General features: G+C 48.2%; 1 protein-coding gene across 3 annotated transcripts; it reads left to right on the top strand.

The window, feature by feature from the left end:
- Positions 1-25485: 25485 nt before the first annotated feature.
- Positions 25486-123514, top strand: FNDC1 (fibronectin type III domain containing 1). Of its 3 annotated transcripts, XM_047769816.1 has the most exons (23): positions 25564-25713; positions 50693-50887; positions 53216-53302; positions 53705-53773; positions 71683-71889; positions 75380-75478; positions 76952-77069; positions 78286-78473; positions 79183-79290; positions 82231-82419; positions 84327-86987; positions 87964-88064; positions 91191-91302; positions 92427-92846; positions 101009-101077; positions 103091-103249; positions 105231-105461; positions 110692-110800; positions 114071-114150; positions 117816-117845; positions 118639-118800; positions 120224-120346; positions 122718-123514. In XM_047769816.1, exons 1-23 carry the CDS (start codon positions 25620-25622, stop codon positions 122831-122833), a joined length of 5727 nt encoding a protein of 1908 aa, XP_047625772.1. In that variant the 5' UTR covers positions 25564-25619; the 3' UTR covers positions 122834-123514. The 3 variants fall into 3 exon arrangements, with proteins under 3 accessions (XP_047625773.1, XP_047625774.1, XP_047625772.1); XM_047769817.1 differs by lacking the exon at positions 75380-75478 and having other exon boundaries at positions 25486-25713; XM_047769818.1 differs by lacking the exons at positions 50693-50887; positions 53216-53302; positions 53705-53773 and having other exon boundaries at positions 25486-25713.
- Positions 123515-142969: the final 19455 nt, after the last annotated feature.

The following is a 142969-nucleotide window of genomic DNA, read 5'->3' as shown; positions in this document are numbered from 1 at the left end:
CCTGACCCCAGAGGTTAAGTGACTCCAGCTGGAATCCCCAAACACAGGCATGTGGTGTTTCCCAGTTCCGGGCTAATTGGCTGTAAAGCCAGTGAGCGGCCTTTGAACGCCTCTCCTTCCAGGGCCTGTAGACATGGGTGCTTTACCTGCAACATCAGGAAGTGTGTGAGCGGAGGTTGCAGACCGTGTGAAAACTAGGATGCCCCCGGCCCTTCCATGTGTAAGTTATCCACTGGTCCCCCCAGGGGGGCAGTTTCTGATTTCTCACCCCCTTCTAGCGGGGCCTGGCTGGTGGGTTAGGTGGCTCTCCTCCTGGGTCACTCTTTGACCACGGTCATCCCTCGGCCTCCGTCAGACCGGCCTGGGCTTCCTCGCGTGGTACCTGTCACTTCTGCTGATGTCCCATTGGCCCAGGCGGGTCACGTGGCCAAGCCCAAGCGGGTGGGAAACGGACTCCGCCTGGGGTGGGGGGTGGGGACTGCAGACTCACAGGGCGAAGGGCGTGGGTCTCTTGCAGCAAGGGGACCGCTTCCAGGGCCCGGAGAGTGGGTTCTTGTCTGTCTAACCCTCGGAAATGGATGGTCTGAGGACACACACATGCTGACAGAGCAAGAGACTGTTTTGGGAAGGGGTCCTGGGTGGAGAAAAAGGTGAGGGAACCCCGGAGAACGGCTCTGCCATGGGGCTCGCAGTCTCGGGTTTTATGGGACTGAGGTTAGTTTCTGGGTTGTCTCTGGCCAGTCGTCTTGCTCGGTCAGTACTTGGTCTGGTTCAGGCTCCTTCTTGGTGGTGCCAGCACCCATCAGCCAGGATGAATTCCAGCACCAAGGGTCCTGGGAGGTTGGTGGACTCCTCCTCCTACGGCACCCCCCACCCCCATCCTCCCAGTTGGTCTTCAGGGCGCACTGTGTTCCTTGCGGGGCCTCCTCCTGTGAGACAATGCACGCAAGCGGCTATTGTCATGCTTGGCCAAGGGGGGCAGTGTAGGTTGGTGTTCCCCTATAAGGTCCAGGGACTGAGGGCTTTTGGGGAATCGCCCCCACATCCAAAGAGCCTTCTCAGAGGCGGGGTGGGAGCAGGCAGGGGAATATATGCGCCCCATGACCCAGTGTCAACGTGGAGTAAACCCAACGGTGGCCCCCATCGCTATGGGTGGAGGTGCCAGCAGGCAGCATAGGAAGGTGACTCTGGGAGGCAGAGCCAGAGGCAGGAGAGCAGGGCTGGGGGTGCAGTGAGGTGTCTGGGGTGGGGATGGGGGGGGGGGTGACTGCAGGAGCCTGGTGGGTGGCAAGGAGGAGAGGTGGCAGATGAAGCCACTGGTTTCAGCTAATTGGCGTCATTATAGAAAGTGTGGTGCCATATTATTATTATTTTCAGTCAGTCTCACATTCTTGCTCAGGTGACTCTTGAAATTTTATGTATAAGAGCCCCAGCAAGTTTGCTGGCAAGCTGTGCAGTTGGCATTTATAGGTGCAAGTGACACAGTGGAATGGAAGATATGTGGATGCATTTATATTGCTAGCCTAAGGATGACTTATTTAAATCCTTTCCAATTTCAGAGGCATGTTGATATTTCTGCAGGAGTGACCTTTCTTATCTCAATTATATGGTTAAAGGGAAAACACATTTAAAATTTTGTAGCCAAGGAGGTTGCCACTTTGGCTTTTCAGATTCCATTTGGCACCAGGACTCTGCCAACATTAGCAGCTGAAATTGCCAGAGATGTATTTATGATGGCCTGCAGCCACCAGAGCAGAAATGGAATTTGGTTTGAGGTTTAAAGAAAGAAGAAAAGTCTGGAGGATTTATGGAAGCACAGATTGCCTGGGTATCTCCACACAAAGGGGTGTTGAGTATAACGGGTGCTCCAGTGATGAGGGCACCAGGTGGCCGCTGTAGTTTGCTCTCTGCACCTGACACGAGCCTTGAACAATTCCCACTTCTCATCCACCCCTTTCACTCTCTTCTCCTCCTCGCTCTTCAGTTTCCCTCTCTGTTCCTTCCCCCTCTTCTTTCTTGCTTCACTCTAATAGAGGAAGTAGCCAGTTCTGCCCCTTGCGAGTCCCATCCATAAAGCTTGAACAGATCCACCCTGCAGTTCAGATGGGATGGGAAAAATCATGGGCTACTTTTCCAGAGGGACAGGCAGGATTTTTCCCCAGGAGGTAAAAATAAAATACAAGCAGATGGATCAAAAACTAGAGTTTTTGATACAGTCTTTTTTACTTTCTATGTTCTTCTCCCACCCTACTCGCCCATGTGTACTCTGGGGTTTAGCATAGCATGAGTGAGAGGGACAGAAACAGCTGTGGCAAGGCAGGTTCCTCATTATTTAAGCTTCCTTTTGAGAGAGGCAAAGAGGGCTGAGAGAGAGAGAGAGATGCAGAGAGAGGAAATTTGCAAAATACCTACTCAACTAATCCTACAAAGCTTCCAGTACAGGGATGTTCACTACAGCATGTTTATGACAATGAAATGTTGAAAACAGCTTATATATTCACTAATATGGCAGTAGTTGAAAATTCCAGTGGGTGTGACAGCTCCCCTACAGGTCTTCCCTGCCCCCAGGCTTTCTCACCCAGTGGGTCCTGTCCCTGGTGGTGCCTGAAAACTTGAATTTCTAACAAGCTCCCAGGTGGGCGGATGCTACTGACCCAGACCCACCTTTTTATCACTTCGAGAACCGTTCAAAATGAGGAAAAAGGTGCTTCAAAGTTAGAAGTAATAATCTTCTCTCCAACTTTCCCGCATTTTCTGAAATAAGTACTCCTTTAAAATTCCATTGTGGCTCAGTGGAGATGAACCCATGTAGTATCCATGAGGATGTGTGTTTGATCCCTGGCCTTGTTCAGGGGGTTAAGGATCCTGCGTTGCCTCGAGCTGTGGTGTAGGTGACAGATGCAGCTCAGATCTGGCGTTGCTGTGGCTGTGGTTAGGCTAGCAGCTCTGATTCGACCCCTAGCCTGGGAACCTCCATATGCATGCCACGGTTGTGGCCCTAAAAATAAATAATAAACAAACAAAATTAAAGAATTCAAGAATGTTTATGAGACTCTTTTTTTTTCTCTTAAAACTACCGAACACATCTGCATGGATAAATATTATTTACATACTACCTCCAAATACATATAAATTGAATTTCAGATAAAATCCATTCTCAACTGTGTGTTCTAGTACCTGCCAGCCAACATTTGTGTTATGTTGACAGCCACTATTTGCATCGTGTGATGTTTTGCAGTTCTAGTTGATAAATTCTTGGCTGGAAGCCATGGCTCAAAAAGTCACAGTATTGCTGACATTATGCATGAAAGAATCTCAGTGAACCAGAGGGGTGCACACCCTTGGTTGAAGGATTTTCAGGCATTTTCTTCTCTTCTCTCTGTTTGTCTGACATGCACAGCCACTGAATCTTGGCATGGACCCATGTCAGGGCATGTTGCCTGCCTTCAGAAGTTCTTGCCCCACCTGCCAGAGGGGGGCGCTGTACTGGTCAGTGCCCAGGCTCTGCTCATAGCCTCTGAGCCCCTCTCCCACGATATCTGTAGGCTCCCTGAGCCTTTGTCTTTTTTATGTTATTTTTAATTGTTTACTGTAATATAGTAGATTTACAATGTCATGTTAGTTTCAGGTGTACAGTAAAGTGATTCAGTTATACATATATATATGAATATATATGCTCTTTTTTACATTCTTTTTCATGGTAGGTTATTACAAGATATTGAGTAGAGTTCCCTGGGCTATACCGTAGGTCCTTGTTGCTTAACTGTTTTATATACAGTAGCGTGCTTATTTTAATCCCATGACCCTTTTTCAAGGACTGCCCTTGGCTACGGGAGCAGCTCAACCCCAGCACCCACAGACCCAGCTCCCTGACTCCTGTGGGGACCACCCTGAGGTGTGATTTATCCTCCAAGGGTCTTCTGTGGGATCAGCCGCAGCGACCCTCTGCGGGGCATTGAGCCTTTGCTGCCTGCCCCACCTCCACCCTGTCTTGCCTTCCTCACTTCCCATTCGGCCCTGGGAGCCCCCTTTTCATCATCAGCACATCACCTACACGTGAATCCTCATCATGGGGTCCAAGTCTGGGGATTTCGGATCTAAGTCATGGGTTCTATGTCTGGTGAAAGCCGTCAGACCTACCTAAATGTCTATCAGCTACACAGGATCCTGACCAACAATAAACATGCATGGGCGGGCGCTCTGCTGACTGTAAGAACATAGAGTCATGAGGCAGAGCTGATGGCTTGGAATCAAAATCTTGTTGGGGAGTGTAAAACCTAGAGCAAAGTTCAGTAACACACAGGGGCAGGGTATTATTTGAGACATATTCGCCCGTTTTCATCTTGAAATCCTTCTTTGCCATCCTACTGCCCACCTGTGGAAGGCTGTGGGAGCCACATGGTCCCTGTGTCCTAAGTGTGGCACAGAAGTCGCAAGACCTGCCAGCCGAAGGACAGTGTGGTCAGGAACCGGTGATGTCTTGGGGGGCCTCGTGTGGTCAGATGAAATGGCCAGGTGGCACCTTCTCCAAGGCTGGGCACCCCTTGACCTGCCTAAACTTAGATGCAACTGCCAGGAAAGGAGGGCGACCTTGAATGGACTGAGACTACAGTTCTGTTCACCTGGGCAGGATGAGGCATCAAGATAGAAATCTGGTTGAGGTACAGAAAAATGAACACTGAGATCCATACCTGCCACCAACACGGGGGCACGTGCCAAACTGGTGGCACAGGAGGCAGTCCTGTGGCATTGAGCATATGCCACTTTTATGGGTTTGGGGAGGCTCTGCTGTGCCTTCTTGTGTCAAGTCTTTATATATTAGTGCTTCAGGGAAGCCAAAGAGTGGTTAAACCAATAAGTGAGAAAAATCCTATGCAAAAATCACACCCTCCTGTTATGCTCTGCTTTGACTTGCTTCCCTTTTAAGCTTGTCCAAGGCCAAGTAATCCCCAAGTTCAAGCTTGGTTAGAACTAATCAGAAGAGTTTTATTTAACAAAACAGAGGGAGATCAGCCTTTTAAAAGCAAAATATTCAATGGATTTCATTTTTATGCACATAAAGGCATCCTATGTATTGAGTCCCTAATCTGGCCCGGAGCCTCTTCAAGGCAAACAAGGGTGAGGGACTTGTCTGCCTGGCTAGTCACTCCTTGCCTTTCCTTCAAGGTAACTCTTGGAATGAAAGATGGATGTGTCAGACCCTGGCTCCTTAAGGGACTTCCAGTATCAATTTGTTTTTCTATTTGTAGTAGAAGGAGGCCGTTATTTGCCTTGCTAATTATTGAGAATAGAAAAGAGATGAATCCTTTTATTTTTATTTTTTTTTTGTCTTTTTTGTTGTTGTTGTTGTTGTTGTTGCTATTTCTTGGGCCGCTCCCTCGGCATATGGAGGTTCCCAGGCTAGGGGTCGAATCGGAGCTGTAGCCCCCGGCCTACGCCAGAGCCACAGCAACGCGGGATCCGAGCCGCGTCTGCAACCTACACCACAGCTCACGGCAACGCCGGATCGTCAACCCACTGAGCAAGGGCAGGGACCGAACCCGCAACCTCATGGCCCCCAGTCGGATTCGTTAACCACTGCGCCACGACGGGAACTCCGAGATGAATCCTTTTAAACTGTGGCTGGTACAGCATATGACCTGAGAAAACCAATGCTTTTTATGATAGATAATGTGAACAGAGATGTTGACAACGATGCATTGACAAGCAGGTTGTATCGGCCAGGGTTTGATCAGAGAAGAGAGCCGCTAGGAGAGAGGACTCTAGCTCCCTGTCCATCATCTATCTGTCTGTTTGTCTGTCGCCTACCTATAGATATAGACACACACATACATACAGATAGATACAGGTGTACATAGAGATACATCAGTCTTAAGGGCTCGGTTACAGAGATCTGACCACAGGCAATTTTGGGAGCTGCTGCCTCTGTGTGATGCTGGAGCTCGAAGTCTGAAAGTCAGGCAGTGGGAAAGCAAAGATAGATGCAATCTTGGAACCTAAGAGCAAGCTGGAAGCCAAGAGCGTGACACTGGAACCTGTATCCATGTTGACTGCCTTTGACCTTGATAATGTGGGGGCTCTGCAGGAGCTGAGGCCTTTCATCACTCATTAGTCACTCAGCCCAGGAGTCAGAGAAGCTGGAGCCGATCCAGGAAAGAGGAGCCTTTGGGAGCCTGGCTGCTGCCTCACACCAGTGAGGGGAGCCTGCCTTCCAGGGACAGTGTCTGAGCTGCACAACGGCAGCTGTTTCACTTCCTCCCCCAGATCTCACACAGCCTACCCAGAAACTTCCAGGCAACCCCTACCAAGTCACCATGCCTCGGAATAACGCTTTTGTCTCAGGACTTCATACTCCTTGAGACACTTTCAAGGTCTTTCAAAATTAACTTTCATTTTGTTCCAATGGCATGTCTGGGGATGTCTTTTGGCAAATACATTTTGTAGATAATGTTTTAGTATATATATTTCCATTTGTTTTTATGTACATTTTAAGATGGATGCAGTCATACTGCATAGACAATCTCATATGCTTAGATACAATTTCATATCCTTATATTTAGGCATCTTTTTATCTTTTAAAAATTATTTGTAAACTGAGTTTTAATAGCTAAATATTTAATTGTGTGTACATACCAAATTGTATACTATCATCTCCCTATTATTGGATTTTTACGTAGTTTCTAATTTCCATTATTGCAAATGATGGACATAATGATGGGGTGGACATCTTTTTACATAAATCTGATTATTTCCTAAAATAGATTCATAGAAACTGAGTAATGGTAAGCATTTTAAGTTTCTTAACTATTATTATTATTATTTTTTTGCCATACTCATGGCATGTGGAAGTTCCTGGGCCAGGGATCAAGCCCTTGCCATAGCAAAGCCACAGCAGTGACAATGCTAGATCCTTAACTCGCTGAGCCACAAGGGAACTCCTTAAATCTTTTATTATATGCTAATAATATTTAGACATATATTTACAATATTTAGATAGGTTACAACCATTTAAACTTCCATCAGAAGCACATTCAATCCATACCTTAATTTGGGAAGAATCAATATATGTACCATATTCAGTCTTCATATCTTAGAACATAACATATTTCATTGGTGCCAAAACCCCTTTTTCCCTATTATAACCTTTCTGAAATCAGGAATTATTTTCAGCAGATAGTGTTTCATAGTTAAATTGGCAGGGTTTTTTTTGTTTTTTGTTTTTTTTTGCTTTTTAGGCCTGCACACACGGCATATAGAGGTTCCCAGGCTAGGGGTCCAATCAGAGCTACAGCTGTTGGCCTACACCACAGCCACAGCAACACCAGATCTGAGCCGTGTCTGCAACCTACACCGCAGCTCACAGCAACGCTGGATCCTTAATCCACTGATTGAGGCCAGGGATCGAACCTGCACGCTCATGGTTCCTAGTCAGATTTGTTTCCGCTGCACCAAGATGGGAACTCTGACAGTGGTTTTTTTCTTTTCTTTTCTTTTTTTAGTGATACATTAAATAATGGTACATCTAACACTTCATAGCAATTTTTTGTCTAATGAATAGAGTATCTGCATGAGTCAATTCTTTTTTTAAAAATTCTAAATAGGAGTTCCCGTCGTGGTGCAGTGGTTAACGAATCCGACTAGGAACCATGAGGTTGCGGGTTCGGTCCCTGCCCTTGCTCAGTGGGTTAAGGATCCGGCGTTGCCTACATGGTCGCAGACTTGGCTCGGATCCTGTGTTGCTGTGGCTCTGGCATAGGCCGGCGGCTACAGCTCTGATTGGACCCCTCCATATGCCGCTGGCACGGCCCAAGAAGTGGCAAAAATACAAAAAAAAATCTAAATAAAGATTATAGTTTTCTATATGTAGGTTTCATTAAAGTTATTCTTAGGTAATGTATGATTTGATTGCTCTTTAAAGTATAGTTGAGTTACAATGTTCCTTCAATTTCTGCTGTACAGCAAAGTGACCCACCCACCCATATACATCCCCCCCCCCTTTATCCATTTTCCATCAGTTTCTTTTTTTTGTCTTTTTAAGGCTGCACCCACAGCATATAGAGGTTCCCAGTCTAAGGGTCACATCAGAGCTGCAGCTGCCAGCCTACGCCAGAGCCACTGCAACTCAGGGTCCTAGCCTCATCTGTGACTTACACCACAGCTCCCGGCTACGCAGGATCCTTAACCCACGGAGCAAGGCCCAGGGCTCGAACCTGCTTCCTCATGGACGCTAGTCAGATTCATTTCCGCTGAGCCACGACGGGAACTCCTCCATCAGGGTCTTACCCAAGAGGCCGGATACAGGTCCCTGTGCTGTACAGCAGGACCCCATCACCCGATGCTTTTATAAATGGAATCTTTTATATTTTGATGTGTAACAGATTATTGCTCAATATATGATAAAACTATAAATTTTAATTAATTTACATTACATTCTTATAACTTTTTTAAATTATTAGGTTTATGTTCATTTATTTTCTTTCGGTTTTTCTTTTTAATCACAAAAGCATGGACGCCTTTGGCTTTATGGCTCAGGACAGAGTTAACTGCATCTCATACATTTTGAGATTTTGTTTACACCAAAACGCTTTATCAAATGCCTACGAATTGTGGGAAAACTCTTTCACAGGCTGAGGATTCGAAGACGGTGAAATGCTCTTCTTGTCCATAGGAATCCGTAGGAGAGCAGACTGAAAGACTGGACGATTTTTATTTAACTGAAATCAGTGTCCACTGTATGTGCCTGGCATGATACCCCCTGAGCAACCTTGGCAGCTGTGCTCAGCTGCTTACTTGCTTTATTTATTTATTTATTTATTTTGTTTTTTAGGGTCGCCTCTGTGGCCTATGGAAGTTCCCAGGTTAGCGGCTGAATTGAGCTGCCAGCCTACGTCACAGCCACAGCAACACAGGATCCGAGCCGCATCTGTGACCTACACCACAGCTCATGGCAACACCAGATCCCTGACCCACTGAGTGAGTCCAGGGGTTGAATCTGCATCCTAGTCGGATTTGTTTCCACTGTGTCACAGCAGGAACTCCCAGCTAAAGTGATTTAAAGGTGGGTTTTGAAGTCAGTAGGTACGAAGAGCCTTCGGGGCATCTGACCATCGTGCTACAATCATTTTGCACCTTTGCTTCTGCTTTTCATTTGGGATATTTCCCTTAAGTGGCATTTTCTCTCTGTCAAGGAACAACACAGATGGAGTGTACTGTGACCAGTGGGAATTGATGGGGCCAGTCATCTGATGTCTCAGAAGGGCAACGGCCTCTTTAGTGAACTTTGGGCTAATCTTGACTATACACTTTAAACCACATGAGAGCTAACTCTAATGGAGCTTCCTATCCTCTGCTGGACCCTCTCCATCCTGCAGTCTGTGGGTCAGGACATGCGGGTCACTTCCATCTACACTGTGTTGGGCAGAACTGTGTCACTTTAACGGCCCCGCTTTAACTGCAAGGGGTCCAAGAAATACAGGACCACACAAATCTATATGTGTGGGTTTCCTACAGCTGCTGTTACAAATTACCACAATCTCATGGCTGAAAACAGTACAAATTGATTACCTGACAAATCTGGAGGTCAGAAGTTCAAAACAGGCCAAACAGGGCTAATTCAGGGTGAGGGCAAGGGTCAGGTCCTTCTGGAGCCTAAAGAGGACAATCTTCCTAGTCTTTCTCAGCATCTAGAGACTGTTTGTGGTCACATCTCTCTGGCCTCTGCTTCCACTGTCCCATGCCGTTCTCTGACTCTCCCGCCTCCTTCTTCCATCTTTTAAGGATCTTTTGATTACATGGGACCCAACCCGCTAATCCAGAATAATTTCTCCACCGCAAGATCCTTAATTAACCACACCTGCAAGATAGAAGGTGTGATAGATGGATAGACAGAAGGTGTGATGGATGGATGGATAGACAGAAGGTGTGATGGATGGATGGATAGACAGAAGGTGTGATGGATGGATGGATAGACAGAAGGTGTGATGGATGGATGGATAGACAGAAGGTGTGATGGATGGATGGATAGACAGAAGGTGTGATGGATGGATGGATAGACAGAAGGTGTGATGGATGGATGGATAGACAGAAGGTGTGATGGATGGATGGATAGACAGAAGGTGTGATGGATGGATGGATAGACAGAAGGTGTGATGGATGGATGCACAGAAGGTGTGATGGATGGATGGACAGAAGGTATGATGGATGGATGGATAGAAGGTGTGATGGATGGATGCACAGAAGGTGTGACGGATGGGTGGATAGATAGAAGGTGTGATAGATGGATAGATAGAAGGTGTGATGGATGGGGTTGGGTCATTTCAGACCAGAGGGTATTTGTCAGGAGGATGACTTTGAAAAGACATACATATAACTTCAGTTGCTCTGAGCGGCTACCCTACCTCCTCAGAGTTGGAGTGTAGAAGCCATTTCCGTTGTTTCAAGTCCGCAGGAACCTGGATGGGCTGCTCCCAGTCAGGGGCCGGGAGGAGGGGACCAGTATCTGGCACACAGCTCAGGACGCTAGGAAGAGGCTTTTTCCCTCAGCCTGAGGCAGCTGAGTGGGGTGAACCTGGACCCCTGGAGCTGGTCACGTGGGCAGAGATGGTGGTGGCAGGCGGGCCATGCGTGTTTCTCATAGGCCCGCCGTGGACCATCGGGAGGGAGAGCGGCTTCTTCAGTCCCGTCCAAGGGTGATGGATGTGAACGGAGAGAATCCCTGCGGCTCTGACTCCTGAAGAAACGGGGATCAGCTGCCGTGGAAAGTGCTGTTGATTGTTTCCTGAGGAGGCCTCTGAAGTGACCACAGGTGCCTTTGAGATGGAGAGAGTGATGCCAGCCTATGGGAGCCTCAGCTGGGCAAGAACTCTCCCGCACCCCTTCTCACACTCCTCCATACTCTCGGTCCTGGAGGGGCCAGGATCCCTGAGCTGAGGGCTGTAAAAACCTCAGGAGGGCAAAGGGCAGCAGCTGCCGTGTCTGCAGGCTTCTAGGTGAGCCAGCACCAGGGAAGCTGGGGAGAAAATCTACTTCAAGTTTGGAATTTTTATTATTATCCAGGTTTAGACATTTTTAGTTATGGAATTGACACGGTGTTTACAACTTAGAGTAACCATAGGATTCCTTTTCTACCTATAAGTTTGCAGAAGTCATGCCGCCGCCTGAGTTTTCTCCCTGAGGCAGAGGAGGAACTTCCCATTGCAGATTGTTTAAAGGGACAGTGGAAGACAAAAATAAAGACGTTTTCTTATGAGATCTTGCGAGACTTTCCTGTTCCATATACACCTTTAAAATTATTACAGGACCATTATTATACTTTACACACTCCTCTGAAACTTACTCTGTTCACTTACATGTATTAGACATTATCCCAGGTTAGCGTAGCTTCACTCCATTGATTTTCTGGCTGCCTAGAATTCTCAGATCTGGGTGTACAATACTTTACTCCTTTATTGTTGTGATTGCTATTATTTTTACTTGCCATTAAGAATAACATTGCAAAAGTACCTTTTACCACTTATATGACACCCATGAAGAGATTCTCTGGCTGGCTCGCTGGCGTGGAGCCGCAAAAATCAGGTGGAGCCCCGGGTGCTTTTATCTTCCTACCTTCCATTCTCCTTCTTTCTGATAAGAGCATCCCTGTTTTCTTTTGGGGGAATGGAGAGGTAACAAGAAAACATCTCAAATTTTTGTCTTCTGCTTTTTTTTTTTTTTTTTTTTTTTAAATCAGATACAGCGGGGGCAGTGCTTGCTGTGCCTGGGGAGGAATCTTGGCATTCACCCTCCTGTAGGGAAGCGGAGTCATGTGACCCAGCTAAGCCAATCAGAAGCTACCTCCTGAGAACACAAAAATGGAAACCAGTTGGGGATGATTTGTCCCGAAAGGGTTACCCTAAGGCTCTACTGAGTTCTAGTTTCCCTGAGACCCTGTTATTCATCCTTATTCCTCTAACTCTGTGGGTTTTAAAAGTTGCAATCTAGCCTGGGCATGTCTCTATTGTTTTTCAACGATGTAAAGAATATGTGTGTCTAATATTTTGACAGATGCCTCTAGTTGCCCTCCCATCAGAGGTAGCCGATTAAACTTCCACCAACCGTTGGGAACGTTTGGGCTTCATTTCATTCTGATTTGCTTTAAACCATTGTGTGATGTTATGCACAGAAAGTATCCTTTTATTCAATTCTTCTAATACATTACCACTTTGATTTCCTGATAGAGTGATTCTATTTCTAAATGGGTGAAATGTCATTTTCTCCAGTGGGTAGGCCACTAAATAACGTACCTCATTCCTAGAATGCGACAGGCTTGTATTATCTTGCCAAAAGTATAGTTGATGAAATGGCCCAGTGTCAAATTAATTTTATTTTGAAGTGGAGTGATTCATAAGGATATGAGCCACAAACTTGGACTCCAAGGATTCCCAAACTGAGTATTCTCACATGGTCACCTTAGCAACTGTAAACAATGACATAATGGTCACACATCAGCGAAAGGAACAGGCACGTATTGTACAGAAAGTTCCCTTAACGAACACCATGTTTGCCAATGACTTTATTCTTACTCTAATTGTAGATTAGGAAAACCAGCTGTAGAAGTAGGCTAATTTGAACCTAATCAGATCCTCCAACTGGGTAAACGCCGTCACTGAGAGCAATACAGGCAGGACTCACTGCTCTGTGGGAAGAGAGATGTCTAGGCGATTTATGGACTGTGGGAGCCGTAAATGGTGAATAATAGCAAACGCTCAATCACCAAGAATTGTATGTACCAGCAAGCGTATGGAGACATGACATCATGCCTCCCACCAACTTCTTGAAACATTTCCTGGAGCTTGAATAAGGGAGCAAAACGTACGCAAATGATTTTATCTCCTCTCCTCTATCTACTTTTGTTGAAATTAAGAGAAGGATGGAACATGTCCAGAGGAGAGAGAATTCTGATGCTCAGGGCACAGGGGCTTTGCAAGGTTTTGCCCCAGAGCTGCAGCGCTATTCAAAATGTTTGACAACCAGCATGGTAATGTAAATTGATACAGAAGACAAAAACTCAATCAATGCCTACCACGTGTTTTACAGGCTCTGACAAAGGAAGATCACGTGAGTCAATAAAGTTGTGTTGTTTAATTACTAAGGTACGTGGGAAAGATTGCCTTTCACATATGCCGGCAGTGCGACTGACAGTGGAGAAATTGCCAAGTGCCTGAAATAGATAAAGGCTAATTGCCAAGGCTTCCGATAACGTGGGCTGATGAGCAGGGGGACCCCATGTTTCTCAAGTTTCACAACTAAGAAAGGTGTCTGCTGTTTGGAGGGTCTTTACTTTTTTTCAAACAAGAGAAAATCAAACAAAAGTTTAATAGTATGTATACATGGGAGAGACCCAAGAAAACAGAAAAATTCCTGGGGCTTCTTTATAGATACTATTCATCAGTTTATGGACTCTATCTTGGGTTATGAGTTTAAGACTTTTTTAACATGAAGGGATGTTAAATTTTACCTAATACTTTTTCTGAGTCAACTAAGAAGAGCGTATGATTTTTCTCCTCTAATCTATTAATGTGGTGAGTTAAATTTATTCTAATGTTAAATCTCCCCCGAGTTTGTGGGTAGGGTAAATTTGGGCAAGATATATTTTTGTTTTTATACTGGACTGGATTTGGTTTGTTAACGTTGTTTAGGATTTTTGCATCAATGTGTACCCATTTGAGTGTGATTTTCTCTCATCGTATCATTTTTGTCTAGTTTTGTCAAGGTTATATTAACCTTATGGAATCCTCCTGTGAAGGTATTTCCTCATTTTCCATCTTCTGAAAGATAAATGATCAACTTTTCTTTGAAAGTTATTCACAGCTATAAATGAAAATAGAACTCCAGTTACATATATTAAAGCGGTTTCTACTTTTCTAAAAAAAAAAAAAAGTTGTATAGAATTTGTTCATAAAATTGGCTGGGCCTGCTATTTTCTTTCTTAGGAAGATTTTTGTTGAGAAGATTGCTGTTCAACCTTGTCCTTTTATAGGTGTTCTCTCATGTATTTCTGGCTGCTTTTATTTTTGCCTTTTTTTTGTCTTTTTAGGGCTGTACCCGCGGCATATGGAGGTTCCCAGGCTAGGAGTCCAATTAGCAGCTGCCTGCCTCCACCACAGCCACAGCAATGCCAGATCTGAGCTGCAACTGCAGCCTATACCACAGCTCATGGCAACGCCGGATCCTTAACCCACTGAGCGAGGAGGCCATGGATCAAACCTGCGTTCTCGTGGATGCTAGTCAGATTCGTTTCCACTGAGCCATGATGGGAACTACAAATTACTTTATATTTTGAATCTACTAATTCTAATACCTAAAGTACTTGGGAGCACAGTTCTTATTTCTGCTGACTCTTCTGTGTTTCTTTGGGGACTATGATCTCATGTTTGGTGGGTCTTAAAACTGTAGGAGTCTTGAGGGCTTAAGTTGGGGATGCACTTTTTCCTGGAGAGGTTTTGTTTCTGTTCTGCAGGGACTGACGTCTCAAACTTCAGACACTGAGGACATCAGGCTGCTGCAGAGACTGGGGGCACTTAGCTTCAGTCTCTGCCTCGTGGGAAGCGCAAAGGGTAATCATGGGGCCCCGTCAGTACCCCCTTCCTGTCTCATATGTACGGCGATCTGTTAATTCCAATAGCATCCTCTCTACGAATCTACTTCTCTGCTGAAGCCCTCATTCAGGCCTTATGTTCTCTTTCTGGGACTTGGTCAGTAGTCTCCTAAATGCCTCCCTGCATTGATTCCTTTCTCATCTAATCAGTTCTGCAGCCGGCTGCCTGATGAATCTTTCTAGAGTGCACTTCTGATTTTATAGTGTAAATTCCTTAAGTTTGCATAGCTTGTCTCCTTTTTTGAAAATACGGAGGGAGTTCCCGTTATGGCTCAGTGTGTTAAGATCTGACTAGTATTCATGAAGAAATGGGTTTGATCCATGGCCTCGCTCAATGGGGTAAGGAACCGGTGTTACTACAAGCTGCAGTGTAGGTCACAGACGTGGCTCGGATCTGGCCTTGCTGTGGCTGTGGCCAGCAGCTGCAGCTCCAATTCAACCCCTAGTGTGGGAACCCTCCATATGCGACAGGTACAGCCCTGAAAAACAAAAGAAAAAAGAAAATAGTGCCATTAGGTCATCTAACCTGCATGTCACAGTAACTTTGCGGAAAACAACTGATGCACTTTTCTGTTCACTTTTCTCTTGCCTTCAGAGTAAATCCAAACTCCCCAGACCTGCCTTTACATCCTTCTATTGCTACCTCTGTCCTACCTTTGCAACTGTATCACATGCTCGTTCCTTAGACACATCTGACAGTCCAGACAGCCTGAACTTCTCAAAGCTCTTCTCTTCGTTCTTCACATCAGTGGCGCCATCCCATCCTTGCTCTTTCCACTGGCATCATTTTTCCTTCGAGATCTGGGTCAAAGGCGGACTCTTCCAAGACACTTTACATTCGCCTCCTCAGCTGAACAGGCTCCATCACTTCTGTGCAGTAAGCAGTGCACATACAGACACACACAGACAGACACACAGATATAAAGATGGGGAGAGACACGGACATGCACACTCACATTTAGGTTTCCTTTGGGAATGAATCACTCTGTGCTTTGCCTCAGAGTTCCTTTCTCCCGGCTGCTTTATTGGGTCAGGTTCTGTGTCATCATTATAGCCCATGCCCTGTTTCATTCACTCCAACCCCATCTTGATGAATTCTTCAGCATAAGGGTGGCATGTAGCCCACAGAGCACGGTGGAGCCATCCCAAGGAGCCTGTGGGGGGCGTAACTGCGAAGTTACACCCACTGCTCCATGAAGGCTTTCCTGATGGAGGGTGGGATTGGAAGTGGGGTGTATTCTGTGGATGATTCCAGGGGACCTACTTCCGAAGAGCCAAAAAGCTAAAAATATTTCTACTGATTTTGTTTTATACGAAGAAGAAGAAAAGAAAAACCTCAGAGGAACAGTCTTGAATGGTCCAGTTGTGTAGCAGTTACTTTAAAGCATAATTGAATAAGCTAAATGTAGCTTTATATTGTGATAGTGGGCAAACTCCTGAACAGGCTAATGAATCAAGCTGGATATTCTCTTTAGGCCTTTGCTATCTTGGTTTGTGGAGCCTCCCGTGAAAGTGTCATTGGAATGTTTTTTTTTTTTTTTTTCTTTCTAGGGCTGCACATGTGTCATATAGAAATTCCCGAGCCAGGGGTCGAATTGGAGCTGCAGCTGCAGCCTACACCACAGCCATAGCAACACCAGATCCAGGCCTCATCTGCAACCTATGCCACAGCTTACAGCAACACCGGATCCTTAACCCACTGAGCCAGGCCAGGGATGGAACCCACATCATCACAGAGAAGATGTCAGGCCCTTAACCCACTGAGCCACAGTGGGAACTCCCAGCGAACCTGGGGTTTGGACAAAAGCAGGTGGGGCGCTGCAGCCTCAGCCTGTGGTAGCCGGGCTCCAATCGGCGGCCCTTGGTGATATGCAACTCTTGGTATTCACATCCCTTCCACATTAAATCAGGGTCGGTCTGTACCGTGGACAGAATGTGTCGGAAGCGGCTGTGGGGGGCTTGCAGGGCTGGTGGTAACAGGATTGCTACTTCTGCCGTGGCTCCAGGGAAACCGTCTGCAGACACTCAGCCCTGTGGGAGGCCCAGAACGAGAGGCACTGAGGCCTCCCAGCCAACAGCCAGCACCGACTTGCCAGCCACGTGAGCGAGACCCCTCGGAAGTGGGTTCTCCAGCCCAGTCACGCCTTCAGATGATGGCAGCCCAGCTGACATGCTGACTGCAACTCACAAGAGAGCTCCAGCAGCCCAGCCAAGCTGCTTCTGGACTCCTGACCCACAGACACTCTGGAGCATGGTCGCCGAGTGTTGCTTTAAGCCACTAATATTCGGAATGACTGGACCATGGTCCTTCTGGAAACAGACAAAAACAAAGAAAACGCAAACCTGTCATATCTCCAGGTAACTGTTCAGTCCTGGACCAGAAGAGAAGGGGGTCATCTGGAGAGTGGCCTTCGGTCTGTGCCTGGCCAACAGGACCGTGTGGGTCAAGGTTAATTCTGCATTTACCAAACCAGCTGCACCACCTGATTCGAGAAATGACATTGTTCACACATCCCAAGGCCCTCGATAACCATCTGTTGAATGAATGAAAGAAACAACAAACAGGGTCGCCGACGAATGACAAAAACACCGAACTTGTTACAGAACCAGCTGCCACTCACCCCCTCCCAAGCCTGAAAGCAATGAATGAGTAGCCTCTGGCAGGTGAAGAGACTCGCTGGGCCAGTGTCCAGAATGAGAAGCCTAGCTTTTCTAGATTGTGTTTGCTGGAGTGTCTCTCGGTCTGAGGAGTCTACCGGCTGGGTCACTGAGTTGCTGGTTATACCTGGAGTGGGTTCAGTGCAGCCAGGATTTGGGTGGGTGTGGAGCAGCAGCAGGGAAGAGGCCCAAGCTTGCACTTTCTTCTTGTGGAAGCCAACTCTACCAAGCTTGTGCTCCTGAGTCTAGAGCATCCATCGGCCTCTCACACATGCCTAGATACGCTCGGCAAACATCTGCTGTGCACCTGCAGGAGTCAGGTCCTATGCTGGGTCCTGGGCTACAGGGTGCACCGAACAGACATGGTCTCTGCCCCACAGTCAAGCTGTGGTTATCATGATGAATAAGTAGAGCTAAATGCAACGGTGCAACCGCAGAAGGACTGTAGAGGAAGGTGGTGCAAGGCCTTGGGTGGGTACAGAGGAAGGCTTTCACAGCTCACAGAGCCCAGGGCTGAGCCATGAAGGATGGGAAAGAAGGAAGAGAGGAACAGGTGCAAAAAGCTCTGTGGGAAGAAGCAGCATGGCGACTCGGGACCAAAAGCGGGCCGGGCGGGAGGGGCACACGGTTATTGCAGCCAGGAATGTGGATGGGATCTCCTGAGAGATGAGAAAGAGAGGAGAAAAGGGCTCCCACCGCAAAGGAGACGGAGGAGGAGGCGGAGGAGGCGTGGTGGCAGAAGCAGAAGAGAAGCCAGGACAGTATTTAGAGTCAGGAGCAAAGGAAAGAGCACTTCTAGAAGGAACGAGGAAGAGATCGTGGGGCCGAATGCTGCTGAGCGTCACTGAGCACAGCTAAAGCAGGGACAGAATGGAGGTGACCAATTCCACGGCTCAAGTACAGCTTTTCTTGACATAGTTTCCTTCTCAAGTGTGGCCTGAGAGCGTTGGTTATAATTCTGATGCAGAAGATGGTGCCTTCTCAAAAATCATGAAAATCTGAATGTAAAAGAAAGAGGCCCTGGTCCTAAGGGCCTCCCTGCGGACATGTTGTCTCTGCTAATTCATCGCAGAGTCATTCCTTCCACCGGCCCATGATGCACAGAGCACCGAGTTTGCGAGCGGAGTATCAGGATTTGCCTCCTGGCTGTGGTGCTACCTGGGCTGGGCACACACCCTCAGCTTCTCATCTGTAAAATGCGCATAATGACGTGTCTTCCTCCGTCTCGGTTCGTGAGGATACAGGACGTCATGCTTTGGGAATCGCAGGTGTACAGGTAAGAGTCCCTGACGTCTCAGCAGTCACTCACCTTTCAGCCAGAAGGAGGTGAGAAGGTCTGACTGGTGGGCCGGGGGAGGGTGGGGAGGGGGGAGAGTGCCAGAGGTACCCAGTGTCTGGGGAGGTGGTAAGAGAGGGGACGCCACCCAGGAGGAAAGGGGGCACTGCCAACCAACTGTCTTCTCATCACCTTCTCCTGGGCTGGTCATGCCAGGCCACCTTTGGCTGCCGGCCAGAGGTGGGTACTCTTTAGGAGACGAGGGTCCTGCTGGGTCCTGGGACCGCACTGGACCTTCCTGCGGCTTTCCGGTGGCAAAGCCCTTGTCAGCTGTCAGCTGGTCCAGATGTCATTTCATAGGTGACCACAGGTCCACGCCCCTGAATAGAGGCCAGGTAGGCAGTAGGAGCTCAGGAGAAGCTTAGGGAACAAAGACTTAGTTTCCCCATTTCAGGTGTGAGTGCCTGTCCGTGCCCGTGGGGTCTGAGGCGGGTGTGGCTGGTGTGACGCGCTCCGTGCACAGCAGCCCTGTGCCCCGTGGCCCTGTGGCCCCACAGACCAGTGGCCTATTCTGCTCCTGACGGGAGGCACGGTCAGGCCGAGGCAGGCTGCACCGAGGCCAGACATGCATTTTCTTAGCTCAGGGCCTGGGCCAACTTCTAACACTGCCAACTGCAGCTCGCAGACTGCACACTTCAAGCTCTTGTTCCCTCCCCAACCCGGGATGACCGCCTCCTCCCCAGCTGGGCTCTTTCATTCCCGTAGGATTAGAGCGGATGCACCTGACGTGTCTGTGGCAAGGACACCTCGGGTTAAACCTCCTTGGGGAAAACAGAAGAAAATAAAGGGAGGGAAGAGAGAGGAAATATTTAGAACAATTCCTGGCAGCTTCCTCTGGATTGTAACTGGTTTCTCTCCTATGTGGAGTGTGAGCTTGTTGAAGCAGGGGCCGCCTGAGTTTCAGCCCAATTGTACCCCAGATCCTAACACAAACCTTCACACAAAAATAGCTGTGTCAACAAAGGTCCTACAAAGGAACCGATCAAGGAATCGTTTCCCTCAATTTAGCCTAAGTCCGAAGTCCACTGACAGGTGGTGGATGAGAAAACTGGCATACCTGGCTGCTTCCGTGTGGGACTGATGATCCAGAATCCAGGTCTGTGGGCTGGTACCTCATGGCAAGAGACACATTCTCAGGTAGAATCCTTAACAGTTCAGGTGCCAGGCTGGGCGCCTGACGTCTCAATCCTCTACATTTCACTCATTCCTGATGTAGACGTACAGAAGAGAACTTGCCCCAGCACTGCCTTGCCGCGTGAACGAGTCAGGACTTCTGTGCAGAGGAAGCTTGTTTCAGGCAGTGATGGATTTACAGCAGTTTTTTTTCTTTTTTCTTTTTTGTCTTTTTGCCTTTTTTTTTTTTTTTTTTTTTTTGGCCACTCCTGTGGCATATGGAGGTTCCCAGGCTAGGGGTCGAATCGGAGCTGTAGCTGCCAGCCTACGCCAGAGCCACAGCAACTTGGGATCCGAGCCTCATCTGCGACCTACACCACAGCTCACGGCAACGCCGGATGGTTAACCCACTGAGCAAGGGCAGGGATCGAACCCGCAACCTCATGGTTCCTAGTCGGATTCTGAGCCACGACGGGAACTCTTCTTTCTTTCTTTTTTAAAAGAGCACTGTTTCTTTCCTGCACCTTCCAAACCCTAAGACAAATGGTGTCATATTGAGGTCTTGGTAACTGTTTGCTCAGAAGGATCGCCCACCACCTGGATGATAAGGAAGTGTCTCTGATAAATCCGTAGTGGACACGGAGCCTGCAAAACATGTTTTTATCTGCACTCTCTGCTTTGACCCTCAGGCCTTTATTGAAAATCTGATAGGAGCACTTGGAGGTGCTGCGGTGCCACTGCAAAGATGCGCCCCTGGGGCCAGACAGCGTGGGTGGGACTGCCACCCTCGAGGGTTACCAGCATGGGGTGGAAAAGAGACACGGTCCCTCGGACCCTTGTTTTTTGCTCTGTAAGATCAGGGTGATGTCTCTGAGGTTGTTGTGGCATGTGGGACAAAATGGTTACTGCTCAAGAAAATGGGGCAGGGCATTCCCTTCGTGGCTCAGTGGTTCACACACCTGACTAGGAACCCGACTAGGATGTGGGTTCGGTCCCTGGCCTTGATCAGTGGGTTAAGGATCTGGCGTTGCTGTGAACTGTGATGCGGGTTGCAGACAGATGCGGCTCAGATCCTGTGTTGCTGTGGCTGTGGCGTAGGCTGGCAGCTGTAGCTCCGATGCAACCCCTAGCTTGAGAACCATGTGGTCCTAGAAAGAAAAAAAGAAAGAAAGAATGAAAATGGGGTGAAGTGTTATTTTATTCGAATGCCAGCTGGAAGCAATCTCTATCTTCTTTCTCCCATGTCATGGCAGAATCTACTTGCCCAGCTCTATTTTCCTTTCCCTTTCCCCTCTGTTTATGGAACCCCGGAGACTGATGTTTCCTCCAGGTCTGCTCTGCCTGAACTGATGCTCTTCCCCCATCACTCCAAGCACTGCTGTTGTGCCCCTTCTTTCACTCTGCTTCTATGTAGAGTCTTAGGAAAACAAAACAACACAAAAAAAAAAACGAAAGAAAGGGAGTTCCCTGGCGGTCTAGTGGTTAGGATTTAGCACTTTCATCACTGTGTCCGGGGTGCAGTTCCTGGTCTGGAAACTGAGATCTCACATCAAGCTGCTGCATGTCATGACCACCACCACCAAGTCGTGTGCACATCCTGTTGTGTCTTTGGTATTGCACAGTACCTTGTTGCTGGCAGGGTGCAGAGATGTGTGCAAATGCAGTGCTTACAAAGGAATTAAAGAGCCAGGAGCCAAACCAAAGCCTGAACATGATTTGATGTGGGATCTTGATCTGAGACACACACTTTCAGCACTCTGTTGGAGTTAGGGCTGGATGGCCATTTGAACGTGGTTTCTATGTCTCCACATGAAACAGGAGAAAAGCATTTTAATCTACTTTACCGCATAGGAAGCCATGACAATGTGCACGGAGCGTGCTGAGCTCTTTGAATGTATGGTTATTTCAAAAATAAGCAGACCATGGGAGTTCCCGTCGTGGCGCAGTGGTTAACGAATCCGACTAGGAACCATGAGGTTGCGGGTTCGGTCCCTGCCCTTGCTCAGTGGGTTAATAATCCAGCGTTGCCGTGGGCTGTGGTGTAGGTTGCAGACGCGGCTCAGATCCTGTGTTGCTGTGGCTTTGGCGTAGGCCAGTGGCTTTGGCGTAGGCCAGTGGCTACAGCAGGAGCGGCCCAAAGAAATAGCAAAAAGACAAAAAATAAAAATTAAAAAAAAATTAAAAAAAAAAGCAGACCATAGAGATAGTGTAAAGCTGGAAATAAACCACAGAAATAACTTGGAGGCAGCTAGGAAAGTGTCACAATTAAACAGCTGATGTCCGCCTGACCCAAGAGTGCTGTCGCTCTGTTTTGGTAAACAAAATAGAAGCAACAACCAGGAGCTTAAGAAATTATGTGGAAAAACAATAAAGTCTATCAGGACAATTGCAAATAGAGTGGACTATTGCAGAAGGAAGGCAACTTCAGAGAGCTTCTCTTTTTGAGAGGACCACATTCAGGACAGATGACTATGGCTCTTGGGTGTTTTGAGGTCTTTTAAAAGGTTTTAAAAATCCTTGAAGTTTCTCTTGGGACTTTTAAACACACACTCACGTGGGTAATCAAATCAGAATCCAGACGCACTGATATTAGTTATTCCATTTACCACCAGCCCGTGGCGGATTGTTCTGATCTCGTCATCAAGTCTCTAAAGATGGAGATGGCTTTGCCCTTGACTTTCCTCTGAAATGTCCACACACGAAAGTAGCTCTCATTGGCTGGGGAGGTAGGGGAAGGCATTTCACGAGGAAGGAGAGAAACTGCCCTTGAGCAGCCTTCTCTGTGAGCTTCCGCACACTATGTAATGTGATCATTTTCTTAAACTGAAGAGTGAAATCCTAAAATTTTGCACTTTATGGAGAGCTAGGGACCACGGCAAGAACAGAATGACTTTGCGTCTCACCAGTTCTCCTTCTCTGTTCCTCCTCATCCACTTAGTCAGGAGATGATCCTGCCTGGACCTTCAGGCTGTGTCGAGTCGCCTCCTGGTCCAAGCGCCGTCTTCTTCTGCCTGGATTATAAGGGCCTGCTTACTGGTTTCCCGCTTCCATGGCAATGTTGTCATATTCTTCTGATCGGGATGCTCCAGTGCTCCCACAGCCTCTCAGAATGAAAGCCTAAGTCCTCACTGCGGCCTGCAAGGTCCTTACCACGGCGTTCCTCATCTTTTGAAACATATCTCCTGCTAATTCTTACTCGATCTTGTTTTTAGTGTAGACTCGCAGTGCCTAGAGCAGTGTCGGACATGAAGTAGATGCACCATAAATGCTGGTTGAGGGAGTTCCTGTTGTGGCTCAGTGGTTAACGAACCCGACTAGGAACCATGAGGTTGTGGGTTCGATCCCTGGCCTTGCTCAGTGGATTAAGGATCCTGTGTGGCCGTGAGCTGTGGTGTAGCTCACAGACGCGGCTCGGATCTGGCATTGCTGTGGCTGTGGTGTAGGCCGGCAGCTACAGCTCCGATTCAACCCCTAGCCTGGGAACCTCCACATGCTGCAGGTGCGGCCCTAGAAAAGGCAAAAAGACAAAATAAAATAAAATAAAATAAAGTGCTGGTTGAATGAACAAATGAATGGCGACTGACCTATCAGCAGTACCCAGAAGTTGCTGTGTTCTTGGGACTGTGATGGCCTTTTTGGGTGGCAGAAAGGACGTAAAGGGAAATCTTGGTTCTTTTCTTTCTAACGACAGGAGAAGGTACTGGCCAGGACTCCTAGGTTACGTGGGACAGAAATCCCACTCCAACTTAGCCAAAGGGAAGCCGTCTCCCGGAAGCAACCTTCAGGAAGTGCCGAGCTGGGGCTGGAGCCCAGGCCTTGCCCACCCGCATGGCTCTTTCTCCCTGTTTGCTTGTGCTCCGTGTGTTGGCTTCAGTCTCCCTGGATGGTGCCCCTCAGGCTGGACCACAGACTGGGGTCCCTCTTGGATACTGTATCAGTTTCCTGTGGCTACTGTAACAATGACCAGTTTGTGGGCTTAAACCAACCAAACTTTATCCTCTCACAGTTCTGGAAGCCATAAGTCTGTAATTAGTTCCACTGGGCTGAAATCAAGGTGCTGGCAGGGCTGTGCTCCCTGCAGAAGCAGCAGGGGAGAATCTGGTGCTTGCCTCTCACAGCCTCTCTTGGCTGTCAGCGTGCCTTGGCTGTGTCACTCCTATCTCTACCTCTGTGCACACCTTGTCTCCTCTCCTGTGAATCTCAAATCTCCTTCTCCTTCTCATAGGGACACATGTGAAGGTATTTAGAGCCCACCAGACAATCCAGGATCACCTATCCATTTCAAGTACTTAACTTCATCACATATGCAAATAGTTTTTTTTTCCTCTCCATATAAGGCAACATCCACAGGTTCCAGGGATTAAGACATGGACATCTTTGTGTGTGTTTGGGGGGGGGTGCATATATTTCGGCGACCTCAACTACCCTCCTTCTGCATCCATGAATGACAGGAAGAAAGACTTTTTCACCAGCTCTAACTAGAAAAGTTCTGACTCTGACTGACCTGGCTTGGGCCACTGGACATCCTTAGACCAACTGCGGTGGGGAAGTGTGTGGTTTGGAGGGGACAGGCCCCACAGGAGCCCCTTGGTTGGAGTAGAGGAAGGAGCTACTATTCCCCAAATAAGAGCAGGGAAGGGAGGCTGCCCGGCTGACCAAAGCCGTAGCTCCATTAACTGGTGGTGTGGAAACACTGCAAAACCGAGGGAGTAACTGAACATGAAAATGGTGGCAAACTCCAATAAGAGTTCTGGGGGCTCGCTGACCCTGCAGGATAAATGAAGAACCAACCCTCACAGGGACCCAGGGGGACGTTTTCCTGAAAGGAGGGCCACAGGCGGCTGCCTTTCCTGGGGGCTCACTGGGCAAGAGACATGCTGGGTTTCTCTTTTTTCATCGGTCTGGACTTCTCCTCGCAATCTTTACCTTTCTGAAGAAGGACCCAAATCTGGTTCAATTGTGGGCCGCCACGATCGAGAGCTGACTCAACGTTAGGTTGTGCGCTGGGCTGGGGGCAGGTCTGCGAAGATGCTGTGCCCAGATCGGCGGCCTGCAGGGTGCAAGCGACCTTATCGCCGCTAGGGGCGCTCCCAGTCCGCTCGAAGAGGCAGCAAGGCTTCCAAGGCGGGGAGCTGAGCACCGACAGGTGGGAATCGGGATGTGGAGCCCTAAGCAGGTGTTAACCATAGAAATCGGAGGAAGTGAAGCCAGCAAGCGCTCGTTCTGGGCTGTTCGCATGCTTACAGGACGCTTCCTCAGAACGCCAGTTCATGAGCTCCATAGCCGGGAGCAGCAGTGTCTAAGACATTAAAACCCTCTCCTGGGCGCAGGATGTGGGGAGGGCCTGGGTGAACCGCAGGAACCAACGCAATCCGCAGATAGAGGTGAAGGGGCCTGGCTCGGGTCCCCAATGTGGAAGCCAGAGGGGGGCTTATTTAAGGGGACAGAGGGCATTCGGGGCTTGGCAAGGACTGGACGTGATGGGCCATTTCCCAAGCCACAAAGCGAGAGGTTAGACACGGGGAGCACAGCCCCGCACAGCAGTCACTAAGCTTTCAGATCGGATCAGCGGGCTTCCGAGGTGCTTGGGCTCTAGGAGCGCTGGCCCAGCGCCCCGCCCGCCTGGGGCCGCCACCCCCGCCACCCCCGCCGACCGGCTGCCGGCAGGGGGCGCCCGCGCGCGGCTAAAAGGCCCGGCAGGCGGCGGGCGGCCTCAGTGCGGAGCGCGGCGGCTGGTGAGCGGTCGGCGCGGGGCCGGGGCGCGCGGGCACGGCGCGGAGCGCTCAGACGCACACCGACGACGGGGACCCGACGGCCGGCCCTCCGTGCCCCGCGACTCCCGCCCAGCGCGCAGCCCGCCACGCAGCCCGGGTTCCCATGGCGCCCCCGCGTGCGCGGCGCCCGCTGCCCTGGGCGGCGCTGCTACTCGCGGCCGCGCTGCTGCCAGTCGTCTCCGCGGCGGCGGCTCCAGGTACGCGCTGTCCCCAGCCTCCGCGCCGCTCCTCCGTCCGCCCTCCACGCCCCACTCACCCTGCCCTGGACTGGCTGCGTGTCCCGCCACTAACCTGGGCGTCCTCCTCGATCGCGGGTCGGGGCGCCAAGGGGCGGCCGGGGACGCGGGGGCCCTGCTCTTGCGGCCTCGCGCGCGGGAGGGGGGCGCGGGGACACGTCGGCGGCAGCGGACCTCAGGGCCCTCGGTTTCCACTTTGCCGTCGAACTGTCGGGAGTGGGGAGTCTCAGCTGTCCACCGTCTTGGGGACGTTTCAGGCAAAGGAAAAAAAAAAAGAGAAAGAAAGAAAGAAAAAATAAATAAAAGGAAAGAAAAGCAAAGCAAAGCACCCTCTCAGCGTTGCGGGAGGGTTGGAGGTGAGATGCTTTCCTTGGCCCAGAATTTTCCCCTGGGCATCCGTTTTTCCTCCCGTTCACCTGCCCGAGGCAGGATGCACTCGGAGACCAGAAGGGAAACAGAGAGGCAGGACTGCTCTAGAAGCGCACCGGGAAAGCTGGGACCTGCCGCGGGGCGGGCGGGTACCCCGGTGCCCAAGGTGAAGCCGCGCTCGAGCGGAGCATCTCGGTGGGCGCCTTGGAGCTGGGAGGCGACGCTTGTTTTGAGAGGAGAGAGCGAGGGAAATGGGGGAGTCGGTTCGGGAGAAGCTCCCATCCCCGAAGGCTGAGACGGGAGACGCGTGGATGCTTTCTTTGGGGGAGGCTGAAATGTGAGCGATGCTTTCCAGAAAATGCCAGCGGGCTGTTTTCAGATTTCGTGTTCGTTTCCCGCAGAGAAAGACCAGTTTTTCTTCCCTTAGCCTTTGAAGGCCCTTGTTTTCACCTCCGGTGCAGGCATTTTCACACTTGACACTGTGTGGCTTTTATTTATGTGATCGGTTTGTAGGAATCCAAGAAGTCAACATTTTTGTTGATACTGTTCACTCCCAGCTGGGTTAGAAAAATTCAGATGCGCTTCCAAGGAGAGCTACTTGCTTTATGCTGCTATTTAGTGTCTCGCTTGCCCTCTTACTACCAGGGAAAGGGGGGAGAGTTGGGGGTCCTTGGGACTCTTTTTTGATGGGTGCATCCCACATGACGCTTGTTTCAGGGTTATGCCAAGTGCTGGGATGGTAAATGCCACTTTTTCCTAAAAGCCATTTTTTTTTTTAAGGAAAAAAATGGTAGGTAGTTTTTCTCTCTGTTAGGTACTTCTAGGAAAGCATTCGCTGAATATCTTTATAGTACTTATCAAAAATAAAACTATTTTAAAGCCTTTCAACTTCCCCACCTACAACCTGTGGCTTTTTAAAAATTCTAAATTGAAATCCTCAGAATGCTGAAAGAGTTTTTGTTTCAGAAAACAGACTGAAACGGGAACCAGTGCATTTCCCAGCCTTCTACCTGTTAGATTCCACTGCCACCTGCCCGATGGGTTACATTTGCGTGGGTCTGAAGTCAGGGTGGCTTGTGGAAGCTCCCAGAGTCCTGCTGTGTTGTGCGCCCGCGGCTCCTTCTCTCGCCTTCTGCTCTGTAAATCACGGAGCTGTGGAATGTTAGAGCTGGAACGTTTGCTGGCCCGTCTCTCTACTGTGTTGACGTGGGATTTGCAGGAAAATGATGACCAGACTAGAAGCGGACGCAGGAGGACAGGGGCATTTGCAATGCATACTTCCTGCATTGACATAATAGGAGAGGAGCAGACTTAACCTGCAGACAGCTCCCCGTGCCATGGAAAAAAAATCAGGGGGCACATAATTTCTTTCATCTGCTTCTCTGGAAAGCTTCCTGTCTCTCTTGCTGTAATAGATACAGTCACTGCTCCAGACTTGTACTCTGGGTCTGAGAGTAGGGCGTGGACCCAATGCTTCCTCTCTGGTTGAATTGATGCATGGGCTTAGCAAGCTGCTTGAGTCAGACCCCTTCCTCTCCCCCAAATCTTTGGGGCCAGCATCCCTGCAATGAAGTCACCCAGAACCGCATTCAGAGTGGCAGAGCCCACAGCGCAGAGGAGCTGTCCTTAAACAGAGGTGACTTGCTAGGCATGCCGAAGCTCTAAACAAACCCTTTTCAACTTGGTGGTCGGTTAAAGTGTGAAACAAAACAAGCAAGTTATGCCTCTTCCTGGCCTTCATCCCTGTGATAAAATACTGTGCAACCATTACAATTATGATTGTGCTTGCCAGTCTGAGATGCATTTTTCTAGAAACACTCCCATACACTTAAGAATAGTTATTCTAGGGTGGGTTATGGACGACCTAAAATGTTTTTTCTTGGACTTCCCATCATGGGTCAGCAGAAATGAATCTGACTAGCATCCATGAGGACGCAGGTTCGATCCCTGGCCTCTCTCAGCGGGTTAGGGATCCGGCGTTGCCATGAGCTGTGGTGTAGGCCACAGACGCGGCTCGGATCTGTTGTGGCTGTGGCTGTGGTGTAGGCCAGCGGCTACAGCTCCGATTTGACCCCTAGCCTGGGAACTTCCATGTGCCTCAGGTGCAGCCCTAAAAAGACAAATAAATAAATAAATAAGATGTTTTTCCTTGAAAGCTTGAAGACCCTTTCAGGGTCTCTGCAAGGTCAAAACTATTTTCAAAGTGCCTTTTTCACAGTGCTGGTGTTGGTAGCGAGGGTACAGAAGCTTAGTGCGGAGAAGCACTGGTGCTTTAGCGTGACTCACTGGCGCTGTCACGAGCTGGTTGTCATTGCATTTCTTAGGCTTTTGAAGGATACGTCAGTTTCAGTGACGAATGTCCTTGGTGCAACAGTAAAAATGATTAATTTTACCAAATCTCTACCCTTGTATGCCTGTCTTTTTAATACTCAGGGTGAGGAAATGGGAAACACATGTAAAGCACTTCTGCTGACTGCCCAAGTTCATGGGTAATCCTGAGGAACCGCACTTGTGTGATGGTTGGAGTTGAGCTGAACTTAGCTGCTTTGTTCATGGAACACCACATTTACCAGCAAGAACGACCGCAGAGAAACTAGTTATTCTGACTTGGGTATTTGGCAGACATCTCAAAAAATGAACAAAGGCGGTCTGGCCACTTCTGGTGAAATAACTGCTAGTATGTCTTGCCAGTGCGAAAATTTGAGCTTTCAAGTGAAAATTAGAATGTTGCCAAGTCACCTCCGGCGTCCTAGGCTTGAAAGCGTCCCCAAACTTGAAACTTTTCTTATAGGATAGGCGGTGACATAAATGCATATGATTTTGAACTATCGTGTCATAAAATGTGTCAACATTTAGCTGATTGGCACAGCCAAGTGAATTGGTAAATCCAAGTGACCGAAGCACATGTGACAAAATCTGGCCTGGCTCAGAGATCCATGCAAAGCACAAAACTGCCCAAAGCATTTTTAATATAACAATACATGAAAAATTCTCTACATGGTTTCAGGTTGTTCATAGCAACCAACCTTCCAGAAATTGCTACTTGATGAGTTTTGGTGTAGTATCAAAGATTTTCCAAAATTATCCCTAAGGCTATTATCCCAGTATCTTTGTGAGACCTGTTTGCTTCAGGTCCTTCAACATGGAGCGGAAGGTTGAAGGCGTAATTGGAGAGGAGATCCTGCTGTCTTCTGTGAAAGAGTTGCCAAAATGCCCAGAAAAATGCCATTCTTCTCCTGATTCCTTTTTGTTTGGGAAAACAGTTCTTTTTCATAAAGCAGTTTGTTATGTCAGCTGTAGTAGTTTGCTATTGCTATTTTAACATGACTTAATAAGGACATAGTTTAACCTCTTTTGAGATTCAATTTCTGGCCATGTAGATGTGGATAGATAAAACCCACATCAACATAACTTCTGTGAGAGCCTCACCAGTGGAAGGGTAGCAGGGAATCTGAGAACAGAAAGTTCGATAATCACAGACAGAGAGAAAGGCAGTAGGCTCATTATCAAGGGGCCTGAGTTTGAGTCTCGGCCCTGCCACTCTCCTGCTGTGTGGCCTTGGCCAGTTCACCAGTCCCCACCAGACCAAGCAAATGGAAGATTCCTTCCGCCTTCAGAGGCCCTCAAGGACTTTCCTGTGGCACAACCCGAATGCTTTCTGCAGGGCTTCCCTCCTACTTCCATCCTCTTTGAAAGGGGGGGGGGGGGCGCGAAGAAAATACAGTGAAGCCCACTGGGGAAAAAGAGCTGTTATAGTCATCACCGGAGCACACAGTTCACTAGTAGGAATTAGAGGTTGTAATAGTTGCAGAGTGACAGCTTATGTCCCTGCAAGTTATCACTGCATGGTTCCAGAGCTCGACTAATATGTTCTACCAAGACCATTCACGGCTTTCTTGAAGACATAAAGGCCCATTCCCTGAAAACCAGCCTGGGAAAGGGTGAGGAGCGGAGGGGTGGATTAGTTTCCTGTGGCTGTTACAACAAATGACGAAAACAGTGGCTTGAAACAAATTTTTGATCGTATAGTTCTGGAGGCTGGAAGTCGGAAATGGGTCTCACGGGGCTGAAATCTAGGGTCGTGTTCCTTCTGGGGGCTCGAGGGAGAATCCGGTGCTCACCTTCTCCAGCTCCTAGAGGTGCCCGAGTTCCTCGGCGGGCACCCCTTCCAGCAATGGCATCACCTTCTCTGACTCTGACCTTCTTGCCCCCCTCTTTCACTTATAAGGACCCCTGTGATAACACTGGACAACCCCCCATCTCCATCCAGAGCCTTCACTTGGTCACATCTGGACAGTCCGTGTGAGGTCACATAGTCACAGGTGCTGGGGATGAGGGCATGCCCGTCTTTGGGGGGGGCATTATTCTGCTCCCACAAGGGGGAGGTAGGAGTAGGGGGAACCTAGATACAAACATTTCAGGAAAGGCCCCATCCCAGTTTGACGGTTAAGGAACAGACCTCTTGTCATTGGTCCTTGTGGAATTTAGGACTTTCTTGATTGATCATAAAACTTCTTATCAGAAGCTTCTATTTCAGGTAGAAGATATGGAGGTGAGTATTTAAAGGCATAAATATAAAAGAGATAAAAGAATATATATATGTATTTACTTGTCTATAGAATATTTATGTTGGGATACATTCGAAATTGAAAACTTGGATGCCTTGGGGAGAACTGGGGAGCTGGGGCTGGGGATGGATATTACTTCATTATTTCTTTTACGGATTTTAGGAGACATATATCAGAGCCTTTGGAATCGGGGAGGTATTGATTATAGACATGTGAGAACATCCTTTTTTTCATCCTTCTAGACCTTATCCTTGTCTTAGTCACAAAGATGAATTTAATTTGGGGGAATTGTGCTGTTGTTATTATTAAGGAAAATTCCCCAGTATGGATCAGCTGGTTAAAATTTAGAAATTTTGAATAGGGCATTTTTGTGCCCCTGAGTAATAGGCAACGTCATGTGGAAGACACATCTGGATTCTGGTTCCTTCCTTTTTCGGCTCCCCGCCCGACGGACGGCAGCGCTTACCCTCCACGGCCCTTAGAGGGCGCTCCGGGCCTTCCCGCAGCGTCTCCGCCGCCCGCTGGCCTCTGAGTTCCAGCCTCAATAACGTGTGCGGGGCGGGGGGCTTTACCAAGAACCTTAGACACTTTCAATTATCTGCTTTGTTTTTTCCTTAGTGTTTAACTTAAAAAAAAATTGCAGCTCCTTGGGGCTTTCTTCAGATACTGCTCTAGGAAGGACACAACCCTTGTTGAGAATGGAAATGCCTGCAAGTTAGCAATTTTTCCCCTGATCAGGCTTCAGAAAGAGTGTGAAGCCCAGACCTAAAGCTGGGGTCACAGGCCCTCTCGCTGCTGGGGTAGCCCTGGTTTCTCTACAGGTTCTGGGTCAAAGCGGCAGCCGCTGGAGGATGGGCAGGGACAAGGGGCCTCAAGGGGTGGTCCCTGCCTCGGAAGCCCTGGAAGTTAGTTTTGAGTGTTTGGATTCATCTGTCTCTCTCAGTACCTCCCTTCCACGCTGACTCGATTCTCTTTGTGTATCCAGAGAGAGTAATGCAAATCCTAAGACAGGTTTGCAAAGGTTCAGATATAACTGGAGAGCCGCTAATGTTGATTTTTCTCTCGTGGCCTTGAATGTGTGGAGGCAAGGGTTAAAATCCTATCATCCTCATCTGTAAAGTACAGTCTTCAAAAGTCTATGTTCATCTTTAGGAGGAGTTCTCAGGTTTGCATTTCATTTCTTTTTCCTGTGAACTGGAAATTAGAGGTGCCACGGTTTTCCATTGCCCCGTATGTCGTCACATTTAATCTTCACAACCTTGTGAAACTGGTGACATTTCATTTTGCTCTGAGGGAACTGGGTCGAGGTTCACTGGTTTTCCCAAAGTTGGCGATCTAGTTACGTGGTCATTCCAGGAACAGGACCCCAATCTTCTGGACCCAGACTCCATGCCTTTCCTGCAGACGCCCCAGCTCCCGCTGGCGAGGGCATTTCCCACATCCCCCTTTTTTTCTCTTTGTTAGGCTGGCAGTGCCATTTCTGGTTTGCCCTGTTTGTCCTTCCAAGTCTGTGCTTTTGTCACATTGCTGTTGAGAAAGGATTCTGTTATACGTGGAAGTGGGTTGAATCCAGTAGAGCTTACCCTAAGATGAGGCTGCGGTGACCTCTATCCCCTATTACAGAAGAGATGTGGCATTTGGGTGTGAGCCGTATCCTCACTGTGGGAGGTGCCCTTTACTCAGTGGGTCCTGTTAAAACTTGCCCGTGGGGCCAGGGCTGGTGTCTCGTTTGTTACGTAAACCTTTTAACCTTTAATGCAGTTGTTCTCTGTGAATGTTGACCCATATGATGGAATTCACGACCCTGGACCGTGGGCCTTGTATTTTAACCAGAAGTCTCCCAGAATTCAGGCTTGTTTACAGAGGATGCTTAAATCAAGGGTCAGTGCTGAGAAACGTGAGCTGCTAATCCATGGGGTTGACAGACCCCCGTCCTCCCCCCGAGCTGGTGAGACTGTGACACTAACAGTGGTCAAGTGTTTTGTGCTTCTCAGAAGAGATGTGTCATTGAAATGCTGGATTTGTTTCCTAGGGATTATTTTCCGGGGTCACCTCTCTTCGTCCACTTCATCAGTCCTGACCCAGCTGCTCATTTGCACTGGGATCTTGGGTTGGTCATAACTCTTCAGGCCTCATTTTTCTCATCCGCAGAATGAGGGGATTGGTCTGGGGACCTGGCCAAGGGCCCCTTCCAGCCCTAACTTTGTGTGAATCTCCACTGGAAGGTTTCATTCATTCATTCATTCACTTGTTCAGCAAACACAGGGATAGCAGGTCCAAGAGGCACAGTCCCCAGTGAGAGCACAGGCGGGGGAGGGGAGGGGAGGCTACAGACGCTGTAATGTGACTTAGCACCGTCCCGGGGGGTCGGACTGGAAGTCCAGGACCGCCGTATCTGAGCTGGGCTTTGAAAAAGGGATGGGCCTTAGAGCAGGAAGGCGAGGAGGGACAGTTCAGGTGGTGGAACCAACCTGGGTGCATGCGTGACGGCCCAGAGGCTACATGAGTATTCTGGGCGGCTGCTGCAGGGTGGCTCCTGGGGGGACGGTGGCATTCGGGGTTGCAGGGCTTGGCAGCAGCCAGCTCAAGAGGGGCCTGGAGATGGACCATCATCCAAAGCAGCTGTGGCCCCTGAAGGAGGGCCCACCCACAGTGCGGGTTGGTGGGAGGTCCCTTGGGCAGCTGGGGGGCAGCTGACCATTCTGTTCTTGGCCTTTTGGGGTTCTTGGACATCTGCTTCTTTATTTGGGGCTTCGGAGGTTTCTTCATTACAGGATAGACTGACCTGGTGTCTTTCCCTTCAGCCCTGTCTCATTTTTGTTCCGTGTTTTCTGAAATGGCTCTTATGTTCGCAAGCAGTCCGTTGTGGGGAGGGTCCCAGGGCACCAAGACTCATGCAGTCCCAGGCGGGGGGCAGGCGGGTAGACGGTATAGTTAGGGTGAGAGCACGTGATGGTTGTGCAGTGGCTTCAGGGTCAGGAGTGGGTCTGTGTAATTTTAGGGGTTTGTCGGGGTGGGGGAGGCTGGTGAGTAACACAGGTTAAAGAGGAAATCGATGGATATGGCTTAGGTACAAAGGCTAAACCTGCACTCTCAAGGTTACTTAATAATCATTTATCATGATGGAACCAGTTAGCGTCATAATAAATGATCTGAGCCGTGTGCAGCCCAGACTCCTGAATTCAGGTGACACCACGTCTGTCTGCAGATACAATCCCACCCACAGGCGCCTGCAGCGTGAACCCCCGGGCTGGGCAGGGCCGAAGGGGCCGGAGACCTTGGCGGTCAGGGGTGGCCTCGCAGGAGCTCAGAGAAGCAACCCCAGCCTGGCCAGGCGAGGGCAGCCCGTGGTGGGTGCATCCCTGTGAACTGCGGTCTGGAGAAGCAGGCCAGGGCACCCATGGATGCCGGGGATCCTTGGGGTGATGGGGGGAACGCTGCCCGCAGGATCTCATGAGGCCAGCACCACCTCATCCTCTGCAGAGAAGGCTCTCCAGGCCAGTGATGGCCCAGCTGTATGACTATCACGATGATGCTTCCACTTAGAAAGCCTGTCACACAGAAGTGGGCGGGGCTTCTTGTGCTTCTCGTGGGTCAGTGCAAAGGCAGCTTTACGTGATCGTTTTCCCCAGGCACGAGGGTCAGGGGTCTGGACCACATCATAGGTGTGAAATATTATTTTTGTAATGGTTTTTAGAAGCTTTTATTTTCAGAGAGTTGCAGATTGCCTTACAATTGGAAGAAATAATGCAGGGGGTGTGTGCCTGTCACCCAGTTTCTCCCAAAGGTAACATCTTCTGTAACCGCAGGGCTGTCCCAGGACGAGAGCAGCCGTTGGTGCAAGTCGTGGACTTTATTCAGAAACACCAGTTTCACGTGTTTTTGTGTGTATGTGTGTTTCTATGTAATTTTATCACACGTGTAGATAGATGGTGCGACCCCCGGAGTCAAGAACATTCCATCAGAAGACCCCTCCCGCCCCGCTTTTAAAGCCACGTTCACTCCCTGTTCCCACTCCTCCTTGGCAACCACGGATCTGTTCTCCATCCCTGTGATCTTGTCATTTCAAGAGGGTCACGGCCATGGACTCCTGCGATGGACACCCCTCTGAGAGGGGCATGTGTTTGCCGTCCTTGTGCTGGTGATCACCACAGCTGGCTCGCGAGTCCTTTGGCGCCTGCTGAGATGTGATGGCTGTGATTCGGCGCAGCAGGGAAGCGCCGCGCCCACCGCGGTCCACGCCTCCTCACCGGGCTTACGGTGAAGACCTTCTCCCTGGTCCCTCTGCTCCTGCCCTCTCCCCCTCTCCCCCTCCGTGCTCTTCAGAACAGTAGCCACGGTGATTCTCGTGATGCATGAAGGCACCGAACCTTCTTCCTCTCTCAGATCCAAACCAAAGTCCTGGCACGTTTTCCAGGCTATGTGGTTCTTTTCTACACCAGGCCCTCCCTTCCTCTCAGCTTCAGGCCCTGGGCCTCCTTCCTGGTTCTCCGATGTGCTAGGCTCCTGCCAGCCACAGTGCCTTTGCACTTGCTGTCCCTTTGCTTGAACAGCTTTCCATAAACCTCTATGGGGTGTCCCTCACGGTGCTCAGGGACTTTGTGCCACATCGTCATCACAGGAGGCCTCGCCTGACTCCCCACTGTGTAACAGTGCAGTTTCCCTCCTTTCCTCAGCACTGCTCATCCCAGCTGTATTTTTCTGCACAACCTCTGTCGCTGCTGGAGGGTTTGTGTATTCCGCATGTGTGCCAGTAATTGCCTGTCCTCCTCGTCTGGAACGGAAGCTCGGTGACTGCACAGCATTTGCTAGTTTTGTTCGCTGAAGTCTCGAACCCTGTGTGCAAATAGTGGATGCTTAGCAAATATGTACTGAGTGGTGGGATGTGCTTTCTTTGGCTAATGGCATCTGACATACAGTAAGTGGCATCCGATGTACAGTAAATCAATGTATGCCCGTTGACCTGATGCCAGCAGGTCATGTGGGGCTGGCGGGTGTGGGACTCAAACCCCTAACCCCTCTCACCCTAAGCTGTGGCGTCGGCACATGACTTTCGAAGGCTGATGTTAGACTCCCGTCTGCGGCGGGAGTGAGCGTTTTATTGACGTGCCGTGTGAGTCTCCTGGGGCTGCCAGAACAAAGGGCCACAGACTGGGCGGCTTTAAGCAGCAGAAATGCATTTTCTTGTAGCTCTGGAGGCTGGAAATCTGAACTCTGTAGGCCAGGGTCATGGTCTTTCTGAGAGTTCTGGGAAGAACCCTTCCTTTTCTTAGCGTCTGGTGGTTTCCAGCCATCTCTGGTGTTTCTGTCACTCCAATCTCTGTCTCCATTGTCACACAGGCTTCTTTCTCCCTATGTGTCGTCTTATAAAGGATGCTGGTCATACTGGATTCAGGCCAACCCTTGTCAAGCACGATCTCGTCTTGCCTTGATTTCATCTGCAAAACCCCTCTTTCTTTTCTTCTCTCTCTTTTTCTTTTTAGGGCCACACCTGCGGCATATGGAGGTTCCCAGGCTAGGGGTCAAATCAGAGCTGCAGCTGCCGGCCTACACCACAGCCATGGCAACACCAGATCTGAGCCACATCTGTGACCTGCAGTGCAACTTGTAGCAACATGGGATTCTTAACCCACTGAGTGAGGCCAGGGATTGAACCCATGTCCTTGTGGACACTATGTCGGGTTCTTAACCTGCTGAGCCCCAGTGAGAACCTCAAAAATCTTGTTTCTAAATCACATTCACTGGCACCTAGCTTTAGGACTCAGCATAACTTTTTAGGGGACACAACTGAATCCACAACGCAGTATGCCTGCATACCAACACAATTCCTTTGCAGTGAAAGAATTCCCGCAGCAGCGTCCTGCACGGGGTCGTAGTTGAGACGTGGGGACATGTGAGTCACTGCATTGCACTATGTGTGCTGAACTGTCACCCCCGAGCTCCAGACACTGATGTCTGATTCATAAATTAAGCCTGGCTGGAACCTCCATTCATCAGGTAAAGAATTGAATAGCTCCAGTCTCTACTAAGCTCTGAGGGATTAAGGTAGCAAAACCCAGTGGCATTGCTTGGGATAAGCGTAGCCTATAAGGTCATCTAGGACTTTCTAATCAACTCCTACCCACCAGAGAGAGTGTTACGTTCTGAATATGTTCGCACCGATACCCAGAAATTGTTAAGATCGGCAAGAGAAATCAGCGAATTTGATCCAGGACTTGGCCTGGCGGATGGGCTACATCGTTTTCCTCTTTGGTAAGCTTTGGGATGTGTCCCTGGCTTTCTTTTGTCCAGGTTGTGCTCACTGGTGGAGACTTCTAGGTGGCGCGGTGTGGCAGCCCAGCTCTCCATGAGTGTCCGACTCCCGGACGCTCTTCATGTCATGGACGGCCGCCCCTTCTCCTGCTGTAACACGTGCCCTGGCCTCGCTGTTTTTGAGACCATTTTCTATCCCCCACCGACCATTTCCTTCTATTATTTTCTGATGGACGGGGAGGGTCGAAGCATCTTCTTATGTTGACCAACTCTCAGAATCCACCTACGTACATCCAAGCAAACCACAGCCAAAGGGAAGAGAAACGAGGGCCAGCGAATTCCAAGTGCCTTGATGTTCCTGAGACCCGGGCTGAGCTTCTTTTACGGCTGTGTCATGATGACATCGTGACTCTAACAGCCGTGGAGGGAGGTCTGGGAGATGCGACACAGGCTGTTGTCTGGGCGGATGGCATGTCCCTCTTGTGGAACACGAGGGGTTTGAATTGGAGTCCCCGGAAGGAGTTCTGTAGGGTCTGCAGATGCTCTGACATGGTGATGAGTTTTCATTGCGGGGAACAGTTCAGAGCGTCCTGAGGGGTAGAGGGAGGCTGATGACGGTTGTAGATAGGGCCTTGGTTAACTGTCCTCTTGGAGTTCAGGTCGTGGAAAGCAGTGGCCGGGGCGCCCATTCCTGGGCGAAATCTCTAGCAAAGGCCCTCCTCAGATCCCGCGGATGCCAGGCTTTGTTCTCGGATGGTTCGGGCCCGAGGAAGACGTCCTTCCCCCGCCATTCTGAGCCCTGATAACGTTTATGGTTCGTGGCGCTCGGCTGATGTTTAATATCTGATGCCCTTGCCCTTCTCTTTAGATGCCACTGTGGTGCTGCCCTCAGTTATGTGAAATATTTTAGAACTTTAAATGTTGAAAAGTATTTTAAAAAGGGAAGATCCTTAGCGATCGGGCTTGTCACGGGCTCCGTGTGGGGGTCATGTCTGTTCTGTGCCTTCTTATCCACCACTTTTGCCCGGACTCGCTTCCAAGGGTATTTTTCAGGGAGCTTTTCTGAGTAGGACGAGTGGTGATTTTAGCGACAGTTATGCCCAAGTGTTTAGCATAGTTAGACAATGACTTTCACATTTTGGGAAAAGGAATGACTTTTCAGGGAGTTTTTTTTTTGGCTGCTGGCATGTCAAGTAGTTTATAGTAGGCTGCGCTTAGGCTGGGCCAGCAAACAATGGTAATTCTTTACAAAACTATTTCTCAGTTGCGCATTGAATTTGAAGAATGTGCAAAAGATCCCACAAAAACCTGGTTTCTCGTAGGGTCTCTAATGTGGTTCAACAGCAGGTGAAAGTCCTGTATTCCCATCTCCCGTTTTCTTTTGGGGGTCCCTTGTTTTCTGGTCACTGTCGTAGATAAATAGATCTGTGGAATTCCTCCAGTTACAGTTCCCTGGGCCATCTGGACAGCTAGTGGTTGAGATAGGGAAAAATTCTTGTTGTTCCCCCCCCCCGCCACTCCGGAACAGTAGCTTTTGCTTATGTTGGTTCCTGAATAAAATGGCCAGGAGTTTCAAAACCTTAACTTCTAATGATCAAATTCTGCCAGCACTGCTGGCTGAGTTCCCTCTGATTTCTGGCTGCATCCCGATGTGGGCAGATGAACTCAAGTCCAGGGCATACTGACAAATAAAGCACTGACACTGTCAAAATTAAATTCCCAGAGGGGATCCCTTATAAACAACAAACAGAAGTTAAAGCTAAACCAAAGCAGCTCTCATTAGAAATCAAGAGAAAAAGCGACTTGTTCTTATGCATCCAGATTTGATGAAATCAGGTGGCAATGGACTGGGCTGCTGATCACACACTGTCTGATGAGCAGTGGTTAAACAGGTAAGGGAATTATCTTACTTGCCAGTAAACTTGGGAGCAGAAGTTCTTAGGGACCCAGGATCTTTCCATATGTCCACTCTGCTGTTGCCGTCCAGGCCATCATTCTCTGGCTTGTCACTTGGTGTTCCACGATGGCTGCTGTGTCTCCAGGTATCACACAGACATCCCAGGGTGGGGGACATGGAGGAAGATACAAAAGTCAGCAGCACATGACAGCAGATCCCGACCCTTATCTAATGCTTTCCTGGCAGCAGTAACTTCCTCATCTGTGTCATTGGTTGGAATTGACCACATGACCATCCCCAACCACGGGGGAAGCTGCATCTTTAGCATCCCAGCCTCTGTTGTAGACGATGGCAAAGGTGGAAGAAGAAGCTGGGCTCTTGGGTCCCTACCCCGCAGTGTCTACCGAGGCAGTTTCTGAATTCCATGCAAACGACTAAACTGCTCTTAATTAGTTGGGAAACTTGGCTTAATGCATGCAACTTGACTAATAAAACTCCAACTTAAAACATCTCCGAAAACACCTTGAGGGAAAAGGCAGCGTACCCTTTGGGCTTGCGAATTGGATGTTAGCTTTGCCACTTGCTGTTTGTTTTGAAACGGAATCCCTTGTTGCTTCATTTTATTGTCCCTTTTTGTGATTTTCTGCTTTGCAGAGCTTCCCTAAATTGGTGGGGGCGGGGGGGGGGGGAGCGGAAAGAAAGAAGATAATGAAGGGGAATACAATGAGGTAAACTATATTCCAAATATTCTGGCTTTCTTGCTTCACCCCAGTTTCCCCCCAAACACAAACAAAGAACCTAGGATCTGGAACACTCTGGGCAAACTTTGTCCACTACCAGCCATTAACACTCCAGGTTAGAGATGAGAGACCGTTGGAACGAGAGCGTTTGTTTACCAGCATTGTGGGACTATGTTGGAGGGCCAGTGGCCTTGGGAGGGGGACTGGGGGTCAACCCCTATGGAGAAGGGACAAAGGAGAAAACACCGCCCGTGTGGCGTTGGGCTCTTCCTTAGGGGGTCCCCAAGCGCCTGCAGGAGTGCCTGGCAGCCTCGGGCGTGCCCAGCTTGCGTGCAGTTTCCTGAAGCCAAGTGTGAGGCTTAGCTCTGTCCGTGGCACCAGGCTGCCTGAAACCGGCCCAAGGTGGAGGATGACGGAGACGGAGGAGGGTGTGGTGATGCTGCCAGTCCAGGGGATGGACTCAGCACACGCTCCTTAAAGACAAGCCAGAGGCTGGAATTTAGAGATTTGGAGGGACCTTCACCTTTTGGCTTCTTTGAACTGATGGAGGGAAAAATTCAATTCACAGTTGTATTTGGTGACCATCTAGTGGCCTGGGGAGCATGCTGGCCTGTAGGCACGCATAGCTGGCCTTTTGGCCTGAATAAAATGATGCTCTGTTGTTATCATAATACTGGAAGAGGCCGGGGGGCCAGGGGCCTCGCAGGAACTCAGGTTTAGCAGGAGCTGGGCTGAGGGGGAGTGAGCCCAGGGCCCAGCGGGGTGCTGCAGCCACACAGGAGAGCCTCCAGGGCATTTGGAATCTTCTAGCTTCTCCCTCTAGCCACATGCACACTTATGGCTAAACAGGACAGGGCGTATTTGCTGTATTTGGGGGGGGGGGTGTGTGGGGGCGGCATCCAGTTATGTCATCGTGACCTGGAGAAACTGACTGGGCCCCGAGGAATGTGAACGGGGGTTAACGTGTGCGGAGCCCTGGCTGCCCCCGATCTCCCAAGGGACATGGGACCTCTGCCCGCCTTGGTGTTTCTCTCCGCGTGGGGCCAGCCCTGTGGCTCCGCAGGGTGGGGTCCGAGGTTCTGCTTGCAAAGCTCTCTCCAAGCCCTGGCATCTTTTTTAAGTTTTGAAGACTCCGAAGACCTAGGGTTTGGTTTCATCTTTTAACGCCTTTACCCCTCCAGGACCATGCCAACTGTGGAGAGCCCTGTTATTGAACCTCATGCCTGTCATGGAATGTCAGAAGAGGAGCCAGGCCATTATTTTAATACCCGGGCCCTGCGGACCCAACCCCAGCGTTCCAGGTGGAAAACTCAGGGCACCGTCTGTAAACTGTGCTAGTATCAGATTTACTTTGCACGGTTGGGAAACACCACGTACTTTCCTTTCTTTTTCTCGAAGGGAAGGGTCATAACTCTTTGGCAAACATACTTCCAACATCCATTTGAACAATAATTTAAAACTCCATCACCCGAGTGTTCTGCCCACACGTTGCCAATTGTCTGGCTGTTTCTCCATCTCTGGATATTCCTCTGCCGACGGGGGTCCTGTGGTTAAGAGTCGAACTTTTCCAGCTTTCCTCGGAGTCCTGGTCACAGAGTCGTGGAGCATGTCGCTCCCTCCGCCAAGCTCCGCTGGCCTCTGGTGGCCGCTCTGCTGGGTGTTTGGCCAACCATCCGTGGTTACGCGCAGATCCGTGCTGTCTTCATTTCAGAGTCTGGGACGTATTTGGCGGTTTTTCAGTGGAAAGTAAAACTTGAATTTCAAACAAAGAAGCAGTAGGAGACTTACATAAACATGAAGGTTTTGGTGCATTAAAGAGCAATCCTTAAGAAATCATTTTAGCCTTTGGGGGTTTTCAGGGACTCGTTCATTTCAGAAGCTCTTCCCATTCCTCGTGGGGCGGGGAGGGGGTTCTCCTTATCCAAGGTAAATCCTCTTCTCTTCCCGGGCCTCTTCTGCCAGACTGGGTGGCCTGCAGGAGCCACCTGGGCTGCATTTGCCTTCATGGCTTTGGGCGTGTCGGTCCTGGCAGGCTTTTGTGACTGAATATACTGGCTGCTGGGGGAGCTTCAAAAAGTTATTTTTGACTTCCACAGAAGCTCTTGATTGATGGTCTCCCAATCTATTAGGTTCTGAAGTGCAAGTGGTGAAAACTCAGCTTGCACTGATGTAAATCCCAGGAATCCCTGGCCTGCGGAGCTGTGCCCTGGGCAGGGCTGGGCTGAGCTGGGCTTAGGGATGCCAAGAGCCAAGGCTGCAGCCCTGTCTGCATCTCTGCTCTCTCCTCCGAGCAGGAGCTGGGGACGGGCTGCTCCAGGGTCCCCCTTCACAGCCTCATGACTGGAAAGCCCAGGCAGCATCCAGGGCCCAGCTCCGTGAGAACCATTCCTGCAAAGTCTGCCAGCCAGAGGTCTGGTCAGAGAAGAATCGGGAGAGGTTTCAGTGGGCAGGGAAAACTTCCGTGAGTCCTTCACACGGCATGTTGTGGATCAGCCGCCTCGTAGGGCTGTTAGGGACCTGGGACGCTCTGGGCATGGCAGTCAATTCTTTTAACCTCAGGGAGACTCGGCACCAGCTCCGGTGCAAGATGGCCCGCAGGGCGGTTCTGAGCGAGCCTGACCCCATCTGGGCATTTGAATGGCTCTCTTCCCGCTGAGGCCAAACAGGATGGGACATGCGGGAGGAAAGAAACGTGGACTCGGATCTCGAAATTTTACTTAAGCTCTAAGGCCCGGAAGGCTTCACTCTTGGACTGTCCACATTCCTATTTTGTAATGGGAGGGACTTTTGTTGAAATGGGGACATTTTCACGCTGTTGCTATTGGATTTTCAGAGTATCTCTATGCTGTCATTTCACCTCATTGCTTGAACCCTGTGCGCTCATTTGTCTTTTTTGTTGTTGTTGTTGTTTTATGGCCACACCCATGGCATATTGGAGGTTCCCAGGCTCAGCGTCGAATCAGAGCTGTAGCCACTGGCCTACACCACAGCCACAGCAATGCCGGATCCTTAACCCACTGAGCGAGGCCAGGGATCAAACCTGCGTCCTCACGGATGCTAGTCAGATTCGTTTCTGAGCCACGTCGGAAACACCCTGTAGGTGATTTTGGACGCCATGAACTGGGCAAAATCTGGGATGGGAATAGGAAAGGCCAGAAGGGGACTTTCAGCTTAGAGGTCAGCTTGGCTTTGGAGCTGGTCGAAGAATGAGTCTTCCTCGTGCCAGAACTTTTGGGGGACCCGGGGAGGAGGATGCTGACCTACGACCCAGGAGGATGCATGGTGGGGGAAGGGGTCCTGACCCTCACTCTGAAGAGGCAGCCACTCTTGATGACGGGTTGAGGGTCACGCCTAGTAGGATGAGGGAACAAGCCCCTGGGGAGGGTAGGGGGCCTCCATTGTTCTCATGTTTGCTTCTGGCCTCTGCCCTCCCCTCCCAGCGGCCTCCTGGGGGGCGGTGGTGATGAGAGCCAGGCTCTGTTGCTCTCCTGCCTCCACCCAGTGGCATTCACAGATGAGAAGAGGCAGGCGTGGGGTCTCCTTTTGGGAATCTGCCTTCCTGCAGGAAGGCTGCTTGCACGTAGGGGGCGCTGGGTAGAGGCCCAAGCCTGCTGCTCTGGCCCCATCTGTGAGGCAGGGGTCCTGAGCTGCTCTGTTCTGCAGACTCAGCTGTGTCCACCCAAAGGTCCAGAACTGGAGGAGGGAGGGACAGGGGCAGGATGGCGGTCATTCCTGAGATCCAGCTGCTCCAGTGCAGCCTCGGCAGCAGTAAACCCGAGAGTCTGATTTCTGACTTTTTTCCTCAATTTGGTTTTGAGCTCAGGTGCTCATAAGGACCACTTTTGGGCCCTGGATTTCAAATCCAGGAAAAGCTACCTCACGCATTTAGTCAGGTGAGATAAAAACGAATGTGATTTGCTACTTATTGGCTCAGGAGAAACATCCAGGCCCCTTTCATTGTTGCCCAATAGACCCCTTTGCTATTTAACAAAAATCTGTAAATTGTGTAGTACAATGTGACCCTGAGTTTTGAGATCCACATCTCTTTTGCAGATTTAACTTTCAAGTCAAATCAAGCTACTATTGTTTGAGTAATTTCCCTCAGTAAGTTTGCCATAGAAAACTCAGAGAAGAAATACTTGTTTTTCTTACAACGATTGCGTCAGTTATGGCCCCAGAAAATATTGGATTCTACCCACTGAACATTTTATCAGTGGATTCCCTACCTCAGGTGTGGGGTGTGGCCTTATTGTCTATAATGATTACATGAGGGGTAGCTCCGTTCCGAGCAATTATAGGAATTAAAGGATTTGAACCTGCTTGTCAGATGCTGTTTGGTTTCTAGATGGGAGGTTGGCTGTACATCCAGATTAAAGTATTTGTTCATTCCTCTGACATGTGTTGAGCTCTGTGTGCCAGCACTTTGGTGAAGGGTATCTGGCTAAAGTCAGTCACTTTGACCTTGGAAAATTGTGATGGAGCAACTACAAAGGAAGACGGGTTGATGGCATTCTCACAACTTCCCTCTCTCCCTCTCTCTCGTCTACCATCCGTTTCCCATCCTTTCTCTTTTCTTGGCTGGAGAATGTCGTGAAGTCACCGTACTTTCTTTTATTTTTATTTTTTGCTTTTTAGGGTCGTATTCATAACATATGGACGTTCCCAGGCTAGGGGTCGAATTGGAGCTGCAGCAACAACGCCATAGCCATGGCCAAGCCAGATCCTTAACCTGCCGAACGGGGCCAGGGATTGAACCTGCCTCCTCATGGATACTAGTTGGGTGCATAACCCACTGAGCCACAGCGGGAACTCCTCTTTGTTGGAAAAGAAAACAAATCAAAAGAAAATATAAACAACACCTGGGATCCATTCTTCTGAATCACAGTCTTAAGCTTGAGTTCTCCATGGGGACTGTGTCATTTGGGGATCACTTTTCCCATCGATTCATGGTGTTCATGGGTCCTGAACTTTCCTTCTCTTGGTCTGAGAAGTGGCCCTTGGCAGAGCTCCCTTTCCAGGAGCGTTCGGCCGCTGTGCGTGGGCCCGAATCATTAGGGGTGGTTGCTGAGTCTGAACCTAGATAGTGAGTTGTGTCCTGAACAGTTCAGTGGGGAACTCACATGCATCTGTCAAACCGGAGTAGGGACGTGGGTCTGGGGTGGTTAGGCCACAGCTGTGCCCGTAGAAGCCACCGATTGTACTGGTAGGTGAAGCGTAGCTCACCTCACCCTCCCTTCCCCAGAGCTGACCTGGGGAGGGTCATTCTTACTTCTTTGGAGCCCAGGCCAGTTTTTTTTTTTTTTTTTGTCTTTTCTAGGACTGTACCCGTGGCACATGGGGGTTCCCAGGCTAGGGGTCTAATTGGAGCTGTAGCCACTGGCCTATGCCACAGCCACAGCAACACAGGATCCGAGCCCCGTCTGCAACCTACACCACAGCTCACAGCAACGCCGTATTCCTAATGCACTGGGGAGTGAGGCCAGGGATCAAACCTGCAACCTCATAGTTCCTAGTTGGATTCGTTAACCACTGAGCCACGACGGGAACTCCTCCAGGCCAGTTTTCATAGCCTTTGGGTCTCTCGGAGAGAGGGGTTCTTGAGGCGGGTGATGAGTCCTTGCCTAGACCTGTGCCCTAGGCCTTCAGGGGCTGGGGGAGTGTGAGTTCTTCTCTGAACTCTAGTGTTCATCTCAAGCTCTTCCCACTGGCATCTCAGAGCTGAAAGAGGACATTGGGAGTTGGCAGGATCAGCAACTAAATGGTTTCTCCTGGAGTTAAAGTGACGTGACCAGGTGGCTGCCAACAGACTGAGTCTGGCCAGCTGGTGTGTGTGTGTGTGTGTGTGTGTGTGTGTGTGTGTGTGTGTGTGTGTGTGTTTCTTCATGAAGTGTTTTAAAAAGCTTAAGTGAATTAGTACAAAATTGGGAGATCTCACACACACACAAAAATCAAGATTTCTGGCTTCTTAGAAACCCTCCCTACCGCCCCCTGAATATCCAAGCATCTAGGTCCAGAATTCCAGTTGTCAACAAGCGCCTGGAACCAAGCTTTTGGACAGAGTGTACACCCCTTACTCTGGCTTCGTTATGGGCCTAAGCCTCCCGCTCCTGGGAGGTGAGACCCCCAGTCGACCTCATTAGGCTGAACCATCCGACCGTCTTTCCCTTCAGTCCACCAGCCATCGAAGCGAGTACCGAGCGTGTGGTCAGGACCCCCGCCCAGAGCGGTGCCAGGAGGGGAAGGTGGGGAAGGCACAGTGAGGTTTTGTGCCCTGTCCACTAGGGCAAGTGAGCCCTGCAGGTGCTGGTCAGGCTGGGCTGACCCCGGGACGTAGCTCTGGGCTCAGCTTCCCAAGGGCGTTTATCAGCCTGAAGGATCCCTGGAGGCCACTCTGCACGCTCTCCAGGGACAGACACTGCCGAGCCATTGGGATCTTGGAATCTATCCTTGAGCGGATGCAGCTGTGCACCTGGATCCTTCAACCACCCTGGCGTCCTGGGGGCCTCTTGAGGGAGACCTGGAGTTTGGCTCTCAGACCCGAGTCAGAACACCGTGGGCTGACGGTGCCTTATTTTTCATTCGCAAACAGACCAATTGAGGTCTCATGGGAGCCACAGCAGGGAAGTGTCTAGCTTGGCGATTCATTATCAGGCATCTGAAATGTCATCAAAGTCCCATTTTGTCCCTCAGTAGCTGGTAAAATATTCTTGAGTCTGGATGAGGTTCACTGGTCTGAACTGTGGCAAGGACTCTGTCGTGGTATGAAATCGCCTGAGTCATAGCAGACGCCGCTGGCAGCTTCTTCTGTCTGAAGCACCTTCCCATGTGTCTCCATTCAAAGACAGCCTCGAGTGGGGGGAGAGGGGGAGGGACATGGACAGGAAATTCTTTCCACTTAATCTAAAATCCCTCAGGCTGCCGCTGGAGCTCGCATCGTCTTCACTTTGCCTTCTGCGGAGATGAGAAGAGGGCTCGTCCCAACCCTAGCCTGTCGCGCATGCTCTGTGAGGCCCCTCCCCACCATCCCTGGTACCCAACCTTGTAATTCCTGCGGCATCGACTTTGGGGTTGTCCTTCTTCTCTTTGGAGAAGCCATTCATGGGATGCACAGCTTTAGACAGTGTATCCCGTGTCGTCTTCGTTAGATGAGAACACTGAAGGCTCTTAGAGAAGGGTTCTGTGCTTCTCTTACCCAGCCGAGGATGATCTGCTCTAAGGTTCTAAGAGCCCCTAAAAATAAGTGAGGAACCGCTATGTCATCTTTCAACGTTATGCTGCCAGAATGCACATCCTGAAGCACAGAGCCCCGAGTGCAGTCTGCAGATCCTGAAACCGGTTTCACCCGCGTGCTGCCTTGACTTCCCCCTTAAGGGACGGACTTATAAGCCCTGCAAGATAATGATCAGGAATTAGAACCACGCTGCCGTGTTTCTAGCCCCCAGAATGAGTCTTCTGTCAAGGAATTCAAGTTCATCCAGACTTCCTGTCCTCTTCCTCCAGTTCTTTCTGAGCCAGGCATTGGTGATGGTCGCCAGGCAGCCTCCGTGATGCCATCCATCTTAAACGTCAAAGTTGATGAGAACCTAGGGAATGAAAAGATCTCTTAATTAAGTCACCACGATATTTTGTTCACCTGGCGCCATGTATGTGCCCTGGGGAGTTGGGTGGGCAGGGGGGTCACAGTTTAAGCCCCGTGGAGAACCCGACCTTCAAGGAGAGCGATTGTAGGCCTCCCGGAAGGGCTGATTCAGGGTCCCCCAGAAGGCATCTGTGCTCAAGAATGACCTTCGTTAGGTAACTCTCCAAGGCCTAAACTGTCACTAATAGAAAGGGGTTCCATGGAGTTCCCATCATGGCGCAGTGGTTAATGAATCCGACTAGGAATCATGAGGTTGCGGGTTTGATCCCTGGCCTTGCTCAGTGAGTTAAGGATCTGGCGTTGCCACGAGCTGTGGTGTAAGTTGCAGACGAGGCTCGCATCTGGCGTTGCTGTGGTTCTGGCCTCAGCTGGTGGCCATAGCTCTGATTGGACCCCTAGCCTGGGAACCTCCATATGCTGCAGAAGCAGCCCTAGAAAAGGCAAAAAGACAAAAAAAAAAAAAAAAAGAAAGAAAGAAAAAGAAAAAAGAAGAAGAAAGTGGTTCCTTTGGCCTAATAAGATCTTGTTATAAGAATGCAGATGTCATTCACTTACTCGGTTCCTTCCAGAGAAAGGAGAGGGTGGGGCAGGCAGCCCCTGAGGCGGCTGCTCATGGACGAAGAGCACTCCCTAGAGGGGGAAATGGAACAGGAAGGTGGGAAAGTGAACGCAGCTATGGAGGCTTCGCAATTGGCTTTAGGATACTCCTGGCCTCCGAAATGAACTTTCCCTGGGTATGGTCACTGGTCATTTATGAGCAGGGACAGATTCCGAGGGTCTGTGAGCTGTGGGAAGAGCCAGGCTTTGGAGTTGGACACAGCAGGAGGTGCATTCGTTTCCCCTGGGGTACAGCTGTGTGACTCTGGGCAGTTCTCCTAACCTCTCTGCTCCAGGCCTTGCTTTCTTCTTCTGCAGCATGGAGGGAGGAAATAACCTCTCAGGCTTGTGTGTGTGAAGAGCACCTCACACAGCGTTAAGTTCAAGGTGAAGGGCAGAGGGGGGCAGGTGCTAGGAGCCCAGTAAGGCCCCTCTTCCTGTCCATTTCCCTCTCCCAGTTTTCATGCTTTAGGGTGGTTTTGCACCATATGGCCTTTTTCTTAGCGTGCAAATAGTTATCAAGTTGAGACACACTGGTGGTACTTGATCATTGGCAAGAGGCGAACACACACTCCTGTGTAGACACACTTGGATGCTGATGAAGTAAGCAGGCTGCAAGGCCGTGCGTTAGGTCTGGGCAACCCTTGGGGTCTGCCTCCCACCCTTCATTTTCCTCCTCTTACTGCAGCTGTCTGGGGTTTTGTATGTCCCTGCTTTTGCTGGCCTGATGCAACCATTTGAGAGCGGTTCCCACGTGACTTAGAAATTATTCCACACTGTGTCCCAGGACAGACGTAAGGCACAGCAGAGAAAGGCCCCGAGCACATTACTGATAAATTGATCCTCTTTTTGGATGCCGTAGTGAGCATAAAGCATCTTCAGGCCTAGACGGCTGTGGATGGATTGAATCACGTGTGCCCAGCAGAAAAGGGGCGGGTGTTTGGGCTTCATGCGTCTCACAGGGTCGAGCTTTCCTGAAGCGGGATTTGGAATTGAGCTGGAAAGAAAAGGGTAATTCACATGCTCCCTGGTGTGCTTCCTTCCCCGGGAGAAGCACCCGGCGTGGCCGTCTGGACGGGGTCTCAGAACCCTCGCTTTGTGTCCACCCACCTTTTTTTGGTCAGGATGACCTAGTGGATCCCTGGGAGTGACTGCTGCTGTTGCGGGAAATGGGGAGCAGGGCTAGAAAAGGACAATCAGACCTGTGGCGGAGAAGGACGGGAGGCTTCTGGAGGGAAGCCTTGGGAGGGATAAAGGAGACTGAGGGATGGGAACCCCAGTCCTCCAGCAAAGAGCATCCTGGGAAGTTTCTCAAAGGCAAGGGGTGGGGGGGTCAGTGAGAATTAGGGAAGGGGCGCCACGACCGCTAACCTTCAATATCCAGAAGCTCGCCATCCTGCCGCCTTTATGGTCTCCTCAACTCAGCGTCTCCCAGATGGCGTTGGATTCTCGTCTGTGATTTCACCCACCGAGGGTTTACAGGCCCCTCACCTCTGCGCCTGGGGAGGGAATGCTTTGTGGGGTTTGGCCTGTGCTCATCCTCTGACCGACACTGTCTCTTTGTCCCCAAAGTGGACATTCTCTAGTGCCTTCCAACTTGTTTTGTTCATACTCTATTTTCATTCCTTGAATTTCTTTTCTTTTCTTTTTTTTTGCCACACTTGCAGTATGTGGAAGTTCCCAGACCAGGGATCAAACCCATGCCACAGCAGTGATGGCGCCGGCTCCTTACCCGCTAGGCCACCAGGGACCTCCTCCTCGACCGTCTTTAGTGGGGTCCACCCAGGAGTGCTCTCGTTTTCTTGTCATTTTACTCCTGAGGCAGCAGGGCAGTTGGGGAAGGAATACAAGCTGTATGTTAGAATCAGCCTGCCTTATTTTGTTCAGAGTCTTCAGTGTTAAATTCATGTACTAACCAATCTGTGTTATCACAAACCCCCCCCCCCTTCGCTTTCTTCCTCTGTAAGACTTCAAATTCTTTTTTCTTAATATTACTAAGTTTAAAGAGTTCTGGATTTTTTTTAGATTCCTGTTTTGCCCCCAAGAATGCCTCGCATCTTTGAATAATCAGTTTCAGATCCAGTTTGTCCCCAGACTGACTGTCGTGCGAATATTTGGCACGTATTTATATTATGTTGCATTGCAATCGCAGTTATACCATGAGCTGAGACAATTTGTTTGACAAAATGTTATGTTTCCCTTTGGTTATTTTTTGAACATCAGGAATACTCTTTTGGAACTTCCTAACTGCAGGTAAAAATGCAATTGTGCGTCTTAATAATTTGTCTCTCTTCTTCTGGGGCAAATATGGAAGCATTTCAGTTAGCTACCTGCAGATGCCTTCTTTGCCCCCTTTTCAAAATGTTGACAGTCTTGGTTTGTTTTCTTTGTGGAAACGAATGCTTCTGTTATTTCACATTGGATACACTGGATATTCTTCCTTATCATGAGAGTTTTATGTCACTCGTCTCGGAATTATTTTAAAGATTGTCTAGCTGTATCAATGCACAATCCTAGGCATTGATTTAATACACGAATGCTTCTGGAGAATATGTCGAATTACCATGTTGTTGATCTTGCACTAGCATAGCAACGTGATCAAGTCAGAGGAGGCCTAGACTTTGTTTTGACTTGCTTCCCTGTTGGTTTAAATTGGCCACCCCTAGTTATCCGAGAGACATCAAAGCTTGTGGGTTTGGTGTGTTTGTTTTGCTATCACTGGGATGGTGTCCAAACATGATGGTACTTAAAGTCTTTAGGATCAGACAGACTAAAAGTCGTTTGCTCTTTTGCTAACAATATCAGAGAACGTTGGAAAAACAATTCGTCTTCCCGACCTGCCATTCCCGTTAAGTTGATAGTTGCGCTGTTTACATAGCTGATCACCCACTGAAGCCAAGGCACGTGAAACTGCTGTCCACTAAAATGGGCCTGAAAGTCACGTGGGACCCACCCAAAGATGCTACCAGTAGACCCGTGGAGCATTACAACATTGCCTATGGGAAGTCACTGAAAAGTCTTAAATACATCAAGGTGAATGCGGAGACACACTCCTTCCTTGTTGAGGATGTGGGTAAGTGACACTCTGATCTTGTTCCCCGGGGAGAACTAAGGGTACCCTTCCATTCTCCTGCCATTCTCAGGGTGCCCGTGTGTGAGACAGAATGTAGCCAGGCTCAGGGTACCCCGGTGGGTCTTTGGGGATGGGTAGCCAAGGTCAAGAGGCTGCTAAGCAGCAGCTTTCCTCTCACGCATGGGCTTCCCCATCCTGCATTTGAACTCCACTATTCCTGGGTCTCTCTCCAAATTGATGTAGGAAGCGATTTTTAGTTTCTGGATGTGCTTTTGGAAAATACATGGATCCTTTTTTAGCTCCTAGAAACTTGACTGTTGGACAAGTTTGTAACCTAATTAGGGATTACTCAAGTACTGTGTCCCTGTAGGGGTGTGTGCTGTGTCATGCTTTGCCACATCTGGTTCAAAGATAGAACATTTCTCCCAGTTCTGGAAGTTTGGGGGTATTTAAAATTTTGCCTCAATTATTGTTTGAGAAGTGCAGGTGTAGGTGGTTTTGAACTTAGGCTTTGAGCTGCCTCCAGTGGATCCTCTATTGTCTGTTTTTTTTTGTTTTTTGTTTTTTGTTTTTAATGGCCTCAGTGGCCCAAAACCCCATTTACTCTACAACCATCTCATGGTCCAACCTTAAGATGGATCATAAGGAAGTAGCAGCAGTCAGCCTCTGGGACAGCCGGGTCTGCTCTGGCCATGTTGGCATTCTGCTGCCTTCCTTTAATGGGTCAAAACCAACTCCTGACTCCTCAGATTCCTGGCCACTGTCCACCAGACTCACTCCTTGTCCACCTCCTGCGCTGAGCTGTTAGGCTCTCTGGGTCTCAGAGGAGAGGGTGCACAGAAGGGAGACAGAATCCCTTCCTCATGATTCCAGCTAAACATACGCTTCCCTGAATCTCCTCCACGTCACTAGGGCCCCGCAGAACCTACCATGAGGTTAAACGGGGGTTCTGTCGGACCAAAGGCACGAGCAGGGTCACATTGGCTTGCCCAAACCTGGGGTTGCTGCAATTGCTGCAGAGAATAAAAACGTGCAAAAAGAGAGGCCTACAATTCACGGAAAACAGAGTCTCCCAAGCAAGTTTCTGATGAGTTGACCGAACAGAAGCAGAGACATGTGGATCGCGTTTGTTTGAAATGTGGATACATCTGGAATAAAGAGAGAAAGTACCCAGAGAAGCATCGTTTTGCTTTTGGTCTGAACCTAGAACATTCCCCAGTTAGTCCAGCAGGTTGTGCCAAACCCTACACGCCACCAGGCCCTGCCATAGTCGGACAGGAGGCAGACCGGGCTTGAGCACAGCAGGGGTCCCAGATGTGTCACTCTTCCTGGGCCTCTGGCTTGAGAACTGAAGTTTTGTCCAAGGAACGCTCCTCATTTTGAGACATGCAATCATTCATTATTGCCTTTGACAGCGCTCTTACCTCTCCAACCCTTCGGCCCCTCAAATGCCCACCAGCTTTCATCTCTTCAAGGAACTGGCACCTTTGCATCCCTTTCACAGGATCATAATGCATGTTGAGGAAAAGCAGCCCTGCGAGAGTTTTGCTTTGCAAAGCTGTGGGTTCAGGGCACACCCCCTTAGTAACGTGGCAACTGGGTTTCCTTTTGCAACCCAACCAATTCCAGATCTCAGCCAAAGCGACCTTTGCAATTTGACCTTGACCCCTAGGGGCAAGTCAAAAAGTGAAGCCCAGTTTTTTGGGTTTTTTTGGTTTTTTTTTTTTTGAGATAAGTGTTTCCAAGATTACAGGAAGTGTCTTTCTAGGTTTTTGTTGAATGAAAGAGTCAAAAGCAATAAGCACAATGGAAACCTTTCATTGCGAAAAGAAGAAAATTACGTGAAGCTTGATTTCTTGCCCTGAAGATTTCTCCTGTGCTAAATGTTCTGAGACACACTGAAATTTTCTGACTACCTTTTGGGGGTTTCCATTTGGAGTTTCCATTGGGAAATGTTTGTAGTTCTCGACCCTATAGGTTAAAACAGCTGTTTGGTAGAGAGTGCATTTCTGTTTCCTGCACTGACTGCACATGAAAAAACTCCAAAGCCTTTTTTTGTTGACTGCTCAGAAATCCAGGTTTAGTACACATCTCATGTACTTTGTACTAAATAAATTTTGTGTTCTTTGGGTCAGGGGTGTTTGAGTTGCCCGAGAGGAACATTAGTGATTTTGATGAAAGAAATGACAGACCAGCTATCGTTAGCCATGTCCCTTAATTCGGATTTTTATCTTTGGTTTGGTCATAACTGGTGTAAGAAGACAGTGACTTAAACTGTCCTTCTTGGAGATTTGAAATGGTGGCTTGATGTAAAACCATATGTTTCAGAGCCGGGGGTAGTGTACTTTGTGCTGGTTACTGCAGAAAACAGCAAAGGAGTGAGCCGTCCAGTGTACAGAGCTGAAAGCCTGCCTGGTAAGTCGTCTCTAGAATTGGAGGCTTTATTTTGTTACTTAGACTGGGAGCATCTTCTCTTTGCTTCTTCAGGTCAATTAAAGTTTCGAACTATTAAAGAGCTCCTGAAGGAGAAATTTTCAAGGCTCGTAGAGCCAGCTGAAAGGTTGAAAACTAGGAAAGACGTATGCCTGCTTTTAAAGTAATGGCGGTAGCTTCTTAGTATTTTGTCTTAAATTGTGGCGTAGTCGCTGGAGTAAACCGTGTGTAAAAGCCCAGCGATACGCGTAGTTCCTACAGTCGAGGTGCCTCGTCACGGAGCACATCTTTGCGATGACTGTTGAGAGGATCGTTGAAATAACGTTAGGGATGCACTGAAATAGTCCCCCCTTCTAACTATCAGGTTGCATTTTCCTAATTTAGGAGGTGAATGGATCAAGATTGATGGTTTTCCCATTAAGGGTCCAGGACCATTTAATGAAACCGTCCCAGGTACTTTGTGCTCATCGGGTTCATGTCTCCACTGAAGCACCGTCTCGAAAGAGGGCTGTGCTTCTGTCACACACATGCGCTCACAAACCTTCATGTAGTTCCCATCGCTGCACTAACCCACGTGCCGCACAGTGTTGGTCCATCTGCCCTGCACCTGATGGACCAGACTGTGGCCGGTGTTTCTCATTTCTCACCGCTCTTTCATGTGCTGGTTGTGGGGGTGTGTCCGCGTCTACATCTGGGGGTGCCGTTGCACTGTTAACAGGCAAATATGGTGGTGGAGATGGCAGACCTGGCCCGGGGAGGGGGTGTGCGGCTCTCCTACCCGTGGAGGCAGGAACGAATGGGGCCCCCCAAACTGTGGCTTTTATTGGCTAATATGCGGCATCAAGGCCTCTCTCTTTTCTTATCCATGGGGTATTTTGTGATACGTTCTTAGATAACCTGCCTTCCATCTCTGCTCCATATTTGTATCTTATGTGTTTCCTCATTTGGATGCTCATGTTGTCTGGTCATATGTTTTACGTGTTGAGAAAAGTGTTGACATTTCTTGTGGGTTTCTTGAATATATTTGATTCCTGGTTAAAAATAATGCAAAGCGGAAGATGTTCTTTTAGAGCGTGGGTGGGCGATAGTCCACAGGCAGTGGGGCAAGGAGCAAGGGTGTTAAGTACACCCGCCTGGTATTATTGTCGGGAGCAAGGTGAGTGTGTGGAAAGCCAGGGCCATCGTCTCCTTCTCAGGTTAGAGTTGCTGCGCGGAGGCAGGTTCCGAGGTCCCCTGGATATGGAAAAGGAGTGGAAGAGCAGAACCAGCAGGAAAAGAAATGGGGTTTCTGGGAAAGGGGAGGTGTTCTTGTTCAAATACGTTGGTTTGGAGGGGGTGTGGTGGAAACGTCTTCTAGGTGGTTGGGGATGAGGGCCTGGGGAGTTGGAGGAGAGAAGCGAGAGGCGGACACGGGTTTAGACATCACGCTACAGAGCGAGAGCTGAAGTCGGGAGAGCGGCCAGTGGGTGGGCCTTAGGAGAGACAAGGACAGAAGCCAAGGACAGTGAAATCATTGACAGTAAAACAGTCAAGAAGGTAGTACACCTAGAAAATGTGCGAAAAAGGAAAGGATGTTTATTTCGGAGGTTGTCTGCCGGAAAGACAAACATGTTAACGTTCACAAGCACACGTAAACCTCTTCCTGCCAGATGGACCGCGCCTCGTATCTGAACCTTATACTTTGTGTTTTAAATAACCATGTTGTTTTTTATCATCTTCCTGGTAAAGTTTTCTGAGTGATAGTTTCAGAACAAGTCGTTTTTTAAGTAGTTAATTTGTCATGCCTTCGTGAATTGAAATGTGTGTGCACATGCGTGTGTGTATGTGTGTGTGTGTGTGTGTGTCCTTTCTGAGTAAGCACATGTTACAGAAACTCTGGGAACTGGGAATCACAGTCATGCCCCAGCTCTCTATTGGCTTTCTGGACTGTGGAATCCTTTAACTTCTCTCTGCAGGAGCCTCTGTGGGCTCTAGTTGCCAAAGAAAGCTCTGCTATGGTACATAACATGGTACCCGTCAGAAATCATGTTAAAAAATCCTGGAAGAAACTGCTAGCTGAGACCTTTTGCAGCATATATGATGTGAAACAAGACTTTCAAAAATGCATATCCGGAGTGCATGGGTCACAGTGCTCCAGGAAAATTACATTTCATTCTTAATGCAAATAGTAAAACTACTTGAAGAGAAATTATCAATAAGTGATCAACATGCATCTGTACCTTCTCCCCCTTCCCCCCCCCCCCCGCCCCATAGCATAGGGAGGTTCTCAGGCTAGGGGTTGCATCAGAGGTGTAGCTGCTGGCCTATACCACAGCCACAGCAATGCGGGATTCCATTGAGTGAGGCCAGGGTTCGAACCCACAACCTCCTGGTTCCTAGTCAGATTCATTTCCACTGCATCACCACGGGAACTCTGGGCATCTGTACCTTTTAAAATAAGGTCTGGAAGATGTGCCATGCCGTTGTTCTGAGGAATGGTTAATATATGCTAATCCTGTTCAGCAAAAGAAGTACTGTTGTGAATTCTAGGCATCTTCATTCAGAGGAAGGGCTTTGTCCTAGAAACGCAGACATTAGCATCTGCACCTGGTGTGAGGCCCCAAGGGCTGGCTCTAGTGCTTTGATCTGGTAATACCGCACCATCTTTGCCTATTTATTTGAAAGGGGAGGAAAATTCAGTCTTTGCTTCTGCTGGAAGCAGTGGTTTCAGTTCGCATTTCAGACCTCCGTGGCTGTCTGAAGTCCATGCTGACCTCCTTGTCTTTGCCAAAAAATAGGACTTGAATTTTTTAATTTATTCATTTGGTAGCTGTGGTTTTCCAGGCACAATTCTGGGTGCCAACGACACGATAGTGAATAAGGTAGACAAGGACGTGCCTTCTCGAAGGCTGTATTCTAATGCGAACAAAAGGCAGTAAACATGTCAAAACGCCATGCATGTGACCTGTGTCTGTTACTTAGGAAGAAAGGCGGTAACCAACTCTTGCCAACGGGTTCCCTTCAAGAAGAGGAATGTATTTCCTCCCAGGTCCAGGGGCTAGAAGTCCAGGACTGGGGCTTCAGGAGGTCTGATTTCTCCCCGGCTCTTTCTCTTCGGCTCACCTTTCCTCTGTGGCCTCCTCTGTGTCTTTGGCCTCCAGATGCCCGGTTCTTCTAAGGACACCATCAGAAGGGGTCAGGGCCACCTTAGGAACCTCATTTTAACTGAATCACCTCTCCACAGGCACCATCTCCAGCCCACAGTCACATTCTGAGATGGGGGGGTCTGCAACATACAAATTTGTGGGGGGAGACACAGAATTGAGCCATTTAGCCTGTAACATAATCCTAAATCCTCGGAAAAGCAAAGAGCCCTGTGATATGGAAGAGGCAGGGTCGGGGAGCCTGCGAGGTGCTGCTAAGACGGAGGCAGCAGCCTAAGGCCCCATGGGGACTGTCCGTGCAGCCACACGAGTGGGGGGGAGGGGACATGCAGGAAGTCCTGGGGGCGGACAGGACTGGAGTGATTCTCAGACGGGTCCCTCCTGCAGATGTGAGCACTCTGAGGACTCAGGAAATGGTAGAGCCAAGCAGAAGTGCAGCTCTAGGGTGGATGCTTTGGCTTCCTCTTTGGGCAGCTCCTCACAGCTTTTTGTTAGAAAGCGCTGATAGTATTTAAATGTAAAATCTCTCCTGTTGAATGTAAACCCGTATTTCTCTTCCCCCTTCCCCCCTCCCCCACTCCTTTTTTTTTTTTTTTTTTTGGTCCCCAGGGAAGGGATGTCTCAGGTCCCTTCATATATTGGAATCTTATTCTTTAGCTTCTCTGCAGACTTTTCTGAAGTTGTTTTAGCTTTTTTTCTGGGACTCGATCTGCAGAGCCAGGCCCGGGGGTCAGGACCACCGCCCACCTCTCCTTCCAGCCTCTCAGGGATGCTTTCATGGAGCTCTTCATCTGGGAAATGTTAGCTCTCAGTAGGGATCACATGTATTTTTAATGAAGCTGTGCTTTCCTAAGAAATCTAGTCCTTTGTGCTTTTTTCCTTAAGCTATGAAACCCAAACTAGACATAGCACTGAAATACAAGTCTGATTTATGCCTTATCCTTTCTTTTTTTTTTTTCTTTTTAGGGCTGCTCCTGCAGTATAGGGAGGTTCCCAGGCCAGGGTTGAATCAGAGCTGTAGCTGCCTGCCTACACCACAGTCACAGCCACACCAGATCCGAGCTGTGTCTGCGACCTACACCACAGCTCACAGCAACGCCAGATCCTTAACCCACTGAGTGAGGCCAGGGATCAAACCCGCATCCTCATGGATACTAGTCAGGTTCGTTACTGCTGAGCCACCAGGGGAACTCCCTCATACTTTCTTTACATTATATTTTAATGTAGCTTACTCTTATCTTTTAATATAATGTAGCTTTACAAGCAACATGAAGCTTACTATTTTTTTTTTTTTGGACGGTTAAATTATAGCTCAGGCTAAAGTTCAGCTTAGAGTTCACAGCCCTCCTAGGCCATTTTCAACCAACACTGGCATGACCCATGCAGTCCAGCCATCCCTGTCCTATCACAGTGACCTCTGACCCCCAGCTTGCTCCCTGAATCCAAAGAGCTTGAAGGCACTTGGTCCACACCTGCGTCCTTGGCAGCGTGTGACATCCTCCGTGACAGTGGCGCATTCGAGAGCCTCACCAGTGGTTTCCCACCGTCACCTGTTGTCATTTAGGAAAGAGCTGCTCCCCTCTGATGTCTGGAATTGTGGGACTCCCTGGCTTCAGGCTCTGTCAGCGCCCTCATTTGTCAGAAGCTTGTTTCAGACGCAGTCGGGCTGTGGGTCTGTGGACCCTCCCCATGTCCAGGGTCCAGAAGCCATCTCCTTCTGGCTCATTTCTTGCTTATTTCATCGGGGGCCCGGCATGTCAAGCACCCTGGTGTCTGCACAGCCACGCCAGGTCCCTCCATCCTGCTGTCTGGTGTCCCCGCCTGCATGCTCATTGCTGAACCTCCTGGGTGTCAAATGAAGAGCTAAGCTGATCTGCACGGTGACAGCTTCTTAGAGCTGCTCTTCCATCTCCATCTGGGCCCTGGGCTCTGCTTGGCAATTACTCTCCTTGTCTTTCCTGTCTCCTTTCTCCCACAAAATGTGGCCACTTTCTTCAGACATCTTCCTCCTCCCGCCTTCCTCTCACTTCGGGCAGTGACCTTGCCTCCTGCCCCCTGGGGGTAAAGGTCAGCAGGGTTGACCTCCCGGGTCCTCCCTGCCTTGACTTCAAAGCCTTCATGGCTCCTTTCCCTTCTCCTGGCTCCAGCTCCTTGTTCTTGTCACCCCATCTCTGTAAGGCCCACTTCATACATGTAAAGTTCTTTACGAGCCTGGTTAGACCCCCAAGGCCATTCTCAGGTTGGGTTCATCTTGGAACCTCCCCTCCCCCATAGTACCTGGTTCAAAAGCTGATTTGAACAGGTGTCAAATTATTCAACACCGAGACAAACTATGAAACCGTGAAAACCAAAGCACGGCCTCTTCCCCTTCTTACCTACACTCCTTTCACGGGGAATATGCCTGCAGACACGAGGAAGGATGCCCCAAGCCTGCCTTTTGGTCTTTCCCATCAGCACATCCTCAAAACGAGCACCCATCTTCAGCTGCATCTTCTTGCCAGTTCCTTTAAAGGTTTCTGACATGGAACTTGAAACTTCGGACCCCGAGTCTTCCCAAATCTCTTGACTTGAGAGCCTCATTAATCCCTCAAACCATAATCATGTCACTGCTCACGCTTGCACCCCTGGCTCAGGCTCAGCCGCCAGTGAGAGCTGATTTTTCTCAGCCCCTCTGACTTCCCAGCTGTACAATGATGAGGCTTCCCAAGAAGGCTCTGGGCTCCTTAGAACCTTCTCGAGTTCTAAAATTCCTTCTAAGGTTCCGGGGTTCCTTTCAGCTTTGACATGTCACGAATTGATGACACGAAGGTGTTTCGAACGAGGGATCCTAAGTTTGGCAAGCACTTGGGAATGGTTCCTGAAAAGTGGCCGTTTGCCTTCATCGCCACCCTACTTGGAGTGTCTTGGGTCAGCAAATCCAAAGAGCATATCTGTAAAGGAAGAAACACTGAATTGTAGAGTCTGGGTGTTGGGGCTGTGCCTGAATACACACAAGTGCCCAGAAGAAAGGACTGTCTCCACCGATGTGCTGGAAGCGTCACCCTCCCCTCCTCATTGTGCGACGACAGCAGTTCTGCCAAATGAGCCAAGGAGATGGCCGTGTTAACGTCATAAAACTGAAGCGCAGCGTCAACGTGACTCTGGGTGCAGGAGCCAGCGCAGGACAGCAGCAGGCAAACCACATACGGCACGGCCGCTCGGGGGCACCGTCAGCTCAGGTCATCCTGGGACCGGGTCCGGGGGCTGCCAGGCTGGAGCTTCAAGTGCAGCCCAGTTCAGAGTTTCAACGAATTATGAATCAAAGCCTGTCCTCTTTTCACATACTGTTTCAACTTAAAAAGTCTCTGGCCCACAAGGAATTAATCATGCCTGAGACATTATTTTCTCAGTAGCTGTCTCATGCAATTAATTAGGGTTCTTTTGGGTTTTTTTTGTTTTTTTTGTTTTTTTTTGTCTTTTTAGGGCCGCACCCACGGCATATGGAGGTTCCCAGGCTAGGGGTCTAATTGGAGCTACAGCTGCCTGCCTACACCACAGCCACAGCAACACTAGATCCGAGCCTCGTCTGTGACCCACACCACAGCTCACGGCAACGCTGGATCCTTAACCCCATCCTCGATCCTGCAAGGCCAGGGATCGAACCCGCAAGCTCATCATTCCTTGTCGGATTCGTTTCTGACGCGCCACGACGGGAACTCCAATTAGGTTTTTTTTTTTAAGTGTGCAATTTGCAGGGCAGAACCAGTTCTGGCTCCTGGCCTGGGTGGTGAGCTCCGGGGGGGGGAGGGCATTGAGATTTGCTCATCTTTATATCTCCAGAGTCTGGGACAGGCACATAGCAGGTGCTCGGGAAGTTGGGCGAAATGCACTGGGAGCCTGCTTCGGCTCCTCGCCCGGGCTCTGCAAGATGGGTGGTCTTGTTCAGCCGCTGCCTCTGGGGAGGGGCCTGGGCCGGCCCCATTGGCGGCCGCAGTGGGGCTGTCTTTAATCAGGGATCCGAATTCTTGAAGGGACCTGGGTGAAGAATGGCGTGGATGCCTCTGGTGATTGGACTCTTCAAGGCGGGCTGCTCTGCAAACACACAGTCAGATCCACCCGCCGTGAGGGCCCTCCCTCCACATTCATCCTGGGCTCCAATCCTTGATCTGAGGGCCTGTTTCAAAGCCACTGTCACGTTAGGATGTCGCTAGACTTCACCAATTTTAGAGCCCATTCTTTAATCATAACAAGTGGGCCAGGCGGGCTTGTGTGCAAAGCTGTTTAACTGCGTTTAGGCCAGCAGTTCTCTGGTGTGCTCGAAGAACTCAGGAGTTCCAGCCCAAACGAGGGTGCTGTGGGGAGGACTCAGCGGGGGCCAGAGGGTGCCGTGGGGAGGACTCAGTGGGGGCCAGAGGGTGCTGTGGGGAGGACTCAGCGGGGGCGAGCCGAGGGGAAGCGGCAGCGGCGGGGAGCAGCCTTCGAGGACGCCAGGACTGACATCCACATTTTGCAGAATTCATCTCCGTATCCACGTGGATGAGTGTAAATCTCTGCGCATGGATTTCTCCCTTCAGTGACCTCTTAGGAAGCAGGTGACCAGGAGCAAGGCCCTTTCCTCAGATGGGTGCTTATTGCAAAGTGAGCCAGTGATTGACATTTTGGATGACGTGCTGAGTGGCAGCTTCAAGGGAGCGGGGCAGGGGCTGTGGAAAGCTGGAGAGAGGAACAGTCCCCACGTGTGGCCTTGAATGAAATGTCAGCTCACCTGGCCTTCCCGTCCTAGGGGGACCTGCAGACAAACCAAACACCTCGATGGGGCCAGCGTCTCGTCTCGGGGGCTGGATGCTGCTTTCTGACTGCATATCTGTCACCGGCTTCTCTTGTTGTCTGAGTGACAATGGGGGCAGGATGGGGTGCGGGCAGAGAGGGAGAGGCAGAGTGGTGGCCGCAGTGCCAATGCAGAGACCAGCCCTGAAAGAGAGCACTTCCTTGCCTCTGCTGTCGACCTATGTGCTAAGAGTAACTGGATCTTTCGTTTGCAAATGGCATGCTGGATAGCCCTAAAAAACTGAAATAATCCATAGCTGAGCTGCAAAACCAGGTTTTTCATTACCAGAAAACAACTGCATCGGCTGACCCTTCTACTCCCGAATGAAGCAAATGCAGAAGAGCTTTAGATGAAAACAAACCCAACCGAAAAAAAAAAAAACCTTTGCATCATTTTCCTTAGAATGTTTAGCACCCCTTCTTCCTAGCTTCTACTGGCCGACCGAGAGGCTGTCTCTGTGCTCTGCTGTTGGCAAGGAAACGCCAGCTGTCTGCGTTTCAGCCCGAAGAGGAGATCAGAAAAGGATTATCACTTCCTTTGCTTTCTCTGGGCCTCATGCATCCTCAGGAAGTGCCGCTGAAAATAAAAGCACCACCAGATGGATCCAGAGCAGATGCTTCTAAAGACATGCTTTCGCATCCCTCATGGTGGACCCTTTACAGTTGGTTCCCTGGGGGAGCCCCCCACCCTTCCTTCCGCTGGAGGAATCAGTGGGCCTGGGCCAGGGATGGGAGCCAGTGAGCTGACCCAGGCAAGGCGCACCCTAGGCGCTGGTGCAGGCGGCTGAGCAACCTGCATTGCTGTTCCAGGCTTATAGCTGAGCGCCTGCCTTGAGTAGGATGCAGAGATCTTGCTGCCTGCGCAGTGGTGGAGAAATATCATTGGCTTAGCGTTGGGAGAGACATCCCTCAAAGGGATTATGTACTAAGGGACAGGTCCATGCAGTTGTAGGACCACTGAATTCTTGCTCCAGTAGCAAAGCAGGGCTTCGTTGCCAACTTGTGCAGACGTTGCCTGTGTCCTTTATGTCCCACTGGCTTCTGTCTGGGGGCGACCTGGCCTGTGTCGCCTCTGTCCCGTGCAGGGACATGGATGGTGTAGTTTTCACTGATACTCACAGCACCACCAGAGCCAAAGTGAGCCAGTGATTGACATTTTGGATGACGTCCTGAAGCTGCTGACATACCGGTCATTCTTGGGGCTTCTCAAACTAGGTTCTCGGAACTTGGAGAACGTGGCACTGCCAGGTGTCCTGGAGGCAGGAGATCAACTAGGCAGTTCTGATGGGAAGTATTTGCTTGATGGCCAGTCACTTAAAATGTTATTTTTTACTTTAAAACAAACATCAAATATTATAGAGTAATCTACAAAATTCAAATGCATTTTTTTAAATAAAATCAAGATCATGGATAAATGGCCATGCCCCCAGGCTTCTGGGGTCCGAGATCATTTTCTTTGCTATTACACCAATTTGGATGAAGAGTTTGAGGAGCTCCGTTGAGGGGTAAAGTGATCCAGGATTTTTGTGCCACAAACAGCCAAACGAAACAAAACCGTTGGAAGGGAGTGGTCCCAGGATGGTTGAGGCATATTTGCTTTGTTTCTGAGACAGTCCTGCTGGATTTTAAGGACCATGTCTGGGGGCACAGACGCTGGCAGCCTGGTGCCAGCCTGCGGGGCTGGCCTCTAAGTACATCGCCCCTTTCTACACCCCATGTGGAGTTGGCTTCCTCATCTGGTGGCAGCCTGAATGTCCCTGCAGAATCCTGGAAAGCAAGAAAGAGGAGTTCCTGTGAAGAACTGGACAGGGGACAGCAGAAATCTGAAACTGAGGGCACTTAGGATTGTTTGCTTTCAAAGTTAGTTTTGGGGATCCCGCTGTGGCACAATGAGATTGGCGGCGCCTCTGCAGCGCCAGGATGCAGGTTTGATCCCTGGCCGGGCATAGTGGGTTAAAGTCTCCCATCGTTGCCCCCGCGAAGTTGCACCTGCGGCTCAGATCTGGCCGGAGAAATCTCTATGCCGTGGGGAGGCCAGAAAAGAAAAAAAAAAATAGCAAAGTTAATTTTAAATGCTTACTAGAAGGCTCCCCCACTCGTTAACATTATTAGTAACGGGCATTGATTAGCTCGGGGGAGATCAAGTTTCTTGTTCTTGTTCTTTTTTTTTTTTTTTTTTCTCCTTTTCTTTTAAAACCTTCTCTCTTCTCTCAACCCGTGGAGAAGCAGCAACAATAGACGAATCCAGGCGACAGCTGAGGGGTTGTGTTCTGGTGTCTCTGAAGGATGATGAGATGTTGCTTGTCACCTTCATGCTCCCCTTGCTGTCCACACTGCTTCCCGGGGTGAGTCAGGCCGCCAGGCCGTGGGGAGACTCGGCTCTTCAGATAATCTTTCTTTTAATTAAAGTATAGTTGATTTACGATATTGTGTTAGTTTTGGGTGTACAGCAAAGTGATTCAGTTTTATATGTATGTGTGTGTATTTTTTCAGATTATTTTCCACTACAGGTTATTACAAGATATTGAGTTTAGTTCCTTGTGCTATACAGTAAATCCTTGTTGCTTATCTATTTTACTTGTATTAGTTTATAATCTGTTAATCCCATACTGGGGCCCTGAAACTCGGGTCGATGTAAGGGGGGTTGTGTGAGGAGTGGGTCTGGGGGGAGTGAGTGGACACACCTCCCCTGAGAGCAGCCAGGCCCTTGGGACCTTAGCTGGCATCTTCTGACGTCGGCGTTCTCGGGGCAGGAGTCTCAGATGGTGATTCCTGGCACCGCAAAACCTCCTTCACTGGGAATGACCGTGAGGTTCCCAAAGGCCCTTCTCCCAGACAGGTTCCATGCTGCAGGCACAGCCTGGCTGCTGGTGACACCAGCTCTGCAGCCACTGCGAGCTTCTGAACAAGGCAGAGAGAAGCAGGGCTATGGCTCCACAGGCTTGGGTTCCAGGCTGGTGCCTGCTGCTGTTTGGCTTCGAGATGCTCCCTTCATCTTCCCGAAACCCGCTTTCACCATCTGTAAATGGGGTACTATGGGTTACTGTCAAAAGCCTTACCTGGTAGGGGTCCAGTAGACTGTGAAGCTTAGTGTTGCTCTGACAGATCCTATTCCAAAATGGAGGCATGAGATTTCCTTTCTCTTTGTCAGTAAAGAGCTGGGCCCAGCCAATCACACAAAAACTCAGCCTGTAGTTAAACATACCGGGCTCCTTTATTACAGAGGAAAATGGGCCATTAAAGGAAGACTTTAGAGTATTTCAAATACTGGGGGGTGGAAGAAGCACTCTCAGCTTATCATGCAAAAAAAAAAAAAAGAAAAAAGAAAGAAAGAAAAAGTCACCTGGATGTGGACAGCCTCATATTTGAGAAGGTTTTCGATGTAGGATCTTTGGCAGTAAGTCCATCTCTTTTGCCCACATCTGGTTCTTTGAAATACATTTTATTTTCTCTTTTGGCCGCACCCTTGGTGTGCGGAAGTTCCCAGGCCAGGGATTGCACCCATGCGGCAACAGTGACAATGCCAGATCCTTAACCCACCGAGCCACACGGGAACTCCCTGAAACACATATTTTCAGGGCCCACTGTGTGTCAGACATCACAGAAAGCTCTGTGGCGTGACCACTGCTCACTTTTCTGGGTGAGAGCCGCCCATCCATCCAGTGAATCTGATAGACGAGGGATTTCGTTTTTGTTACGACCACAGACCCAGCAGACACTTACTGCACACTTGACAGATGCCCGTACGGTGTGAGGGGCTTTATGTGGGTTAGATTCTACTTAGTGTCCAGTGTGCCAGACACTACGTTACAGCGGAGGACACGGAGCTTCAGGGAGGATTCTCAAAGTGACACAGGCACTGGGAGGCAGAAGCAGATTCAGTTGCAGATTCAGACCTGACTTCAGGGCCCGTGGAAGCCCAGTGCAGAAGCTGCACGTCTAACTAGCACTCAGCTGTAAGAGGGCAAAGCAGCATGTGAAACTTAGGCTGTTTTTTTCCTTTGTGAAAAGAGCAGATTTTAACTCCTTACAATTTCAGAATACCTGCCCATTTGCATAGCTGGCTCCATGTCAGGAGAGGCGTTCTGACTCTGCCTGGCTTTCGGATGCTTGCTCTGGTCCTCGTGGTAATTGTCTCACCCAGCTGGCCGGCCGAGTGGACGGTGTGTAAGGAAGCACTGCAGGACTCCTGTGACCCACCAGCTCTGCACACAACCTACGGATGAGGCTGTACTCAGAGCGATGGGGGGAGGGTGTCCTGCCAAGTGTAAAATACAGCGGCCCTGGTGGATGTGAACGTGACTGCTTTTGGCAATTGGGGCTTCCTGTTTTCAAGATAAAAGACTTATAGGGATTTATTGGAAAATTTTCAGAAGGCTTCCGTGAGGCTATCGCACACGGCTTAGAGAAAACAGATAATTTCATTGCAAGTGAATTTGAACCATATGAATAGATTTTCTTCATGTGCGCATCCACTTACACAGGGACTCTCCCATGGTCTATAAAAAATCTATAAAGGCCGGTTTTTTTGGTTTTGTTTTGTTTTTTAAATGGACACACCTGCAGCATATGGAAGTTCCCAGGCTAGGGGTCGAATCAGCTGAGGTCTGCGCCACAGCCACCGCAATGCCAGATCGAGCCTCATCTGCACCCTACACCACAGCTCTTGGCAGCAGTGGATCCTTAACCCACTGAACGAGGCCAGGGATCGAACACGCATCCTCACAGAGACTGTTGGGTTCTTAACCCGATGAGCCACAATGGGAACTTTTTCAAGAAAGTAAATGTGCAAAATACTTAGAAAAAATTGTGTTTGAATTTTCTGTTTTTAAAATTATAGTCGATTTACAGTGTTGTGCCAAATTCTGCTACACAGCAGTGACCCAGTCATATATGTATGTATATATATATATATATATATATATATATATATATATATATGCATGCTTTTTTCATATTATCTTCCATATGTTCTATTCCAAGAGATTGGCCATAGTTCCCTGTGCTGTACAGAAGGACCCCATTTGGGCCTTAATATGGATGTAGCAATGTTGATTTATTCATTGTAACAAATGTACCACATTAATGCACCAGGGAAAACTGGCTGGGGTATAGGGGACCTCTCTGCGCTATTTTTCAGTAAATCTAACGCTATTCTAAAATCAAAGCTTACTTTTACATTTTATTTTGTATTTTGGCTGGCTTTTGTAAACTTGGAGATTTAAAAGGTAGAGGGCTGGGTGGCGGGGGTGCCATTCCCGTTTCACTCTAGTTTCAGAGTCAGTGGCTTCCGAGCTGTCTGGGGACAGTTGTCTAGGACAGATGTCGGGGAGAGGCCTTCTCTGGTTCATCAGCTGCCTGCCGAGTATTCCATCCGGTCCATGAACACTGCCCCCTGACCCAGCCATGCCACTGTAATGCTTGCTGTGCAAGGCGTTATGCTCACCTGGAAGGGGGCCTGTCCAGCTCAGAAGCCTGGTTTCACTTTGATTCGCAGAAGAGGTTGGGTGGTTGGTGGGATGCAGATGGAGAGGGGCGGGCATGCATGGAGGATTGCTGGTTGGATGAGAACAGAACTTGGCCTCAGAGTGGCTGAGTTCAGGTCACTTCTTGGCACTTTGCTGTGTGGCCTAGGGTCAGTTATTTCACCTTTTGAAGGTTACTTTTCTCAGGGGCATTATGACATGGCACCTGCTTACCTGGGAAATGTTGGAAGGACCGTTAAAATAGACCCCTTGAGAGCTTGTGACAACGGGTACAGTCTGCATAGTACAGGCAGCGTGGTTGGTGCTACGGACTAGCCTCAGCCTGTTCCCGAAGCTTGTGTAGCAGGCCTGGCCTCGTTCTCGAACCCTGGTGCGGAGGGTTAGACAGCCGCCTGGAGCCCTGGGGGAAAGCTCATACAGGCTGGGGGATGTTTGGTGGCTTGGCCTGGCCTGGCATGGGGCAGGACCGCAGGCAAAAACGTGTGCCATCCGAGACCGAGCTCCTTGTCCTTGGAGCCCACCCCTCCTTCTTCCTGTCACTTGAGGAAATTCCAGTGGTCTTTTGCTTGTGAGTGTTGTTTTCACAAGTGTGCTATTGAGTGTCAGGGGCTGTTTGTCCTGGAGCACAGCCCTCCAGGCCTCCCCACGGTCCTGCGGTACCAGCGCTCCCCACAAACTCTGTTTCCACTGTGAGAAGGAGGCTGGGCGGGTCCCAGGACCGAGGCAGAACCACAGAGAGGGGAAGGCCATTGCTGTGGAGTAATCTGCTTTTGAGCTGACTCCTGTGAGATGTTTGTGCGTGTGTTCGGTGGGTTTGCCCGTCTTGCAGGAGGTCCTTCCAGAACTCCTGTGCTGATGTGTGGCTTTCCGCAGTGGAGAGGGGCGTGGGGGTGTCACGCGGGGCTGTAGACCAGGAGCTGTGGAGGGCAGTCCTGAGGCCATGCAAGGGGATGAGAGCGGGCAGACACCCGGCACGCACACTGCTGCCCCCGGGGGAACAGACAGACAGACTGCGGCCGGCGTGTGGGTGGGGGGACACCCGCCCATCTCACCCGGGAGGAGAAGCGGCGCAAATGGCCTGTGGCAGCTTGAACAGAAGTCCTTTCTCAGCCTCTCAGTGCTAAGGTTCCCTTGAGGAGGTTTGAGCTTTTCCTTAACGTAAAATAAGCCTCGTGTTTTGACAGCGGAGATCATCTGCACCGATAGGCTTTTTCAAACATAATCCTGGCCCTTCCCAAAGCTGGACACCCGAAACCACACACCAGCCTCAGGGGGTGCGCCTCCGAGAGGCCGTGGCATCGCTCATGAGAGGGGCTTCCATAAAAGCGGGTTTTTTGGATGGGGATGGTTTGTATTGGAGGCCCGTAGAGTAAAATTATGACTTAAAGAATGTAAAGAGGCTGAAGCCAAGTTTCCGGCTCCCTTTAAAATGTCCTCTCTCGACCCCTGTTCCCCCGCTTATGGCTCAGGTAAAGTTTATTTCATAACTTTGCATCAATCTGGAAATGACGCCAACACTGTTCCTGAAAAGGTAAACTTGATTATGTGTTTTGTTCTGATGAAGTCCTCCAAAAATGTGCTGACTTTAAACACCCAACCAGAGCTTCATTGAGACTAAACATGCAGCTCCTTATCCAGATTTCGCTTTTCATAAGTCGTTTTTTGCAAGAATATTTCCCTCATTTATTAAAAAAAATATTCTTACCCTAGCCCCACACAAAGCCTGTTCAGCAGTGACACAGGCTGATGAAGAAATTCATGTGGCGGAGTTCCCGTCGTGGCGCAGTGATTAATGAAACCGATGAGCAACCGTGAGGTTGCGGGTTCGATCCCTGCCCTCGCTCAGTGGGTTAACGATCCGGCGTTGCCGTGAGCTGTGGTGTAGGTCGCAGATGCGGCTCGGATCCTGAGTTACTGTGGCTCTGGTGTAGGCCGGTGGCTACAGCTCCGATTCAACCCCTAGCCTGGGAACCTCCATATGCCGCAGGAGCAGCTCAAGAAATGGCAAAAAGACAAAAAAAAAAAAAAAAAATTCATGTTGCCAGTCACCCACAGGTAACTCACACACTTAACAAGATTTGGCAGCCTGGATCTTTCTAGAAACATCGTGTCACATCGTTATGAGTATGAAGCAAGAGACCCCCCCTTGGGAAATTGTGAGAAAAGTCAATTCATAGGATTAATGTAGGAACTCATAGAATTTATCAACTCATGGGATTAACACAGGACCTCAGTTGATACTTAATCAATGCTGTACCATTAATGAGTTGGGCTATTAGTAATGAACACTTTTGGTAAGTTTTTTTTTTAATTGAAGTATAGTTAATTTACAGTGTTGGGTTAGTTTCAGATGTACAGCAAAGTGATTCAGTTTTATGTGTATTTGTGTATATACTCACCCACGTGTGTGTGTGTGTACATGTGTGTGTGTGTGTGTGTAAGCTATCCTTTTCAGGTTCTTTTCCATTATATGTTATTACAAGATATTGAATAGAGTTCCCTCTGTGCTATACTGTAGGTCCTTGTTGTTCATCTATTTTATATAAAGTAGTGCGTATCTCTTAATTCCAAACCCCTCACTTGGTTCCCACCCCAACCCACCATCCTCTTCAGTAACCATAAGTCTGTTTTCTCTGAGAGTCTATTTCTGTTTTATAAACCAGTTCACTGGCGTCAGTTTTTAAGATTCCGCATATAAGTGATATCATGTGATATTTGTCTTCCTCTGACTTCCTTCGCTGAGTATGATAACCTTTAGGCCCATTCGTGTTGCCGAATGGCATTATTTCCTTCCTTTTTTATGGCTGAGTCATGGTCCGTTGCATATGTATGTATATGTACCACATCTTCTTTATCCATTCATCTGTTGATGGACGTTTGGGTCGATTCCCTGTCTTGGCCATTCTAAGTAGTGCTGCAGTGAAACTTGGGGTGTATGTAACTTTATGAATTAGAGTTTTCTCCAGATATATGCCCAGGAGTGTGATTGGTAGATCTTACGGCAACTCTGTTTTTAGTTTTTAAAGAAACCTCCATCCTATTCTCTGTAGTGGCTGCCCCAATGGCGTTCCCACCAACGGGGGGGAGGGTTTGCTTTTCTCCACATCCTCTCCAGCATTTACTATTTATAGCCTTTTTAATGATGGCCATTCTGACAGATGTGAGGTGGGCAGATTATTTTCTTCTGAAACGTAGAGATGAGCATATTTTTCATTTGCATAATTCCTCTAACTTTTATAGAGGCTAGACGTTGGCATAAGAGCCCACTTCCAAACTTGGAATAAAACTGAAATCAGTTTAGTATAACCTCAATGGAAGTGGCTATACTCACACACAACAAAGTTTGTTTGAATGCACAACAAAGTTTTTTTATAACAAAGGTTTTCATATAATTAGTTCAGTTACTACACTATTGGATAAAACACAGAAAATCTCAATAAAATCACTACTTTTGGATTGGGGAAAATATTTGTTGAGCCATTATGTGCTCTTCTTTTAGCAGCCTTTAGGAATGCGGGTGCCCAATGACTAAGTGGGTAATGCCAGCTAAGATGCAAGACATTCCTTTTAGTTTGATTCATTGGAGCCAGGTGTCCAGCTTTTTGGAATAACTATCTCCAGTGGTTAATTATTTATTGTGCTATATAGTGCTGAAATATTAGCTTACGTGAGAATTTTCCAGTCTAATAAAATTAGTCTGAATTGATGATGTGGTTGGTGGATGGTGGAGGAAGCGTGCCTGGGAGGTACCTGGCTTACACAACACGGGAGACACACACCTGGAGACGCACATCCAGGTAACTGGATCCTCAAAGAGGGCTGGAATGTGGCGCACTGTCCGGACCAGGTAGTGGCGTCATCACAGTTTATAGCTCTTATTCCCAAACTTATCAGCCCCTGATGTAAAAGCAGAACTTGGAACACTGAGTATTGACCACACGCATGGCTTGGTTCGAGAATGTTGACAGTGAGAGTGAGTCTAGAGATTGATGAATTTACTAAGGGGATTTCTTGAAACAGATTAGCTTAGCAGGAAGGCAACAGCAGACCCTGGAAGTAGCAGCAGGGCTTGTCTGAAGGACACATAAGAAAATTTAAGATCAGGGAGTTCCCGTTGTGGCGCACTGGTTAACGAATCCGACTAGGAACCATGAGGTTGCGGGTTCGATCCCTGCCCTTGCTCAGAGGGTTGGGGATCTGGTGTTGCCGAGAGCTGTGGTGTAGGTCGCAGATGCGGCTCGGATCCCGAGTTGCTGTGGCTCTGACGTAGGCTGGCAGCTACAGCTCCGATTGGACCCCTAGCCTGGGAACCTCCATATGCCGCGGGAGCGGCCCAAGAAATGGCAAAAAGACAAAAAAAAAAAAAAAAAGAAAGAAAAAGAAAAGAAAAGAAAATTTAAGATCAAAAGCAGAAGGTGGTATTTAGCTCTCAGTGATTCAACATAAAGACAAGGAAAGTCCTTTTCTTTTCTTTTCTTTTTTCTTTTCTTTTCTTTTCTTTTTTTCCCAACCTCATACTGGAAAAGCTTCCAGGGGACAGTTAAAAATAGCATGTAAGTGTCTTTGCTATGGTTTACACTGACCTTTCAGTTCCACCAGAGGATATACAGTTGTGGCTTTAAGGGCGCAAGAGGAAATAGATGAAAAGGAACCTTGTACGGCATCTAAGATTTCTGGCGGTTTCTAAGAAACACGGTATGTTTTCACTTTAGGTCCTTGGGCCCTGGGTCTGAAATGCGGGGAAGAATGGGTACACGGAGGGGTGATACCCACGGGGGGAAATGTTCTTTCTAGAACTGGTGACTAAAAATAGCTGTTTCAGCCCAGCTGCTAATGGTTGCGGTTCCGTCTGGGACCTGCTTTCCGTCCTCGATGGTGAGCTCGGGGCTGTGCTGTTTCACGCTTTCTGTGTCGTGTCCTCTTTAAGAAAAGGACGTGCCCAACAAGCCCTTGCGGGTCCGAGTCCGATCCTCCGACGACCGGCTGTCCGTGGCGTGGAAGGCGCCGCGCATGTCTGGAGCCAAGAGTCCACGCAGGTCGCGGGGGTTCCTTCTGGGCTACGGGGAGAGTGGCCGGAGGATGAACTACGTTCCGCTGACAAGAGATGAGCGAACACACGAAATTAAAAAGCTGGGTGAGTTTCATGTTCATCGCTGTTCGATGTTTGAATGATCTCCGCGATCAGTTCAGTAAATCGAAGCTCTTCGGTGACGGAACATTGTATTTCAGCTGTATTGTTCATTTTCTGGGTATTAAAATTAATCAGCAATTTACTTTTCGTCCCGCCCTCCGTTCGCGCCCCAGTGCCCATCGGCGGCTTCTGGATCCAATTGCCGATCCCTTGACCCAACTGCTGCTTCTGAATGTGGGGGGATGGGGTGGTGGCGGCTGATGTTTTTCCCATCCTGGCTCTGCATTCATCCTTTTGCTCTTTTTTTTTCTTTTTAGGGCCGCACCTGAGCATGTGGAAGTTCCCAGGCTAGGGGTCCAGTCGGAGCTACAGCTGCCTGCCTATACCACAGCCACAGCAACTAGATCTGAGCCGCTTCTGCCACCTACACTACAGCTCATGTCAATGCTGGATCCTTGACCCACGGAGCAAAGCCAGGGATGGAACTCACATCCTCCTGGATCCTAGTTGGGTTGGTTTACTGCTGCGCCACTATGGGAACTCCCATCCTTTTGCTCTTGAAGCTTCATCCTAGATCCTAGGACACTGGTCCCCTTGAGATGAAATGTGGGGGCAGCTGGTCAAGCCTCCCCTCCCTCCTCTTTGCAAACCCACAGTGGGTGAAGGAGGCAGCTGTGGAGGTCGAGGGGACATTGGCTGTGACCGGGAGAGATGATGAGCTTGGTTGCTTGGCTTGAGGCCTGACCTCTGCTGGTCTTGCTCATCTACAGGCAGGGACAGTGGACATGGGCCATGCTCCCGGCGGACAGCAATGATCCCTGGGCGTGGAGAGTCTGCCAGCAGCTGCCACACTCCTGCCTCTCTCCCTTCATGTAACCCCTCCTCTGCTTGATGAGTTTGGCAGGAGGCACTGGGGAAGCGTGGCGTAGCCCATTGCTCTGGCCTCTGGGGGATGCTGGGCTGCAGAAAACGCATTCGGCTCTGCTCCTCTGTGCCTGAGTGGTGAGGGCCTGGGCTGCTGGGGCAGCGGGCTCTGCCCGACTCTGGGGTCAGTCTTAGATGATGTGCCTGGTTGCTTGGTTTGAGGCCTGACCTCTTGCCCTGTGTTCTCCAGTTTAGTCTGTAGCCACAGTAGATATTTTGGGCCCCACAGCTGCTTCTTGTGTTGCTTCCTGAGTGGACTAGCGTTCAGGCTGGGAAGAGGGTGTGATTTGCCGGTCCCCCCGGGACTCCTGTGTGTGGTGGTCAGGCGTGGCCGGGCTCCCAGCACATGTGATGTGGGCTGCAGATGGAGAAGAGGGGCAGGCCACAGGCGAAGCACAGAGGAGGGCGGAGAGCGGGAGGAGGTCTGAGCGACGTGCACAGGTCGCAGATGAGCAGCCAGAGGGGCCCCAGGTGCCTGCTTGGTTATGAGAGGTAAGATCTTCTCTCAGACACAAGAGGGATGGGCAGGTGATGAGAACTGAGACGAGAGATGTGATGGAGGAGGCAGAGGAAGGGAGGGAGAGAACCAGGAGGAGAGTTGCCAGGGTCTCAGCAGCCAGGATGCTCAGGAGGCAGCCAGGATGCAGGGTGCCAGGGCTGGGATGCTGTCTTACTGCAGCACATACGGTCCCTTCGAGTTCACCTTGGGCCATGGTGACTTGGAAAGCAGAGCAAATCAAGAAGCTGGGCATTCGGAAAACCCAAGAACTTTAAGAAACACATTGCAAATGAGTCAGTTGTGGGAAATCATTCTTTTCTTGGTGGTTCTTGATAAATGATGAGCCACTGCTTTTCACATTTAGTTGTTTATATATGTTCCTGCATTGCGAGGCTGAATGACAGAGGGTTTTTCTCGTTGTGATTGTTGATGTTTGGGGTGCTTGTCAGAAGCACTAAGAAATGAGCAGATCTGAAGGGGCTCTGATGTTGAGAAGGTTTGTCTCGTGTTCTGTGAATCCAAGTGTTACAAGCTTGATTCTTCCCTTTTATAAAACCTACATTTCAAAATTCTCTGATGGGATAAGATGCGAGAGCCTTAGCTAAATAATGGACTCATGTCACAGTGTGAATTTCACCTGCCCTTTGTGTCTGTCTGTTTATCGACATATAGATCTATCCATCTATCTACCTATCTATAGATCTATCTACCTATAGATCGATGTGTCTGTCTACATAGATCTATCTACCCAGCTATAGATCTATATGCTTTTCTATAGATCTATCTGTCCATCTACCTATAGATCTGTCTATCTATCTATTTATAGATCTAGCTAGCTAGCTATGGAGAGAGAGAGAGAGAGAGCGCGCGCGAGCGCACACAGGTTGTCAGGTGTTATCCCTTCCCGTGAAAGCTGATTGGTCTAGAGAAGTTCACTTTGCATAAACAGGGCTCTCTGTATGAGTTTCTTGAACACAGGTCTCCTTTTATGTTTAACTTGACATGCTGTTTGTAAAACCAACAGGTTTATTTTCCCATTGTCCTATGGCGGTTTGCAGTTCCTCCAGACAGGACACCAGTGTTAGAAGTTTCCTTTAGGATTTTAGTGCTGCCTTGTTAATGTGCTCAGGTATTACTTGATGACATAACTCCGCCTTAGAAGTATGTCAGGTTACCTCGCTTTTATTTTTGAATTGCTCAAGGCTACTCTAGGAAACTAGGCTGATAGAGCCTGGAGCTAAGCATCACCAACCTTAGATTTAGGGGGAATTATGAGCCCGTCTTAGGGGTGTGACTTTGGCCAAGTCCATCCATTTTTATGGCTTTCTGCCCTTATTTGTAAAATAAGGAAGTCAGATTGGAAGATAGCCAGGGTTTCGCCCGGGGCTCAGACTCTGGGATTCCCTAGTACTTGAGAGATGTTCTAGTTCATGGTTGTAATTCGTTCCCAAGTGTTGTTTCAAGCTTAGTTTAAGTTGGGTATTCATGGGCCCCATACACAATTTGGGGGGTGGAGGTGATTATCTGAAAGAACAATCCAGAAATAAAGGATAAGCTGAAATTCCTCCACTTGCTCTTAGCTAATCTTCAGAGATCCCGTTCTGAAGATCCTAGTTCAAAGAGCACAGCATCCCGCCCGGGGTTGCTGGCCTGGGACACTGGCTGTTCTTGCCTCTCTCCTTTTTGATGACACATAAAACCAGAGGCACCTCCTCCTCTCTATTTTGGAGGTAAAAAGTGGGGGAATTAACGTGGGTAAATATATTATTCTTTTCTTTTGTAAACATGGTTCATCTTTCTTTGATGCTAATGAGAGAAAAACCCATCCCTCCCCCCGCCCCCCCGCCAGGAACTGTAGGTAAAAATCACTTCCACATTTCCCAGCATCATAGTGTTCTTCTTGAGTTTCGTTCCTACAATTCTTGGTCTCACCTTAGGTTGTCTTGAGTAACCTGGGAAGCCCAAGAGAGGGAGAGGGGAAGGAGGTGAGGGGAGGGCACACCGACAAGCAGGGATGTGCAGTCCAGAAAACCAGCTGCAGAACCTCATCCCTTGCTCGTTGGTCCGCAGCCTCTGAGTCGGTGTACGTGGTCTCCCTGCAGTCCATGAACTCCCGGGGGCAGAGTCAGCCCGTCTACAGGGCTGCCCTGACGAAGCGGAAGATTTCAGGTATGTCTTTGAGGATGCGTCTGGTCCAGCCACAGTCGAATGCCTTGTTTCCCAATGATGCTACCTGGGCGACGAAGTACGTGAATTTTACGGAGTAGGAAAGGAAACAGCAGGGCTGTCTTGGCATGTGTCTTTCTGTTATACTCAGAGGCTAGCAGTGTTCTTGGGATGAAATCTATCTCTGCCTATTTTAAATGGCTTCAGATGTGCCATGACAGCAGTGCCAAGCGCTTAATCCATTTAAAGGCACCGTGTGATGCAGATGTACGTTGTCCTTGGTGATAGACTGGGAACAAGGAGAGACAAAGAAGGGTAGGTGTGGAGGGGGCAGCAGACAGGGTATGCAGGCAAACTTTACTAAAATTGCCTAAAAATGGCATTGAGAAGAGCGAGAAAAGATGTAATAGTGGCTTGCTGATAGCCTGATCATTGGCCACTTCCTAAGGGATACTTTTTTCCACATCCATTCACAGATATGTTTTATATCAATCCTACAGTGACAAATGACATATACCTTCTCTGGATCAGGTGCCTTAATTTAAAGAGGCAACCTATAGCATAGTTATTTTCATGAATTCACAATTCGAATTATATATTATTATTATGTTATTATATACATTTACCTATATGATACTTTTACATTGATAATTATTATTATAAGTCCCACATCTATGATCTTTCTCTTATTATTCATTAATTGCTGCTCCAGAAGTCCTTGTATCATTTTCCTAACAGGCTTCATATTTCTACCTTCTCCTGCTTGTAGTGAAAGCCACTTGCTTTGGAAACATCGTCCCTGATAGGTGAAAAGAAAAACAACAACAACAACAAAAAAACAAAGCAAAAACCTCTAGGAGACTAAAAAGCAAAACTGAAGACATCTTGTGAATCTCAGTGTTAGGGGCTGCACAAAAACTCTAAGCTTTGTGACTTTCATGTGTTCCATTGGAAACTGACAAACTAAATTCTTTTTTCTATCTGAATATTAATTTTATTCTTGGACTCACATATTCTAAGTTGGGAGGACATAGGACTCCATGTGACTTGTGCAGTTGTTGAACCAGAATTCTTATTTCATGCCCGAATTGCCTAGAAAATGCTCTGAATTGAGCTTTGCTTCCCCTAAACTTTTGCTTCCTGTAAAAATTGTATCACCTTCCAGAAACTTGCAGTGTACATTAAGAAAATGCTGAAAGATTTGGAGTATCTCTGACCAAGGCACATCACCTCCTTTTGTGCTACTGTGCTTAGATCGACTGGGTTGGGCTGCTTAGAGTGTGCTTAAGAAGAGGAAGAGTAGAGATTTGTGTTTTTCTGCATTGACCAATCAGATAACCACTGGACTTTCTGTTCACTTCATTTCATCTACATCGAGCACAAGCAATTTAAAACATAAACTCTGGGGACCAGTGGGTCCCAGGGCAGAGCCTGTGGTTGGGGAGGGTCCTGCCACGTGCACTGTTGTCATTGCAGAAGAGGATGACCTGGGCGTGCCCGAGGACATCAACGTCCGAGTTATGTCGTCACAGTCTGTGCTGGTGGCCTGGGTGGACCCTGCTTTGGAAAAACAAAAGAAAGTTGTTGCATCCAGGTACTTTTCCTTCCTTCTTCGGCTTTATTTTATGTATGAGAGATGTAGTTTTCCTGGCCCCGAAGAGCCGTGTATTTATTTGCATGATTGTGTTTGCCAACGTATGTGAGTGGTTTTGCAGCTGACTCGGAGACCACTCTGTGACCACCTCGCTGCCTGTTGCCCACACATTGGCCTCTCGTGCGAGACACACATCTCATTGGTCTGGAGTCTTGTCTTGTGTCTGGAATTTTCCTGGATTGTGTTATCTTTTTTTTTTGCCCCCATTTCTGTTTTGCTTTATCGAACGAATGTTCTGTTCACTCCCAGAGGATGTGGGTCTCTCCTGGGGGGAGTCTTAGTATCTTCCTGTTGCCTGGGACGCGTGGCAGCAGGAGGGGCCTATAGAGAGGGGTGGGCATTTGTCTAAGGCCCTGCACACAGTCCGTCCTCCTCAGTCTTCAAACACTGAATTGCTTCCTGTCCAGCTCATCTGTGCAGAACAACAGGTGCTGTATTTTAAGGAGCTGTGACTTTATGCCAGTTTGGTTTCTGCATTCATTTGCAACAGCAACAAAAGAAAAACCAGTCCTAAGGTTAAAATAATTTTTGTGCTAAAAAGGCCACTGGCGAATGCCCTTTCTAGTTAGAGGGAGATTAATACAGTCATAAAAATGTTGTGTGTTAAACGACTAAGTAGTGTATACAGCCAAGAGGAAGCCAAAGATTGGGTGGTTTAGTCATTGCGTATTAATTTTTGAATCTATTTGCAACCAGGAGAAGTGAATATATTTTAGAAAGTGATCGGATCTGGCATTGCTGTGGCCGTGGTGTCGGCTGGCAGCTACAGATCCAGTTCGACCTCTAGCCTGGGACCCTCCATATGCCACGGACGTGGCCCTAAAAAGACAAAAACAAAACAAAATAAGGCAACGGTCTCCCTTCTAGCCCTTCCTTTTCATCTTTGCCTGATCTTTTAAACAAGAAAACCTTTTGGTGTTGACAAGATACCAAGCTCCATCTTTTCCGGGCTACTTTAGACCCCTCTTCTTGGAACTTAAGTAGATTCTTTGAACCAATAACGAAATCCAAAGCCTGGAATTTTCTCCTCTTTGATTTCTCTCCTTAGCCCCGAAAGTCATCACGGGGAAGGGGAAAGCACCAAGGAATCCAGTGTTCGGCCGCAGAGAAGTGGTCGGTCAGCGAGGTGTGTTGTGGCCTTGTGTTTTTCTTCCAGACAGTACACAGTGCGCTACCGAGAGAAGGGGGAGTCGGCGCGGTGGGACTACAAGCAGATCTCCAACAGACGCGTGCTGGTCGAGAGCCTGATCCCGGACACCATGTATGAGTTTGCAGTGCGCATTTCGCAGGGCGAGAGGGATGGCAAATGGAGTACATCTGTCTTCCAGAGAACACCCGAATCTGGTCTGTATTCCAAATGGCCTTTGGACTTTCACCCTGGGAATTAGCCCTAGAAGAAGACTTAAAGACTGTTTAAGAAGCCAGTAGTGATAAAGGCCAGCAGAGGCATTTTTTAAAGCAACGTTAACCCTACATCTCAGAAGTATTCTTCTGTGTATGAACACAAAGAAGTTTCCTTGGGTCCATGTTTTATCCCCCACTGGCTGTTTTTGTGAGCATGTTATTCTGACATGCGGAGCACATTAAAACCATGGGGCACCTCCATACTCTCCCGCTGTGCATGTCCATGGCTCCCCTGCATAGGAGAGACCCTTCTTTCTCAAGGCTGAGGTTGTGTTTGAGTCTGGAGGAGAAACAGGGAGGATATGCAAGGCTGCAGTTGTTTTCTTTTAAACTGTGTCTTTTAAAACTTTGTTCGAAAGGAGTTGCAACTGGATTCTAACCTCCTTTGTACATTTCACTATTCAGCAACGGGCGAGAGTCTGAATTCCTAAAAGCCTGTGCCTAGATATGTCCAACCTCACTCTGTGAGTTAGTAAAACTGACAGAAATCACTCTATACCCAAAGAACAAGTGGGGAAGATTCTCTCGTGTGTGATAAAAAGGCATACAGTAGCTCTTCCGTGAAAAATGTGCATGGGGGACCATATGTTGTTTGCTTTTAGAATATCCATAAGGGCATTTTTAAACCTTGGATCCTTGTCCTTTGTAGCTCCCACCACAGCTCCTGAAAACTTAAAGGTCTGGCCAGTCAATGGCAAACCGACAGCTGTCACTGTAGCTTGGGATGCACTGCCTGAGACCGAGGGGAAAGTGAAAGGTAGGAACCTTGTTATGTAAAGATAAGGTGCGTGTAGGAGTGAAATACCCCAAAGAGAGCCGTGGACATTGACCCTGATACGCGCCGGTTCTCATCACAGGCTTGGTCACTGTAAAAGCAATAGGGAAGCAACATACGTATAAGGGGTGCTAACCCAACGGAGTAGCATATTTCATGCAGGGTTTTCATTGTCAGTCAGATCCAGGCAGTCATGAAGATGACTTTTTTTTCATCTTGCTTGCATGCGGGGATTTTGCTGCTGCTGGCAGGAGGAATGTTTTTCATCGGATGGGTGTGAGATAATAGCCGCCAACCCACCCAAATGACACCTTGTTTTTCATGCTATGGGTCTTTTCATTGAGTCAGTAGGAGTGAGCAGGAACCCCATGCGACTGTAAATATCTTGAATGGGACTATACATATTTAATAGGCTTGAAAGTCAAGTAATTAAAAATCAAATTTTAAATAGATTTTTTTCCCATGTGTCAGCATTTTGAACAATTAAATTTTTTTTTTTTTTGGTTGAGGAAAATATGACCTTTAAATAGAAAAAACAGTGTAGATTAAAAAAAAAATCTAAACAGAATAAACTATTCACAACTAGTCACATTTTAAAATAGTCTGTTGAGGATATAAAATAAAAGCATAAATAAGTTCTTTTTAATGCAAAAATATTCAAGAACCTTTCAGAAGTCTATTTGGAGACATTGAAAAGGATGGTGTTGTTTTTCTCTCAACATTGCCTACACAGCTGTATTCTAGGAGTTCCTGTTGTGGCTCAGCAGGTTAAGAACCTAACATAGTCTCTGTGAGGACGCAGGTTCAATCCCTGGCCTCACTCAGAGGGATAAGGATCCAGCTTTGTTGCAAGCTGTTGCATAGGTCACAGATGAGGCTCGGAGCCAGCGTTGCTGTGGCTGTGGTGCAGGCCTTCAGCTACATCTCTGATTCATCCCCTAGCCTGGGAACTTCCATATGTATTCCAAGGGCACTTTTTTTTTTTATTGGTGCTTGACTTTTGGAAGAAAACTTTAAGCTTAATATGAAAAGTTTGTGTAAGCTTAAGGAAATTCAGAAAATTATGACTAATCTCCCTTGAGAATTTCTTAATTGAAAAAAATGGAATGGTTCTCTTTTGTGTTCAACCGTGGAAGTCATATTTGCTGACCTATAAGAATCTCTTTTCACGGAACAGTAGAACTTATAATATTTGCTAAATGTAATGCTTTCTCATTCCCCAGATTTTAAAAGAATATCCTGTACTATCCTTGCTGATTTTTTTCAGGGGAATAAATCAGAAACAAATGAAGAGAAGAAATAGTTGGCCCCTTTTAGTCCTTCTTCTTATGACAGTTTGAACATTGGCTTCTCTATTATTGTCATGATGCTGAAAAGGCTTCTGAAAATTGAATAAAGATGTTTTAGCTGACTATCTTTTTAGTTATATAAAAAAGTCAATTATTGCTCCTTTAGTGACCTTGTAACTGTGCTACTTTTTCTTTTCCTCTCTCACATCTTTGTTTCTATTTATAATGTTTGGGCAAAAGAAACTCCTGGTAGTCAGTTACATGTCGCCAGAGGTAGTAACAGCTACTGAGCTTTTACGTCTGGAAGAACTCACATTCCTCACTAACCTAAAGCTGTCACGGTGGGATTGCAAATTCGCAGATCTCCTGGGGCATCTTTTTACGTCTGAGAAATATAAAACATTATAGAAGAATATACTTTGACATGGTTAAATTTTTTCCAGATGCATCGAATCCATAAAAAAAAAATCTGCATTACCAAATTTTATAGAAAGTGGGTTCTTCTAATTCTTACTTTTGACCACCACAAATGACTAGTTTGTTCATTTGCAACAGGAAAAGAATGCTGGGGTTTGGGGGTTTTTTTGTTGTTGTTTTTTCTTCAGAAAATGCTGCAAAAGCATTTTTGGTTGAAAGTTTTTTAATTAATGTGCTTTTTAAAGATTAGCTCTTAGGAGAAACAAACCAAACCCAAACAAAAGATTAGGATCTTAGGGAAAAGAAGCATGCTCCCCCAGGAAATATGATAATTACTTGGTCCTTCTGTCATTCAGCTTATTTTTCTTGGTTAATGCCTACTGATATTAATTTGATAAGTTTTGCAAATCTTGAGTTCACTGGCAGGAAAATCGGCATGATGGTTTTTAGTTGAAGGTGAAGGTTTGCTTTAAGATGTGGCTTCCTTCTGTTGCAGTATTTCTAGCATAGAGATATATTCGTTCGTCAGACTGAATTTGCTGTGATTTTCAGAGGTCCAGGGCATTCTCTGTGTGTAGCTCTAGCCAGTCATGGATGGGAACCTCAGACAGCACATTAATCTACGACTCAGCAACTTTTTCTCCCAGTTTTAAGTGCTGTGAAAAATCCTCCTCTGAATATCTTAAGAACTTCTATAATTCCTCCAAAAGTGAAAGTGTGTTCCCCATATGGAATTGATCTGGCTTCATGTACAGATACCAATAATCCAGATAATTAAAATGAAACTCACACAGGTGTCGGCAGCTCTATAGCATCCGTTCCTAGAAGCTGCCATTCTCGTATCCTGTGGTTTCTTCTCTTCTGGATATAGTCTGTCGTCGTAAATTAGTAAGTAAAGCAGAAGGAAGAAAAAACCCAAACACAATGTAAATATTTTTGGTAAATTATATCAAGCCTGGCCTCCTGGGGTCCATATGCTTCGTTCGCTGTGAATGGAAGCTTGCCAGCGGATCGACTCCGCAGGCCTGTCTGGTAGCCCAAGCTGCTCGCTCACCTCCTGCTGTGTCTTTATGCTCCAGCTGCTGACTTGGCGGGCATCGCTAGAGTATGAATTTTAGTAATGCACGTTCTAATTCATCCTGCCCATACAGTCTGTCTGCTGGACTCAGGACTGTTTTCAGTTTCCTCCTTCCAACAGTCTGCCAAATCATTTCAGAATACATTCTTTCATACGCCCCGGCTCTCAAACCCTTCGGAGCAAAGTCCCTCACCTATCCTGGAGAGACAACCTCTGCCCTCGTGGATGGTCTGCAGCCTGGGGAACGCTATCTTTTCAAAATCCGGGCCGCAAACAGAAGAGGACTGGGGCCTCATTCCAAAGCCTTCGTTGTCGCCATGCCAGCAAGTAAGCATTGTGTGTTCGTGGCTGTCTTTCCCTCCCTCTTCATTACTGCTCACTGTGCCCTGCTACTTTGAATCATGCTCTTGGGGTTAGAACTGCTCTGTTGGTGAATGTGGGGGTTAATTGATTTCTAAAAGATTTTTCTGCTCCCGTTAGAGATTGGTCTCCCCACCCACACGAAAATGTTATTGGTTGCTAATAACATTCATTGCTATTACAATATTACAATAACATGAATGTATTAATTATGTGATTAATCTCTTTGTGTTAGTTGGGGTTTATGAGGACAGGGAATAATTTATTTCTTGGCTTTCTTAACAATTGAAGTGTAATTGATTTACAATGTTGTGTTAGTTTCAGGTGTACAGAAAAGTGATTCAGATATATATATATATGTAATTATATATATAGTTTTTCAGATTATTTTCCCATATAGATTATCACAAAATATTGCAGAGTTCTGTGCTATACAGTAGAGTCTTGTTGTTTATCTACTTTATGACTAGTCGGGGAAAGAATATTTTTTACAGGTGTAATGTGACATTTTTAGTTGTTAGCTCATTTCAATGAATAAATAGCACATAAACTTTTTATAGTTTGTAGTTCCTCATTTGCGAATGCAGCTTTACTCAGAAAGATTTCTGTTACCATGTTTATCTGCTCAGTATCAAAACCCAGCAGGTTAATAAAGTCCACAGTTGGAATGGGGTGTTTCTGGACTGTGTTTTCTTTCCTGCTTTCCTGTATTTACACCAGATATTAGTAGCTCTCGCCTCCATTATATTCTGTGAAGATCCACAGTATAGCGCAATATTTAACACTTCTGCCCTAGAAAAACTGAAATAGATGGAGTTTGCCCCTCTGGATCACCTACTGCTACATAAATCCTTCTCTGGTAGCATCCCTTCCCACACTGGCCCCTGCTCTCAAGAAAGGGAGAATTTGGAGTTCCCGTCATGGCTTAGTGGTTCGTGAACCCAACTAGCATCCATGAGGATGCGGGTTTGATCCCTGGCCTTGCTCAGTGGGTTAAGGATCTGGTGTTGCCGTGAGCTGTGTTGCAGGTCGCAGACACAGCTTGGATCTGGTGTTGCTGTGACTGTGGTGTAGCTCCCGCAACTATAGCTCCGATTCGATCCCTAGCCTGGGAACTTCCATATGCCGCAGGGGTGGCAATAAAAGACAAAAAGACCAAAAAAAAAAAAAAAAGAAAGAAAGAAAAGAAAGGGAGAATTGTAGGATATACATAATATAATGTTTTGCCTACCCCAGGGATCTTTTAATTTTAGGCTTTATTGTGGGATCATAATGATGTAACCATCATTAAAGGGATTTTAAGCCAGAAGAAAAAAAGCAAGTAAATACATCTTAGGCAGAAGAGGGAACACTTTGTAATGCCTCAAAAATTACAAATTTCTAGCTCACCCCAGTCATTTGCAAATTACACACAGCACATCTCCATGGAGTTTTGAGCACAGATCATTTAACATAATGTGCCAGGCTGATATGTATTTCTTGCCTCTGCTCTAAAGAACAGCCCTAAGTTATCTGTACTATCTTGACAGTTATATTAAGAAAGTCCCACATAAGATTTTATACTTACAGAATTAATGGATTTCTTCAAGGTCCTCATTTCAGAAATCCTTCAAATAAGCTGTGACATAGCCTGATTCAACTTACAGAAATTCAATGCACATGTATTTTTTAGGACTGTATTACAGAAAGCAAAAGTGGAATTTAAAAGAGATTGCTATCATTGGGAAAGTAAGGGTCCAATGTCTTAAGAAGGAGAACTTATCAGTTATAATTACTAATGTTAAACTTTCGTACTGCCATCTGAAATTCTCAATTTTCTGCTGCACTTTTTCACATTTCTTCTTTGACGCCAAATTCTTTAAAATCTATGACAGGCCCTACCAGCGAGCCCGATGTTCCGCAGAAAGAAGACGCAGAAGACGATGAGAAACCTGAAAAGCCTGAGCCTTCCTCCTCGAAAGACACTCTCTTGCCTGTTTCTCCCCAAGGGAGAAATGTCAAGAATGCCCTTCTTGACATGAAGAACAAAATATTGGCTAATGGTGGGCTGCCCAGAAAACCCCAGCTTCCCCCTAGAAAGACCGAGGGCTTGGATCTTCAGTCGACAGAAATCACCGATGAGGAAGAGCTGGATTCCCGAGGGGACCCACCCACGTCGCCCTCGGCGACCCAAGAACAGAAGCCCCAGCAGAGGCCACCAAGTAGGTTTCTCCATCCGGTCCTCGCTCCTGGCAGGACTCCGCTGAGAGCCCGAACGCCAGTACTGCCTCGAAGGGAGGGCACGGACAGGCGTGGCTCCCCGCCGGCCTCCCACCCCCGTCCAGGGCCGCCCCCCTCGACAGCGTCTGCCCCCGCCACACCCTCCCAGGGAAGCGCTCACCGCCTTTTTGGGCGTCCCTCTTCCAACGTGCCTTCCGGCTCTACTGACAATGACTCAGTGGGCCAGGGGGAGGAAGAGCCAGCCGCAGGCTCCCCCCATCCCAAGGACGCAGCCTCCCAGCAGCCACCGCCCAAGAGCGCAGCCATCGCCCGGCCCGCGGTGTCGCCCAGCCGCCAGCCCCCCTGGAACGCCCTGCGCGACAGAAGCCCTGTGCACCAGGGCGCAAAACCAGCCTTGCCTGCTCGGAGGGCGCCCCATTCTGAGGCTGGGGAGGGAAATTCGAAGGCTTCAGCCCCATCCTCGAGACTTTCTCCAGCCCATGGGGGGTCGTCTCGGCTGCTGCCCACCCAACCCCACCCGGGGTCTCCTCCGCTCTCCTGGGGCTGGAAGGATGGTCACGAGGCCCCGGCCGTCAAGTCCAACGCGCCATCCCGGTCTACTAAGCCTTCCTCGGCGTCTTCTCGTCTCACCTCCAGGACACAGGTCACTGAGGAAGCAGAAGACTCTGATGAGGACGGTGACAATGAGGCAGAGGGAAAAGGGAGGCAGGCGGAGGCCACGGCCCCAACATTTCGGGCCCGGCTGCCCGCAGGCTCACCTGTCTCTGGACACTTTAGTTTGCTCAGAAGCAGGCCCTTTGCCGCCCACGGGAGATACCCACACGGATTTGGCAGCGGCCGAGGACCCCGGTTACAGCCCTCCAGCTCCCCGCCGTCCACCCTGTCTCCCCGCGGTCACTCGAGGGTGAGTTCTCATCCAGCTTCCGACCGTAGGCCAGGCTCCACTGTCCATGAGGACAGCGAAGAGAGGGAGGCCGAAGATGAGAAGCCACTTCCCTCCACCGTGGTGAATGACCCCATGCCTTCCTCCTCCAGGCAGCCCACCTCCCGCGTGGCGGACCACCTGAGAAGAGGTCCCCAGAGAGGGCAGAGCCTGCACCGGAAGGAGCCCCTCGCAGAGAACCCCAAATCCGCCGGGACTTGGGCAGGGGTGCATCCTCAGGCCAAATCCCCATCCTCTAAGGCACAGGATGCTCACCAGAGCACAGACGCGGGCGCGGAGGGCGGTTCTCCCAAAACGCAAATGGTCCCCGCTCGGCCACCCACAGCAAGGTCACAGCACCACCCGGCGTCCAGCGTGACCAAAAGGCTGGGTGCCGGGTCCGCCAGTCCCGCAAAGCAGCCTTCTTCCGCGGTCTCTCCGTCCCATCCACAGACGCACGGCCCTCGCAGCAAGGACGTGGGGCGTCTGCCTTCCAAGTCCCAGCACGCGCTCCCCCAGACGGGGGATCCCCAGCCCACGTCGCAGGAAAGCGCCTCCTTCTCGGATCCTTACTCGTCCAGAGGGAAACAGTCCTCCCTCACGGCGAGCTCCCGGGAGGTGCTCTCCAAGTCGCCCCAGAATCCGAACGAGGATTCTGAAAGCGGAAACCACGACGACCGCGCAGAAGCAGCACCCCCGGCGGCGGGTGCCAAGGACGCCTCCCCGTCCCTTCCCAAGCACCGCCAGGTGGGGGCTCCGGGCGACGGTCACCTCCGCAGACCCCCAGCCAGGGCCGGCAGCCCCCATCCCTACGCCCGCACCAGGGTCCCCGGAAGAGCAGGGACCCAGACGGTGGGGAAGAAGGACGTTGCGTCTCCGGCCACAGCATCCAAAAGGGAACCCCTGCGGGCTAAATCGCAGCAGTCGGTCTCGGCCGAGGAGGAGGATGAAGACGTGATGTTTTTTAAAGGAGGAAAGGACAAGGACTCTCTCTCTTCCTCGGCTCCAAAGTGGCCCTCCTCCTTCATCCCCAGGGGCAGCAAACATGCGGACAGGAGCATCACGAAGGGAGACGCAGAACCCGCCGTCGTGCCGGCGGCCCCCAGAGCGAGCTCCCCGTGGGACGAGAACGCCACCCCGGTGAAGCGTCCTCCTCCTCCTCCACGTCCTGGCAGCTCCCCGAGAGCCTCGCACCTCCCGCCCAGACAGCCGCCTCGCAGCCCTGCCACCCCAAGTCCCACGGTGGGCACCCCCGCCCCGCCGCGGTTCACCACGCACGCCCCTGCCACCTACTCCTCCACCACCCCTATGCTCTCCCTGCGCCAGCGCATGATGAACGCCAGATTCCGGAACCCTCTCTCTCGAGCGCCGGTGAGACCCCCTTCCAGACAAGGTAATTTGCTTTTAACTTAGCATCTTTCATATGCTGCTCAGCAGTGTTGGCCGCAGTTCCTAAGAGGCTTTAATCCTTTTTATCCAGCATCTGCTCTGTGCGGGCGTTGTGTTAGGAGCTTGGCAGATGGTCCATCATCTCATCCTCTTGACCATTTCCTAGCTGTTTGCCTTGCCTCTCCTGGTTTTGAGACGAGGAAGGAGGCTTGGGGATCTGAGTGGTTTGTTGGAGGTTAGATAGAAAGTCACTGAGCTGTAAAAAAAAAAGGGGGGGGGGGAGGGGCTGAGCTATAATTCCAGTGCCAAAAATTAATTCCACAGCCCTCTGCCATTCCACCACCCCCTACTGCCTCTCTGAGTTCCTTAGTATCCGCTTTAAATCTGTGAAAATGTGTCACCGCCATGATGCCAAGCTCCAGTTCCTGTACTCTAGGTTATTTGTAATTGTTCCTGGGCCAGGGTGTATTAAGGAATCCACAGGAAGGCATTAGCTACTTGTGTAGCCCGTGTGTGATTCCTCCTATAAAAACCCTTCAACTGAACACACCGCAGGACAAACTCTCATGTCTTAGATGCGAATCGCTTGGACATTGCAGTCAGTGAATGTTGTTGAAAACCTCCAGAAAAGGCACGTTGAAGACGATTGCCACACAGAGGATGTGTGACACTAGTACACTTTGGAGAGAATTTTCTCCGTCCTTCCAACTCCCCCCTCCCCACCCCCACTGGCTAACGTAAAACTACAGCTGCTACTGTCTGGAGCTTTATCTGGAAAACTTGCTTATGCTGAATCCTGCCCTGGAGAAGTCACAATTTTTTAAAACTCTCATTATCTAACATATTTGAGCTATTCTTTTAGAATTCTGTTGAGTGTTTCTGCTTGAAATGATGCCTTACTACGTAGAGTTTGATGTGAAGTCCTCCTTCAAGGACAGTCGAATTTAGCAGGTTCTGTTGTTGTTTTCTGCACTGTGTAGGTTACAACGGCAGATCGAACGGAGAAGGGAGAGTACTTCCTGGTAGTAACGGGCATCCGAGTGGACAAAGAATTATCAATGGCCCTCAAGGAACAAAGTGGGTAGGTAACCTTCTTTACACGTACTAGTGTTTTTATGCTCTTGGGAAGAGAAGAATAATGGACCTTGTGTAACAGTAAATGAAGCGGCCTTTTTTTTTTTCCCCCATCTTTTTAACCACTCTTTTTTTTTTCATTTTAATTTTTTTAATAGTCATTTCCCCAATACATTTTTTTCCTACTGTACAGTACGGTGACCCAGTTACACATACATGTACATAGTCTATTTTTGCACATGATCATGCGCCATCATAAGTGACTAGACAGAGTTCCCACTGCTACACAGCAGGATCTCATTGCCCATCCATTCCAGAGGCTATGGTTTGCGTCTGTTAACCCCAAGCTCCCAGTCCATCCCACTCCCTCCCCCTCCTCCTTGGCAACCACAAGTCTGTTCTCCGAGTCCATGAGTTTCTTTTCTGTGGAAAAGTTCATTTGTGCCTTATATTAGATCCCAGATATAAGTGATATCATATGGTATTTGTCTTTCTCTTTCTGACGTACTTCACTCAGTGTAAGAGTCTCTAGGTTTTAACCACTCTTATGTCAATATCCTATATTGTTTCTTCCTGTGCTCAGAAGAATCTTTGACTCTCCTGCATAATTAGTTTGCTCTCTTCTCCTAGATCGTAAGATCAGACAGTGGTCTCTGTTCCCCTTGGCCACGACTAGTTAGGAAGATCACACAAATGTATGATCCCATTTTTATAGAGAGTGAACTTCAATTTTCCCACTCCAGATAGCTTTATTTTATTTTTTGTCTATTGTACAGTGAAATAGCGTACATATTTTCTGTAAATTATCTCAAATCCTTTGTAAAAGGAAGCAGGGGGAAAAAAAAACAAAACAAAACATCAAACAAACAAAAAGATCCCTGAATCAAATAGGCAGTTTGTATCAGACCATCTTTTGACTCCTCTAACAATTATTGTTGGACTAAAATAAAAAAATAAGTATTATTACTTTATGTGTGTTTGAGCTAGCTGACGTTGAATCCCCGGGGTTAAGATAAATGCTCAGGAGTTTTTGAGAGGTTTAGGAAGATGGTCAGAACACCACGGTGTTCAGAGTTTTAAAATATTTTTTCAAATAATCAAAAAAGTATTCAGAGTCGAATTCCTGGTCCAAACTTCCCATTTATAACAATAAGGTTTAGGACAACACATTGAAGAATTTCAAAGAATTTTCAGTCTCAGATGATCTAAAGGTATATTTTATCATTTCTCAAAGGAACAGACATATACTGAAGAAAGACTGCATATTGAAGCAAAGTGTAAACAATTTTGAATTAAAATGGTATGGAGTAGACTTCAAAAGCAGGGTTTATAGAAATAAGTTTTATTTTAATTACTGAGACTGCATCCAACAAGGTGGCCTGCTTACAGGCATTCCTCCAGTGGCCCGATTGGGCAGAGGCATGGTTTTCAAACATTCTGGAGCATCAGAATCACTGGGGTGCTTGCCAGTACAGTCTGGGTAGGGCCAGGTAATTCTCACATCTGATAAGTTCTCAGGTTGAAGCAACTGGTCCAGGACCACACTTCAAGAACGACCAGTATAACAGCATGAGTGACTTCTTAACAAAGATAGTAATACCTTTTTTTTCAAGTTCTGTAATTCCTTAGAATATGAAAATTTTGCATGCATGCTACATTAGGCATTGGCATTGCAAATTAAGTTGTTTTGGGTGTAACAGCTTTGTTTTTTAACATTAACGGCAGAATGGAAACATACCGTGTTCAAGGTAAGAAGTTAAAAAAATTCAGAAATGTATGAGAAAGATAACAAGCATCCCAAACCATTTCTCAGAAATAACCGCTGTTGGGAGTTCCCATTGTGGCTCAGCAGGTTAAGAACCTGACATAGTCTTGGTGAGGATGTGGGTTCAATCCTTGGCCCTGCTCAGTGGGTTAAGGAGCTAGTGTTGCTGCAAGCTGTGGCAGAGGTCGAAGATGTGGCTCAGATCCAGTGTTGCTGTGGCTGTGGCATAGGCAGGCAGCTGCAGCTCCAATTCAACCCCTAGCCCAAGAATTTCCATATGCCACAGGTGTGGCCATAAAAAGGAATAAATAAATAAATACACAAATAAAGTCTGTTTTTTATTTTCGTTTTTGTCCACCCCGTGGCATATGGAACTCCTAGGCCAGGGATCAGATCCAAGCCCCAGTCATGAGCTAAGCTGAAACTGCTGTATCAATGCCAGATCCTTAACCTACTGTGCAGGGCCAGGGATCGAACCTACATTCTAGAGCTCCTGTCCCAGAGCTCCCAAGATGCTGCCAGTACCATTGTGCCACAGCGGGAGCTCCAAGGCTGTTTTTTTTTTTTTTTTTTTAAAGAAAGAAATAACCACTGTTAACAGCTTGGAATATATATGTCCAGATTTTTTTCTTTGCAATTTTAAGCCTATGTACACAAAGTAATATATTTTAATATTGCAAAATAATCAGCCCTATGGAGTTCCGGTCATGACGCAGTGGTTAACGAATCTGACTAGGAACCATGAGGTTGTGGGTTCGATCCCTGCCCTTGCTCAGTGGGTTAACGAACCGGCGTTGCTGTGAGCTGTGGTGTAGGTTGCAGATGTGGCTCGGATCCTGCGTTGCTGTGGCTCTGGCGTAGGCCGGTGGCTACAGCTCCGATTCAACCACTGGCCTGGGAACCTCCATATGCCTCGGAAGCAGCCCAAGAAATAGCAAAAAAAAAAAAAAAAAAAAATCAGCCCTATAATCTAAGTCTGTATCAGGATACGTTAGTAAGAACGGAATTTCTAAATCCTTTACATTGGCTGCAGAGTATTTCACTATATGGATGGGCCATAATTTATTTAATCTCCTTCCTCCCTGGATGAACTCTTAGGTCATTCGCTGCTTTTTAGCATATTACACACAACATGCTAAATGGTCAAAGTGTTTTGAACATCTTTGGAATGTTCGAGAAATTTAAAGCCCTTTATATGTTAAAACAAGTATAATATGAAATACGACAGTCTTGTACTTTACTCTTGAGAATAAACCTTCTGAATAACGCTGACAAAAGCGTTTCCTACTCCCATATGTTCATGTCGTTGGATTAATGTGAACACTGTGAAATGTCCAATACACCCTGTAATCTGCGTCGTGGCTTTAGGTCGTGGATCTGGATCGTGGGTTAGTCTTGAACGCCGAAGGAAGATACCTCCAAGATTCACAAGGAAATCCTCTTCGGGTTAAACTAGGAGGAGATGGTCGAACCATTGTGGGTAAGCGAGAGTGATTTTTAAGAACAGCCCTGTCCTCAGTTAGCTGTAAAGGAACCGCTTCTCTTTGCTTCCTCCTCCTCATTTTTGTTTGGTTGGTTTTTTTTTTTTCCTTTTATGGCCCCACCCGAGGCATATGGAGGTTCCCAGGCTAGGGGTCTAATCAGAGCTGTAGCCGCCAGCCTATACCACAGCCACAGCAACGCGGGATCCGAGCCGTGTCTGCAACCTACACCGCAGCTCACGGCAACGCCAGATCCTTAACCCACTGAGCGAGGCCAGGGGTCGAACCCGCAGCCTCATGGTTCCCAGTCGGATTTGTTTCCGCTGCACCACGATGGGAACTCCCTCCTCCTCATTGTTGCTGGAGGTCCCTGGTCCAGGTACTTTTGGCCGAGTGGAAAGGAGGGCCTCAAGGAAAGGCAGAACTCAGCTCTTCCCCTGGTCCAGAAAAGGTGGCCCTTGCTGTCGTTCTTGAGATTGGGCAGTGGAGAGCAGGAGTCAGCATAGCAGCTTCTGAAACCAAACCCTGTCTGCTCTCTGTTATGGTATAGCCTGTGAGCTTGGAATGGTTGTTACATTTTGAATGATTGCAAAAACTCATAGAAAAATCACACCTCTGATGTGACTGTTACATTAAAGTCACAGTTCACTATCCACTCACAGTGTTCTGGAGCAGAGACGCGTGCATCTGTTGGCAGACGGTCTATGGCTTTTTTGCCCTGCAAGGGCAAAGTTGAGTAGGGGCGACATAAAGCATAAAATATTTCCTCTCTGGCCCTTTACAGAATACGTTGCCATCACGGGTCCAAAGTAACATTTAAATCTTTAAGGGGAGGAATGAAGGGGAGGAAAGGCTTATTTTCTTTAGTACAGGCCCAGAGTTATTGCATGTAATGAGACACATCGGAGCAACATTTATGCATGTATATAAGGTAGTAATGGACATTAGAAAAAAAACAGAAATTTCTGGAAAGCAGCAGATACTGTTTCCTCAGCAGATAGCCTCTTAATTATCCCTTTGCCTGTTACTGATTGAAATATAAGCCTCCATCACTTTGACAGCGCACTTTCCACGTGCTTCTTCACTTCCCCTGTTGCACAGCTTTTGTTTGCTTTTGTTTCAGATCTGGGAGGGACCCCGGTCGTGAGCCCTGACGGCCTCCCCCTCTTCGGGCAGGGGCGACATAGCAAACCCTTGGCCAGCGCCCAGGATAAGCCCATTTTGAGTCTCGGAGGGAAGCCGCTGGTGGGCTTGGAGGTCATCAAAACCACCACCCAGGCCCCCCCCACCCCCACCCCCACCCCCACCACCACGCGACCCACCACGACCACGACCCCCCGGCCCACCACCACCCCTCGGCCCACCTCGCGCCCAACGACCGCCAGAACCACTACGCAGTCCACCACGCGACCCACCACGACCACGACCCCAGAGCCCACCACCCCCGCCCCCACCTGCCCCCCGGGGACCCTGGAACGGCATGATGAAGACGGCAACCTCGTGATGGGCTCAAGCGGGGTCCCGGAGTGCGACCCCGAGGAAGGTAACCATCTTCGTTCTAACGGTAACTCGCGGGACTGCACTTCGGAGCAGGATCACAGAGGCTGCAGGCAGGGCGAGCGGGGTGCGCAGAGGAGCCGCAGCTCGGGGCGTTTCTAACCGACAAGGTTTGTTGAGAGTATCGTGTCCCAACTAAGGTGGTCCAATTTAGCAAGTAAAAATATCCCGTGGGGAGTTCCCGCTGGGGTGCAACAGCATCGGCAGCGTCTGGGGAGCACTGGTTCACAGGTTCCATTCCCGGCCATGCACAGTGGATGAAGGATCCAGAGCTGCTGTAGGTTGAAACTGAGGCTCAGATGTGAGCCCTGGCCTGGGGACTGCATATGCCAGGGGGTGGTCAAAAATGAAAAAAAAAAAATATATATATATATATATGTGTGTGTGTGTGTGTGTATAGAGAGAGAGAGAGAGAGAGAGAGCACACACGTGGGACACGCATATATGAAAAATTATCTAAATCCAGATCTCAGTGGGTGACCTGTGTTTTATCTGGCAACACTTGTCACAACTCAAATCAAATATTTAGCTGAGGAGTTCCCGTCGTGGCGCAGCAGAAGCGAATCTGACTAGGAACCATGAGGTTGCAGGTTCGATCCCTGGCCTCACTCAGTGGGTTAAGGATCCGGCATTGCCACGAGCTGTGGTGTAGGTCGCAGATGTGGCTCGGATCTGGCATTGCTGTGGCTGTGGTGTAGGCTGGCAGCAACAGCTCCCATTGGTCCCCTAGCCTGGGAACCTCCATATGCTGCAGGTGCGGCTCTAAAAAGACAAAAAGACAAAAAAAAAAAAAATTTAGCTGAAACATGGGACATGATTAGTTTGGACTAGCATTTCCCAAAGTATATCCCACTGGCTGTTAGCAGATAAGTTTTATATATATATAAAGCAGATATGTATATATAAAGCAGATTAGTTTTATACTGTTGGACTAGCCTCATGAAAGAGTCTTATCTGGAATTTCCAAGAAAAGTAGTATTTCCCAAGCAGCTTTGCTCAGCTCTCCCTTTGGGAAAGGCTAACCCAGTGGGGTCAGTCCACTGGGTCAGACAGCCTTGGCCCTGGCAGGGCTGTCCTGCCACCTGCCCTGTCTTCCCCCTGCCGGCCCCCTCCCTCCAGCGCTTCTCCCTGAAGAATGGGAGCTGGGGCACTTTTGGCCAAGTCACATGGGAGCTGAGACGCCATCGTCTTCTCTGCTCAGCCCCCGGTCGAGGGGCTTCGGAAGGGGCCATCCTGTCTTTGCTTCAGGCTTGGAGGAGGCAGATGCATCTTCTCTCCCTCAGGTTGAAGTGAATCTCAGGGCAGGCTGGAAAGCTTCTGTGGTTTTAAGCTAACGCAGAGTGGAGGCCCCTCGTTTCAGGAATCAATTGATTGCCCTGAATTCTTACCCAATCGTTGACCCGCTAAACCCAATCACTGTGAACGTGGCTGCTGTCTCTGAGTTGGGAATTCTGCTTGAAGTCAATCTTTCCGTGGGAAAATTCCAAATCAACATGAGACGTATCTGAAAAATTCACCCTGAAGAGCAAGGAAGCTACCCAAGAGGAAGAGAACCATGGTGGAAAAAGAGTCTCACGCACTCAGTTTACCTGTGAGTACGAACTGAATTTACCTTTGGATTTGCAGTGTGAAAATGTTGCGTTCTTTTCTTGACCCCTTACTTCTGCATATACATTAATGTGGTTTTTTTTTATATATACAAGTATAGTTAGAACAGATATTTACTTAATAATTGATTGTAAACAAAGGAGGAGCATTTTGGATTTGGTTCTAATCTGCTGCTATTATTCATACTTTACATTTTCTTGAGTCTGCTTTTATGTAGCCCTTATTGCATTTCTTTTCATTTACTTTGTAATTGTGGACTTTTATTTGCCACGAAAGCCCATATTTTTCTTGGTGTTTTTGTTTCTTCTTTTCTTTGCAAATCATGATAGGGCCGTATATTTTTTTACTTTGCTCCTGTGCATTTATCTGATGGACTAACCCAAGCCAAATTAGTGTAGTAATAATTTGAAAATAAGGACTGAGTCTTGGAAAACAAATTAAATCTGGGAAAAGCAACATATCATCCTCAAACAATATTATAATGTCCTCTCATTTATTATTTTAAAAATACTTCGGTATGGCAGACCTTCCTTTATTTTTTTTAGTGGAGCAGAGTTGATTTGCAGTGTTGTGTCAATTTCTGCTGGACCGCGTAGTGACCAGACATGCATATATATACATTCTTTTTCTCATACCTTCTTCCATCATGTTCTAACCCAGGAGACAGGACATCGTTGCCTGTGCTGTACAGCAGGACCCCATGGCTTATCCATTCTAAATGTAATAGAGTACCTTTTCTGCTCCCTTAAAAATGTCACTAAACCTTTTCTTCCCAGTATTATTTCCAGCCATAGCTATTTTTGTTTAAAACATTTAAAATCACAGCTGTAGCAAGATAAAAATAACATGCCGTAGAGTTCACTTTTCCAGTGTACCATTTTTAGTTGTGCAGCCGTCCCCACTATCAGATTCCAGAACATTTTCATCCGCCCCCAGAAGAAACCCCGTACTCCTGAGTAGTCAGTCTGCCCTCCCTGCTCCTCCCAACTCAGATCCACGTTCTGTCTCTTCCTTTTTGCCTCTTCGGGACATTTCATGTAAATGGCATCCAAGGAAATGGGTCCTTTTGCCGCTGGCTTCTTCCACTTGGCGTAGTTCGTTCTCCGGTTTCATCCCCGTTGTAGAATATCTCTGTTCTTCATTCCTTTGATTGCGGAGGAACATTCCACAGTGTGCAGAGACCGCATGTTATCCACGCATCAGCTGATGGACGTTTGGGTTGTTTCCACCTTTTGTCTGTTGTGACTCATGCCGCTGAGAACTGTCAAAGGTTTGTTCTTTTTTCTTTTGAATCCTTGTTTCTGAGCTCTCTTGTGTAGACTTGCTGTGTCGAGTGGTGACTCTGTGTTTTACTTTTTGAGGGACCAATCAGACTGTTTTCTGTAGCAGCTGCACATTTTCCTTCTCATCAGTAATACGTGAGACTTCCATTTTCTCCCCTTCTTCACCAACGCTTGTTACCATCTTGTAGCCATCGAGGTGGGTGTGAGGCGACATCTCGTGGTTTAGATCACAGTTCCTTAATAACGAAAGATGTTGACATAGCTATTTTTAATACTTTCCGTTCATAGGTTCTGAAATTGGAAGTGAGCATGACTTTTGTGTCTAGATAAACCCTGATGTAGTGAATTTATTTGATAAGTGTTTCTTTATCATTGCGCCAGTAATTTCACTATGAGAAAACCCACGTGGTAATTCAAAGAGGCTGGAGTAAGCGCTTGTTTTCGCCTTCCTGGTTTCATTCATCCTTTTAGGAAATACGATCAGCAAACGATCACTAAGCACCTGCTCCACACGCATCAGGTTCTGGGAATGATCACTAAGCACCTATTCCACACGTATCGGGTTCTGGGAGACACAGAGAAGCAGGTGACATGGCTGTGCCTCTGAACCTTCACCGTCTCACTCACGATCTACCTGAGATGACAGTTGCTAGAAACAGCTCCCTCTTGTTAAAAAACCAAACTGTTGTTCTTTATGACAGAGCAAGACGAGACAAAAACCCTTTTTCCCGGGCCCGAAGCTTCCGCCTGTCTTCTTTTGTTCTTTCATCTCTGTGGGCAGGTCAGTTCCGATTCTACCCCCCTCCCATTTCTTAGACTTCATGCCTCCCTTGGGAGGCTGGTCCTATTGGCTCAGCCCTCAAATCTGTCCTTCTTAGTGCCCATCCTTGCACCAGCTTCCTACCCAGAGGCCACCTCCGACACCCGTTCCTCAGCGTTGCTCTGACCCCAGGCACTGGCTTGCCGTGGGAACACAAAGCATCGTTCCCGCTTCATCCATCACTGGAGTGCGAGTGCGGCTGGCAGGCCCAGTCCTAAAGAGAGGGATCAGTCAAAGCGAGCATCTTAGTGAGCACTTAGCTTCTAAAGACAGCTCCTAGCTCCAAAATCACAGTCAAGATTGTTCCTGAAAATCCCACGTGTTGTCTTTGAAATACAGGTAGCGTTTGCCGTTTCGTGGCTACACCCGTTGCGGTGGGCTTGACGCGCAAAAGCGCGTTCTATAAATGCAGTGATGACACTTTGAGGAGAAGGTGATGTCCCACTTCTCCTCCTCACACCTAACCCGCCGAGCCACCCGTACGAACCACCTCTCCCCGCCTCTTGCTCTGCTCTCCTGTTTGTGTTTTCTCTCAAGTCCTTCTTGATGCTGCAGGAAGTAGATACAGTGGGCTCTCCTTAGCGGTTTTGCATCCTCGGGTTCCGTCAAACTGAGATGATTGAATCTGCAGATGTAAAACCTGAGGGAGGGCCTGCGGTATTCCTTGTACTACACTATTTAATGTAAGGGACTTGAGCATCCAAGCTTTTGGTATTCGAGGGGGCTCCTGGGCCAGTTCCCTGTGTATATTGAGGGACAGCTGTGGTTTAGTCTCTAATGTACACGCACAGATGCCGGGGGTCCTCGTGTGCACAACCAGTATTTGTTGACCAAGCAAATTTTGGCCATGGCCCTCGGCAGCCTAGTAACCTAAAGCTGTTATTGCGGTGATGATGGTTTCGGACCCGTGTGGTGACCACCGGGATACCGGCCCTTCCCAGACTCCCCTCTCCGACCCCGACCCAGCCAACCATTTGTCATTACCTTCCATTGGCAACATCCTCAAATTTTGTTTCTAGCCCGCCCCTTTTAAAACCATTTTGTCGGATCTCTTAGTCTGGGCTCCCCTGGTTGCATCATGCCCTCTTTTCCTTTGAAACACTGCTTTACAGTAGTGTTCTGGGAATAACCTTGTGTCATTAAATCATTCCACTAAATTAAGCAGTGTTTATGTCCTTCCTCATTTGTTATAGATGCCACATGGTAGGCAGATTCCTGTAAGCGTAGATGCTTATTATATATTATATACTTGGCAGTGTGTTGGTGTTCTTTGTATCTCTTTACACACACACACACACACACACACACACACTTTTTTGCTTACTGTGACTATTGTATTAAATAATAAACTCCTCTGGACAGAGGTAATGTCTTTGGCTTCACCTCGGCGTCCTCATCGTACTTCATCATGCATTTGAGGATATCTAAACCATTCCCTGAGCCATAGGCATGCTCCGTTTTCTAACTGAGACGTCTTTTACCAGTGATCCTTGTTTTTCAGGTTCCATTGCGGCAGTGGGTCTGATGATATCATGTGTCTGGAAATGTTACCAGCCAGCTGAACATCTCCTGCAGTTTGTAACATGACCTTGGGCTGTGCTTTAGAAGAACATCAGTCATTATGGAAAACAGTTCCATCCAGGCACAGCTCACTCGCAAGACAGAAGATGCAAAGGGAATAACTGAAAACTCACTTGAGCTGGAACAACCAGATAATTTGCAGATATCCTGGGGTTTCAAATGGCTAAAATTTACCTTCTCTCTAAGCGTCTAATGAAAATCTTTTCTATAGTTTAAAAAAATATCCCTGGAGCTAAGGCCCAAACATTTTACACTCATTTTTTCATTTGGAGAAACCACTCAAGAAGATAAACGGGATCACATGCTTGGTGGCTGGCAGCTGAAGAGGTGGAAGTTTTTGACGTTGGTGCTGGGCTGACGCATGAAATGCCCTGTTGTGTGTAGTTTCAGGTGCTTCAGAGTGGCACTCGGACAAAGCGAATCCTGAGGGTCAGCTTTTCCAAAACAAGTATAAGTCTATTTCATGACGTCTGGAAGCTTCTTTTCCTTGGAATCAGGATGGCGCTATTTTAGAAAAAAATCATGCCTGACTTTATTTGGTCCTAAAACAACAGAAAAAAAAAAAAAAGGAGCACTAAATCATTCAGGAGGATGTTTCTTTTGCCAGAAGGTTTAACGACTGTCACTCATCTTGACAAGTGATCCAGGTCTGCAAGGTTAAAGGCATCGTTTCTGTGGCCTGGTCCTGGACCAGAATGTTCCACCTCCTCGAGGAATTGCACTTCTTACCAGGGCTCCGCGAAGGAAGCCCTGTCCTTTGTCCTTTTTGTCTAGGATGTAAAATTGTACCGTTTAGTTATTTGGACCCAACCAAAAATAATGTTGAAAAGAGACGAATCTGAGCTCTTAGAAGGAGAAACGCAAAAGTTAAATTGACAAGGGAGAGAAAATGTTACTTTGGGAAACAACAGCACGATAACCCCAAACGTCAGGTGGTGTGGACTTGAAAAGGATCTGCTTTGAACCAGCTCAGAAGTAATTCCTCTTGACCCAGACATACTGCCATTACAATGACCTCAAAAGAATGAGGTCTCATTGTTTTCCTTGAAATGCCCATCCCGAAGGGTGGGCAGTTCACAGCTTCTCTCTTGTTGACGTTTGTTGGCGCCATCAGAACACACCTGGTGTCACCAGGAAGACACCTGGCATCACCACCTCCATGATGAGGCAGGTGGGGGGCATCCCCCCCAGCCCTCTGGTGTCTCAGGCCTTTTACCACCGTCACAGAAGGGCCAGGCAGGCAAGGCGAGGCTGCCGTTGTCCTCCACTGGCCCAGTTGGTTTTGGCAGCGTCACGTTCATGAGGCTATTTAAAGCAGGCTCAGAAAAAGGCTAGCGGAATGATGATATTGGCATATTTCTGGGGAAAGATCAGCCATCTCCTAAGGGTAAAAGATTCAAAATCGGGGCATCTGATTTTTTTCGTTTGTTTGTTTTAGTGAAGGTTTATATACTTTCTACCTCATTTCCCCCTTCATCTTGCTGCCAAATGCCAATTCTTACAAATCACCTTAAGGTTTGCTAGTGATGGGACTGGCTAGTCCAGCTTTTAAACAGTGGAGGCCGTTTTAGGAAGTAGAAAGGTCGATTCTGTTTTCCCTCTGTCCTTTTGCAGCATGTGCCTCCAGGTGGGTTCTAAATCCTTGGTGTCCTTAGCTGAGCCGTGGGTATAATAAACCCCACCTAGTTTTACCAGAGGATTAACCCAGACAGTATATACATGGCAATGCCTGATGCCCAGAGGGAAACCCACCTTACCAGCTAGTTTCCTCCTCTCCCAGCCGGTCACCCCCACCCCCCTTTTAAGGGCTCCTTAAAAACGTTTCGAGTTCTTTGTAATTGCGGTGGAATTTCTCTGAGTTTTTTCAAGTTAGGAAATCCTTTGTCTCGAGATCTTCTCCACTGCAGAGAAACATTCTGCTTTTTTCAGCTGCATCTCGGTCCCCCAAGGAGAGAAAAAAATATATTGGTTTCCTCGCATCTTCTCAAAAAAAGCTTCTGCTTGACGTGCCCCAATCTGGAAGCAAAGATGAGTTTTGCGTTTTAAGTCACTCACTTTTCTCACCCGGATTGTCATCCACACTCATATCAGTTCCGTCATTGACAGGAGTCGTTGTAACAACAGTGCTTCTGCTGAGCTTCCTGGAAGACATCAAGAAATCACACGTGAAAGTCTACACAGGGTAGTTCTGTGGTCGTGATAGACTTAGTGGTTTTTGTAAGTAAAACCCAGCCCATGGATAAAGACCAGTTTGTAATCATTGGAATACGATTTTGAAATTTCAAATGCCGGTTAAGAGGTCTGATTAGCATGGGCTAATCTCCAGAGTTGGTGAGAGAGGGCGGGAGCCTGAGAACTCTGAGGTGAGGCTGGCCAGACTGAAAGTAGGAGCCGCAGGAAGTCCTCCGGGACACGTGAGCCGCCAGATCCAGGCGATGGAGAGCATGAGAATGCCATGTACAAGGGAGCTCCCGGAAGGATTTTTGTCTCCATTCTGGGTACCAGCCGCCACTCTCCGAGCATGCCTATTCTCAGACATGCGACCTGCAGGCCAGGGCTGGAGCTGAGAGCTGCCTGGGCAGGCGGCAGGGAGCTCAGGACGGGCCCCCCAGGCCGGAGGGTGGGAAACAATGCTGAGGCTGTTTTGATCCGAGGGCCTCCCCGGTGCCTGTTCCTGATCGGGGTCCCTTCCCCTTCTTCTAACGCGCTTCCTTCTGAGGCCGCTGAGGAGGCCCTGGCAGGGGAGGCTCATTCCCGTTGAAACCGTCGTGGGGCGGGATCTCTGTGCCCTGGGAACGATGCTGAGACGCAGCCCGGGGGGCTTTGATGACCCTTTCTCCCCACCTCCTTCACTAGATGAGTTCTCAGGATTGGAGACGGACACCGAAGTGCCCACGGAGGAAGCCTACGTTATCTACGATGAAGGTACCGGGGATTTTCAATGCATCAGTTGGACCCTGTTCTTATTTAAAAAATGTTTTTAAAGTAAAAGTGTAGGTGATTTGCAATGTGGTGCTGATTATGCAGTTGTGTAGTAAAGTGACGTAGTTATCCACGGAGATGCATCATCTTTTTCATGTTCCTTTCCATTATAGTTTATCTCAGGAGATTGGACATAGTTGCCTGTGCTGTCCAGCAGGACCTCCTTGCTTATTCCTTCGAAATCTAATAGTTTGCATCTACTCACCCCAAACTCCCAGTCCATCCCTCTCCCTCCCCCTCCCCCTTGGCAACCAGAAGTCTGGGATGTCTCTGTGTCTGCGCATCTGTTCTCTATGTCTGCGAGTCTGTTCCTGTTTCGTAGATAGGTTCATTTGTGCCACATTTTAGATTCCGCACGTAAGTGACATACGAAGTGGATGCTCTCAATTTCCATTGCTTTCGGAACCTGGTGCTAGGTGGCAACATTTAGGGAGGGGGGGTTGTAGCACCCCCCCCCCGTTTCCAAGTTAGCCCCCCCCATACAGACTGGACCCGGAGGAAAACAGTGGGCGTGATACGAAGATGAAGCTCTCAGACAAGTCCCCTGAGTCCCCCTTTCCCTCCCTCTCACCCCCTCCTTCTTCTAGAAATTCTGTAGATTCTTCAGTTGGGACCTCCCTTCCTCCTCTGCCTGCCCCCCCCCCACTATTAGTGAGATGATTTGGTTTAGCCAAGTCTCAGCTTCCCCTTCTTGGCCCTTTGACTTCTCATCTCTCCTTTCTCTGCTTTTCTAATTACATGAAAGGCCATACTGTAGATGGGCTGATTTTTTTTTTTCATCATAGAATGTTTTCAAGTGAAGGTAAGTTTCTAAGATGGAGAATTCGCATGCCCTGAACGGCACCTGGAACAGATGCTGCGTCGCAACCAACACTGGAATGAGACCGCTGACCCCGTAACTGGCCTGCATGTTTTATGAGTTGCCTCCACAATTGAAGAGATTCCCTAGAGATCTTGTCTTCTCCCTGCGCTGACCTTTGACCCCCCGGATGTCTGTCTTTGCTTGTGCTTCAGCTGCCTGCTGTCTGTCTGCAGTTCCAGGGCTCTTAAATCCTGAATGCGGGAATCACGAGAGTTCAAGCAGTGGTCCAATCCTACCGTTTGCAAACAAAAACGGACTTAGCAGCAATACAGAAGATGTGAGAAAACAAAGGACGTTTTCTTCACACCTTTGACCATTCTAAACCCCCTTTTTATGCTTTTGGGCTGTTGAAAAGGGAGCAGAGTTTTCTTTTTTGTTGCCAGGTTCGTTCTCGGAATAGGATGAATCTCACCCCCTTCCCAGAAAAAAAGCCCCCTCATTTTTTAAAAACCAAGTTGATTTTCTCATGTGAATCTTTTATGGCTCTAAAAGGGAACATTGTTGAGGTGGAAAATGATCTCGGACCAGTAACAAGAGCATGTTAAACTGGATAAGTCGTAAGGTTCTGTCTACCAGCATTGATTCTAAGGTCTCATTTTTTTGGTCATTGGTGTTTCTTTTTTTTTTCCCTTCCTTTCTTTTACCTGCAGCTGCTTCTCTGAAAGGAGTGACATGGGGGGAAATACTGTTTTGTTAGCAACGAAATCCATTTAGGCATAGCATTTATTTATCTTTTAATTTTTTAAAAGTTGTAGTGAGGTACAGTTGATTTACAAGCTAGCGGTCTTTTCTGCTGTACCTCAGAGTGATTCAGTTACACACGTACACACATCCATTCTCTTTCAGATTCTTCTCCCACATAGATTAGCACCGAATACTGGGTGGAGTTCTCTGTGCTAGACAGCAGGTCCCCGTGGGCCAGTCATTGCATAGACTTCAGTGTGCCTATGCCCGTCGAGGCAGAGCATTTATTCCAGGGGGTATGCATGAGCACGTCTTAGTGCAGAGCTCAATCTCAAGGAGGTATCTTTTGACGGCCAACAGTTGCCCCTTTTCTGGAAGCGCCCGGTTACAAAACCCTCGTATCATTTCAGATTATGAATTTGAGACCTCCAAGCCACCAGCCACCACCCAGCCCTCCACCACCAGGCCGGCCACCACTGCTACCACGCCCGCCGTCATCCCCCCAGAAGGCTCTATCAGTTCCTATCCCGAAGAAGCATTCGATCTGGCTGGAAAGAAACGCTTTGTTGGTAAATTGAACGTCCTTAATCAGGGAAACATGAGTTTTAGACGTCGGTGTTTTGAAGAAGAGCAGAACTAATCTCTTGGCTTGGCCTCGGCAGCACATTTGGAGCAGACGCTTTCCCAGAGTGAAGTTTCCATCTGGGGGTGATCCGGGGAGTCGGTCCTGTTTCAATGCACACGAGCTTGCTTTCTGCAGAAGTCGGGGGAGGGGTGCGTGCAGGAAAACCTTGGGTATCTGGCAGAGCAGCGTTTAGAGAGGCTGCCTTGTGCAGAGGCAGAGTCGGCATCACTCTTACTGATCATTATGTCCAGGAAATATGAGTATATTTTATTGCAGCCAACTTTCCTGAACTGAGACTTCCACTAGACCTTGCCTGCACGTTGTTTGTTAAATTCTTCCTAAAAGATGCACAGTTTACTGAACTGAGCTACTAGTTCATCTTAGAGTTTCAAAGAGTTGAAGCTCTTTTCCTTCCATTTATTTCCCGTAGGTTTCATGCGCCTCAAGGGCTTGGGGTCTAGAAATTGAGTCTATCCTTCTTTCTTGGTCATGAAAACAATTTCAGGAGGAAATTCTCTCTCACTAAACTGTGTTTCATTCCCTTTGGGAGGCTTCTTTTCCCATGCCCTTCATGAACTTTGCTAACGAGACATTAACATATTACTAAGTGGAAAAAAAAATATATTACTGAGTGGAGACAGGCAACAGCTTAAACTAATATCACACTTTTCTGTTTCCAAAACAAATGTTCTGCCATAAGCAGAGAACAGCACTTTCCAGCCAAGCTGTAGTGTTGAGTGTCTGAACCACACGTTCTTGCAGCCCCAGAATATTCAGTGGAAGGATTCCTGAGGCAGATGCGAACGCGGGCCCATGGCATATGCAGCAGCTTGGCTCCGTTCACCAAATGTTCTGATCTTTCTCTCTGTAGTTCCATGACAGAAATTGAAATACTTTCAGAGCTATTATTAGCTGTTCCAAAGCACTCTTCTAAGTCCGAAAGGCTTACTGTTGTCTAGCTATTTTCAACTGCCTGTAAGTCTCTAAAGCATAGTAGACCACTCCCCTAACTTCCTGATAAGATCTGTAAACAAGCTTGAAAGGCCTCCTTTTATACAGATTATTGGAAAATGGAGGGACTAGAAACTGCCTTCAGTCCTCACACACTGAGAATTCTGAGAATCCGAGTGAAAAGATACAATGGAACGTTTAGAAAGTGCTAGAAGTTGCCACGTGGGAGCACTCGACGGTCTTGAGCCCAGTATAAAGCCGAAACCCAGTTCCTTGGCTTTCTGGACCGAGAGCGCGTATGTAGGAGGAAGAGCTGTGGACTGGAGGGGAGGCCCCTGTTTGGTCCAGGCTGAGCATCTGTAGGCTCAGCTGGGACATGGCTTATCAGTTCCTGTCCCGCCTTAATCCTGGGGCCCTTGTGCCTCTGGAGATCATGTATGTAGAAAAAGCTGGATCCTCTCAGTACATGTGAACCCCTGTTGTTGTGCTGAGTGGTGCTGTTCCGGCTGTTTGGGCCTGGCCTGTGCAGATATTCCAGATGCTTCTGAGAGTCCCTGAAGTCCCCAGGAAAGGCCACCCAGGACTGAGCCTGGAGGCTGTACGTCTTGATCCGTGTGTGTTGTTTTTCTGGTCCCAGCGCAGTCTAGGGAGTGGACCGTGTTGAGAGAACGCAGTTGGGCTGATTCACGGTCTTCCGCGTGTTTGGACACAGGAATGGCAGGATGCTGCAGACTGTACATTGAATTATACTATGGAGGCATAATGGTCAATGCTGAGGGGGCAGTAGGGTCTTCCGAAACCAGCAGATTGAAAGATGTAAGTACACGGGTCCGTTCAGAAGAGCCAGGGATGTGTCTGGGTTAGGCATCAGTGCTGATGATACTCTGGAAATTAGCAGGAGGAGACTGGATGGTGGGTCTAGTCCATGGAGCAGACCTCTTCAGCAGTGCGACTGGGCGTCTGTTCTTTTCCAGCTCCTTACGTGACGTACCTAAATAAAGACCCCTCCGCCCCGTGCTCTCTGACCGATGCTTTGGATCACTTCCAAGTGGAGAGCCTGGACGAAATCATTCCAAATGACCTGAAGAAGAGTGACCTGCCTCCCCAACACGTCCCCCGCAACATCACCGTGGTCGCTGTGGAAGGCTGCCACTCATTCGTCATTGTGGACTGGGACAAAGCCGCCCCGGGAGATATGATAACAGGTGTGTCCCAGGTAGATGCTTAGAGGTCCTGTGGACCTGTAGGTGGGAGATACAGACGATAAAGGATGGATGGATGATGGACGGATGCAAGGATGGATGGGCTGGATAAGGGAATGATGGACGGATGCAAGGATGGATGGATAGGTCAACTAGATGGAGGCATAAATGAATTGATGCATGAATGCAGATGTCTTATTATAAAAGGACGAAGTAGAGGCAGTAAGGGAAGCCTTGTGGGGTAGTATGAAATGCATTAGAGGGAAAGTAGAATCCCTGAATTCTAGTTCCAGATTGGTTTGCATGGCCCGGGACGACCTTCCTCATCTCCCTGGACCTTGTTTCCTCCTGTACAAAATAATCATTACATCTCTTACACATGCCAATCCTGCAAATAGCCGGGGAGCCCATGGAGCCACTTGGAAGGCTAGATCCTGCAGCATGCGTGATGGAAAAGCTCCTACTTTGTGCCACCCTGAGTCACAGTCAGCCCCGGAATGGTGACTCAGCCTCCCTCCTTCCCTCTGTGCCTTCTGGGTGCTTCTCTGCCCTTCCGGGTGCCCCTGAATTCCTCAGGTGGGAACTGGATGTGATGGAAAAATACCTGGGGATCTTGAGCCTCCTAGGTCCTGGCCTGTGAGGTGTTCACGAGATGATTTGACTCTGCCGAGGATATATTCGAGGATGGATTTGCTAAGTTCTTACAGAAAAGCATCTGTGTTCTCTTTGGATAGATGCTTCTTCTCAAAATGATTCCTCCTGGGCCAGTGAGTGATGCTGGAGGAAGGCATATGCGTGTGTGTCTCGGGGCTGTGGATGGTGGGATAAGCCCGAGTTTGGTATGTTAGCTGTCACTACAACGCTCGTGTAGAACATTGAATTCAACATCTTTAGTGCTTTTGCTTTATGCCCCCGTTATTATCTCTTAAAATAAGAAAAAAGCATCTGGGAACATCCAAAGAGATACTTTTCCTATGGAGTTTGCTCAGCAGCCCCAAAGCCAGGGTAAGGCACGCAGGAAAGGGTGCCTGGGTGTTGTGCCAGGTGGGGTGGTAGGACCGGGGAGAGTGAGGGTGCAGATCAAGGGGTCAGAGTCTGGGCATAACTGAGTAGTTATGCCACCAGCCACATGGGAAGTCCAGAGTCTTGGTGGAACTGAAAATGCCTCTCCCTCCAGCCTGCAAGCTGCCTGGGCTGTTGCAACCGGCTTTGGTGAAGTCCAGCCTGTTCCTAATAGAAAGCAAATAAATCAGTGGAAGGAGAAAAGCTTGTAGTCAGAACAGCCAGAAAACCCTTTTATTAACTGAATACGGTTTTATGAATGGCAGTTTTGAAAAGCAAACAAGCATACAGAAAAAAATTGTGGAAAAAAATCTATTTAGCTTTTGATCTCTTGAATGACAGATGTTACTTAACATAAACATACCACTGTGCCCTGAGCCATGCGGCTTCTGAGAAACAGAAGGGTGGATGCAGGGTGACAGTGCCAGCCACGTTAGATGTGCCTCGAAGGCGGAAGCCTTCAGAAGACACCCAGAACACGTGGCAGGACTTAATTCCCACGCAGTTCCTGTATCAGCCTGTAGAGGTCGTGCTTCTGAACACACGCTCTTGTTACCTTTGCATCCCAAGCTTCCCAGATCTCCCTGGAGACTCTGGGGTCATGTCATCATTGCACACCCTATACCTAACCCCAAAGCAAACCTCAGGGTGCTAATCACAAGGACTCATGCCACTAGCATAAATGGTAATAAGAATGAGGTGTTTATAGGGATTCGGGCACTCCCGCTAGAAAGTTGTGCCAGCTCCTGCCGAGGAAAAAGTATCCCCATGGAACTTGTCAGGGCACCACGGCCCTGCGATATGCAGCAAAAGCATCTTAGACCCGAGAGGCCAAAAGAGAGAATAATGGGAGCTCTCCATCAGCAGATGAGTCCAGCACCAGCTCGTTCAGCTGTGGAACAGCGAGAGGCGAAATGGGTACACAGATGCCTCCTGAAACCAGATGGAACGTCACACTTGCGGGCTCATGGCAGGGCGTTCAGGCTCCGGTAGCGCCCGAGGTGTGGAGCGCTCTGACCTCCACCAGCCATCCCCTCGTGCACAAGCAGTGAAGAAGCCAGGTGGTAACCCGCACCCGGGGAGACCCCTGCCGAGTAAATCTGTCTGTGACCCGTTGCATTCCCCAGTCGGACCCTGTGAATGAAGCAGTGCCGCCATCAGAACTGATTCGGGAGTTCCTGTTGTGGCGCAGTGGTTAATGAATCTGACTAGGAACCATGAGGTGGAGGGTTCGATCCCTGGCCTCGCTCAGTGGGTTAAGGATCCAGCGTTGCTGTGAGCTGTGGTATAGGTCACAGAGGTGGCTCGGATCCCGTGCTGTTGTGGCTGTGGTGTAGACTGGCAGCAACAACTCCAATTAGACCCCTAGCTGGGGACCTCCATATGCCGTGGGAGCGGCCCTAGAAAAGGCAAAAAAAAAAAAAAAAAAAAAGAACTGCTTTGGTGGGAAATCACCCACGTGATGGTCTCCAGGTTTTTCAGGGTGAACTTGGCCGTCCCTCCGGACCGGTTTTGAGAAAAATAGAAAGAGCGAGAGTTACATGTGTTCAGCAAGCACGTGGTAAAAATCCAGAGGTGAGGTTAAGCCGAGAAGCGTGGGGAGAGGCCCAGGTTCTGATGGAAGCAGAGATCAAAGGGGATGAGCCAGGCCGGCCCATCCAAGCCAGGAACCCTGGGTGCACGTGAGAGCCTGTCTGCGGCTCCATCAGCGTGTGCGGCTTGGCATTGCTGTCCTTGACACGGGAATGCTGAGGGAGCAGCAACCCTTCCCGAGTCCCAAGCAGCATCCGGCGCAAAAGGAGACCGAATTCCTCTGGAAAGCCGTGAGGAAAAGGCGTCAGGGCCCCGTGGTCTGCTCCAGCTCCCTGCTGTGGGCCACGTGACTCAAGCCCACTGTTTTTCCTCCACCACAATGGCCCTTTGGAGGTGATGGGTGAGAACGGCTTGCTGCTGAAGTCGCCTGCCTCTTAGATGGGTTTGATGCTCTCGTCATCTCCTTCTTGACATGGGACCCTGTTCTTTCATCCTGAATCTCCATCACAGGCTCACCGTCTTTGACCCAGCATTAAAAGCTGGGGTTGCTCGAAGCTTGGTCCCAAGTCCTCTTTTCTCCCTCCAGGATTTTACCTGCGCACATGATTTTAATTCATCTTGGAGATGAGTCATTGGTTTAGCGCTCCAGGCCCAGCCCAACTCTCCTCTGAGCCTCAAACAGTAAAATCGTGTCCACTTGGCACGGTCACCCAGAGGTCTCCAAAGCATCTCAGACTCAGCCAGCGTGTCCAAAATCAAACTCATGACCTTTCTGAGCCCCACGCCTGCTCAGCTGGGTTTTCTGTCGCAGAGAAGCCCTCACGTTGCACCCATTTTTGCAAGCCTGAAGCATGGAGTCCTCTTCAAGTCTCCTCCTTTTATTTCTCCTCCATATTCATGACTAAATCCTGTCACCTTTACCTTTCAGAGTTCTCCTGAACTCATCCATTCTTCTCCATCCATTACCCTAGGACCTGAGCTGTCACCTTGTCTCACCTGGATGTCACCATAGCTAGACCGCCCTGTTCACATCCCACGCCCACCCGCGGGGCTCTCTGCTCGGCCCCGGAGAGGAGCGTCGAGAGTCTTGTAGAATCACCTCCTAAATGTCTTCTCTTTCTTCTAGAATGAAAAGCAAAAGCCCACCTATCCAAAGAACGCTGCCTGCTTTTCCGCTCTGTGCTTCTTCGGCTTCATTTCCTGCCGCCTGCATCCCCACCCTGCCCCTCTGAGGCTCCGCCTCCTCCTGGTTCCTCCCTCTTCGGCATCTTTGCCCAGGTTTGCCCTCACCCAGAATCCTCCCCACCCCCTGCCACGCACCGTAGCTGCTTCCCACCCTTCAGTTAGCGGCCCCATTCCCGACCTCGGCGGAACCCTAAGACACACCCCCACCCCCACCCCCGGCTCAGGGAGTGTTCCTTCATATCACAGCAGCATCATTCTGTCTGTCTGCCTGTCCGGCTGCTCCTGGAGTTACAAATGAAATGAGTCTCCACTTGATCCCCAGCACTTAGTGTCTGACAAGTAGTAGGCACGCAGTAGGTAGTTGTGGAACGGATTAATGAACGCAAACGTGGACCAGATACTTAAGCCCTGGCTAGGACTCAGTCGCCTCGTGTGTCCACAATGGAGGCCGTGAAACCTGTGTACCAGGATCAGGAGGCTTAAAGCAAAACTTAATCCACAGTATTTGGCAGGATGTTTGGCGCAGAGGGAGTACCTGACAGGTGTTTCCTTCCAGGGTAGGAGACTCAGCGTAAAGGATGAGGTGGTCACTTCGGCAGCACATGTGCTAAGATTGGATGGATACAGGGATTAGAGGAGTTCCCACCGTGGCATAGTAGGTTAAGGATCAGGTGTGGCCACAGCTAGGGAGTAGGTCACTGCTGCAGCCTGAGTTTGATCCCTGGCCCGGAAACTTTCATAAGCTGCCATTGCAGCCAAAAAAGAAAAAAAATTAATTAAAAAATTAAAAATAAAAAGGATGTGTGAAGCTATGACATGAACTTCCCCTGGCCTCCTGAGGTAGCCTCGAAGGCCGGGCAGGGGTCAGGGCTGAGGACGTGCCTGCTGAGGTCCACTAGTAGCAGATAAGGCAGAGAAAAGAGCTGCCTCTGTTGTCACTTGATGTTGAGGTCAAGGGCAGGCACAGATGTTCACCAGCCAGAAACCAAGGAGAACCTTTCACAGTGGGTGAGGAGACCACCCACCGTGAGGCTGGGGTCTTTCGGCCACACACAGAATTCGCCATTGATGGTTTCTTCATTTCATGGAAGGACAACTCTACATACCTCTACTAGGAGTGTCATCAGTACTTGTGTGGGTGTCACCACTCTTTTCTTCTGCTGTGCATTCGTGGTTAGGTGGGATTAGTTCCGAGGAAAAGTGGGAAATAAGGAGAAGGAAGAAAAGTGGGGAACCAGCTCATCATCAGGAGGTGTCTTTAATTTTGTTATCTGCATCTGGAGTCACCAGTGGGTACCAGCGTCCTCCCCACTCCTGAGCCAACACACTGCTTGCTCCCCATCTTGTACCTCTCGCTCAGCTCTGCCTCCTCCGCACCCCCTCCCCTGGGTTAAACCTCCTGGTGATGTGGTGCCTTGATGCTCATTGGTCCCTGCCTCCGTTCCGCCTGTAGGTTACTTGGTTTACAGTGCATCCTATGAAGACTTCATCAGGAACAAGTGGTCCACCCAAGCTTCGTCAGTAACTCACTTGCCCATTGAGAACCTGAAGCCAAACACAAGGTACAATGTGTCTGTCATTTATCAAAAGAGAGAGAGACCTGTGGGCATGGTCGCAGATATCCTTAGGTTGAAAAGGAAGCGATTAATCAAAACAAATTTTTTTTTGTCTTTTTAGGACTGCACCTGCAGCACATGAAAGTTCCCAAGCTAGGAGTCAAATTGGAGCTGCATCTGCCGGCCACATCTGGAACCTACACCACAGCTCACAGCAATGCCTGCTGGATCCTTAACCCACTGATCGAGGCCAGCGATCGAACCCTTATCCTCATGGATACTACTCAGGTTCATTACCGCTGAGCCATGACGGGAACTCCCAAAAATATTTTTATGATTTCTTTTGAATTTGCTATTTAGTTCTCGTAGACTATTAATGTGTGTTTACCACTTGTCCGATCTTTTTCCTAGGAGAAATTACTACATGCTCTGTAATTGTTAGGTCATTGTGTTTATATTTTTTCCCTATTTTCCAGAGACTAGAACTACCTATCCCTGGGGAAGGAAAGGTAGTTCTTTGTGTTGAAAAGGAATCAATCTATTTGTAGACACCACGTGGGGGCTTCAGGCAGCACCAGTTTCACATGTGACGTTAACAGAGCAGCAGTTGCTAAGCATGTTAACCCCTGGTGCTCAAACTCTATGCTGTACACGCTCAGATCATTGAATACTGCAAAAGACGTATTTTACACGTGAATAACGGTCACAAGAAGCATGTCTTCCTAACGGGGCAGTGGCTGTCTAGCCAGCGGGCCATCTGGGAGAGAGTTTATAGCCCTTAGTGTAAAACATGTAGCACTTGTTTCAAGGGTCCCAAAACATGTTCAAAAAGCGTGTGTGTGTGTGTGTGTGTTTCCTCTTTTTTTTTTTTTGTCTTTTTGCCTTTTCTAGGGCCGCTTCCACGGCATATGGAAGTTTCCAGGCTAGGTGTCTAATCGGAGGTGTAGCTGCCGGCCTATACCACAGCCACAACAATGCAGGATCTGAGCCGCATCTGTGACCTACACCACAGCTCACAGCCACACTGGATCCTTAACCTGCTGAGCGAGGCCAGGGATTGAACCCGCAACCTCATGGCTCCTAGTCAGATTCGTTAACTACTGAGCCACGACGGCAACTCCCTGCGTTTCCTCTTTTATACCGTCTGGGTTTGCTCGCCATGACGTGCTTGTAGACTGGCTCTCTGGGAGAACAAAACCAAACAACAACTGGTTTATGGAGTCTGCTAGTTTCTTTTCTCCCATTGTGGCCAATTTCAAGCCAGCGTGGGCCTGTGAAAGTTCCGGATATTTGACCGTCGGCTCTCTGAACCACTGTCCTGTTAAGCCACCGTATTTCCCTAGCAAAGTTTTCTGAGTGTGACGTGACCCAGGCCTGAGGTCTCCCATTTCTTATACAGCCAGAGGCAAACAGAGGAGAGAGAAGCAAAATACTCTCCTTAAACAGAAATGTGTTGAAAGGGATAGGAACTGGACAACAGCCTTGGGCACCGAGAAACTTCTAAACTAGCCGAGAACTTTCCTCGGGGCCTCTTAAAGTCCTGGGCTCACTTGAACAGAGCTTTCATAAATGATTATAAACGTCAGGATTCAGCAACTAAAAAACAAGCAGCCAAACAGGAAACTGAAGAAGCGCTTTGCTTAGTTCCTGCCTGATGGTGATGAAAGTGGATTAATGAAAACAAAAGCGAAACCAATGCCAACGAAGCCAACACTCCGCTCTTTTGTCGTGTGCGGAGTGACCACTGTGACAGCAGTCTCAGGAAGCTGAGAGAGGCCTCAGAGCGGTTTTGCCTCATAGCTACTTGCAAATCCCAGTCTCCTGCCGCTGTCCCCCACAGTCCAGCACTCTTTTGACAGCTTTTGCTACCAAAGTGATACTGAGTTTTGAATAATGTCAGGACAGGGGTATGCAGGGCGGTGCTTGATCCGTTCTGTCAATAGGTATGAATGCGGGGCCCCGCGATGCATCCAGAAATTGCTTACGAGGTGCGTGCTCTGGGCCAGGTGACAGGTTACACAGAGGATAGAGCAGTTGCGGGGGGTGGGGGGTTGTAAAATACCCCATGGCCTCCCATGAAGCTCACAACCTAGTGGAGACCAATGGTTTATTTTTTTATTTTTTATTTTTATTTTTGCTTTTTTTCAACAGCAGATAGAGTGGGTCTCAACTGGTTGGTGTCCAGTATTTTCTTATCACCGCCTGTGGTCCAGTAGCTCATCCGAGTACAAAATAAGATGCTCTGGGGCTCCCAACCCACCTGACTGATAGTCCCCCCTCTAGATCAACAGGCAGCAGGCTGATTCCGACAGTGTGCTTTCTAGCGCATTCTTTGTCCCGAGACGAACCCCCAGCACAGCCTCTTCTGCCTTTCCCACTTTCCCTTCCCAGACTCGCTTCTCTTGCCTTGAGGCACAGAAGCTCGAAACTCCGTGGCTTTAAAGCTCCAGAGCCGAGCATAGCACTTGTCCTGCGCCCAGCACAATGTTGTCAGGTTAGTTCCAGCCAGGAGGCCAGCCTCTGGCCTGGTTCGCCCTCTCCCTGCCAGCAGTGGGTTGCATCGTCGTCCCCCAGTCAAACATCCTGCTTTTTCACACAAAGTCCAGGGATTAGAATTAGGTTAAAACTGGAATTCTGCTTGGTAGGTGTTTCACTGCTCCAGCTCCTTCCTCTCGGCAGTTGGCGGAACTCAAGATGGGATAAGAGCCGGATGAGAGTTGATCATTCCATCCAGGGACAGGCCTTTGGGGGTCTGGCCGACCCCTGATGCTCTAAGGAATACACAAAATCTAAGGGGCCTTCAGACGCCCAGGATGCCTCTTCTGTTCCCCTTGGTCACATGTCTGTGCTGTTAACTGTATTATTTTGAAAACTATCCGAAAATGAGAAAGTTCAGAAATAGCACGAAGAAATAGCAGTGGTGGGATTTTTCATTGTAGCTTAGCGGGTTACAAATTCAACTAGTATCTAGGAGGATGTGGGTTCGATCCCTGGCCTCGCTCAGTTGGTTAAGATCTGGGGTTGCTGTGAGCTTCGGTGAGGCTGGTTGCAGATAGGGCTTGGATCCTGCATTGCTGTGGTGTAGAATGGCAGCTGCAGCTCTGATTTGACCCCTAGCCTGGGAACTTTTTTTTAGGTGCAGCCTGGGAACCTTTTTTTAGGGTGCGGGATACAAATGGTGTATGCGTTTGTGAATATAGGACCCTTTGAGTGTTTGCCTCATTACATGAAAATTAAACAAGGTTCTCTTTCAAAAATGTTTTCTTCTAATTTCAGGTATTATTTTAAAGTTCAGGCCAAAAATCCTCACGGCTATGGACCTGTCAGCCCTTCGGTCTCATTCATTACAGAATCAGGTACGGGTGACTTCATGTTCTCGTGGGTGGGATTTTTTTTTTTTTTCTTAAAAACAAATAATCTGAAATAATGCCTGCAATAGAATAAAAAATAGAACAAAATTCTTTCCTGTTTAATCAGTTCATTCTAAGATAAACATGATTTTTCTTTCTGCGAAGTTAAAACTTGGATAATAAAATTCAAAGTAGTCGTTATTGGAATGGCCTGGGAAGTGAAAAGGTCAAATTCCAATGAAAAGGGGAAAAATATAGTTTTGAGTCATGTGGAAAAGATAAGTTTGACGCTATCTGTAAAGTCTTAGTTGCAGAGATAATTCCTTTTATTATTTTTTTTTAATTGCAAACAGCTGAAGAGAAGTGGCATGTGTCCTGAGGGGCAGTGGACTCTTTCGGTTGGTCACATCTCTAAGATGCTCTCTGTCCTAGGAGACGGAGATGTCTCTCGGTAATGTGGACAGTTTAATTAAGAATGTCACTCAGAGGCTGTCTCTGCTTTGCGATGCTGGTATGCAGCATCCCATCAGTGAAACATCCCTGTGGTCATGGGAAGAGGCAGCACACACGGCGCGGGCCCACGGTGGCCCTTCCTGGGTTGGCAGCCTTTCTGTATAGGAGAACGAGCAGGAGGGTTGGTACCTAGGTTGGCACCTCCAGAAGCCCAGCTGGGCCAGCTCTGCACGAGAGGGATTCTAGCTTCCATTTGGTTAGATTATTTCCTACATGTAGCTTGACCCCAGAACATTTGCCACTGGAGGATATTTTTTTAAGTGTGATGCTTTAGATCGACGGAATCAAAACATTTGGGGAAAAAAAGAAAACCTTTTGTGAGATCGCGCCTTATACTGAACATTTAGGCAGGGGACCTCACAGAAGTGTTTTTACCTGTTTCATCTAAGTGTATTTCTCAGGAGTAATTAAGAGTAGAGAAAACCATTATCCGTGGTTAACTTGCTAAAGTAAGGACTGTGTCTATGTTGATGGTTGTGTTTCCTAAAAATAACATGAACTTTTGGCAGTTATCAGAATTAACATGATAAAGGGTCTGTAGGGAAAAAAAACCCGGATAATTCAGATCTAAACAGCTGTCAAGAAACTGAAGTCTGAAATTGAAAAGTAGAGACATCTAAATGTGATTTCTGAGACTGCAGTGTAAAACTTTGTAAAACTTTCGGAGTTCCCATCTTGGCTCAGTGGTTAACGAATCCGACTAGGAACCATAGGTTGCGGGTTCGGTCCCTGCCCTTGCTCAGCGGGTTAGGGATCCGGCGTTGCTGTGAGCTGTGGTGTAGGTTGCAGACGCGGCTCGGATCCCGCCTTGCTGTGGCTCTGGCGTAGGCCGGCGGCCACAGCTCCAGTTCAACCCCTAGCCTGGGAATCTCCATATGCTGCGGGAGCAGCCCTAGAAAAGGCAAAAAGACAAAGAAAAAAAACAACAACTATGGAAAACTTTGTCAAACTCCACTAGCCCTTTCCCAAGACAAGTCCCACCATGCTCCCAGCCTGTCCTATCCTGGGGGGGAATCTAGGGCTCACCCCAACTTCTGAACAATACTGGCTTGGGGAAGACACTGTACCTCACTCTCAGACAGTCCCCAGGAGATCAGGCAGTGATCTCGCCCGGCCACCTCCACTTTATTCATTCTGTTCCAGTCTCTCCATTTTGTCTTCCTTGCTGGAACTTGTTAGGGGATCAACAGGAAAATTATCAAGTAATGAATTATGACCTTGGCCAATTATGATATTGGCCAAATGTAACAGTCAACGAATGTGTGCGTGTAACACAGGCTGCACCTTGGGGGTAAATAAGTTTTTGTTGTTTGTGACGTTGTTTTGAATTGTTCCCCTGGACGCCACCTCGGAGTATTTGAGTGTTTTTCAGCGCACTTTTAAAACTTAAGAGCAGTTATGTCACTTTATTTTGTGGATCGTAGATGAGGTCAAAGGGGCAGCTCAGAGGCCATTTGGGGGGATGGAAATGCTCTGTGTGGTAGTGGCGGAGGTCCATGAGTCTATTCGTGTGTGAAAAATTCATAGGATGTTTAAAAAAGGAATTTGACTCTACAATAATTTTTTAAAAAAAGGACAGCCCATGGTTACCTGGCCTGTGGTATTTTATAAAAATGAACTTCTTTGAAAGCAGGATTCCTTAAAAGGTAGTTTCCTATTAAGTGGCATTATTTGGGCTAAGACAAAGACATGCTTTAAAAACAGCTTCAGGAGTTCCCGTCGTGGCGCAGTGGTTAACGAATCCGACTAGGAACCATGAGGTTGCGGGTTCGGTCCCTGCCCTTGCTCAGTGGGTTAACGATCCAGTGTTGCCGTGAGCTGTGGTGTAGGTTGCAGACGCGGCTCAGATCCCGCGTTGCTGTGGCTCTGGCGTAGGCCTGTGGCTACAGCTCCAATTCGACCCCTAGCCTGGGAACCTCCATATGCCGAGGGAGCGGCCCAAGAAATAGCAACAACAACAACAACAACAAAGACAAGACAAAAAAAAAAAAAAAAAACAGCTTCAGTTCCTGTCATGCCTCAGTGGGTTAAGAACCTGACCAGTATCCATGAGGATGCAGGTTCAACCCCTGGCCTCTCTCAGTGGGTTAAGGATCTGGTGTTACCATGAGCTGTGGTGTAGGTCACAAATGCGGCTCAGATCCCACATTGCTGTGGCTGTGGCGGAGGCCAGCAGGTGCAGCTCTGATTCAACCCTTAGCCTGGGAACTTCCATATGCTGCAGGTGTTGTCCTAAAAAGGAAAAAAAAAAAAAAGCTTTTTTGAGGAGTAAACAGTGTACAGTAAACTGTCCATCTTCAAAATGTGCACCTGAGTAGGTTTCGAGGTATATTTATATCCTTGGAGCCATCCCCAGGTCGTGATGGTAAACACCCCATCACCCAGCATTTCCTCCTGCAGCTGTTCAGTCCGGCCCCCCGCCCTCCCCATGTGCCCAGCTTCTCTCCTGTTCTCAGACAGTCACTCATCTGCTTTCTATCCACCGTAGATTCATTAGCACTTTCTAGAATTTGGCGTAAACGGAGTCATACAGTATGAGTTCTTTTGTCTGGTTTCTTTCACTCAGCATCTTTTTTGCGATCCATCCATATTGCCGTATTTATCAGTAGTTCATTCTTTTTTTATTACTTAGCAGTATTCCATTGTGTGTCTATGCCACAATCTGTCTATTCACCTGTTACGAGACATTGGGTTGTTTCTGTTTTTTGGCTATTGCAAATAAATCTGCCACGAGCATTCATGTGCAAGTGCTTATATGAACATACGCTTTAATTTCTCTTGGATACATATTCGCGCAGAATGGGTGCATTGCGTGGTTCCTCTATGTTTTTACCTTTTTAGGAAACCACCGAAGTGTTTTCCCAAGGCACTTGAAAATGTAATCGGTGTTGAATTACTGTGTAGTGCCCAACGTGAAAATATTATCTTCAGGCACCTTCGGCTTCTATATAAATAACAAAGCAATAGAAATAGAAAAGACTATTTCTCGAAAGGAAGTGCTGAGCAAATAAAAACTAAGGGGAAATCTTGGTGACTGTCAAATGAACCTTATACTCCTATTTCCGTTTGGTTAATTCTTTCCGTTATAAAAAATTTTCAACAATTGCATGGCTGTGAAACATAATAGTGAAGTCACTTATTTCTCTTTCATTCTACAGACAATCCTCTGCTTGTTGTGAGGCCACCAGGTACGTTTCTCTTCTTGATAAACTTGACACTCCAGTAATCAAGTTGACTATTGAACATGAGCTTATTGTGCTTACTCACAGGTAGAAATGCTAGACCATTTTTGTATTATAATTTTCTGGAAACTTCTGTGGTGTCTTTGCACCTGTCATCCTAATCTGGGGAAAAGACTGCTCTGGAAATTTTTAAATAGGGCCATAGCAGCCAATATCTATAAAAACCATTATGGGTGGTCAATATCTATGAAAATAGATAATGTTATTCTCATAACTCCTTTGAATAGTTTCAGTTGGTGAAAAGATAGCAAATGCATTATGTGTTCAATAACATTTTACTTTATTTTTCAAATAAACAGAGAAAGACCTATTGCTTAAGGTCATGACTGAGCTTGTGAGTGACAAGAACGTAGGCACCTATGCTGAGGAACTTTGGTGGGGGAGGTAGGGTGGCAGTCCCCCCCCCCCAATGCCTGCTGCCCCGCAAGGTCAAATTGGCCATTACTGCTTATATTTCTTGAGGCTTAAAGGCTTTTTCTTACTCTGAGCATCCTTTATAGAAACACAAACACATTAGCTACGTTCAGGTACAAGGAACTCCCCAGTTGTACCTGAGAACTAAGAAAGAAGAGAAAAGAGAGAAGGAGTGCCCCCTGAGGTGGGAAAACGGCTCAGAGAGGCCCTGAGGGGAGAGGGAAGCCCAGTGAATAAGTCGAATTGTCTGGTACTTTGTGCGAGAGTAAACACTGCCAAACGCCATGACTCAGGAGATGTGTAAGAGGTGCTTTGTGTTGTGCAGGCGGTGAGCCCATCTGGATCCCATTTGCTTTCAAACATGACCCTGGCTACACGGACTGCCACGGCCGGCAGTATGTGAAGCGGACATGGTACAGAAAGTTTGTGGGAGTGGTTCTTTGCAATTCACTGCGGTATAAGATCTACCTCAGTGACAACCTGAAAGGTAGGTCTTTGGGGATGGTGAGCTGTGGGAAGGTGTGGAAGGTTTTATTTTATCAGATACTAACTTGACATAGCAGGTGCATCAAAATGCATTTAAGCTACAGACCTACTATTTCTCACTCTGGCTCAAATGCAAACAAGGTTTACAGGCTTGAATTCAGAGTGACTGGTTTTTCCATCGATACCCAGAAATACATATGTTTTTAATCTACTGCTTTTTAGGAATGATGTCCAAAATTCTATTAGTAACTTAAAGGCCATTTTTCTTTGTTGTTAATTCTGTAGCAGTAGGTAGGAGTGTAAACTGGAATTATCGAGAAAAAGAACCCTCTACATTGTTGCCATTGGCACAACTTGACAGAGAAAAAAAAAATGTAGGCAGTGAAACACATGAGCAGTACTATTTCTTCTGTCTGAACACACCAGAGTTCCTTGGTGGCCTAGAATTGTCACTGCTGAGGCTAGGGTTCAATCCCTGGCACGGGAACTCCTGCATGCCCAGGGTGTGACCAAAATTAATTACATTGTTTTCATCATGGTAGGGGATTAAAATAAAGAGTAGCAATCGTTTGAACTACTAACATTCCAAAATGCTATTTCTATTCAGCTGATTTTGACTCATCCACCTACAAAAAATTGTTTTTTTATTTCAAAATTTGCCTGCCTATTAACTTTTTAGTACCTATATTTTCTAAAACCCTTCCCTCAGCTGGTTTGTATTTTGTCACGGGTTAGGTTTGTTTTGTTTTGTTTGTTTCTTGCTAGCGGTCATCATTTCAAGATAATGTCAACCTCTCCCCAGCCATCTCCGACTCTGGCAATTTCTCAGTGTCTCTGCCTCTCTCAGCAGCCATTGGCTATTTGTTTCTCTCTGCTCTTTTTTCTTTTTTTCCTCTCCCACACTGCGCTTTTCCTCCCCTGCTTCAGAATTCCTGGGAGAGGTTGCATAGCCCTGTCTGGTCTCCTAGGGTTGAGAGAAACAAGTTTGTCCTACTGTGCTTCTGTGGTTCAGGACCAAGGACAGCGCCTCATGCTCCAGACCCACTTCTTCTAGTTATGTATGAAAACAGGGTCTTACATTTTTACAGATAGTCAAGCTTTTCATGGTTATTTCATAATGTATTATCTGGCTATCAGAGTTTCCTCCTTTTTTAAAACCAAAGAGTAGAAAGGTCTATCACAGACAGACTGAAAATGCTCATGACATTAGTACTTGCCTTGTAATGAACACTTAAATATTTAGCATACATGATCTTGCTGACTCCTTACAACAGTTGGAAATTGACGTCACTAGCGCCACCTTTCAAACTTACATAACACGAAGAGTTTAGGTAATGTGCCCACGTCTAAAGCCTGTGCAAATTCCTAAACCAGCTGTGCTATTTTTTGACCCGTCACGGACCCATGGTTATTCCTTGATGCAGATACATTCTACAGCATCGGGGACAGCTGGGGACGAGGGGAAGACCACTGTCAGTTTGTGGATTCACACCTCGATGGAAGAACAGGGCCTCAGTCCTACATAGAAGCCCTCCCTACCATTCAAGGTAAGGCAAACAAAGGCCCAGCATATTACACTGCGGAGTAGGCGAGGAGGGCTATTCGAAGGAGAAAATTCACTCTAGCTCTGAGTGTGCTTTACCATTTGAAGGTGGATGTTTGCAGCATTTTGGATCCTAAAAATAAGGAATTGGCACACTACTCCTACTGCATGCTGGGCTTGGGATGGGCCTGAGAGGTAGGGATACAAAGGGCTAGAAGCCCCTGGGCTTCCCGTGTAGCTCTCAGCATAACAAAGGAACGTAAGATCTTACTCCTGCTCTCGGGGCGTGTGGTCAGAGAGGAAGGTAACCATGAGCAACCAACTTAAAGTACAAACGATGGCAAGAGTATGTCACTTGATCGTCCCACGGTCAGGCAATTGCACAGGTTATAGTCACTGAGTTCAAGGGAGGGGGGACCACTGGAAGCCATCAGGGAGGGCTTTCAGAAGAGGCTGCCTCGGGCTGAGTCATAAAAATACATGCAAAATCGGAGGACCTTCCGGGTGGAAGACGGCGTGAACAGAAGTACAGAGAAAGGAAAACTAAACAGAGTCCCTGTCATGGCTCAGTGGCTTAGGAACCCTACTAGCGTCTGTGAGGATGCGGGTTCAATCCCTGGCCTCACTCAATGGGTCAAGGCTCTGGCATTGCCGCAAGCTGCCATGTAGGTTGCAGATGTGGCTTGGATCCAGTGCTGCTGTGGCTGTGGCTGCGGTGTAGGCTGGCAGCTGCAGCTCTAGTTTGACCCCTAGCCGGGCAACTTCCATGTGCCGCAGGTGTGGTCCTAAGAAATAACAAATAAAAATTTAAAAATAAATGAAAATAAATCCGCCTTACATGCCCATCGCAGGTCCAGGTGGTCACCCCTAAATCCCAGGTGCCCGTGTCCCCTTCCCTAGATGACTGGTTTATCTGTCCTCCCAAGGGAAGGGAGTCAGACAGTGAAAGACAGACATCATATGATCTCACCTATATGTGGAACTGAGAAAAGAAAGGATACAAATGAACCTATTTGCACAACAGAAAACAGACTCGCAGACTTCCACCAAAGGGGACGAGTGGGGGATGGGGAGGGATGGGCTGGGGTCTGGGAACTGGCACGTGCCCAGTGAGGGACATGGAAAGATTGGCCAATGGGGACCTGCTGCACAGCACAGAGAACTCGCCAGTGTTCTGTGCATCTGAGGGAGAATGGATATGTGTGTATGCATGACTGGGTCCCTTGGTTGGACAGCAGAAATGATCACAGCCTCGTAACCTAACCATACTTCACTAACACTTAAAAAAATAAGCAACAAGTACCTACTGATAGCACAGGGAACTTTACTCAATAATTGATTGATTGCTTTTTAGGGTTGCACCTAAAAAGCCACATGTAGAGGTTCCCAGGCTAGGGGTCCAATCGGAGCTATAGCTGCTGGCCTACACCACAGCCACGGCAACATCAGATCCAAGCTGAGTCTGTGACCTACACCACAGCTCACGGCAACGCCGGATCCCCAACCCTCTGAGCAAGGCCAGGAATTGAATCCATAACCTCATGGTTCCCAGTCAGATTCATTTCCACTGTGCCATGGCGGGACCTCCACTCAATATTCTGTAATAACCCAAATGGGAAAAGAATCTGGAAAAGAATGGATCTTTGTATATGTATAACTGAACCACTTTGTTGTCTGCTTGAAACTAATACAACATTGTCCATCAACTCTACTTCAATAACGAAAATTTGGAAAAAAAGAGGGATAGAGGGAGGGTAAGGCAGGTAAGGAGAATCCATTCAAATGTGAGACTCACCTCTAAGGGATAGGATGGTAGTTGTTCTTAAAAAAAAAAAAAAGAAAAAAGATTACTGGTTTATTATAAAAGGATATCACTCAGGAAGAGCCAGGTGGGAGAGGCATCAGGCAAGGTGTGGGGGGGGGGGGCCTCCCCGCCTCTGCAGGCGCTGCTCTCCCTGCATCTCCACGTATTCACCAACCGGCAAGGTCTCCAAACCAGTGTGGCACAGGCAGGGTGGGTGGACTCTCTGGCCATTGGTGACTGAACTCACCTTCCAGCCTCTCTCTTCTCCCCGGAGGCTGGGGCCGGGACTGAAAGTGCCAGCTCTCTGATCACCAGGTTGGTGTCCTTGGCGACCAGCCCTCATTCTAGGTGCTGTCCAGACGTCACCTCATCAACATCAAGTCACCGTGGTTGGAAGGATTTATTGTTCGTTTCTAGACACCTTTAGTGAGTGCTCTTGTCTCTTAGGAAGTGCCAGGGGTTCCAAGAGCTCCGTGCCAGGAAAGGGGCTGACGGTCAAAGAGGTGGCTCCTGTGATAAACCGCAGAATCTCAGATGCGTTTTCCTTCCCTCCCTTTCCCACTCCGTCCAGGCTACTATCGCCAGTATCGCCAGGAGCCAGTCAGCTTTGGCAGCATCGGCTTTGGGACCCCGTACTACTACGTGGGCTGGTACGAGTGTGGGGTCACCATCCCAGGGAAGTGGTAACTGCGGGACGATGGCACCAGGAGCTCGCCCTGCCCGGCCCCCTCGACTGACTTACACTAGGGGCTGTGAGCAGGGGAGAGAGACGGTGTCCGAGCCCACTGTCCCTGGTGACAGTCCACGGACCTGGGACACCTCAGGCATCCTCGGTCTGGAGCTCAGTCCTACTTCTTGGCTGGACCACATGCGGGATTCAGCGTTGCTGGTACCTTTGCTTCTCCACGTCTTGCCTGCGAAGGCGCGTCCCGGAGACGCCAGGAACGCATGGCTCCCGGATGCCCACCGATGCAGTACGATTTTCATACTTTTTATGCACACAGTTCAGACGCTTCACTGTCTCCCGGGATCAGCATAAACACGCTGGGCTTGCTTCACGGGATGCCACCTGCTTGCTTTTTAAAAAACTTTTCCTCACTGAACTCCTCCGAACGTAGCTAAATGTAAGCTTTGGATCTCTTCCTATGCTGTAGAACTGAATTACTAAAAATGCCACCAAAGGAAATGTAGCCTACTTAAGATTTATTCTGTGGATTTATCCACGGCTAGGCGCCAAATGTGTCAAATCTCATTTGTAAATTCTCAGTTTTGATATATATATATATGTATATATGCATATACATATCCACACTTGTCTGTAAGGACGTTGATTAAAACTGCTAAATTTGTACTTGTTCACTAGATAAATGTGTGTGGGACTTTTTGGAGCAGAGATGCTGCTCTTAACATCTTTTTTGAAGGTTCCAAAGACTCTGTACTTTAGGGGAGTTCCTGCTGTGAGGCAGTGGGTTAAGAATCCAACTGCAGTGGCTCAGGTCACTGTGGAAGCACAGGTTCAATCCCCAGCCGGGTGCAGGTGGTTGAAAGGATGTGGCATGGCCGATGCTGTGGCATAGGTTGCAGCTGCGGCTCAGATTCAATCCCTGGCCTGGGAAATTCCACACGCCCTAGGGGCAGCCATAAAAAAAAAAAAAAAAAGAGTATGTGCTCTACATAACACGACAAGAGTGGAAAGGCATTTGTTCTTTCTGCAAATGCTGCTGAGCTGTGGGAATGATTGGGAGGCTGTGATCCTAGCTGAGAGCCAGTGGCGGCCTGAGTGACTTCTGCCTCCGTGCCCGCGTGGGCTGGTGGTCTCTGTGAGGGCATATCCATTATGTTTCCAGATTAATTAGGATTTCAGGTCCCAGATTTATTTTATTTTATTTTATTTTATTTCATTGTTTATACTATTATTATCTATTTTTTTGGTTGCTCCCACAGCATGCTGAAGTTCCTGGGCCAGGGATTGAACCCTCATGACAGCAGTGACAATACCAGATCCTTAACCACTAGGCCACCAGATAAAATCCCCAGATGATTTTAAAACCCAGTTTAAAAAAGCTCATTTCAGAGTTCCCACTATGGCTAGTGGGTTAAGAACCCCATGTTGTCTCTGAGGATTCAGGTTCCGTCCCTGGCCTCGCTCAGTGGGTTAAGGACCTGGCATTGCTGTGAGCTGTGGTGTAGGTCGCAGATTCGGCTCGGATCTGGCGTTGCTGTGGCTGTGGTGTAGGCTGGTGGCTACCACTCCAATTCGACCCCTAGCCTGGGAACCTCCGTATGCCGCAGGTGTGGCTCTAAAAAAAAAAGCAAAAAAAAAACCCCAAACAAACATAAAGGAAGTCTAAGCAACACTTTTTCCGCACTCACATTCAAACATGCTCCACAATGCCAAGCCAAAGATGTGACTTTTAAATATAAGTGAATTTTCCCAGTAAGCCTCCTGCAGAAGAGGTGGGGATTGGGCTGACCTAGAGAGACAGGCCCCCCTCCTTTGCGATTCACACTTTCATGCACTGCAGGCGTGTTTCCTGTCAGCCTCACCTCAGAGGGTATTATGTTCATTTCATGGACAGCAGGACACGTTCCCCTCAGAAGGATTTATGCTTACTTTGTATAAACACAAACAGTTCACTGGCATTCGCTGATGCAATGGTTCCTGACCCCCACCTGGAAACTCAGACTGTTCGATTATAGAAATCTGGACTATTGGAGTTCCCCCTGTGGCACAATGGGTTAAGAATCCCAACTACAGTGGCGCAGGTGGCTGAGGAGGTGTGGCTTCCATTCCCAGCCCGGGGCAGTGGGTTAAAAGGATCCAATGTTGTCACAACTGTGGCTCAGATTCAGTCCCTGGCCCGAGAACGGCCATATGCCTTGGGTGTGGCCATTAAAAAAAAAAAAAAGAAAGAAAGAAATCTGAATTATTACAAAGAGGCACTTGCAATTACGAACGACCCCAGAGGATAGAGCAGCCAAAATGAAAACAAAAACACTGAATTTATACACTGGTATATATTCTCAATATTCTCTTCAACTTAAGTTACACAACAGTTCAAATGAGTCCACAGCAGTCACTGCAAGTTCCTAGTGCCTTGTGGTCCTGGAGGAGACATTTTAGGAACGCCATTGGCAGAGGGATGCCAAGAAGGGGGCATTCGAGATAGCAGAACATCTGGAAACCATTTCATGTCAAGTTACGATGCAATTTTTTTTTTTTTTTTATGGTCACACCTGTGGCCGACACCACAGCCACAGCAATGCAGGATCCAAGCCGCATCTGCGAGCTACACCACAGCTCATGGCAATGCCGGATCCTTTACCCGCTGAGCGGGGATATGGATCAAACCTGCATCCTCATGGATACTAATCAGTTTCATTTGCACGGTGCCACGATGGGAACTCCCAAGTTAGGGTAAAATTCATGTAACTGTTTTCCTAAAGACTTCAGCTATTCCAAGGCTCTGAGGGAAAAGAGTTTCTCAATTCTGGAGGTCAGACGTAGACACAAGTTGGAATTAAAGGAAAAGAAAAGCTGGCTCAACAATATTTAGAATTCTGAAAGAATTTTGGAGGAACGCAGTTATCAAATGAGCCTTGTTGGAAAATACTGAGAAGTTCATCCCTGAAAAACCTTAATTACAACTGGAAACATCTAAACTCGGGATTCGAGGCCCTCAGCCTGTGAGCCAAGAGTGGCTTCTCTACACATGGAAAGGGTTATGAACAAAAGCATCAAATGGACCAAGTAAAACCACCAATAATGTGCAACAGAGACCATAGATGGTTTCAAGGCCTAAAATATTTACCCTCTGAGACGAAGTCTGTGTAGCCGTGGATTAGAGTTTTCATGGGTTTGGGAAGGTTTTAGCAGAGTTCAACTTTACAAACTAGCACACACTACTTAAGAGATGTCCTTTGGCTTTTCTCTGACTTGAGATATATTAATTGTCTGACTATCAAACCTGAACTCTGCACTGAGCGGTTGATCCAAGTCCCCCGGGTTCCTGCTGGTCAAGCCCTCTGTCTCTTCTGCTGTCTTGGGAAGTATTAGGCTCTTTAGGAGGCTTAATGCATTTTTAATATAACCAGTTGCTTAAAACACACTTCCCAGCCTTTACTGGGTGAGTTTTGACTTATTCCTTTCCGCTTTTGACTTCTTCAAGTCGCACAGGAACATGGGTCTTAGTCGCTACGCATAATTGTAAAACAGTTCCACCAACAGAATCAGCCCACGTCTGCAACAGTTGTAGATGCCTGAAATTCAGCTCCCAAGTTGTAACTACTGTGTGACTGATGATGAGAGTCAAGTTCAAAAAGCAAAACCTGTCCCCATTCATCCCATGTCCCACTTCGCAGATGAGGCTGAATCAGGAGATCTGTGTGAAAACACAAAGCGTCCTTGTCATGAATGGTGATCTAGCTTCAAATCTTAATTATAAAATTATCAATGTACAAATGTAAAAGATCATAATGAGAGCTAAGCACATAAGGATTTATGATAAAAGTGAAATAAAATTAAATAGAAATGGGTGCTGATAAATTAACTCACAAAAAATTTCTTCGTCCAAACTGGGAAAGCAGTTTTCTCTCTCAAGCAGAGGTTGTTTGTTGGCCAAGAGTAGAAAGGCCTTGGAGCGTTCTGGAAAGAGTTTACAGGAGGTTGGAGCACGTGATCCCGGGACAGGAAGTAACTTGCTTGCGGGACGCACTGCTGGGTCTGGACCTTAGTAGCGGCTGTTCTAGCCTCCCTTTCCCCATGCTCTTCCCCCTTCCCTTTCTCCTGCTCCCTGTACATGGCTCCACCCCCCTCCTTGCAGGCTGGCTTTCTCTGAGCACATGTGGCCTGAATGGCCACCAGCCCCTAGACTTCCCACAAGGGCTGCCATGTACAACTGGGCAGTGTTCAGCCGGCACAACTGTATGCAATTATCTGTCTACCAGATATTGTAACTCAGCTTCTCCCCAAGCCTCTCAGCATCCAGATCCACGGAACTGGGACCAGGCTCTGATTGGATACCTTGGGTCAGGTGTCTATGCCTTGAGCCAATCAGCTGTTCCTACGTGAGGGTGTCACCTGGTAGAAACATGGCTACCTATGCCTGCCCTATGAGCAGGGGCTGTTTGCATGTACAAGTGTTTCTGAAGGTGGGGTCTGGTTGCTTGCTGCTCTAAAGCCATAAAGAGATGAGGTTGGTGGAAAGGGAAGTTTGTTTTATTTTGGATGCCAGCAACCAAGGAAGGAGATGGGGCGGACTCCTAGCCAAAGATGGACACTGACAGTCAGTGGGAAAGAGCTTTTATAGGCGGAGGGAGGGGCTACATGTCAATCAGCTCTGACAGGCATCTTGAAATTGGTCAAGCAGTGGTCTGACCAGCATCGTCTTGATTGTGTTCAGTTCATCTTCAGTACCAGGGGCGATTTATTCCCATTTCCTTGAGGCCAGTTCTCGGAATCGTGGCAGCTTATGGCGTGGCTACAGTCTGGTCATCATGTAGTTGACTGCTGGACGTTTCAGTGTCTGTAACACAGCTCACAGGATATGGCTCAGAATATTATCTATAGCCCCTGAGAAGGAACCGAAGGTTCTTGATTTTACTTAATGACTAAACTTATTATTTGGTCTCATTTAACTGTTTTCCTTTGCTCCTGTGTTTTTTCACTTCTCTGATTAAACTTATTCTTTGCCCAGAGTTTTTCTACAGACAAAATGCAGGCAGAGGACATGGAGAGGGGAGGGAGCATAGGTTCGTGCTCCCTTTCAGAAGGAGGAAATGATTGGCATTTCTAGGATAATACTCAGAGGAGAAATAAAACAGGAAAATGATAATAAAAATTTTTCAAAAATAGGAAAATGAATCGTTTTATTAGGTGACTGATAATTTTAATATGGTTTCACTTAGGGCATACTGTGGGTTTCATGTTTGTTCACCACAGGGTCTTCTATTTTCTATGCTCCAGTCTTTCTAGCGCCATTGGAGTAGGCGTCCTTCTTAAATGAAGAAAAATTCAAGAACTCTTCCAAATATTTATCATTAAATTATGGGCAAGGTTCATTCTTGCCCTGTTCACCTGTTTGATGGTGTTTTGTTTTTCGAGGTACCTACAGTCTTATGTCATTCTTCTGCTCAGAGTCCCAAAACACTCTACAAAGAACAAATATAGTGCAACAGAAGGTTGAATGTAAAATTCAATAGCTTAACAGCCTAAAAACTTTGAAGGACAAAAATACACATGAACTAAAGACAATACACATCATTATAGAAACAAGAAAGCAGGCTGGAGTATCTTTTCAAATCAGCCTTCAAAATAAATGGGTAAAATAGTACCACACCTCTTTTTAAAGAAAAATGCATTCCTTTCTATCATCTGAGATGGTCCAAGAAAGCTCTGATTTTTGAACTGACATAAAAAGCAGATCAAATACACAAAGTCGGAGTTCCCGTCATTGCGCAGTGGTTAGCGAATCCGACTGGGAACCATGAGGTTGCGGGTTTGGTCCCTGCCCTTGCTCAGTGGGTTAATGATCCGGCGTTGCCGTGAGCTGTGGTGTAGGTTGCAGACGTGGCTCGGATCCCGCGTTGCTGTGGTTCTGGCGGAGGCCGGCGGCTACAGCTCCGATTAGACCCCTAGCCTGGGAACCTCCACATGCCGTGGGAGCGGCCCAAAGAAATAGCAAAAAGACAAAAAAAAAAATACACAAAGTCTTTCCGCAGATCTCTTGAAATGAATAACCAATACTAGAATAAGCTTCCTTAAGATACAATGGGCTAGGCAGCAAAGGAAAATTCTTGAAACCCTGGCAAGTGACAGGCCCCGAATGTCACAGTGGGGAGGAGGGAAGTCTTTGGAGCAACTGGGGATGCACTTCTTTGGGAGCTCCCAGGGGCCCAGGTTCCTCAGGGCGACACGTGGTCTCCAAGCCCCTCCATGATCTGGTCACCACCCCAACACACACACACACACACACACACACACACACACACACGCACACACACATGCACACACACTAGCATCCCTGCCACCAGCTCCTGGTTGTCACAGATCCTGCACAGAGCAGGCCCACAGTAAGTGTTAGTCAAGTGGGTAACTGTACAGCTAAGTATCTAGGTAGGAATGTAAGAAGGAATGTCCTTCAATCTCAGATTATCAATGAGAAAAATGTGCCCCCACTCCCATCCCCCAGCCCCCAAGCTGTCTGATTCCCTCTCAGCTCCCCGAGGAACCTCATTATAGTTCATAAGCTGTCCCATTGTCTCACTTCCACTCCCCTCCATCCTCCCCCTCCATCCACTCCCTCCCTCCACTCTCCTCCATCCACGCCCTCCAATCCACTCCTCCCTCCACTCCTCCCTCCACTCCTCCATCCACTCCTCCTCCACTCCCTCCATCCTCTGCCCTCCATCCACTCCCTCCCTCCACTCCCGCCATCCACTCCTCCCTCCATTCCCTCCATCCACTCCTCCATCCTCTCCTCTCCCTCCTCCACTCCCCTCCATCCACTCCCCCCTCCACTCCCCTCCCTCCACTCCCCCATCCACTCCCCTCCCTCCTACTCCCTACCTCCCTTCTCCATCCTCTGCCCTCCATCCACCTCCCTCCCTCCACTCCCTCCATCCACTCCCTCATCCATCCTCCCCTCCATCCTCCCCCCCCTCCATCCACTCCCTCCCTCCACTCCCTCCATCCACTCCCTCCCTCCACTCCCTCCATCCACTCCCTCCCTCCACTCCCTCCATCCACTCCCTCATCCACTCCCCTCCATCCTCCCCCTCCATCCACTCCCTCCCTCCACTCCCTCCATCCCACTCCCTCCTCTCACCCTCCATCCACTCCCTTCATCCCTCCCCTCCACCTCCCCTCCTCCACTCCCTCCCTCCACTCCCTCCATCCACTCCCTCCCTCCTCTGCCCTCCATCCACTCCCTCCCTCCACTCCCTCCCTCCACTCCCTCCCTCCACTCCCTCCATCCACTCCCTCCCTCCCCTCCCTCCACCACCCTCCCTCCACTCACCCTCCATCCACTCCCTCATCCACTCCCCTCCATCCTCCCCCTCCAACCACTCCCTCCCTCCACTCCCCTCCATCCACTCCCTCCATCCACTCCCCTCCCTCCCCTCCCCTCCATCCCTCCCCCTCCATCCCTCCCCTCCCTCCACTCCTCCCCCCACTCCCTCCTCCACTCCCTCCCTCCACTCCCTCCATCCACTCCCTCCCTCCACTCCCTCCATCCACTCCCTCATCCACTCCCCTCCATCCTCCCCCTCCCTCCCTCCCTCCTCCTCCCTCCCATCCACTCCCTCCTCCACTCCCTCCATCCCCACTCCCTCCCTCCACTCCCCTCCATCCACTCCCCTCTCTCCACTCCCTTCCATCCTCCCCTCCATCCACTCTCCTCCCTCCACATCCTCCTCCACTCCTCCCTCCCTCCACTCCCTCCCCTCCACTCCCCTCCATCCCCTCCCTCCCTCCACTCCCTCCATCCACTCCCTCACCACTCCCTCCATCCTCCCCTCACATCCACTCCCTCCCTCCACTCCCCTCCATCCACTCCCTCCACCACTCCCTCCTCCCCTCCCCTCCATCCTCCCCCTCCATCCACCTCCCTCCATCCACTCTCCCTCCTCCCCTCCCTCCATCCACCCCTCCCTCCACTCCCTCCCCTCCATCCACCTCCCTCATCCACTCCCCTCCATCCTCCCCCCTCCATCTCACTCCCTCCCTCCCCACCTCCCTCCATCACCTCCCCTCCATCCCTGCCCTCCATCCACTCCATCCATCCACCCCCTCCATCCTCTGCCCCTCCACTCCCTCCCTCCACTCCACTCCCCCTCCATCCACCCCTCCCTCCCCTCCCTCCCTCCCCTCCCCCCTTAAACCTCCACTCCCTCCCATCCCTCCCTCCCTCCATCCCATCCCCTCCCTCCCTCCACTCCCCTCCATACACTCCCTCCATCCACTCCCTCCCTCACTCCCCTCCATCCACTCCCTCCCTCCACTCCCTCCATCCACTCCCTCCATCCACTCCCTCCCTCCACTCCCCTCCATCCACTCCCTCCCTCCACTCCCCTCCATCCACTCCCCTCCATCCACTCCCTCCATCCACTCTCCTCCATCCACTTTCCCACCTGGGTGGGAGCTGGCTCTCAGGCTACGAAAGGGGTTGTGAGATAGGATTCTAAAATGGATCTCTATCTTGGTTTCTTGCCATCCTTCTCCTCCCTGGTCTGTCTTTCATGTCTTTGCAAACCACTTGGTACTGGACAGGTCAGGGCCCCTCAAAGCACCTGCAAGTTTTGCTTCCACCCACTGTCCCTTTCTGAGATCTGCTATGTGAAAGAGCAAATTTGGCTACACTGTCCAAGCCTCATCGGACAAGAATGGTGCGAGAAATGGACTGTGGTGTAGACCAGCGGCTACAGCTCCAATTGGACCCCTAGCCTGGGAATCTCCATGTGCCTCGGATGTGGCCCTAAAAAGACAAAAAAAAAAAAAGTGCAACTATTCTCTGATAAACAGTTTGCCCTTAGTTCTCTGCTTTCTAAGAGCTAAACACACTTCCTAAATGTATGCTGTTTCCTGTGTCTGTTACCAGATTTTTTTGTATGTGTATGTGGTTTTTTTGGGGTTTTGTTTTTGTCTTTTTAGGGCCACTCCCACAGCATATGGAAGTTCCCAGGCTAGGGGTTGAATAGGAGCTGTAGCTGCCCATCACAGCCACAGCAACACCAGATCTGAGCCGTGCCTGCAACCTACACCACACTCATGGCAATGCCAGATCCTTAACCAACTGAGTGAGGCCAGGGATCGAACCAGTGTCCTCATGGATACTAGTCCGGTTCATTACTGCTGAGACACGAAGGGAACTCCTGTTACCATGTTTTGATGGATGAAACGCCAAAATTGTTATAGGCTCATTAATTGCCCAGAACCGTTGTTATATGCTTTGGTTTGATTAAAACCCCAAACGCATTTGCACAGCCTCTTTCTGCAATTTTGAATGCCATCCACCTCGTAACAGCAAATGGATCCCCGCATTAATGATCCACAGATATCTCATGACTAAAATTATATTCGGTGGGAGCCAAGAAGACTGTCTTTTTCTTGTGAAAAAAGCCAAAGTCACATTTTTGCAAGTGGGAAATAACAAAAATCTTAATTCAGTCTGAAATCCTAACCTCACTAATTTTTAGTGGCTTCTGATCTGGGCTGAGAGGGCAGCCCTCAGCTTATAAAAGATTCATACTTAGAGTTCATCTTCCTTGGCGTCTGCTGTAAAGCAGACATCTCTACATTCATTCCCAGCCCAAAGCCATTAAGACCCTCTAAGATCTTTCCAGTGTCTTACAAATATTGTAAATAGAACCTCCTTAAAGAAAACCACCTGAATTTTGCCACTGTCATAGAATGATTTCTTAAATTTCTTAAACATGAAAATAAAATGTATATGTATAAGATAGGAATTATGAAGTTATGCCTATCTGCTTCTACAGAAAAATCGAGTTATTCGTTGCATCTTTTGGAGGAAAGCCCTCTGTAGGTACATTACCGCTTGTATAACTCTTTCAGCCTTTAAACCCAGGACATAGCCAGGTCTGGGCACTGGGAGAATTTCCTGGGCTCTTATGCTTAATGATGCCCACTTAGGGTGTCTGTAAAAACTGTTGCAGAACATATGGACATATAATCAAACATATACCACCGTATAGGCTGCACACTGAGCAAGAATGTGGGAAGACCTATTTAAAGAGAGGATTTTTAGGAACTCAGTCTCTGCTTTCTCTTAGTTTCCCCACATTTCAAATAATCAAAACCTGTTGCCAAGTGTGAAATGAAATTTATCTGTTAACTTCCACTTACAGGAGAAGATGCAAAGTTCTTTGCTTATTTAATGTAGCACGTTACTCAAATGCCCCAGGACCACCATATGCTATGTCTTTTCTGCTGACCACAGGCCAGGGCCCTGCCAGCCACGGAGGTAAGTGGGGCACGGGACCTTCCAAAGGGAGGCAATGCAAGGAAAAATCCCTCATCCACTCCAAAGTCTCTTCCCTCTCTGAGTAACGGGAAAATTCAGATATAGTAAAACATTGAGATTGTTTGTAGAGACATGGGAGGCTGCTGATTCAAACAAACAAACAAACAAAAAGGGGAGGAAAGAGGGAGAGGAGGAGGGTCCTGGCTGCGGAGATGTTTTTGTTTCCTCTGAGTTGGATCTGTGGCTGTAGAAGTTGACCTGGTCAAGTGGGCAGGATGTTAAGGTTGGGGGTCACCGTCTCAGAAGGGTGCCCATAGGGTCCGAGGCTCTTCCTGTTAGGGACACTATTGTCCTTATTGAAGTGGGCAATGGTTGTCATTATGGGTCTTCCCGAATATTCTATTCTTTTTCCAAGCACGAGGTAGGACAGCAATTCCCTGTGCTTCCAGCAGCAGTCATGTGTATCACCTCCAGGCAGAAACACTGCATTTCCTGTGGGAGACACTCCCTTGTCCCAATTTGAAGATCATGAAGGCAAGAGCTGCCATGGGTCTTTGACCGTCCCGAATTCTGGGTGACCACAGTGAGCAAGGCTTCTTGTCACCTCCTACTGTATGTGCAGCAAGAGCCAAGGATCAAAGCTTGCGGTGTTTCTTCTGTGATCTGGGGGTTATTTGTTACCATAGACCAACCTGGCTTATCCTGACTGCCATCTGCTGTTTTGGCTTCTCCCTTTTCCATCAGGGTGATCGGGGCAGACATGCCCCATCTTCCAGCTCCAGGGATGGATAATTGAGAAGAGCCTGGCACACATGAGTGCTTCACCCTTTAAAATTCAGGATGGGAGTAGCCGGCATGGCTCAGTGGTAATGAACCCAACTAGTATCCATGATCCCTGGCCTCACTCATTGGGTTAAGGATCTGGCGTGGCTGTGGCATAGGCTGGCAGCTGCAGCTCCAATTCAACGCTTAGCCTGGGAACTTCCATGTGCTGCAGGTGCAGCCCTAAATAGACAAAAAAAAAAAAAAAAATTCAGCATGTCCCTGATTCCAGGAGGTTGATGAACATCAAACCAGGACTCCTCCTTGACATTTGTGAAGAGAAGTTTTCTCTCTACTTGAGTTGTCAGGCTGCTAGGGCATGAGTCTAAGGCTGCTAGTGGCCGTCTCACCACCAGCTGGAAAGAGCTTGACACACACTGAAGCTGACACAAATCACAGAGCCAAGAGATGAGAGAAATGGCTCCCTGGAGACATGATTTGAGCACCTGGATCCAGCTACACCTGAAAGAATAAACTCTGTAATGTCACAGTTAAAGAAGTCAATAGGTTAGCTTTTGTACCTACATTAATTTGAATTGGGGTTCAGAGACTTGAAACTGAAACAATCCTAATACACTCGGGAAGAAGATGAATGATGAATAGTAATTTGCAGACTTCCGCATCTCAGACTCTGCCTAAGTAATCCCTAAGAATTGAGAGAGGTTAAGCGGATTTCGACAGGAAGTGTTGAGTGACATGGGGTTGGAATGAGTCAACCATAGGCTGTGTGAGTTAAGGGAGAGGTGCTGGGGCCGCTGAGTGGGGAGGGAGGTGACTGAGAGAGGGCAGAAGATTTAGTGAATGATTCTAGAGTCTTAAGACCCCATATTTAGATCTTTAATGTCCTTCAAGAGATGTACAAGAATGGAAGTCCTGCTGTGTATAAAATAGATAACCAACAAGGATCTACCGTAGAGCAGCGGGAACTATACTCAATACTTTGTAAAAAACTATAAGGGAAAAGGATCTGAAAAAGAATAGATATATATGTATAACTGAATTGCTTTGCTATAACCTGAAACTAACCTAACATTGTAAATCAACTATACTTCAATTTTTTTAATTTTTAAAAATTAAAAAAAAAAGAATGGGAGTCCTTTTTAATTGCATGTCTTTTACACTGAATTCCTTAAACCTGATATGGCTCTGTTTCTGGGCCATATAGGACTCCAGGTTTACACATTTGTTTGGGTGATAGTTTGTGCAGCTGTTTAAAGTGGAATATTTTCTTCCTCTCAATTTTAATTCCACTCTTTATAACATTTGTTTTGACTTGAGTATTCTTCAGAAATCTCTACAAAGTTTATTTTTTGCCCAGCATTGATATTCTTGGAAAAACGATGAAGTTGTATTAGGAAAGGACTAATATGAGACTATGGAAATATTCAAGTTTTGAGTGTAGTTTTATTTTAAAAACAAATTTAAAACACTTCTGTTTTATCCAGCGACCCCTTTCAGAAAAACTAAATGCTGTACTTGATAACATTATCTATGTTGTACAAAGGTCCCTTGTTTTTGTTGTCTTAACTGATAGAGATAAATTACTGGGGGCCAAATTTTAGTTCGTAGGACAGACAGACCATGATCTATCCCCTCGGAAATGTAACATAGGCCTGGTCAAAGCTCACCAGGCCAGCACCACTACAGCTGATGGGCTTGTGGTTATTACTGTTTTATCAGGTTATTTTGAAGTTCAGGAATGTGGCGCGCAGGTTTAAGAGGTTCCATGTGAGTGAATGAATGATAATCTAACTAGAGTAAATTTTATTTGAGCTCTCGTATCATCAAGAAATGCTTATGGCCCCAAATTGAAAACGTTAAGAGTTAATACTCTTTTTACTGTTGGTGAGAACCTTTCCAAAGGTTCTGTTCTCACCCTTTGGAGGAGACTTGGGGGGACCTGGGAGGTGGGGAAATGTTTAAAAGAAGAGGCAGGAACACCCATGAAGAGACTTCCATGGAAATGGGAGTTTCTCTCCCCAGGAGAAGGTGGCGGGGTGACACACAGACTGGCCTTAAGAGCCTTGAGGGTGGTGACCAGCTGTCAGGCAGCTGTCTCCATCTTGAGCAGCAGATGGGCTGAGGATGAAACTAGAAAGATTTGGACTAGAGCAAAGGAAGAATTTAGTGGTGAAAAGTTCTTTTAAGAAATGCTGCATTCTCATGCCCAAAGATATCTGAAATGCAACCGGCTTCCTTCTTCCTTTCCTGAGGGAAAGAACTGGACGAGCTGACTTCCTTAGATGTGCCTTTCACGGAATCCCAGCAGGACCTTTAGCCCCAGTATCTTCTTATGCCTCTAGTGGTGCCTATAGCTCCCTATAAAGAGCCCCCTGTGAGAACACAGGTGCCCCAGGGCCAGAAACAACAGAAATTACTATGGAATCGTGGGACGCTGGAGCCCAGAGGGAACTACTTCCTCATCGTCCTCAGGGCATCATCACACCCAGCTTATTTCGTAAGTAGGGGTTAGTTTAACTTCTAAAGTCCCTGCACCCAACCCAGTGCCTGGACCTCGAAGGGGTCAACCAACAGATGTTGAGTGGACAAAGGAAGGGCCCAACTCTCTTACTTACAGATGAGGAATCTGGGGCCCAGCGAGCTCACAGAGCTGTTTAGGAGGAAAGGCCTTTTCACGCAATCCCCAAACTGAATGCATTTAATTCGTGGAGGGTTTGCACCCATTCAACCAACTGTAAAGCCTAGTCAACGGAGAACTACTTTCTAGGTGAAGTTTAATCCCTTTTGAAAGCGTAGATCTTAAATGGCAGAGGTTTGTCTTTGAATTCTTTACAAATTCAGGTCAAAGGACATGTGATGGGGGTCATATTTTGGAAAGATAAGATTTTTTTCTTCCCTCTTCCCCTCCTTCAAGTCAGGGCTGGTGCTTCTGTTTGTTGTCTCAGGAGGGCGATATGCTGGTGGGAAGAGGAGATACTCCTTCATTTATTCAGGTATTAACTCACTTCATAATTACTTATGGAGCTTCATACCTGGCATGGATCGGTTGTGCAGATCAGCTGGGAATGACAGAGTCCATGCTCCCTCCTGGCTTTGCATCTCCAGCATCTCCCCTGGGACTTGGGGAGTTCAAGTATCAACAGACTATTGGGTGGTGGAGACTTGAGAAGAATATAGCTGCTCTTCTTCCTCCTTCCCCCGGACAGTGGCCCTGCAGCCCATATTCTGGCATGGCAGCAAAGCCTGGGGAAGACTAGAAGAATGTGGGACCCCCCTAGAGCCCTGGCCAAGTGGCTGGACCTTGTGGAGGAAACAGCAAACCCAGGCAGACAGGGCACATCTCATCAAGGTTCCCAAGCCAGGAGCTACCCCTGTGCCCCAGGTTGTGGGACAGAAAGAAGTTAATGGCTGAGCCCCTAGGTCTGCAAGAGGCCAATGGACAGGAGCTGCACAGGTTGATAACCACAGGCTCTACGGGCAGAGGGAGATCTCAGCAGACACCTGCTTGGACAGACAACACTGAGCAAAGCTGTCCCCTGGCTCCCTCCCAAGAGCACTTGGCTTGGTTCAATGCCTGCCCTGCAGACCTAAGCACAGCCCCAGAGCAAGGGGAGGGGCAGCCAGTGACCTGAGATTCCGTTCTTGTCACCCAGGGGGACCGGAGCAGTGAGGCTCAAAATCAAAGGCACATTTTTGGTCACAGAGTGGACGAAGATTTATAACCATTAGGCATACATAAGATTTCTTCCTGGAGACAGCCTGTCCTCGAAACCCATGCGGAAGACCCCGCAAAGCAAATGTTAACGCATCTGCAAGTAAAAAGAAGCCATCAAAGCGCAGCCTGTCAGCTCAGCTGCAGGGAGGAGTGGCACGTGCTGTGTCCCTTTTGCTCTGTGACATCATGCCTTGCCCCTCTTCCACCTCGGTGGCCTCACCTCTTCTGTCCTCGCTGATGTCCCCTCTTCAGAGAAGCCGGGAAAGGCCAGATTTCCCCAGGGTCAGCCCCACACCCACCTCTCTTCTCAACCCTGCAGTGGAATGACTGTGTCTCCCCAGGATGTGTATGCAGAAGCCCTAACCCAAGCATATGGTGGTGACAGGAGGAGATTAGGTCATGAAGGTGGAGCCCATGTAGGAAGAGAACCAGCAAGCTTGCTGGAGGACCGCCGTCTGAAAGAACTCACTCGAAACCAAACACACTGGCCTCCTGATCCGGTACTTTCTTTCTTTTTTTGCTTTTTAGGCCCACACCCATGACATATGGAAGTTCCCAGGCTAGGGGTCAAATCAGAGCTGTAGCTACCAACCTATACCACAGCCACAGCAACCAAGGATTCAAGCTGCGTCCGCAACCTACATCACAGCTCATGGCAACGCCGGATCCCCAACTCCCTGAGTGAGGCCAGGGATCGAACCCGCATCCTCATGGATACTAGTCTGATTTGTTTCTGCTGCACCACAACTGGAACTCCCTGATCTGGTACCTTCAACCTCCAGAAATGTCTAGTGTTTATGTCACCCAGGCTATGGTATCTGTCACTGTGATTCAGACACTTTTACTCTATTTTCAGCTTTGTGCTGAGAATGGGAATGGGTGGGAGAGCTGAGACCAAAGGTCTCTGGAAGGAACAGTTAACTCAGAAATAACCTTAGGGAAAGACAGCCTCCAGGCTCGTGATGTTTGCAGATGTCCGTGGAGCTGCATTCTTTCCGTGCTCTAATCCATTCCTGTTTCCAATGGTCCTTCTAGAAATGGTCATGAACCAATTTTCCATGACCTCCATTATCTGTATGGAGACCGATGACCGATAACCCGGCAGGCAAGGACAGCACAAGTACAAAATACATTTAATTGTGCTTAGGTTTAATTTGGTTCCAAGACCCTACATTTTGACACCCTAGAGACAACAAATTTTTGGAAACCAAGTGTCAATTTACATTAACTCATGGAGAATTCGTCTCCAGTGAAATCTAGAATGTTTTTATGTTTAAGTATTGCTGAAAATATTTTTGGCCTCTGAGTAGATGGGCACTCCCCGCCGAATATTTACTTTGATGTTCCTTTGGAAATGAACCATTTAATTCGACTTGATTTTATTCAGTTCAACTCAGCTCGATCCCATTGCTCTTATTAATATTTATAAGCACCTACATTCATGTATAGCAATTTGCCAGGCATTTCAGCCATGGTCCCTAAATTGGAAAATTCATCATTTCATTAGGAAAGGGAACAAATCCCAGATAATTTGTAAGCCAAAGCATAGTGATCAGGAGAAGCCAAGGCTGGCAGAAATGAAACAGTCATGCCACACTTTCTTCCCACGTCCATGGCAGACATTGCTAATCATTGCCACGTTATCGTTGTGGCCAGTGGCGACCTCAAGATTTTTCTCAGTCAGTCATTATCAATTGATCCATATTGGTATGCTAACTAAGCCTCTTAGCCACCCCTGGAATAAATTACATAAATGCTTAGCTGAATTCCAAATTGGAGAATTTCATTTGGGTTTGTGCATGAAAGCTTTTTGCTTAAGAAAATAAAGTAGCTCGGTAATTACAAGGATTGGTTTGCAGGAATGAATTAAAACAACATGAGTCTTTGCTGCATTTTTCCCAGTCGACTCACAGCATGAATTTATACAGATTCGCAAAGAAGCCTTTGAGGGACTAGTCAGAGGGTTTTGAAATCTGAAATTGAGATGGAAATTTCAAAATCTGCAAACTGTAGTGAGGCCCAGAAGAATAAGTTTCCACTGTACTTTGCCACTAGTCCAGTGTGTGATCTTGGGGAATTATCAACCGTCCAGCACATTTGAGCTTTATGACGAGGTTGGGAAGCATAACGTTTTGAAAGCATTTTTTTCCCCAACATGATCTGAATTCAGCATCCTAAGATAAATAACAGGTAAAAAGGCAGCATTCCCGGTTGAAGCTGAGGCTTGGAGCCTGAGTTCTGATCACCCCGACTTCCCTCCCCCACCCGTTATCTTGCCCTTTAGTCTCCACCTCAAACTTACCAAGCCCCTGAAGTGTCTGCAGGGAAGGCTGGCAATTTGAGGAATGCAATTTAAAGACTCCTAGACAAGAGTTTCTTTAGATATTCTTCCCGCTCGACACATATTCACGAGTGTTAATCAGCTAGATCTGATTCAGTACAGTGGTGATGGCCTTGCTATGGAGAACCAATTCTGGAAATCATTTGTATCAAGGGAAAAATCTGAGCAGATGGAGCCGATCCTCTGTGCCATTCAGGGCCCCTCGCTCACCAGGTCCTGGTTTGGGAACTGCTGGGCAGCCCATCTGATTGTTTTCCTATGACTTTGTTCCCTCTACCACGTGGCGGGGTGCGATTACCTCTGTGTATATAAAATGAGACACAGGAATAAACTTCTAGTGGACTTGGAGGCCAGACTTTCAACGCTCGTCTATTTTTAGTATTTTGACATTTTCCCCTTGACACCAGTTCAACAGCACATGAAAAGCCTTTCCAAGGGCTGCCTTTATCATAAATACAGACTCAGGGAATTCCACATATCCCTGAGACATCAAGGTCAGAATTAGAGCCTCTGAAATTTCCTGTTTGGCTACCCCTTCCTTAGATCGGGTATACAAAAGCATATTTCAAAAAAAGAAAGAAAGAAAGGTATAACCGAGAAGCAGAATCTTTGCTCCCTACCAGGTGTCTGGTAACTTGGCTCTCGCATTCTGGGGTCTACAGTCTCCTTGGCTTTGATGGCTGGGGGCTGGAGAGGTGGTTATGGGTGGTTTACAGGTTGGTAACATCAGACCATTCATGGATTCAGTCCTGCTGGGTTGGAAGTTGGAACCCACAAGACAAATACAAATTAAATGAAACCACTTAGCACAATCGTGCTTTTTGATTAGCAACCAAAGAGAACGCGGGAACATTTCTTCCGGGATAAAGTTTTATGACAAATTTTCCAAGCTCTAGGGTTCTGAAGAAATGGGCACTCTCATAGGGGACCCAGGGCCCCACACAGACCCTCATAAGTAGCAAAAAAAGAACGTAAGGAGAAAGAAGCTGGGGCAACATTTAACAGGACTGGAAGCCGCCATCAAACCTTGAGCTGGAGGAGATGAGCATCAGAATGATTTTATAAATGGAACTCTCTTTAAAAGGGGGAGTGTGGAAAAGAATCAGAATGATTTTATAAATGGAACTCTCTTTAAAAGGGGGAGTGTGGAAAAGAATCAGAATGTGTTAGGAAGAGGGGTTTGGAGCTGGAGGTGGTCTCAGACTCATTCTCACCTGCATCTTCTTCATCTGGTCTCCGCAGCCACCTGTTTATCACCTTCTCAAGGGACCAAGCCCTCAGAGGGCATAGCCTCCATTCCTGTAAGGGCTTCCAGCATGGCCAGTTCTCATTCTGCTCTTAGGAAATACACCTTCTGGGCCCACCTCAAACCTCTGAGATAAAATTTCTGAAGGTGGCTCCTAGAAATACATTAGGTTTTTAAAGCAAATCTTAAGCATTGCTTCCTCGAGGAAGCCTTCCCCGACTTTGGTGTAACACTGGCTGCAGGGCTGGCTGTACATTTATTTGTTAGATTATTTGTTATTCTCTGTCTTCCCGACTCAACCAAAACTCGAGAGCACAGACTGTGCCATCCCCACTCACCACTGAATGCCAGGTCTTAGCGCAGCTCAAGACAGCTTAGTGGGCACATCACAGCCACTGTATAAACATGTGTTGAATGAACAAATAAATGAAGAGGTAACTAGGTGGCCGAATGAATGGAAGGGTTAAGGGAAATGCTATTGGGTTGAAAGTCCTCTTCACAGGTGAGCTTTTCTCATCTCTGCAAACATCATACTCCTTATTATGGGATGTATGTGGTTATGATTATTGGGGGAAGGGGAAATGAGAATTAGGAGTGGAATTTGCAAGACGGATAAAAATATAAATGACATCAACTTTTGTCAATGTTTATTCCTCTGCATAGGGATCATTTTGTCGCCTTTCCACGACATCAGGGCAACAGATGGCCTGAGGAGACTGCTTTTGCCCCAAGCTGCAAGCCGAACTCATTGGCTTTCAGATGTTACCCTGAGCCCAGCGGAAACCTGTTTTTGATTATTTATTATTTACTGAACTCTGTCGTGAACAATGTTCACACAACACCAGAGTAGTCAGAAACTAAAAATACCACGTTCTTTTGCACCCCAAACTCAACTGTTGAACAGAACTGGCTCTCCTTGGTATGGTACACCCAGAACCAGGGTGAAGGTTTAAGTCCTTGCAGGGTTTACACAAGTGGCTAATAGCCTAATCCCAGGGCCCAGAAAATGGCAAAGCCAGTCCCTCTGGGACGTAGGCTAACTCAACAGATGTGGCTGAGACAGGAAGGAACAGGTCAGGGTAGTCAGGACGGGTGAGTCAAAAGTCAGAAAGAAGCTCTAGCAGCTAACCTGGACACCCAAGACAGGGTCCCGAAGCCAGGACCACCAGGGACTTGGGACAAACCTGTGAGCAGGAGTCTAGAGTTTTGGCCAGAGTTCCAGTGGTCATGACCCAGCTCAGAGGCCGGCCCAAGGTCAGAATCAACAAATAGTGCACAGCACAGGTGCTTAGTATCTATACCCCCAGTTAATCTTCACCCTAAAGTTAGAAACTGGGAATCACCATCAGTATCTCCAGCAGAGATGTGGCGATAGTTGCAGATAATCATAGTGAAATACTTAATTTATTGAATATTAATACTTTGTTAACATGTATTAATTCACTGGAATCTCAAGATTCAATAAATATTTACTAAATTCCCACTCTACCACAGGGAACGTACCAGCTGCTAGGAATTTAAAGGTAAACAAAACGTGGCCATCACGCTTGATCTCAGAGTCCAGAACAGTGGGTCTCGACTAGGATGGTTTTGCCTCCCAGGGGACATTTGTCTGATGGCAGTTTTGGTTGTCTCTATTGGAGCAGTGGCGGGAGATGCTAGTAGCTTCATCTAGTGGGCTGAGGCCAGGAACGATGCTAACTCTGCCGCAACGCGCAGGACAGTCCCACAGCAAACGTGATCTGGCCCACAATGT

This window comes from Phacochoerus africanus, chromosome 2 (genome assembly GCF_016906955.1).
Source record: "Phacochoerus africanus isolate WHEZ1 chromosome 2, ROS_Pafr_v1, whole genome shotgun sequence".
NCBI lineage: Eukaryota > Metazoa > Chordata > Mammalia > Artiodactyla > Suidae > Phacochoerus > Phacochoerus africanus.
Note: the sequence above shows the minus strand (reverse complement) of the source record. Positions and strands in the feature narration are given on the sequence as shown.

Coding starts and splice junctions, on each gene's coding strand:
- FNDC1 (XM_047769816.1), top strand. CDS start 25,620: ATGGCGCCCCCGCGTGCGCGGCGCCCGCTGCCCTGGGCGGCGCTGCTA. Junction 88,065..91,190: donor GCCCTCAAGGAACAAAGTGG/GTAGGTAACCTT, acceptor TCGTGGCTTTAG/GTCGTGGATCTGGATCGTGG. Junction 120,347..122,717: donor AGCCCTCCCTACCATTCAAG/GTAAGGCAAACA, acceptor CACTCCGTCCAG/GCTACTATCGCCAGTATCGC.